Raw genomic sequence first — 144179 nt, forward strand, 5'->3', positions numbered from 1 at the left:
GCTATCCACAAGGCTACCGTGCTGCACGAATTGAGTACATTCACAAAAGGAAAAGGAGGGTTGTGGAAATGGAGTGCGCCGTTGCTTTTCCTTGAAGATCTTGAGGAACGTCACACATCCTGCAAGGTTTTTAAAGGTCACATTGAAGTATCCAGCTGGGGAAGTCTTGCAGGCAGTGGATATCCAAAGTTTTGGATTCCTAGAAATAGAAATGTCTCACTGAACAAAGAAGGCGCAGTTAATGGGTACAGCGGCTCCACTATTTTTTATCGCTCCCCTAACAATGTTACATTGACCAAGGGTTGTTGGTCAACTGTTGTTGGTTATAGTTATCATTTTAAAGTCTCTTTGGACAACCAGAAAGAATACAATAACCAGAGATGAAATTGACAGGATATATTATTTCTGCAGAATGAATGAATCAAAGTAGTTCCGTAGATATGTTATGCAGATATGCGGGGCGGCACGGTAGCCCAATGGTTAGGACTGCTGCTTCACAGCACCAGGGACCCGGATTTGATTCCTGCTTGGGTCACTGTCTGTGCGGAGTCTGAAAGTTCTCCACATGTCTGTGTGGGTTACCTCCGGGTGCTACGGTTTCCTCCCACAAGTCCCGAAAGGCTTGTTAGATGAATTGGACATTCTGAATTCTCCCTCAGTGCACCTGAACAGTCACCGGAGTGTGGCAACGAGGGGATTACAGAATAACGTCATTGCAGTGTTGATGTAAGCCTACTTGTGACACTAATAAACATTATTATTATTATCATCACCTTCCTTGGTCACAATCTAGCTGGATATTAAGGGATTGCGATTGATGAAGAACCCTGGCTGCTCTGAATATTCCTTGATTGGCAAGTGTGTGCAATCAATGACCTGTAGTTGTGTAAAATTAGGTACTGCAGCAAAGCTAGCAGCTGAATGTGTTTTATTAGTCATATCTGTGGCACAAGTGCCAAAGGTCACCTGGGAGTTGCATTTGCAGGAAGCAGATTGAGATCTCCATGAGATGTCACCATCAGATCCCTGGAAAGATCTGGAGGTGAAGGAATTTAGCAACTTTGATGGCCACTGACAATGTATGTCCAACTAGTCCTTTGGAAGGATATCTTCTTCCAAGAGGCTACAGGTGTCAGCAATCACTTGCTCTGAAAGTCTGAGACACTTGCTCTGACATTTTGTGGAACACACCATCCCTGCTGTTGGTATATTTCCTGGTTCTGCTGCTAGCAATGTCGCTGCTCAAGTGGAACCTCATCAGAGATCTAAGCCACTGCTGCATAAGTTGCTCCCAAACTATAATGATGGCTGACATCAATAAGGTTAGAGGAAGATGAGTATACTCCAAGGCAGTTAAAAGTTCTTACAAAATGTTGAATGTGATCCTCAGAGTAATAAATTCAAGCTCAAACATAAGCCTTTCACTGAGGTTAGTTCCAAATATTTTGTGATGTCTGCAACTCATACAAAGTTTGACAGAGAAAACAGAGAACCTGAATTATATACATCCCTTTGAGAAAGCTGAGAACAAGGTCAAGGAAATTTATGAAATCAGCACAATATATGTGTGATCCAGTGATGAAGAAAGAGATTTCGGGGGAGAGATATGGGGTAATGTAATCTACAACATCAGTGATATGAGATCACATGAAAATGAAAGTTGAAGTTCAATATGAAGCCTCATGCTAAGCTTTATCCTGTACATAGTTAGAAAAATGCCCTGGTGCTTCGCTGGCAATGCTATTGAGGTTTGCGCCCCCTATCGGCGTCTCTGTGCAAAACCGTAATTTGCATGAGTTTAAATATCATCCGTGAGTTGGACTCTTAATGTTCCACCCCTTCGTTATACTCCACCACTCTTGGGTGGAAGTCTTTTGGGCGTGAATTAGTGCAAGTATTTACAAACGGGGCCTGGGCGCCATGGCTGTTGAGGGGGAGCGGATGCTAAAATACTCTCAAAAACTGTCAGGCTTGCTGGGGTATGGCTGCCGGGGAGGGGGGAGGGGGGGGGGGGGGGGGTGGTGGTGGTGGAAGTGGAAGTTGTTGAATAACCTGGTGCCAAGTCCGTGAACTCAGGGTATCCACCTTGGGATTGGGGTGGCCTGACTCAGACTTGTCATTGCTGCAGTGTGTGGATTTAAATGCACTCCTTTGGTGCTACTTACAGGTTCCTGGCTGCTCACTCTGCTGACTACTCACTGTGTTCTGTGAATGTTCAGAGAGCTTTTGATGATGTGGGAGCCTACCAACCCACCCCCTGGAAACATCATAGCCTTGTGGTATCATCAAGAGGATGAGCGTGGCCAAACTCAATCAGTGGCCCACCAGGTGTTGGCACTCCTCAAGCGCTGCCCCACTGCAGAGGAAGCAGTGGATTAGCAGAGCTCACCCCAAACAAAGAGCACCAGCACCGTGGCCTTTGGAACCAACCCTGGTTCTCTGCCTGGGGCCTTACCAGTGATACCTACTCCTCAGGGTCACAAGCTATCTCCTCCTGGTGAGGTTGGCAGCACTTAATGCCTCTCTCACTGAAGCCCTTCCACCGGGTTCACGTTTTTCAACAGGAGTACTAATCGGCAGCAGCGTGAGCACTTGCTGGGGAGGCTGCTGAATGACAGGAAGCAATTCGATATGGGGTGGCTCCTGCTAATTGTATAGAAATGGGCTTAAGTGGTGATAACTAGTTTCTTGCCATACTATGCCAAGATCCTAATTTTGTCTACAGGAGTGGACTGGTTGCATCACAAACCGTCTGGTGCCTGGCGCGGATCTAATTTTTGGCCTCTCCTGCTATTCACCGACCTCATTATGCTTGAGCGATAGCGTAACAAGGCCGGAGAATCGCTCTAAGTATTGGCGGTGGGACTGAATCAGTGGACTTCTATGACATCTAGATTCCAATGAAAAACAGTGGCTGATTCACTAGGGTCGGGATTGCAACTTGAGAGGCTGACGAGCTGGAGCCTCATATCAGCACTCCACTCCCCACAGACACTCATCCCAACCAACAAGATTGCAGCACGAAGAGCTGCACTCCGGTTCATGGGCACAGAGCTCACAACCCTGCTGGACACCATGGAGGACAGGTTCCCCAGGATGGGAAGGAGGCTGCCACCCGCCGCTGTATACCGGGTCTGGGTGCGCACCTCCGCCAGCACTGAACAGCAGTGCAGGAAGTAGCTGCACAACCTCCTCAGGGCAGCCAAGGTGAATAGGCAGAACCGTGACCCTGGTACCAAATTCCGTCCCACACACTTGTAAATCTCCCACCCGGAGGCCAACCGAACGCCACCCCCCAGCAATTTGACCGCCCCTCACCCTGTTCCACATGCCAGCACCCATATCACCTGCCATGGCTGGGTGCCCTGGCCACAAAAGCCACCAACTGCCCACCTCCTGTGCTGCCCATGTTCGACTGCCTATTACTGTACGCTTTCTGTCTCCCCCCTCCCCCAGGAGAAGGTGGCGCAGAGAGAGAAGACTGGAGAGGGACCGCCGGACCTGCCGCCCCTCACTGTCGTGGAGCAGCGGACACTGGACCTGGCCGGTGGGCCCGGAGAGAGGACAGGTGCTGAGGCAGAGTTCGACCTCGGGCAACCAAATGAGCCCCCGCTGAGTTGCAGAGTCCCAATGGCACGGGTGGCACAACCTCCACCCCACCTCCTCATACCACCTCCCCATACCACCCCCACACCACACCATCTCCCCCACACCACCTCATCTCTCCCTCACTACACCCACACCATCCCCTCACCATTCCTGCACCACTCCCACACCACTCATACACCACCTCCTGAACACCCCCGCAACATCCCACCTCCCCCACACCACCCTAACCCGCAATCCAATAATGTGTCATATCTTGTTACTTGCAGTATCACCTGACGATGGAGAAGGCCCATCTGGTGTCCCCCGACCCCAACCCCAACCCCAAGTGGATTCCAGCGAAGAGGCGGCAACAGACAGTGAGGAGATCCCCCAAACGCTAGCCCAACACGCCCCTGAGCACCAGTCCGGGGATGACACCGACTTTCCAACGTAGCTGGCTCCACTATCCTCCACCATTCCAGAGACACTATTCCTTTGTTGGGCATTTTAGTACAGAGGCTCCTGGGGGACGAGCTGGTGCGCGACACACACATGCAGCAAGTGGAGATAGGAACCATTAAGGGGATGGATGGTCGGAGGGCAACCCCATCCCAGGGACTAGTCCAGATGGGTCTCAGGCTTCTGATAAGGTGGTCCCATCGATAATGGAGAAATAGAGCAGGGGACTGCATGAGGGGGTGTCAGCAACCATCCAGAGCCTACAGGTGCAGTTGGAGGAGCCAAACCACCGGTGGCAGGAGGAGGCGCAGACTTTGGGTGCTACTAGGCCAACCCGCATGGGTGACGTCTTCGATGGTGGCCTTGGGGGCGAAGGTATCGGCCATGGGTAAGGATGTCCAAGGCCTGGGGCAATCTGTGTGGGTGGTGACCAAGGCACATAACAGGGCTGTCCTGTCACAGGCAGCTATGTATCCGGGCCACCTAAATATTGCAGAGGCGCTCCAGAGCTGGGCCCAGTCACAACAGGTTATGGCTGAGGACATAGATGGCATTGCCCGGGTGCTGACTGACCTGAGCCAGTCTCAGAGGGAGTTGGCACAATCACTGAGTAATGTGGCACACTGCCAGAGGGAGGTGGTCCAGTCCTTGTGCTCCATGACCGCGAGCATGGAGGCCCTGGCCGAGATGAGAGCGGGCCTCCAGGACTGGCAGCGCCATTTGGCAGGGGAGCCCCAGGTGTTTGCTCTCGTTGTATCCATGACCTAAGGAGTAGTCCGGAGGTCATCGGGCACTCTGAGAGAGGAGGAACTGATGGGGCTTGTGCTGGCGACTCCCCCCCCCCCCCCACTCCTGTCCCTGGCATATCCGCTGGGCAGCAGGCAGAACAGGGTGGAACCATGCCACCATGGACAACCGAGCGACTGCTGGGCCCAAGCAGGCCCGGTCGCTCCAGAAGACTGCCGCCAAATGGGACTCACAGGTCGAGAATCTCAAGTTCACCTCCACCCTGCGGATGGAGATGGGCGGACGTTGGAGGTGGGCACAGGCCGGGGCCCTCAGATTGGACACTGCATAACGTACTGGTACCCTGCCACTTCCCCTCAACCCTGACCCCACCGCCCCCCCGCCCCCATATCTACCACCCCAAGGGTTTGGTGAGACCGTATGATAGAATGGCCAGCTCGCATGGAACCACCCAGGTGGACGGTGGAAAGTGCTATTGTGGGCAGGAGTCAGATGTTGTCAAACGACGCGGAGCACCAGAGCTCATCACAGAGCGGGTTGACATCATTTTCCATCCCATGGACCAGACCCACTCTTACTGCCAACCCAAGACCCACACCCCATGGGGAGGCAGGTAGAAATCATAGAGAGGGTGGTCGGGGGGCTGGAGGTGGTGTTGCAGGGAAAGTCGACATGGGAGGGGGTGGGTAGGATTGGATGTTCATGCCAGGCCCCCTAGTCGGTGAACCTCGAGGCGAATAGAGCGTCCCATGTGTACATGGCATACATGTTGTGCGGCCTCCTGTGCCTTCCTAGGCTCCATATCCTGGCCATCCTCCTCATCGGCCGAGGCCTGATGTTCATCCTCCTCCTCCAGGACATCACCCCTCTGTTGCTCAATACTGTGGAGGTTGCAGCAGGCCACCACGATGTGAAGACCGGCCGGTTATGCAGCGGCGTTCGTAGGGTGAAATGCATCCCATTGATCACCCTCTGGATCTGGGGGAACCAGGAGATGATCGTGAACTCTGCTGCCTGGGCACCGAGGCTCGGTCCACATTGAATTTGATATATTGTGCCAACGCGCTTGCATCTGTGCACTGAGATCTGAGAGATCCCTGACAGGTCCCAACTCCGCGTCTGGAAGGACCCGTGGAATAAAAGTTCAGGGCGACCATCACCTTGACGGCCACCGGGAGCGGGTGTTCTCCCCCATACTTTCACGGTTCCAGGTGTGCCATGATCCTGCACGTGTGGCGTACAGTCCCCTGCTCAGCTGCAATGTTCGATGACACGCCCAATCCAGCAGGTTCTCAAATGCTGCGGGTACACATGAGGCCGAATATGGCGCCTCCTTCCCACCTCCTCCTCAGCCTGTTAGGCGGCTGGTTCTCCGTCCTCATCGGCTGGTCCCTGTGCCTCAGGGGCAGGCTCGGGTTCGGCCAGGTCCATGCAACTCTTGATTGTACAGCCTCAGTGCATCCCTGAGGGCTGTTGCAGCTAGGATGAAGGCCCCCATTTCTGGTTTAATTCCGAAGTCCATTGTCTGCAGGGGTGAAATGCAGACATGTTAACATGGTGCATGCCCTCATGCCCAACCAGGTCCAACGGGTGGCATGGTGGCCCCAGCCTGCACTACAGCCCCTGCGCCCACATGTCCTCCTCCCCCTTCTTCATCTCCACCCCCAGCTGTTCCCCCTGGCACTCTGCCTTCCTCACTGCAGTCCTGGCCCCATCGGTGTCCGGCACCCATCCCTGCCGACAGACTACTGTGGGTATACCCCTTGGGTGGGCCGCGTGATGCCCCGCCGACAGGTGGCACTCAGTTGTGGGGAGGAGGGTTGGTGTGGTGCGAGGGGATGAAGTGTGAGGGTAGTGGGGTGGGGGCACCCGTATAGCCGGTGTCATTCTGCGCAATCATGGGCCTTGGTGGGAGGTCAGTGGGTTGCGCAGCAAGAAGGCTATCTTTCAAGCCGCGGCAATGGCAGTCCCTGTCTGGACACCCCGGTCACGGGAGGATGACACAGACCCCCCCTGGCCTTGGCAGATGCGCCCTCCCGCAGCCAGCCATGCCAGGGATTGGTCGCGCCTCTGGGAACATGTTCTAACTCCACTCTCTTCCCCCAGCAGCCACGCCACCTGTTTCCAGATTTTTAAAACCACAAGTGAAACTCGCCGTCGGTAATTCCTGCTGGCTGATGTGGAGAATCACACAGGTCCCAGAGAATATTGGGTCGGGCCCATTAATGATATGCCAATGGCATTCACTGTACGTGTGGAGTAGAATGCATTGATGCCGCTGTCGAGGCACCGGAGCATGGCATTCCGTCGGGTGCCAGTCACGATTTTAGGCTCACGTGTGATTCTCCCCTCAATTGCGTTACGCGATTCTGGCGTAGCTGGACAGAAAATCCTGCCCAAGGTTTGGCTCGATTCTCCGCGATCGGGATTCTCCATTTCACCAACAGCTTGGGGCTGCCCAAACAGACACACACACTCCCACTTTCTCACCACAGCACCATCCCTTCTCCAGACTTGCCAATGCCTTTCCCTTTTCTCACCCTTGGTGACCTATCCACCTTAGGGCCATATGCGATCTCGTCCTCCTTGGGCCAGACATGACCTTGCCCGCCTTGCGCCAGACGCAACCTCGCTCTCCTCAGTCCTGACGCAATGAAAATGAAAATTTTGAAAATGAAAATCGCTTATTGTCACAAGTAGGCTTCAATGAAGTTACTGTGAAGAGCTCCTAGTCGCCACATTCCGGCACCTGTTCGGGGAGGCTGGTACGGGAATTGAACCGTGCTGCTGGCCTGCTTGGTCTGCTTTAAAAGCCAGCGATTTAGCCCAGTGTGCTAAACCAGCCCCTGCCCCTTTTAACCTTGAGCCACCAAAACTGCACGCTGCCTGTGCCTGATATCTTTGGCTCCCATGCTCCAGCCTTCACATTGTTTGGCTCCCCGGGCTTTAGCCCCTTCAGCTTGGCTTCCCTCGGCCTGGTCACCCTCAGAACACTCATCAATGCTGTTATTCGTTGCTTATACAGTCAAAGAGCGTTTCTCTCCATCATTTGCTGATGATGAACTCATCAATCAGTCTTTGAGCATCAAAAGCGGGGGAGAAACGGCCAGTAATTGGAAGAGCAACTCCACGAAGAATCTTCCATTGAAACTCACTTCTTTGACAAGAATTTTGAAATCTGGCACCAAGGGCCGCACAGAATGGCTTCACAGGCCACATTCCATCCACGGGCTGTACACTAGACAAGCCTGTTCGAGATGGATTGAGGTCAAATGTCTTCATGGTCCGACATCAGAATCAGTCATTAAATCACTGAAAGGATTTTTTGCCACACATGGCATTCCAGATCTAGTTATTTCAGACAATAGCCCATTGTTTGCAAATGAATTTTTAAACAGTTCATAGAAGGCAATGGGCAGGATTCTTCGATCCACCAGCCACGTTTTTCTGGGCGCCCGCCCTCGCTGGCAGCAGGATTCTCCGTTGCTGCCAATAGGATATTCCATTGTGATCACCCCACGCCACCGGGAAACCCATGGGATGCCGACGCAATGGAGAATCCCGCTGCCAGAGAATCCAGTCCAAAGGCTCTGAACACACGAGTTCATCCAGATATAAACTAATTAAAAGACTGAAAGAGGAGGAAGAATGCTAAAAGCTTTGTTGAAGAAAAATAATGGGAATAACTTATCACTTTGGAGATACCATTCGGCAACACATCTGAATGGTTTGACTCCATCAGAACATCTGATGGGAAGGCGACCACTGACTAAACTTCCTGTGTGGGTTTCTCTGTCTTTGGGCAGCACGGTAGCACAATGGTCAGCACTGTTGCTCCAGGGTTCCAGATTCGATTCCTGGCTTGGGTGACTGTCTTTGCGGAGTCTGCACGTTCACCCCGTGTCTGCTTGGGTTTCCTCCGGGTGCTCCGGTTTCCTTCCACAGTCCAAAGATATGCAGGTTAGGTGGATTGGCCATGCTAAAATTTCCCTTAGTGTCCCTTAGGTTGGGTTACTGGGTTACCGGGATAGAAGGTGTGGGTTTAAGTAGGGTGCTCTTTCCAAGGGCCGGTGCACACTCGGTGGGCCGAATGGCCTCCTTCTGCACTATAAATTCTATTATTCTATGTTGGCGAACACCAGAATTGCAAAACACGATTGGGCGGAGAATCGGTTGTGAAGCCTAAATCGTCATGTGCGCCGGGGTCACGCCAGAATACCATGCTCTTGTGCTTCGACGGAGGCATCAATGTGTCCTACTCTGCACACACAGTAAATGCCGTTCACAATGTGGTTGACTCTTAACTGCCTCTCAAGGGTTGGGCAATAAATGATGGCACAACCTGCGATGTCCACGTTCCATGAACAAATTTTTAAAAAATATATATATATAGATATATCCGGGGCCTCCGCTATGCTCCACCTGCGCCGGGGGGAATTACTGACGGTGAGTTTCACTTGTGGTTTTAAAAATCGTGAAACAGGCACCACGGCCAATGAGTGAGAGAAAGCAGGTAGGAGGCACGACTTAAGCGTCATTTTGAGTGGAAAGCCAGTGCAAATCATGCCAGCTGTTCTGGCACGATTCCCATCGCAATCCTCCCATACCTAGTCATCTGCCGTCTAGCACCCCGGAATGGTCATCACGTCTGGTCTCTGGTAATGGAGACCAGTAGTGATTCCCTCTGGCCTCAGCTGCGCAAGCAGAAGGTGGGTGGGGTGGGGGGTTGGTTAGAATCTAAGGAGCCGGGAGACTTAGACTTGAAACGGTATGGGCATATTTGATTGCTCATTTAAGTTTGCTGATCTAGTTCATACCCAGCGAGGGCGAGAGCCAGATTGCATCGGGTGCTGCAGGCTGGGAGCATTGCTCTCCATTTGGCACCAGGAGCGATCCCCATTTGGGGGTTCTCTCACTTTTCTCCCGGAATAGTGGCATGTGCGCTGGGCGCAACCCGGGTGGAGAATTGCCCATGGACTATTCAACCCAAGTATCAAATGTGGCTGAGCTGGTAACACACTTGCCTCTTTCTGGCTGAGACATTAAACTGAGGCCCAGTTTACTCTCTCAGTTGGACATTAAAGGTCCTGGTCTGCTCTGTTTCAAAGAAGAGCATTTGATATTGACTGGCCAGTATCCTGGCCAGTCAGTATCAAAAGTACAGATTTTCTGGTCATTCTACTCTTTGTGGAAGCGTACTGTGTGCAAATTGGCTGCTGGGTTATATGACAGTACGAAGTCTTACAACACCAGGTTAAAGTCCAACAGGTTTGTTTCGATGTCACTAGCTTTCGGAGCGCTGCTCCTTCCTCAGGTGAATGAAGAGGTATGTTCCAGAAACATATATATAGACAAATTCAAAGATGCCAAACAATGCTTGGAATGCAACCATTAGCAGGTGATTAAATCTTTACAGATCTAGAGATGGGGTAACCCCAGGTTAAAGAGGTGTGAATTGTATCAAGCCAGGACAGTTGGTAGGATTTCGCAGGCCAGATGGTGGGGGATGAATGTAATGCAACATGAATCCCAGGTCCCGGTTGAAGCCGCACTCATGTGTGTGGAACTTGGCTATAAGTTTCTGCTCGGCGATTCTGCGTTGTCGCGCGTCCTGAAGGCCGCCTTGGAGAACGCTTACCCGGAGATCAGAGGCTGAATGCCCTTGACTGCTGAAGTGTTCCCCGACTGGAAGGGAACATTCCTACCTGGTGATTGTTGTGCGATGTCCGTTCATTCGTTGTCGCAGCGTCTGCATCCCAGGTCCCGGTTGAGTGTAGCCTCAACCGGGACCTGGGATTCATGTCGCATTACATTCATCCCCCACCATCTGGCCTGCGAAATCCTACCAACTGTCCTGGCTTGATACAATTCATAACTCTTTAACCTGGGGTTACCCCATCTCTAGATCTGTAAAGATTTAATCACCTGCTAATGGTCGCATTCCAAGCATTGTTTGGCATCTTTGAATTTGTCTATATATATGTTTCTGGAACATACCTCTTCATTCACCTGAGGAAGGAGCAGCGCTCCGAAAGCTAGTGACATCGAAACAAACCTGTTGGCCTTTAACCTGGTGTTGTAAGACTTCGTACTGTGCTCACACCAGTCCAACGCCGGCATCTCCACATCAGGGCTATATTACAACAGTGATTGTACTTCAGTAGTAACAAAGTGCTTTCAAATGTCCGATGCTTGTGAGAGGCAACAAAATTCTGGATTCACCTGCAGCAGTGCAGCACTCCCTCAGTCCTGTCTGAGATGTCAGCTAATATATGCTGGAGTCTGTAGAGCTGTGTTTGACTTCAAGGCATTTTGGCTCAAGCAAGTGTATTACCACTTAGCTGGTGCTTAATGGACCATTCCCCACTGTAGTACAACACTTTCAGGAGATTGGAAGAGGAGGATATTTACAAAGAACATTTGTCTATAAAAATTAAATACTTGTCTTTTTTAACAGGTGAAGGTTTATCTAAATCTTATTCAGGTAATTATACTTTGGGAACCTGGTTCTAAGAAAGACAGCCTGCCTTTGCACCTGGATGAGAAATAAGGCAATTATTGTGTTGGGGATTATCTGGCATTTTCATCTTCAGTGTGATTTTTATTATCAGTACTTTATTGACTTAAAAGTTGACTGAATAGTTTAATTGTTCCTGAATGCAGGATTAATGATGATTTAGCAATGATTGTTAATGCAGAGGGGCTTTGTGTAACTTTTCAGGGAAGGGGATTGAGCAGGCTACCAAAACTGCTGAGTAACTAACTCATCAATTGAAAATCTTGCAGCAAAGCATTTAGGTCAAATTCCTTTTTCTATTGCTCCATCCTTAACTTCAAACTTTTGTTCCTTGTCCAGTGAGGACTGCTACTTACACTTTGCTGCATCCAAATGTGATGACTGTCTTTGTGGCATTACTATAATTGTGGGACATAATGTAGGGAGACCCAGGCCCATTTATTTTTATTTAAATAATCTTGTGGTGCACTCAGTAATCATTTTGGTGTTCAATAGATTTGATTATGAATGTGTAGCTCAGCTGTGGGTAGGAGTATCATGACCCACATGTGTAGGGGATCTTATTTGTCCCCCAACACCCATCATGTTGTCGGTACGTTCATATGTTGGTGTGATGGTTGTGTTTTGCAGAATAAATCATTGTGACATCTTCCTAGGTACCTTGCACAAACGTGCATGATTGTACTTCTGTTAGTGGACACTAGCTGGAAATCAATGTAGGCAGATTTAAAATCATCACTAATGTGTTTCTATATAATGTTTTAAATATATTTTAGATGCCGTGCTCATTTCCCGACATGGAGAAGGTCACTCGTACGTTAAGGAAGCTTCAGGTGCATCTCCAGGTACATTTTATGACTATATTCATTATTCTTTGGGAACTTTAGAATATTGTATTCTGTAACATATTTCCAAAAGTTTAGTTTCGATAATCAAAGTCTGGAGCTTAAATTTCTTAAGTCATCTATTCTTGATGCCTGTAATAACATAAAACACGAGTTACAATTAAATATTACACACCATATTTGAGATGAGACATGTGTTATGTTCCATGTATTTTTAATTATTCTGTAATGTGTTATGGGCCAGGGTTTAGAGAACCCCAAAGTGTATCATGGAGTTCACCTGACCCACAACTTTTAATAGATTGTGGTATGGGGAGCACATGGCCCACTCTACAGGTGTAGTACAGCAGAAATGGAAAAGTATTTTTAAAGCAAAACAATGTTATTCTATGAACTCAAGTTCACCTTTTTAAAACATACAGTGAACATCTTAGCAACCATCAATTCAAATACAACCCCCAAAGATACAACACTAAGTAATCCTTAATAACTTTCCAAACAACATCCAGAAAACAAAAGAAACACCTTTTAACAGAAGCACATTAGGTTTACATTCACTACTGAGAACATTTATAATTCTGAATTCACCAAATGATCAAGAGATAGTCTTTTCATGGCAGAGAGAACAACAGTACACCTGCTCTGTCTGGCTTCAGCTGAAAACAAAACTAAACACACCCTGCAGCAAACAACCTAAAATGAAAGTAAAAAAGCTGACAGACAGCCCAACTCTACCCACTCTCTGACATCACTGCAGTAATAAGCACCCATTTCTTAAAGGTACTCTCACTACAGATATTTATATACATACCCATTTAGAAACACCCATTTCTGAAAGGTACTCTCACATGACAAATGTTAACAATTTTAACATGATAAAATTCACTTTTGTAAATAAACGTTTGAACAAAATAATTAACATTATGTGCAAAGAAAACCTATCCCTGGACCACACAAGGCTGCTGGAGGGTGGATGGGACAAGTCTTTCATTCGGACTTTGATGGTAGTGCCCGGATTGCGGCAATATTAATTCATAAAAGGGTTCCGTTTTCTGCCGCTAAAACCTTGGCCGATCTCAATGGTAGACATGTTAATCTCTCTGGCAGGCACTCCAGTAGTTCTGCTTAACATCTATGCTCCAAACTGGGACAAGATGAATTTTATTAATAATTTGCTGGCCTCCCACCCCAATTTGGATTCGAATCAGCTTATTTTGGGTGGGGACTTGTTTTCTGAATCCTAGTCTGGGTCATTCCACGCCCAAATCTCTGACTTCATCAGAAGAGGCCAGAGCTTTGTTGTTTTTCATGGAACAGATTGGAGGGGGGGGGGGGGGGAGGGGCGCAGGTAGATCCTTGGTGCTTTTTGCACCCAGGTGATAACGATTTTTTTCACATGTGCACCAGGTATACTCGTAGATCAACTTTTTTTGTGGTGAATAGGCCTCTTTTCCCTTTTGTAATGGTGGCTGGTTACTCAGCGATAGGATTTTGGATCATGCCTTGTACTTTGTTGATTTGGCACGAGAGTCGGGTCCCTTCCAGCGTCTGCCATGGAACTTGGACACGACATTATTAGCAGACAAAACATTTTGTGAACAATGCCCACTGCCATTGGGAAATACACAATATGTAATAAAAGTGAGTCAATATCACCTTCTACGCTGTGAGAATGCCTTAAGATGGTCCTCAGGGGGAGATTGTCTCCTACATAGAGCACAGGGCAGAGCAGCAGAGGCTGGTGGACCCCATTCTTGAGGTGGAGCACCAGTACTCATTTGTCCCAACTCCGGAGTTGTTGGCAAGTAGGAAAAAGCTGCAGACCCAATTCGATCTATTGTCAATGGACAGAGCAGTGGGCCAGCTGCGATGCTCGAGGGGTATGTTTTATGAATACGGGAAGAAGGCCAGTTGCTTCTTAGCACACCAGCTGAAGCAACAGGCAGCTTCCTGGGAGATCGTACAGACTTGGAACTCGAGCGGCACTCTGATTTCCCCCCCCTCCTCAGGTCAATGCTGTTTTTGAATCGTTCTATTGGGGTTTCTATAGTTCGGAGCCCCCAACTGGGGGATCGTTCATCACTGACTTTTTGGTCAGCTTATCCATCCCAGCTGTGGAGTGGGAGAGGAGCGAGGAGTTGGAATACCTTTTGGGCTCAGAGGAAATTATGAAATGCATTGGACTAACGCAGACTGGCAAAACCCCTGGCCTGGAAGGCTTCCCCATTGAATTTTATAAGAAGTTTACAGAGCAGTTTGTACCTTTAATTCTGGATATGTCACTGTCTCTGCTCATTTTTGACTTGGTAATAGAACCGCTTGCTATAGCGCTGAGGTCCTCTGTTAAGTGGAGGGTGATAGATCGGGGAGGGATGGAGCATCTGGGGGCGAGATTCTCCGACCACCCGCTGGGTCGGAGAATCGCCGGGGGTTGGCGTGAATCCCACCCCCGCCAGTTGCCAAATTCTCCACCACCAGATATTCGGCGTGGGCGGGCTCCGGGGTCCTGGGGGGGGGCGCGGGGTGATCTGGCCCCAGGGGGTACCCCCACGGTGGCCTGGCCCGCGATCGGGGCCCACCGATCCGCGGGCGGGCCTGTGCTGTGGGGGCACTCTTTCCCTTCCGCCTTCGCCACGGTCTCCACCATGGCGGAGGCGGAAGAGACTCTCTCCACTGCGCATGCGCGGGAATGTCGTCAGCGGCCGCTGACGCTCCCGCGCATGCGCCGCCCGGAGATGTCATTTCCGCGCCAGCTGGCAGGGCACCAAAGGCCTTTTCCGCTAGCTGGCGGGGCGGAAATTCGTCCGGCGCCGGCCTAGCCCCTTAAGGTTGGGGTTCGGCCCCCAAAGATGCGGAGCATTCTGCACCTTTGGGGCGGCGCGATGCCCGACTGATTTGCGCCGTTTTGGACGCCAGTCGGCGGACATCGCGCCGATACCGGAGAATTTCGCCCCAGGTCTCTCTTTATGCAGATGACCTACTTCTCTATATTATGTGCCGAGCACCCTTTGTGGATGAGATAATGAAGCTGCTTAGGAGTTTTGGCTCCTTCTCTGGGCACAGGTTGAACTCGGACAAGAGCGAATGCTTCCCGGTCAACCCCCCCACCCCTGGGGGGGAGGGGAGCCTGAAGGGAATTAACTATTTTCTGATAGGTAAAAAGGCTTGTGCAACATAAGTTCTGAATGTTTCATGTTTGAATATTTGTGTATGCCAGGGAATGCAATTTTGTGCTATTAAGACTGGTTTCTGTTGGTTTTCTGCTGACTTTGTTTTATTCATATTCTGAACAATAGTGCCTTCATATTGCTATGGTGCTTATTTCGACCTTGATCTTGATTACTGGTACAGCTTATTTCTTAATGTGAAACTAACTTTGAAATTCTGTTCATTAGAACAATAACTTGTTCATTTTGTCAGCAAAAGTTTTGTTTTTATCTCTGTAGCGCACAAAGACTCACGAGAGACGAATAGAGATGAAGTCGATGAGGCTTTATTAAGCGTGACTTGTTCCCCGCAGTTCAGTAGCAGACTGGCCTGCGGGGGAGAACTCCTGGTTCTTATACTCCGCCTTCAGGGCGGAGCTAGAGGTCAACAGCCAACCAGGACCCGGGATCTGTCAGCCAATTACATCACGGCTTCACAGTCCCACATGACCCCCTAATGCATACTACCACAATCTCGAATTAGTTTGTGCATGTGTAAGGCTTTTGTGCTTCTGTTGAAGTTATGTGTTTTGTCATGGCCTGAGGTTATGAGTACTGAAATCCTTATTTTAAAATGGGTATTAAAACTGGGCTTTAATATTTACATTAAAATAGCCTTTTTACCTGTCAGAAAATAGTTAATTCCCTTTGGAGCCCAACTGGTGAAGCTACCTTTCGCCTTGCCAAGGCTAGCTTTTGTTAGCTGGGGGTCTTGATGGCCCAAAATTGGGCTTGTTTCATAAATCAAATTATACTAGTCTGGTTGATGCTGTCATGTCCAACATACAGAGGTGAGATAACCTTCCCATGTTCTTGGTAGGCAGGGTTCAGACTATTAAAATGAACGTACTTCCAAGATTATTATTTTATTTTTGGTGACCCCCATCTTTCTCCCCACGTACTTTTTTCTCAAAGTCAATAAATTAATGTCATTGTTTATTTGGGTGGATAAGGCTCCAACGATCCGTGGGACTGTGTTCCAAAGCGAGGCAGTCAAGGGAGCAGATAAGCTTGGCTCTACCCAGTTTACAATTTTACTATTGGCCAGCCAATATTCTAAAGCTATTGTGGTTCAGTGATCATGGTTCCTTATGGGGACAAATGGAGGTGAGCTCCTGCACGGTTTCTATCTTTGGTGCAAGAGTAACTTTATTGTTGCCTTTCTCTCCGGTAAAGTTTTCCCTGAATCCAGTGGTGGTGTCCACCCTGGAATCTGGAAGAGGTCCAGGCAGCATTTTACGCCCAGTTCCATGTCTTCACCAGTCCCCGTGTCAATAATCACCTTTTTCTGGCAGCGGGTAAGTCATGAAAAAGGAAGGGTTTGGCGAGGTTTGGTGACCTAGTGGAGTGGAGGTTTGCCAGTTTTAAAGAGCTGACGGAGAAATTCCAGCTGAAGAGAAAATGCTGGAAAATCTCAGCAGGTCTGGCAGCATCTGTCGGGAGAGAAAAGAGCTAATGATGGCAAAGGGTCATCTGGACTCAAAACGTTAGCTCTTTTCTCTCCCTACAGACGCTGCCAGACGTGCTGAGATTTTCCAGCGTTTTCTCTTTGGTTTCAGATTCCAGCATCCGCAGTAATTTGCTTTTATCCAGAAATTCCAATTGACTGGTTCGAATCTTTTCAAATACTTGCAGATTCGTGGGGTGGGATTCTCCATTTGGCGACGCTGAAATTGCGAATCGCGATTGTACGCAGAATAGCTTCAAATGCCGAAATCGCGATCGGCACCGGTTTGATGCCAAATCGGGATGCTCCGGCACCCCGTAAATGGCCTAAATGCGTCGCTCGCCACGCAGGGTAAAGGTACAGTGGGCATATCATTAGCGGGCCTGACAACCTATTCATCGGGGCCTCCGAGATTCACCGCCTCTGATGGGCCCTGTTCCCGGCGGCATGGTTCACTAGTGCTCTCAAAAATCATTAACCTGGTGTCGTGGCTGCTGAGCGAGAGAGAGAGGATGTAGGAAATGGCGTGGAGTGACTGCCGGCTGCTGGCCCGGACACCGGCCGCGCTGACTGCAGCAGGGGGGCTCCTGCCAAGCTGGGGGAGGGGGGTGGGAACAGGCCGGGCAGCCGGGGTCCCCCCCACAGGACTGGGGCGCTACCCGGGCACCGACTGCCATTATGGTGGGCATCTTTCTACGCACCCACTGACCACCCACCCTGGCACCTGGTTGTACACAGTGACACCAGATGTATGGGTGTGCCAACACCCGCACCCGACCACCTGCCAGAGCGCGCCCCTGCCCCCAAACACCCCACCACCCACAGCGGCCAGGAGTGTGATCGAGCGGTGCTTCAGCATCCTGAAGATGTGTTTAAGGTGCCTGGACTGCTCTGGAGGGCCCCTCCAGTACGAGGCTGAGAGAGTCGCCCGCATCATGGTGGCCTGCTGCATCCTCCACAACATCGCGCGGCAGAGGGGCAATATGCTGGAGGATGAGGAAGAGGAAGGGCAGGCCTTGTTCGATGGAGGGGGATGTGGGGGAGGGGGACGATGAGCAGGACATGGGGCCTGGGCAGTCATGGGAGGCCTCACAACGTCATCGGCCAGGGTCAGCGCACACAGGACGCTCTGATCACCTCCAGGTTCACCGACTAGGAGGGAGAGGGTGGGGAGGGATGTTGGGAGCCAGGGGCACGGACACCACATCCCAGACCCACATCCCCTCACCTCTCACACCGCCAAACCACCCGCTTGCACACTCCTCCGTTATACATACCTGCGGCGCTACAAGTTGGGGCACTGGGTTGGCAGTGACAGCGGGTCTGTTCCATGGGATGGAGGATGATGGCAATCCGCTCTGCGATGAGCTCCGGTGCTCACATCGTCTGACAATGTCTGACTCATGCCCACAGTAGCACCTTCCAGCTGTGTGATCCCTGGGCGAGCTGGCCAGTCCATCGCAGTCCTGTCGAATCCCTGGGCTGGGGGTGCTGGGGCCAGTCAGGCACGTTGGGGGTGATGGAGGGTGGAGAGCATGAACCTCCCACAGGGCCTGCACTGATGTCCCGCCGTGGCGATGGTGCTAGCCCATTTAAAGTAGCTGAATCAGTGCAGCTGTTTTTCCTATCGTAAAACGCCACTGTTTCCACACCAGCGCCGGCACTTGTCTCAAAATCGGAGATTCCAGACCGTGATTTTTCACGCGAGGCGTGAGAAGGGCCCTCGTACTGGAGGGGCCCTCCAGAGCAGTCCAGGCACCTTAAACACATCTTTTCCTGAGCACCACCCTGAGCCCGGAGACAGGTTCTGCTTGGGTGGAAGTCTCCTACTCCGCCCAAGCCTCGGCTTCGTTAGATGATCTCATGTCTTTCTTACAATTGGAGAAGGTTAAGTACGCCATTAGAGGGTTGGTAGAAGGGTTCTATCGAAAGTGGCAGCCATACATTTCCTTTTTTAAGAAGCTAGTCACTGTCAGCTGTTAGAGAGTTTCTTTTTTTGGGGGGGTTTAAGTTAATATGTGCTTTTGCTTGTTAATCGTTCTTTGATTGTGTAACTTTGGTTCATTGTTTTGTATGATTTTGTTTATTATAAAAACATTTTATTAAACATATTTAAAAAGAAAGATAAAACCTATCCCTTAAATGTTTATTCCATTTTTAGAGGATGTGTGTGTGTGTGAGCGTTGCGGGGGGGGGGGGGCGCGAATCACGTTCATATGTTTTGGCCCTGTCCAAAGCTAGGGGAGTACTGGAAGGAGGTGTTTAGGGTAATTTCCAAGGTGGTGCGTGTGAAACTGGACCCGGGACCCCAGGAGGCCATATTCGGGGTGTCGGACCAGCCAGGGTTGGAAAGGGGAGCGGAGGCAGATATCAAAGCCTTCGCCTCGTTGATCGCCCGAAGGCGGATCCTGCTGGGATGGAGAGCAGCCTCTCCACCCAGTGCCCTGGCGTGGTGGGGGGGACCTGTTGGAATACTTGACCCTTGAGAAGGTTAAGTTCGAACTGAGGGGAAGCTCGGTGGGGTTCTACAAGTCATGGGCACTATTTATTATGCACTTTCAAGAACTGGATAACATCGAACATTAGTTGGGGGGCGGGAGGGAGGGGGGGCTGTGTAGATTAAGGGTGACTGTGGGTAATCCCTGATTCCTTTTTGTCATTTGTTTATGTAAACATGTGGGCTGAGGTTTGGGGGTTGGTGGGCGGATGGGATCGTTGTTATTATGGGGATTGACATATCTTGCTGACTATTGTTTATTGTTGATGGGTGTAAATGTGGGAGAAAATGTGAAAAAGGAGGAGAATTTTTTAAAAAAAATAAATAAATAAATGTTTATTCCATTTTAAAATTTGACCATGTGGGCCATGTAGATCACAAAAAGGCTTTGGTAAGCCAGGAGGTGATTAACTCGCTGCAAAATACCCAGCCTTTGACTTTGTTTTGTGGCACAGTATTTATATTGTTGGCTCAGTTATGATTTTGGTAAGGATGTTTGTTGATGGTTGGGCATTCGGTAATAGTAATGCCATTGAATGCCAAGGTTTGACTCTCTTATTGGAGAAGGTCATAACGTACCACTTGTGCGGAACCAAAATTACTTGTTACTTATTACTCCAACCTAAAGTCAGGAGGTTTGTGGTACCCTACCTTCCGACCAGAAGCCTGGGTTGAAGTCCAACACCAGGGCTTGTTGGCTGCAGAGGGAGCATTCATACTGCAATTCAATGGGCTAATAATCAGCTCGGGAGTCTTTCCACCATTTCCCACTATTCCCCAATTAGAAAAAGAGGTGAGTGAAGAAATGCAAAAAGAAAACTCCAGCCTGAACATTGTCCAGATCTTGCTTTGCGTGGGCACAGACTGTTTCATTATCTGAGGAGTTGAAAATGGAACTGAACATTGTTCACTGGTATTGGATTTTACGTTCTCACCCTCCATCTGTATTTTAAATTCAACCATACTTGGCTCCCGCCTTCCGAGAGGATCCCTAACTGTGAGATCAGTAATTTTTCCTGTCTCATTACACAGGACCACATCTAGGATGACTTTCTCCCTCGTAGATTCCATTACATACTGTTCGAGGAAACTATCGCAGATACATTCAATGAACTCCTCCTCAAGGCTGCCTTGACGAACCTGGTTTGGCCAATCGATATGTAGATTAAAATTGCCCATGATAATTGGCATGCATCAGTTATTTCTTTGTTTATTGTCTGTCCCACCGTGATATTATTATTTGGTGGCCTATAGACTACGCCTATCAATTACCTTTTCTCCTTACTATTTCTCCTTTTCACCTATATGGATTCTACCTTTTCCTCCATAGAACCTATATCATCTCTCACTACAGCCCTGATGTCATCCTTAAATATCAGAGCGCCATCACCTCCCTTACCTTCCTGCCTGTCCTTCCGAATAGTCTGGTTCCCCATAATATTTAACTCCCAGTCATGACCATCCTGCAACCATGGCTGGGATTCCCCTATGCCGCGCTGGGTTGGAGAATCCCCGGGGTAGGCGCAAATCCCGCCCTTCGCTCCGACGCCGTCACCCCAATACTCTGAACTGCGAAAAAGCCTGCCGAAGGGAATTGTGCCTCGCAGAATCGCGAGAATCGGCGCGACGTGCTGGTCCCTGGGCCTGCTGCAAATCTCTGGCCTGGATGGGCTGAAGTCCCACCGGCATAAATGAAAGTACCTTTTTAACGGCGTTAACCAGTCGTGCTGGCTGACGCCGGTGAACGAGGAGGCAGAGGTCGATGTGGGGCGGCTGCCACAGAAGAGACAGCACGGCCGAGGCTGGGGGGGGGGGGGGGGGGGGGGGTGGTTGCGGTTGTCGGATGTCCCCCAGGGCCGGAGGTGTGTGGTGGGGTCGTGGGGGGGATGCCGGGGAGGGGATCGGGATGCCGGGCTGGGTATCGGGGGTGCCAGGCTGGGGAGTGCCGGGGATTGGGGATGCCAGGATGGGGAGTGGCAGGGAGGGGATAAGGGGTGCCGGGCTGGGGATCGGGGGTGCCGGGCTGGGGAGTTCCAGGGAGGGTGTCTGGGGGCGTTTGCGGGGGGTGTGGGGGTGGGGGGGGGGGGATGCTTGCCTAGCTAGGTGCCAGCTGGCAACAATGGCAACCATGAAGCCCATGGAACCTGGCTGCGGAAGGGAGTATGTACAATGATGATATGTCGTCTACCCCCACCCCCTGCAGACCGTTATGCTTGGCCATCACCCAGCATTGTTGGCTGCCGTGGCGGGGCCTCTGTCCTGCATGTAGCCCTATGGAATCTGGAGCAGGGACGTGCCAGTGAGGCGGCGGAGGCTGCCGCAGAGGAGCGTGCTGCAGAAGGGCAGGTGGCAGCCGCCCAGGCTAGAGGGCCGCCCGCCCAACAGGACGATGAGGAGGAGGATGAGGAGGAGGAGGTGGTGGGTGTGCCACGGTGACAGAGGCGCCCGATGAGGCCTCATGTGTACCGGCGCCGCACGTCGTACCAGGATCTCACGGACCAGGCCTGCAGGAGGAGACTCAGGATGAGCCTGGAAACCGTCGGCCATATCTGCCACCTGATGGCACACCTGGCACCGCATGGGACAGGGGAAGGGGGGGGAGACACCCTCTCCCTTTGGCCGTCAAGGTGACGGTCGCCCTGAACCCTTATGCCACGGGGTCGTTCCAGTCACCGACTTGTCCGGCATCTCCCAGGTGTCGGTGCACCAATTCATTCGTGCAGTGCCTGATGCCCTGTATGACATTGCGGACCGCTACATCCAGTTCCCTGTGGACCACGCCCACCAGGATGCCCGGGCAGCATGCTTCGCTGCAGTGGCCAGGATCTCCATGGAACAGGGGGCGATCGATGGGGTGCACGTCGCCCTGCGGCCACCAGCGGATAACAGGGCCATGTTCATGAACAGGAAGGGGGCCTACTCCTTGAACATTCTGGTGGTCTGTGAAGACCCTGCACGCCTGCGCCTGGTACCCGGGCAGTGTGTATGACTCATTCATATCGGCCCAATCGTTCATCCCTGCCATGTTCGAGGGACACCTCCCCCACCCGGCTGTGGGGCTGGTTGCTGGGCGAGTGGTCACCCGTTGCGGTCGTGGCTGATGACGCCTATACGGAGGCCGCGGACCGACGCGGAGAACCACTACAACGATGCCCATGCAGCAACCAGAGGTGTGGTCGAGAGGTACTTTGGGCTGCTGAAGATGCACTTCAGGTGCCTAGACCGCTCTGGAGGGGCTGTCCAGTACCCGTCGGATAGGGTCGGCCGCATCGTTGTGGTCTGCTGCGTCCTGCACAATATAGCCCAGCAGAGCGGCGATGTGCTGGAGGCAGAGGAAGGGGAGGGGGATGGGGAGCAACACGACGAAGGGCAGGCCTCCCCAGATGAGGAGGATGTGGAGGGGGCGTGCAATGTGTGGAACAGACAGTTTGGACAAGGATGGGAGGATGCCCACTGATACCAGCGGGCACGAGTTGATAGCCGCACGGTTTCACAGACTGAGGGGGGGGGGAGGGCAGGATTTGTTGAGCATGCTCACGGACAGCACAGTACGCCACAACCCCACCACACGCACCCTGCCCACCACCAGCCACCCTCACCCCGCCCACCACCGACCACCCGCATGCGCACCACCCCTCCATTGCACATCCACCTGCGGCACAATGGGCAGGGCTCACACGATCGCCAGTGGAAGCGGGTCTATTGCGCGGATCCTTCGTCTGGCCCATTCAAGTCGCCTGCCCGGGGGTGGGATGGCGAGGGCGACCCGGTGGGGTGGGGTGCGGACGCCACACTCACCTGAGCTATACGTCCGATCACCCCTCACGCACACTGGCGCTCACCTCACATTGGACAGAGCACAGAGGCAGCTTCCTTAGGTGTAAAAGTGACTTTAATTACAAACAGTTCATACACGTGCCCTAGCCCCTATAACTAGTCTGTGCCCTGCACTCATGCCAACTTATTCAGTGTCTAATTTTCTGGCCTTACAGGCCCAATGACTACGTCTAAGTGCTTCCCCAGATGGTGAAGCAGAACTGGAGGAGGACTCCTGTGATTCCTGCCCTGTGACTAGGGTCCTCTTTGTCGGTCGTTTCCTGGGGCAGCCTGGCTTGGATGGGTCAGGCTGCGGCTTGGGCAACCGGGATGGCATGGTGCCAGTCTGTTCTGCCCGTTGCCCACCAGATGCACCTGGGACGGAAGGGGGGGGAAGTCCGAGGTATCGCGGTGTTCCGAGATCTCACCTGCAGGGGGACCCGGAACGCGTCCCAGCACCACCTCCTCCCTCGGTGTGCCCGATGGCCCCTGGGGCTCTCCACGCGTTGGGGATGTGAATGGATCCAACATCCGAGGCACCCCTGGCACCTGGCGCTGCCAGTCCTGGAGGCCCGCCCTGGTATTGACAAGGGTCTGTAAGTTTGCAGCCATGGAGCTCAGGGAGTTGGCCATCCCTGTCTGTGTCTGGGCGACGCCGGACAGCACCTGGGCAATGGCACCGATGCACTCAGCGATGGCCTGCCGAGACTGGGCCATGGCCTGCTGGCACTGCGCCATGGCCTGCTGAGACTGGGCCATGGCATTGAGCGTCCCTGCGATCTGCAGCTGGCTCTGGCTCATGGCTTCCTGTGAGAGGTCAGCGATGTCCTGGGCCACGGATGCCGCCTGCACGGAAAGCCCCAGGCCTTGCATACTGCTCCCCATGTCTGACACCGTCGTCCCCATTGCCCCCACTGCGGACGCCACCTGTGCGGTTTCGGCCTGTGTAGCACGCATGACCGGCACCACTCCCTACTTCTGCACGCGGGTGGACTCCTCCGCCTGTGTCTACAGCTGCTGCAAGCCAGCCGTCACCCCCTCCATTTGTCCCAGGGTCTCTGACTGCATCGGGTCTATGGGTGGGTGTGGGAACTCCAGGAACCTGGACCCATCTGGGCGGTAGCTGGTTGCTGGGGCTGGTCTGCCCTCCGACCGTTCGGCCCCTCGGCTGCTCCTACCTCCACCTGCTGTACCAGGATGGCTGTGTGGTGCGCACCAGTGAGTGTACCAGAAGCCTCATCGCTAAAGTGCCCAACCGAGGTGAGTATCTCTGCAATGGTGGAGGGTGTAGGAGATAGCAGTGGCATTATAGCGAGGTCCTCATCGGACCCGAAGTCCGGGCTCCCCTGGGGTGGTGTGTCCTGACCGTACGTCCCCTGCATTTGGGTGTCCTGTCTGTCCGTCCCCTGTGTCTGGGTGTCCTGGGTGGATATGCCCTCTGTCTGAAATGAAATTAAATGAAAACCACTTATTGTCATAAGTAGGCTTCAAATGAAGTTACTGTGAAAAGCCCCTAGTCGTCACATTCCGGCGCCTGTTCGGGGAGGCTGGTATGGGAATTGAACCCGCGCTGCTTGGTCTGCCTGGTCTGCTTTAAAAGCCAGCTATTTAGCCCCTCTGGTGTCCTGGGTGAATGTATCCAGTGTCTCGGTGTTCTGGGTGGATGTGTCCTGTGTCTCGGTGTCCTGGGTGGTTGTGTCCTGTGTGTCACTGGGTCGACTGGGACAGGGGCCTGTTGGTGTGGCTGCCCTCCCCATCGTTGGATGTGGCCCTACGGTGCTGGCGCACTGGCACTAGATGGGGGCGGCGTACGCCTGATGGTCTGGGTCTATCCCTGGCTTCTGGGCGCCCCGGCACTGGATGTGGGCGGGGTGCACCTGATGGTCCGTATCTATCCCTGGCTTGTGGGGGCCCTGGCACGTCCTGGGGGCGGTCGGCATCAGCAGGGACCGGCCTGCATGGGTGGGTGCAGCAGGGGCTGTGCTGCCCCATCCTTGGGGGGGGGGGGGGCACAGTGGGGGGTACTCACCCCGGCTGCCCTGACTAGGTCATTGACCTTCTTGTGGCATTGGCTGCCTGTCCTGGCTGTGACGGCCACGGTGTTGACAGCCTCTGCCACCTCCCTCACAGGTGGTGGCTGGTGTCTGTTGCGACCCTGCGGCCGTGTCTGGGGTACAGGGCCACCCTCCTGTGCTCCTGGAACCTCGCGCTGCGCGGCAGGCGGCCAACTTCCCGCTTTGCTGTCTCTCCGCCGGTGGCGTCTTTTGAAGAGCGATGCCTTTCCGGGTCGCCACTTCCGGGACCGCCGGAGTGGATCGCGCCGCTTTTGATGCCAGCATCCGGTCATTGCCGCGATATCGGAGAATCCCGGCCCATGTCTCTCTAATGGCCACTAAAGCATACTCATTTGCGATGATTTGTGCTGTCAACTCATTGTTTTGAATGCTACAAGCATTCAGGTAAAGTGCCTTTATGATAGTTTTTGTACCTTTTTTGTGTGATCCTAACACGTCCATTAATAAAATCTCCTGAGTTTTTCTTCCCTTTAACCTTTTTCACAATTTTCCATGTACTTAAACACACCACCCCAAGTGCTAACGTGCTGCTTTGCTTTCCATTGACCATTATAGTGTCCATAGTTCTACCCTTCCCCCTCCCCCCCCCCACTTGCGAGTTTAATGTCCTTATAACCACTCATAGAATTTACAGTGCAGAAGGAGGCCATTCGGCCCATCGAGTCTGCACCGGTTCTTGGAAAGAGCACCCTACCCAAGGTCAACACCTCCACCCTATCCCAGTAACCCCACCCAACACTAAGGGCAATTTATCATGGCCAATCTACCTAACCTGCACATCTTTGGACTGTGGGAGGAAACCGGAGCACCCGGAGGAAACCCACGCACACACGGGGAGGATGTGCAAACTCCGCACAAACAGTGACCCAAGCCGGAATCGAACCTGGGACCCTGGAGCTGTGAAGCAATTGTGCTATCCACAATGCTACCGTGCTGCCCACTCAATTTATCCTTTCTGCTGGAACACTGGTCCCAGATCAGTTCAGGTGAAGACTGTCCCAATGGTACAGGTCCCCCCAGTTCCAATACTGATGCCAATTCTCCATGAAATGGAAACCCTCTTTCCCGCACCACTCCTTTAGCCACGTGTTTATTTCCCTAATTTTCTCATCCCTATGCCAATTCACACGTGGCTCGGGTAGTAATCCAGAGATTATAACCCTTGAGGACATGTTCTTTAATTTAGTTCCTAGTGTAATCACCCAAGGTAATCCCCCAACAGATCCTCTTTACTCGTCTTGCATATGTTGTTTGTCCGAATGTAGATCACAACAACTGGATCCTAACACTCGCCCCACTCTAATATCCTTTCAAGCCAGTCAGAGATGTCCCTCACCCTGGTACCGGGCAGACAACATACCCAACACCGGTCTTGAGCTTTTTTAATATTAGAGCTATGTTCAATAATAATAATAAGAATGGCTTATTGTCACAAGTAGGCTTCAATGAAGTTACTATGAAAAGCCCCTAGTCGCCACATTCCGGCTGTCATTTGAGAGTACCTTTAAGAAATGGGTGTTTATAAATGGGTATGTATACAAATATCTGTAGTGAGGGTACCTTTAAGAAATGGGTGTTTACCACTGCAGTGATGTCAGAGGGTGGGTGGAGTTGGGTTGTCTGTCCGCTTTTTACTTTTGTTTTAGGCTGTTTGCTGCAGGGTGTGTTTTAGTTTCGTTTTCAGAGCTGGATAGCTGCAGTCACAGCCAGAAGGTGTATGAGTTTCTCTTTGTAATCCAAAGACTGTAAATTGATCCTGGTGATTTCAAACTAATAACAGTAGTGACTTTAACCTGATGTGCTTCTGGTAAACGGTGTTTTAAGCCTTATGGATGTAAAAAGGAAAGCTTAAAGGATTGCTTAGTGTTGTATTCTTTGGGGGTTGTATTTGAATTAATGGTTGCTAAGATGTTCACTGTATGTTTAAAAAGGTGAATTTGAGTTCACAGAATAAACATTGTTTTGCTTTAAAAAATACTTTTCCATTTCTGCTGTACCACACCTGTAGAGTGGGCCGTGTGCGCCCCATACCACAATCTATTAACAGTTGTGGGTCAGGTGAACTCCTGATACACTTTGGGATTTTTTAAATCCTGGCCCATAACACGGCGCTTAGCAAAACAATTGGGGAGTGTTCCATCACATTCCTGACTTGAGCCTTGTCGGTGGTGGAGAGACTTTGGGGAGGTATCAAAGTCCCAACCGCTGAACTGTTGTTGGTGCCACAATACGTCCAGTCCAGTTAGGTTTCCTGACAGCAGTAAATCCAGATTTTTGTTGGTGAGGAATTCAATAACAGTATCACCTTTGCACCATTGAACATCAAGGAGAAATGGTTAAGCCCTATCTTGTTAATGATGGTCATTGCCTGTCACTTGTGTGCACAAATGTTAATTACCATTTATAAATTCAAACCTAAATGTTATGCAGATCTCACTGCATCTGGACATGGACTACTTTTGTATTTGAAGAGTTGTAAATGGTGCTGAAGCAATCAGCCAAAATTCCTAGTTCTGACCTTCTGGTGGAAAGGAAGTCATCAGTGAAATAGCTGAAGCTGGTTTGGCCTGTAACGCGGCCTGAGAATTCCTTCAACAATGTCCTATGGCTGAGATGATTGGCACCCAACAACCACAACCATTCTCTTTTGTGCTGGGATAGACACTAACCAGTGGACATTTTTCTCCTTGATTTCCCTTGATGTCAGTTGTGTACGGTCTGCTTAATGACACAATCTGTCAAATGCTGTTTGCTGTCAAGGAAACCACTTTCATCCCACCTCCAGAATTCAGCCTTTTCATGCATTTTTTTATTAAACATTTTATTGAGACAGTTATGATTTTATAATAACAGAAAATACACCAAAAAAATGCAAACATAATTCAGTACACAACACCCCCTCCAATCACCAACCATACAGCCAATATGGCTTAGACACACATGTCCCCATTCCTACCATCACCTTTTGCTGATCCCGCCTGAACTAAACTAAACTAACTCTCCTACCACCCCCCCCCCCCCCCCCCCCCGGTTCCCTAACCACCCCCCCACCCCCCCCCCGCTATTGTATCTGCTAACAGTTAAAGAAGCCGATAAACGGCCGTCACCTCTGAACAAAGAAATTAATTTTCTCAAGCTTGAGAAATCCGGCCATGTTGCTAACCCATACCCTGATTTCAGGGGCTCTGAGTCCCTCCAGGATAATAGGATCCGTCTCCGGGCTACTAAGGAGGCAAAGGCCAAAACGTCAGCCTCTCTCGCACCGTGGACTCCCAGGTTTTCCGATACGCCAAAAAATTGCCACCTCTGGACTCGAGGCCACCATCGCTTTTAACACCATGGACATGACATCAGCAAATCCCTGCCAGAATCCCCAAAGCTTCAGGCATGACAAAAACATGGGCCCTCCCGCATACCTCGCACACCTGTCCTCTATCCCAAAAAACCTGCTCATCTGGGCCACCGTCATGTGTGCCCAGTGAACCACCTTAAATTGTATCAGGCTGAGCCTGGCACATGATGAGGACGTGTTGACTCTCTGCAGAGCAAGCTCCCATAGACCCACCTCGAGCTCCTTACCCAGCGCATCTTCCCACTTGTGCTTTACCTCCCTTATCTGGGTTCCCTCTCACTCCATGAACTATTTATAAATTTCCGAGACCTTCCCTTCCCCCCCCTACCGTTTTTTTTTAGAAAAAATTCATTGAGGCATTTATAATTTTAACATTTTAACACTCTAAACAACAGAGTGGTCCAACACATGCAAGAACCCCACAGCAACATACCCAACGTCCCCCCCACCCCAACTCCTAGCTATCCATATATTAGATTCCCTGCCCTTATTCTTCACTTCCATGCCTCCCCTCCCCCTCCTCCCCCATTCCCCGCCCCCACACCTCCTGCTGACGGTCAGTTTCCTTTCAGAAGTCGACCTCCGAGCAAACCCCTGTAATGAACCCCTTAAGGCAAACTTAATCTTTTCTAGCCTAAGAAACCCTGCCATGTCACTGACCCACACCCCTGACTTTGGAGGCTCCGAGTCCCTCCATCCCAGCAAAATCCATCTCCGGACCACCAGGGAGGCAAAGGTCAAAATGTCGGCCTCTCCTCTCCCCTGGGCTCCCGGATCTTCTGACACTCCAAATATTGCCACCTCTGGACTCAGAGTCACCCTCCCTTCCAGGACCTCTGACATGACTTATGAGAATCCCTGCCAAAATCCCCTCAGTTTCGGACAAGCCCAAAACATATGTACATGGTTCGCCGGACTTCCCCCGCACCGCCCATATCTGTCCTCCACCTCCTCAAAAAACCTACTCACCTTGGCCACAGTCATATGAGCCCTGTGGACCACCTTGAACTGGATCAGGCTGAGCCTGGCACACAACGAGGATGCATTAACTGTCCTCAGGGTTATCTCCTACAGCCTGACTTCTAACTCCCCTCCCAACTCTTCCTCTTCACCTCCCCGATTGAGACCCCTTCCCACTCCATCAGTTCCTTATATATTTCCGAGACCCTCACCCCCTCCCCCCCAACAACTGTTTTAGACATCACCTTATCCTGTAGTCCCCTTAGAGGGAAGCGAGGGAAGCTTGGAGCTTGCCTCCGGACAAAATCCCATACCTGCAGGTTCCGGAATCTGTTCCCACCTGGTCACAAACTCCTCCTCTAGCTCCTCCAGGCTCAGGAAACCCTCCTCAATGAAGAGATTCCCAAATCTCTCAATCCTTGCACGTTGTCACCTCTTAAAGCCCCCGTCAGCCCCCGCCGGAGCAAACCTGTGATTATCACAGATTGGTGACCATACCGACACCCCCTCCAGTCTCATGTGTTGCCTCCATTACCCCCACACTCTCAGGGCTGCCACTACCACTGGACCTGTGGGGTAACGAGCCGGTAAGAACGGCAGAGGTGCTGTTAACAGAGCCTTCAGACTCGTGCCCTTGCAAGATGCCGCCTCCACTCGCTCCCTCACCCCTCTCCCACTACCCATTTCCTAATCATTGTAATATTGGCCACCCAGTAATAGTTAATAAAGTTCAGAAGGGCCAAGCCCCCCTCACCGCGCCTCTGCTCCAGAAGGACCTTCTTCACCTCAGGACTTTCCTGGCCCATATAAAACCCGAGATCGCCGCGTTCATTTAACCTAAAAAATGCCTTGGAGATGAAGATTGGGAGACATTGAAACACAAACAGCAATCTCGGGCGGACTGTCATTTTCACAGTCTGTACCCTCCCCGCCAATGACAGTGGGAGCACGTCTCACCTACGGAAGCCCCCTTACATTTGCTCAATCACCCTGCCCAAGTTTAGTTTATGCAGCTGACCCCAGTCCCTTGCCACGTAAATCCCTAAAACTCCTTCCCATCACTTTGAACAGCATGTCCGCCAGTTTCCAATCCTGCCCCTTGCCTGGATTGCATAAACCTCACTCTTGCCCATATTCAGTTTTAACCTGAGAACCGGCCAAATTCTTCCTGTATTCCCATAATTCTTGCGATTCCCCCCCAGCAGGTCTGTTATATAAAGGAGTAAGTCATTTGCGTAGAGTGAGATCCTACGTTCCACCCCCCTCTCACTATCCCCCGCCAAATGTTCGATGTCCTCAGCGGCATTGCTAAAGGCTCTATGGCAGGACAAACAGTAGTGGGGAGAGTGGACACCCCTGCCTTGTCCAAACCTTCCCAAAACATCCCACAGGTACTTCCACTCCACCCGATCAAAGGCCTTTTCTGCGTCCATGGCCACCACCAGCTCGACCTCACGCCCCTCCGCAGACATCATTATTACATTTAGGAACCGCCTAATGTTGGACGTCAGGTGTCATCCCTTCACAAATCCCGTCTCAGCCTTTTCATTCATATCAGGACCACAGCTGTAATGAATCTGGAACTGAGTAGCCTGATAGAACCTGAACTGAGTGTCGGCGAGTAGTTTATTGCTGAGGTGTGGCTTGATAGCACTGTTGATGACACCTTCCATTCTTAGCTGAGAGTAGAGAGTAGGGGAAGTGGTGGCATAGTGGTATTGTCACTGGACTAGTAAACCTGAAACCCAGGGTTATGCTCTCTGGACCAAGGTTCAAATCCTGCCACTGCAGATGGTGAAATTTGAATTCAATAAAAATCTGGAATTAAAAGTCAATGAAATCATTGATGATTGTCGTAAAAATCCATCTGGTCCTTTGGGAAAGGAAATCTTATCTACATTAGCCTACTCCCAATTATCAATAAAGTGATGAAAGATCTCATCAAAACTGCTATTAAGCAGATCTTCCTCACCAATAATCTGTTTAGTGATGCTCAGATAATGTTATGTTAATGTCAAGAAAACCTCTCGCTAATAAACACCTACCCTCGACTGATGAATCGGAACTCCTCGATGTTGACCATCACTTGGGGCGGCACGGTGACACAGTGGTTAGCACAGCTGCCTCATAGTTCCAGGGTCCCAGGTTCAATTCCGACCTCGGATGACTGTCTGTGTGGAACGCGCACGTCCTCCCCGTGTCTGCGTGGGTTTCCTCCGGATGCTCTGGTTTCCTCCCACAATCCAAAGATGTGCAGGTTAGGTGAATTGGCCATGATAAATTGCCCCTTTGTGTCCAAAAGGTTAGGTGGGGTTACTGGGTTACAGGGATAGGGTGGAGGCATGGGATTGGGTAGGGTGCTCTTTTCAAGGGCTAGTGCAGACTCGATGGGCCAAATGGCCTACTTCCCTGTAGATTCTATAATTCTATGAAATGCTGTGGGTTGTAAGGGCACAGAATATATTCAAAGTGGGGGACTTTAATATCCATCATTGTGTTGTGGGCAACACCACTGTGCTAAATTGGGTAGATGCAGAACAGATCAAGCAGCTGCAAATTGCACCTCAATGAGGTGCAGAACTGTTTTAAACCGCAATATGCAACATCATGGCTCGTCATATCCCTCACTCTACCATTATTATTAAGCCAGGCAACCAATCCTGGGTCAATATAGAGTTCAGGACAGCATGTCAGGAGCATGACAAGACATATTTAAAATTGAGATGTCATCTTGGTGAAGGACCAAACGTATGCTAAACAGCAGAAGCAGCATCCCACAACTTTGATCAGATCAAAGGTCTGTACTTTTGTCACACTCATACTTGATTGGTGGTGGGCAATTAAATAACTAAACAAATGAGGATGTTCCACTAACAATGCCATTCCATATTATGGGGAACCCAGCACATCAGTGCAAATCACAAGGCTGCAGCTTTTTGTAGCTAGAAGTGTAGAGCTGATGATCCATCTTGGACCCTTCCTGAGGCTCCCAGCATCAAAGGTTCCAATCTTCGGCAAATTTGTTTTACTCTACGTGAAATCAAGATATGACCAAGCACACTGAATTTGGCTGTTGCACTAAAGACCTGTGCCCAAGTCAGGCTGTTTCAGCAGTTACAACAAAGACAAACTCAGCAGGTCTTTCAGCATCTGTGGAGAGAGGAATGCAGTTTATGTTTCGAGTCCATTGACCCTCTACAGAATGTGATGAATTATATACTTGGGGCATGCTCGGAGCACAGAAAAACACACTATTGAATGGCCATTTGGGTAGATTGGGGGCCTCAGCGGGGAATTCGCGGCCGAGGCAGCACTTAGTCCCATTTTCTGCACTGAGGTGTTTCACTCGCTTCAACTTCTCAGTACAGAGAGAGATCGGGGATCTCGACCTCCTGACACAACCCCTGAACTCCAACTCATCAACAAGGGCTCCCCTCAGGCCCCTGCCCCCCCCAACCCCCTGCAGCCGCACAGGGCACCCCCCGCGCCCAATTCGCATGTAGGGGAAAATTCCAGCCTAGCACGCCAGTAGTGCCACCTGGGCACCTTGGCAGTGCCAGAGCACCACCCTGCCCAAAGGGCAAGCATCTGAGGGTCTCCTATCCCCTGGGAGACCCTAATGAGTGCCAGTCTTTCTGGTCCCTGTTTGTGGAGACCTGCACTGAACGGCGCTCGCCCGAGATCTCCAAGGCGAAGGAGTTAGATCCCACGCCTTGGATAGATCTCAGGAAAGCATATTAGAGCTCGTCTCACTCTAATATGCAGATTTACCAAAAGATGATCCTGCCCACAATAGGCGGAATTCATGTCACGACGTCTCACAAGATCGTGTTGGATCTCGCAAGGCATAGCAAGCCAGTTAGATCCCGGAAGAGGGATCACCCAGCATCTACCAGTCGCGTTGCGCTGTGCTGTCTTTTGGTGTAATGCGACTGGTCGATCTCGCCCTATGAAAGGTGGATGGGGCGGAATGGAAAGTCAGTGATACTGTGGAGCTAAGGAGAGATTGGCAAATATATTCTGGACATGAGACAAAGGGGCTGTTAATGGTGTCATTCGGGACTGAAGAGTGCTCTGACCTCTATTTTCCTATTAACACATTCTGCTATCCTACCTTTTGCCACTACTAACCCTCAGTCCAGTTGTTACCTGCATGATATCTGCAGGCAACAGAAGACTTTCAGCTTGCAGTGGTCATTAGTGCAGCTGTTAATATTGTGCTGGAGTAAATTACAATCATTTGCCGTTTTAAATTCCTGCACTTTAACAGGGTCAGAATTATAAGGTGCAATGGACATCTGACAACATTGTATATGGGGACATGGAGTGATGCCATGCCTTCAGCATTGCAAATTCTAATTCCAAACAGATTATTTGTATAAATGTTTCTGTTTCCTTTGGTACTGAATAAAGATCTGAAGATGTCTGCATTGGAAATTAAGCTGGCCTTTATGGTGTATAGATATTAGAGAATCGTTTGAATACTGCAGGTTAAGGATATTAGTAAAAGACAATTTATGATATTCACTTTGTTTTTACAGCTGAAAGTTTAATTATGTCTTTTCCAGGTATGTTATATATTTTTTGTCTTGAGTGATGTGGTGGAGCAGCAGGTTTGGTTCTAAATTTATTCAAATGCAGAGCAGTAGGAAGGAATGTTGCATCTTTGCAAGCCAAGTTTCTGATCACAGCTGCACCATCATGGGGAGAGTACTTTGCCATGGAGAAACATTAATTGCATTGTAAAGGGCCTAAATTATGTCCTGTAAAGGACTTTTGTCAACTGTTACAACTCTTCCTCAGATAATTGGATAATGTCCTCTTTATTAATATTTTAAGTACTGACTTAAAATTGATGATTTTTGTAAATATTACTTTTCTTCCATTTTTTTCTTGGAATAATAGTCAAATTACAAACAGTGGGTCAAATCATGAACACATTGTAGCACAGAATAGAAAATCCTTTGGAATCAATCAAACCTATATTTGACCAAAGCAGATTTATGGAAATGATACACACTGAGAGCAGAGCTCATAAGTAACCATGAGAAGGATATTTGTAGACTTCAGTTAAAGATTTATTTTGATTCATCATTGGTGTAGGGGGTGCAGGGTTTCTTTATCAGTTCAGAATTTATCTGGAATGGGCAACGAAAAATTCAATTTACTAATATGAGTCGTTAGTTCAACAGGATTTGAGATGTTTTGAAGACAGGTATTATGCGGATAGATCTATATTACTGTCTGCCCTGTCTCAACGTATCTACTCTTGAAACATGCATTTGTCATCCTCAGACTCTATTATTTCAATGTTCTGGCCAGCCTCCCAGCTCCCACCTGCAATCAACTTGAGCTTACCAAAATCCTTCTGTTATCTTTCTCCTTGGGAACTATCTGAGGCTGAGGCTGAACTAAACTGTTTGCAACCTGAGTGTTATATTTAACCCTGAGATGAGTTCTGACCCTATCCACACCCCTGCAAAACATCGCCCAATTTTAACCCAGCTGCCGCTTTTCCACTGCTGAAATTCTCACACATGCCTTTGTTACTGTTAGGCTTGACTATTCCTATGCAATTCTAGCTGACCCATTCACATTCTACCCTGCCTAAACTTAAGTCCATCCCAAGCTCTGCTGCCCATAGCCTTGCTTGCACTGAGCCCCATTCACACATCACTCTTATGTTCACTGACCCACTCCTGGTCAAGCAGCGCTTCATTTCTAAAATTCTTATCCTCATTTTCAACTTCCTCCATGGCCTTGCCACTCCCCATTTCTGTAATTGCCTCCAGCCCCACATCCCTCAGAATATCTGTACTTCTCTAAACCTGGCTTCTTGAGCACCCACGATTTTAATTGCTTCTGCATTGAATCATAGAATTTACAGTGAATTTACACCAAGTCTTCACCGGCCCTTGGAAAGAGCACCCCACCCAAGCCCACATCTCCACCCTATCCCTGTAACCCAGTAACCCTACCCAACCTTTTTGGACACTAGGGGCAATTTGGCATGGTCAATCCACCTAACCTGCACATCTTTGGACTGTGGGAGGAAACCGGAGCACCCGGAGGAAACCCACACAGACACGGGGAGAACGTGCAGACTCCACACAGACAGTGACCCAAGCTGGGAATCGAACCAGGGACCCTGGAGCTGTGAAGCAACTGTGCTAACCACTGTGCTACCGTGCCACCCGAAGCCACAGAATACCTCATTGTTGGCCTCGCCTTTAGTTGCCAAGGCTCTAAGTCCGGAATTCTCTCCATAACCTCCCTGCGTCTTTACTTATCTTTCTTTCTTTAAGACAGTTTTAAAATCTGTCTCACCAAGATTTTTTTCTCTCCCAACCTCTGCCTACAGTTTTAGCCCATTTATATATTTTAACACTATTCTACAAGCATCTGTATTCTATGGCTCTTGAGTTTATCTTGAGTTGCACAGAAAAAGTATTTGTGTTTCAGAGTTGACAAGAGTTGAAAGGAGCTTTGCTATCAAAACAATGATCTCCAATTCAGAGTGATCAAATGAATCCAACTGTAAACTTGTGCAAAATTGGCCCAGCAGTAGGTTGTAATTAACCTTTCTGCAGGCATTGTACCATTGTTGCTTTGAATACATGTCAGTGCACTCAGTGATTCTTGTCATGATATCCACATCAGCATATCATGATGCAATCACACACACACTGATGGACAGGCAGTTGGACCAACCAGCACACACATAACATCGTAGCCAATCACCAGTGAGAGCACACGCACTATGAAATGGAACACCACAGTTCCTGCTCATTCTACCAGGAGATAGCTCAGAGCACAGAGCTCACAGCGCGCCACTCAGACATAGACCATGTGCTGAGTGCCTCACTAAGATAGTGATAGGGCTGGGTCCACAGGTTAGCTGGTGAAGCACGTACCCAAGCCGGCAGTTAGTTGTTACCGTTGATTGGACAATAAAACAGAGTTGTACCATCTGCAGCCGTGTTGGATCATTTGTGCATCAGAACACCCAACACGACATGATACCAGTAGTGGACGCGAACCAGCGACTGTGAGACCTACCTGCACCCTTTCAGAAATCCGCCATCCTGCTCCATGGACAACATCAGCCCGCTGCAGCCGCTCCGAATCGCTGGTAATCTCGGCGTGGACTGGAAGCTGTTTAAACAGCACTTCCAGCTATTCCTCGAAGCCGCAGACAGGGAGAATGCATCGGACACCAGGAAGATCGCCCTCCTCCTCTCCACGGCAGGGCAACACGCCATCCACATCTATAACTCCCTGGCATTCGCGGAGGGCGAGGACAAAACAAAATATAAGATGGTGCTTCTGAAGTTTGATGAACACTTCAGCGTGGAAGTCAATGAGAGCTTTGAGATGTACCTATGCCAGCAGCGCCTGCAGGGTAAGGATGAGCTTTCCAATCTTACCTAACACACCTCCGTATCCTCGCGCAGTCCTGCGGCTATGAGGCCACCTCCGACTCCATGATACGGGATCAGATAGTTTTTGGGGTCATCTCGGACACCCTACACCAGCAGCTCCTTAAAATAAAGTGCCTCACCCTAGCGACTGCCATCGAGACCTGCGTCCTCCATGAGAACGCGACCAGCCGGTACTCCCAAATCCAGGCGGCTGAAACGGCACGGCACGGGTCCCACGAGGTGGAGCGGGTCCAGTCGATCGAGTTCCTCCCGGCCCGCGGCCCGGACGAGGGCGGCCATTTTGTTGCCTTTCCGAGGCCTCCCGCGCTTGTACGCGCCAAAAGAGGGGACGTTGACGCAGAGGAACGTGATGCGCAGGTGCGCTCTACGCAGGACCACACCGCGCATGCGCGGTGGTGCACCGAACGCCATGACGTCACGACGTGCGGCATCTGTGGCTCCGCCCACTTAAAGCGGCAATGTCCGGCCAAAGCGCGACAATGCCTTCGATGTGGCAGGATGGGCCACTATGCTGCCTGCTGTCGAACAGCTCAACCTGCCAACTCCCAACAATTCCGCCAGCCTCGCAGGGACGTGCAGGCGATTCAGCCCCCCTACACTGAGTCATATCCAGATAGTATGCAGACCAGCGATACCGAAGACAGGGAACCCTTCCGCGTTGCGGTAATCCACAAGAACCGGATGTCCCCAAGTCGGAACCACCAGCCGCTGCCAGTGCACAGCATTGATCAGGGCGATGAGTGGTGTGCCACCCTAACGGTCAACCGATCTCAGATCACATTTCGCCTGGACACTGGTGCCTCCGCCAATCTCCTCATATGGTCAGCCTTCCAGACCTTGAAGGTTAAACCACCGATTCTGCCATCCCACTGTCAGCTGGTTGACTACAATGGAAACGTCATCCCGGCCACGGGGTCCTGCCAGCTCGATGTTACACACAACTCACACAAAGCCACATTATCATTTGAAATCGTAGGATCCTCGAAGGACTCTCTGTTAGGCGCACAGGTGTGCAAGATCCTCCACCTCGTTCAGCGGGTACACACCCTGTCTCCAGAAGGCACGTCCGATTTCCCAGATGCAGACTTTAGGGCGCAGCACCAATCACTCCTCGCGCACAACCAGGAGGTTTTCGAGGGCATGGGCACACTGCCCTGCACGTACAAAATACGGCTCAAACCGGACGTCACCCCGGTCATTCATGCACCTTGTAGGGTCCCAGCACCACTCAAGGACCGCTTCAAGCAGCAGCTGCAGGACCTGCAGGACCAAGGAGTGCTTTCCCGGGTCACGGAGCCAACGCCATGGGTCAGCTCCATGGTGTGCGTCAAAAAGCCCTCCGGCGAGCTCCGGATCTGTATCGACCAGAAAGATTTAAATAACAACATTATGAGGGAACACTACCCCATACCCAAACAAGAAGGACCTCAACGACATGACCCCTCGCCTCCAGCCCATTCTGCTCAAGCTCCGGAGGTACGACTTCCAACTTGTCTACGCCCCGGGGAAGGATCTCATCATCGCAGATGCTCTGTCCAGGGCGGTCAACACACTGTCCGACTCAGAGGGGTTTGTTTGTCAGGTCGACGCTCAGGTAGCCTTCACATCGGCTAATCTGCTGGCCACTGATGCACGTCTGGCCCACATTCGCCGTGAGACCGCGGCTGACCCCCTTCTACAACGTGTGATGCACCACATGACGGAAGGGTGGCTCAAGGGGCAGTGCCCACAATTTTACAACGTCCGAGACGACTTGGCCGTCATAGAACATAGAACATTACAGCGCAGTACAGGCCCTTTGCCCTCGATGTTGCGCCGACCTGTGAAACCACTCTAAAGCCCATCTACACTATTCCCTTATTGTCCATATGTCTATCCAATGACCATTTGAATGCCCTTAGTGTTGGCGAGTCCACTACTGTTGCAGGCAGGGCATTCCACGCCCTTACTACTCTCTGAGTAAAGAACCTACCTCTGACATCTGTCTTATATCTATCTCCCCTCAATTTAAAGCTATGTCCCCTCGTGCTAGACATCACCATCCGAGGAAAAAGGCTCTCACTGTCCACCCTATCCAATCCTCTGATCATCTTGTATGCCTCAATTAAGTCACCTCTTAACCTTCTTCTCTCTAACGAAAACAGCCTCAAGTCCCTCAGCCTTTCCTCATAAGATCTTCCCTCCATACCAGGCAACATTCTGGTAAATCTCCTCTGCACCCTTTCCAATGCTTCCACATCCTTCCTATAATGCGGTGACCAGAATTGCACGCAATACTCTGATTGCGGCCGCACCAGAGTTTTGTACAGCTGCAACATGACCTCATGGCTCCGAAACTCAATCCCTCTCCCAATAAAAGCTAACACACCGTACGCCTTCTTAACAACCCTCTCAACCTGAGTGGCAACTTTCAGAAATCTATGTACATGGACACCGAGATCTCTCTGCTCATCCACACTGCCAATAATCTTACCATTAGCCCAGTACTCTGTCTTCCTGTTATTCCTTCCAAAACGAATCACCTCACACTTCTCTGCATTAAACTCCATTTGCCACCTCTCAGCCCACCGCTGCAGCTTATCTATGTCCCTCTGTAACTTGTAACATCCTTCTGCACTGTCCACAACTCCACCGACTTTAGTGTCATCTGCAAATTTACTCACCCATCCTTCTACGCCCTCCTCCAGGTCATTTATAAAAATAACAAACAGCAGTGGCCCCAAAACAGATCCTTGTGGTACACCACTAGTAACTGGACTCCAGTCTGAACATTTCCCATCAACCACCACCCTTTGTCTTCTTCCAGCTAGCCAATTTCTGATCCAAACTGCTAAATCTCCCTGAATCCCATGCTTCTGTATTTTCTGCAGTAGCCTACCGTGGGGAACCTTATCAAACGCTTTACTGAAATCCATATACACCACATCAACTGCTTTACCCTCATCCACCTGTTTGGTCACCTTCTCAAAGAACTCAATAAGGTTTGTGAGGCACGACCTACCCTTCACAAAACCGTGTTGACTATCTCTAATCAAATTATTCCTTTCCAGATGATTATACACCCTATCTCTTATAAACCTTTCCAAGATTTTGCCCACAACAGAAGTAAGGCTCACTGGTCTATAGTTAGCGGGGTTGTCTCTACTCCCCTTCTTGAACAAGGGGACAACATTTGCAATCCTCCAGTCTTCTGGCACTATTCCTGTAGACAAATATGACTTAAAGATCAAAGCCAAAGGCTCAGCAATCTCCTCCCTAGTTTCCCAGAGAATCCTAGGATAAATCCCATCCGGCTCAGGGGACTTATCTATTTTCACACTTTCCAGAATTGTTAACACCTCCTCCTTATGAACCTTAAGCCCTTCTAGTCTAGTAGCCTGAAACTCAGTATTCTCCTCGCAACATTGTCTTTTTCCTGTGGGAATACTGATGAAAAATATTCATTTAGCACCTCTGCTATCTCCTTGGACTCCAAGCACAACTTCCCACTACTGTCCTTGACTGGCCCTATTCTTATCCTAGTCATTCTATTATTCCTGACATATCTATAGAAAGCTTTAGGGTTATCCTTGATCCTACCTGCCAAAGACTTCTCATGTCCCCTCCTGGCTCTTCTTAGCTCTCTCTTTAGGTCCTTCCTAGCTAACTTGTAACTCTCGAACGCCCTAACCGAACCTTCATGTCTCATCTTTGCATAAGCCTCCTTCTTCCTCTTGACAAGTGTTTCGACTGCCTTAGTAAACCACGGTTCCCTTGCTCAACCACTTCCTCCCTGCCTGACAGGTACATACTTATCAAGGACACGCAGTAGCTGTTCCTTGAACAAGCTCTACATTTCCATTGTGCCCATCCCCTGCAGTTTTCCTCTCCATCCGATGCATCATAGGTCTTGCCTCATCGCATCATAATTGCCTTTCCCCCAGATATAACTCATTGCCCTGTGGTATATACCTATCCCTTTCCATCACTAAAGTAAACTTAATCGAATTGTGGTCACTATCACCAAAGTACTCACCTACCTCCAAATCTAACACCTGTCCTGGTTCATTACCCAGTACCAATTCCAATACGGCTTCGCCTCTCGTTGGCCCATCTACATACTGTGTCAGGAAACCCTCCTGCACACATTGGACAAAAACGGACCCATCTAAAGTACTCGGACTATAGCGTTTCCAGTCAATATTTGGAAAGTTAAAGTCCCCCATAACAACTACCCTGTTGCTTTCGCTCCTATCCAGAATCATCTTTGCAATCCTTTCCTCTACATCTTTGGAACTTTTCGGAGGACTATAGAAAACCCCTAATCGGGTGACCTCTCCTTTCCTGTTTCTAACCTCAGCCCATACTACCTCAGTAGGTGAGTCCTCATCAAACGTCCTTTCTGCCACCGTAATACTGTCCTTGACTAACAATGCCACCCCTCCCCCTCTTTTACCACCTTCCCTGAGCTTACTGAAATATCTAAACCCCGGCACCTGCAATAACCATTCCTGTCCCTGCTCTATCCATGTCTCCAAAATGGCCACAACATCGAAGTCCAGGTACCAACCCATGCCGCAAGTTCACCCACCTTATTCCGGATGCTCCTGGCATTGAAGAAGACACACTTTAAAGCACCTTCCTGCCTGCCGGTACACTCCTGCAACTTTGAAACCTTACTCATGACCTCACTACTGTCAACCTCCTGTATACTGGAGCTACAATTCAGGCTCCCAAGCCCCTGCTGAACTAGTTTAAACCCTCCCGAAGAGCATTCACAAATTTCCCCCCCCATGACATTGGTACCCCTCTGGTCCAGGTGTAGACCATTCCGTTTGTAGAGGTTCCACCGACCCCAGAATGAGCCCCAATTATTCAGAAATCTGAAACCCTCCCTCCTGCACCATCCCTGTAACCACGTGTTCAACTCTTCTCTTTCCCTATTCCTCGTCTCGCTATCACGTGGCACGGGTAACAACCCAGAGATAATAACTGTTTGTCCTAGATCTAAGTTTCCACCCTAGCTCCCTGAATTCCTGCCTTACATCCCTATCCCTTTTCCTACCTATGTCGTTGGTACCTATGTGGACCACGACTTGGGGCTGCTCCCCCTCCCCATTAAGGATCCCGAAAATATTGATGGTGCCTTCTTGAAGCTGGACCGGATCGTGATCCCATACAGCATTCACCGACTTATCCTCCAACAACTGCACGAAGGCCATCTCGGAGTTGAAAAGTGCAGGCGGAGTGCCCGGAAGGCTGTGTACTGGCCGGGCATCAGCGACGACATCGCCAGCATGGTGCTCAGCTGCCCCACCTGCCAGAGGTTTCAGCCAGCGCAACCCCCTGAGACCCTTAAGCCCCATTAGTTAGTCACATCCCCCTGGTCGAAGGTGGGCGTGGACCTCTTTCATGCGCTCGGCAGGGACCACATTATTCTTATTGACTACTTCTCAAGTTATCCGGAGGTCATACGCCTGCATGACACGACGTCATCAGCTGTCATCCGGGCATGCAAAGAAACCTTTGCTCGCCATGGAATTCCGCTCACCTCATGTCTGACAACGGGCCTTGCTTTGCGAGTCAAGAATGGTCTTCCTTTGCCACTTCATACAACTTCACACACATGACGTCCAGTCCCTTGCATCCTCAGTCGAATGGCAAGGCGGAAAAGGGCGTCCACATTGTGAAGCGGCTCCTCTGCAAAGCTGCTGATGCTGGATCGCTCGGCCCCACTGTCCACAGGCTTCTCGCCAGCCCAGCTGTTGATGGGTCGCACCCTCAGGACCACTGTGCCATCCATTCATGTTCCTGACCTCAACCATGCTCCAGTATTGCGAAGGATGCAACAACAGCGTGCTCAGCAGAAGGTGGCACATGACACTCGGGCGATTGATCTTCCTGCCCTGGCGCCTGGAGACAACGTCTGCATACACCTACCGGAGGGTGGCTGGTCGGCAACCGCCGAGGTTCTCCGCCACGTGGCTCCCCGCTCATTCCTGGGTCGTATGCCTGATGACTCTATTCGCCGCCGTAATCGGCGGGCCCTTCGCCTGGTTCCGCGCTCGCTACGAGATTACGAGATCATGCACCGGTGCCACGCCCTCCTGTTGTCCCTGATGTCGACTTTGTTGAGCTTCCTGCCACTCTGCCTGTTCCTCTCTCGCCCGTGACCAGGCCCATTCCTCAGCCGGTGGATCCTGACCCACCCTTGAGGCGGTCAACCCGAATTCATCGCCCACCTGAGAGACTTGACTTATGAGCCTGTTAGCACATTGGACTCACTGAATTGTTTTACAGTACTGTTAATGAGTTTTTTTTCTTGTCGTTCATTGTTCCACAAGTTTTTTCTCGTCGTTTGTTGATTGCATTTGTTCTGTTGTTGGTACAACGTCGTTGTTCTGTTGCACCTGACACCTCCCTCTGTATATAGTTTAGCCTCATGTACATGTTGTAAATATTGCAAACACATACTCAGATGCACTCAGTACACATTTCTATTTATTATCATGTCGGCACGTATCCTTCGTGAAAGGGGGGGATGTCGTGATATCCACATCAGCATATCATGGTGCAATCACACACACACTGATGGACAGGCAGTTGGACCAACCAGCACACACATAACATCGCAGCCAATCACCAGTGAGAGCACACACACTATAAAACAGGGAACACCACAGTTCCCGCTCATTCTACCAGGAGATAGCTCAGAGCACAGAGCTCACAACGCGCCACTCATACATAGACCATGTGCTGAGTGCCTCACTAAGATAGTGATAGGGCTGGGTCCACAGGTTAGCTGGTGAAGCACGTACCCAAGCCAGTAGTTAGTTGTTACCGTTGATTAAACAATAAAACAGAGTTGTACCATCTACAGCCGTGTTGGATCATTTGTTCATCAGAACGCCCAACACGACAATTCTCCTTTCGGATGATATGCAGAATGTATCTTCTGCGACCTAACCTTCGTTGTCCAATGATTCCCATGTGGGAAGAGGTGTTGAATATTAGTGTTTGTTTGGGACGGAATTGGTTCAGTGTTTTCTTTGCTGGTTCAGAAGATAGCCTGTAATTGCTAGAATCACACCTAGTGCAACAATGTCATCGTGTTCTGTACCTCATCTACCATCTCAATATCAAATTCTGATGCTCCGGTCCCTTACTCCTGACATCTGCTCCCAGTCCCCGAGAGGTTAGTAACACCCTACCTGCCTGCATATCCCTTATAATCCACCCGCCATGAACCCTCAACACATGTATTGTCCTTTTTGGCCAGGGGGCTTGCACACACATGCCACCAGCTACCAACAGCCCCCAAAACGCACCTCCAAGCATCTCACCAAGGATAAAGCGTGCCATAGTGTCAGGAGCGTCAGAAGTCAGGAAGGGACATCCAAGACATTCGGGTCTGAGGAAAGCGTCCTGCAACTCATGGGGGAGGCCGTGGAGAGGGCATCAGCTTACATGGGGTTCAGCATGCGCCAAACAGGTCAGAGTCCAATACAATGCAGATGTCCCTATAGCATGTGAGTTACCTCTCTCTTACAGACCAGCCCTTCCCAGGATCTTGCCTATGTCTATTGGCTTGCAGAATGCCCAACAGGCTAGGCCGGGCCATCTGAGCCACTGCCCCCCATCCCGAACATCAGGACACCAGGGAGCACAACCGGGCGGCATGGTGACACAGTGGTTAGCACTGCTGCCTCACAGCTCCAGGCACCGGGTTCAATTCCAGCCTTGGGTAACTGTCTCTGTGGAGTTTGCGCTTTCTCCCGTGTCTACGTAGGTTTCCTCTGGGTGCGCGAGTTACCTCCCACAGTCCAAAAATGTGCAGGTTAGGTGGATTGGCCATTCTAAATTCCCCTTAATGTCCAAAAGGTTAGGTGGGGTTATGGAGATAGGTGGAAGCAGGGGTGCTCTTTCCAATGGCCGGTGCAGACTCTTTGGCCGAACGGTCTCCTTCTGCACTGTAAATTCTATTATGATTCTATGACTCTAGGGAAGGCACTGACATCTCAGCACTGCTTTCACTTGCACCAGCGCAGAGACTAACACCTCGATGGATAATGTTAAATATCAGACTCCTGGGTCACACTCCGGTGAGCACCACACACATACTGCAGCACATCAGGTACAGGCAGGGAATTCCCAGGAAATGGATATTTAAAAGGCTGCCCAACCCCAGGAAACTGTCACCTGGACAGATGTTGCGCTTCTGGAAAAGATGGTGCAAATGCAGGTAGGGCAGTGGATGTTGTCTATATGGACTTTAGTAAGGCCTTTGACAAGGTCCCTCGTGGTAGACTAGTACAAAAGGTGAAGTCACACGGGATCAGGGGTGAGCCGGCAAGGTGGATACAGAACTGGTTAGGCCATAGAAGGCAGAGAGTAGCAATGGAAGGATGCTTTTCTAATTGGAGGGCTGTGACCAGTGGTGTTCCACAGGGATCAGTGCTGGGACCTTTGCTGTTTGTAGTATATATAAATGATTTGGAGGAAAATGTAACTGGTCTGATTAGTAAGTTTGCAGACGACACAAAGGTTGGTGGAATTGCGGATAGAGATGAGGACAGTCAGAGGATACAGCAGGATTTAGATTGTTTGGAGACGTGGGCGGAGAGATGGCAGATGGAGTTTAATCCGGACAAATGTGAGGTAATGCATTTTGGAAGGTCTAATGCAGGTAGGGAATATACAGTGAATGGTAGAACCCTCAAGAGTATTGAAAGTCAGAGAGATCTAGGAGTAGAGGTCCACAGGTCACTGAAAGGGGCAACACAGGTGGAGAAGGTGGTCAAGAAGGCATACGGCATGCTTGGCTTCATTGGCCGGGGCATTTAGTATAAGAATTGGCAAGTCGTGTTGCAGCTCTATAGAACCTTAGTTAGGCCACACTTGGAGTATAGTGTTCAATTCTGGTCGCCACACTACCAAAAGGATGTGGAGGCTTTAGAGAGGGTACAGAAGAGATTTACCAGAATGTTGCCTGGTATGGAGGGCATTAGCTATGAGGAACGGTTGAATAAACTCGGTTTGTTCTCACTGGAACGAAGGAGGTTGAGGGGCAACCTGATAGAGGTCTACAAAATTATGAGGGGCATAGACAGAGTGGATAGTCAGAGGCTTTTCCCCGGGGTAGAGGGGTAAATTACTAAGGGGTATAGGTTTAAGGTGAGAGGGGCAAGGTTTAGAGTATATGTACGAGGCAAGTTTTTTACGCAGAGGGTAGTGGGTGCCTGGAACTCGCTACCGGAGGAGGTGGTGGAAGCAGGGACGATAGTGACATTTAAGGGGCATCTTGACAAATACATGAATAGGATGGGAATAGAGGGATACGGACCCAGGAAGTGGAGAAGATTGTAGTTTAGTCGGGCAGCATGGTCGGCACGGGCTTGGAGGGCCGAAGGGCCTGTTCCTGTGCTGTACATTTCTTTGTTCTTTGTTCTTTTGTATGATTGAATGGCGGAGCAGACTCGATGGGCCGAGTAATGCAGAATGTAAATGCAGAAGCACAGCCAGAATCTATAGGAGAGCATGTGAGGAACTTTCCAGTGAATGCAAGTACAGCTGGAGGAGTCCAACAGCCTTCTTGCGCAGGGGATGGTGCCGACAATGCATTGTACCCAGGCCAACACTGAAAGGGTGGCGGTTTGTGATGCAGAACAAGGCCAGCAGCGTGGGTTCAATTCCCGTACCAGCTGAGAATTCTGAATTCTCCCTCCATGTACCCGAACAGTGCCGGAGTGTGGCGACTAGGGGCTTCTAACAGTACCTTCATTGCAGGTTAATGAAAGCCTACTTGTGACAATAAAGATTATTTACATTTCCTTGCATCAGTCTTCATGGTGGAAGACACCAGTGGGATGCCAGAGCTCCAGGAGAACCAGGGAGCAGAGATGAGTGCAGTGACCATTACGAAGGAGAAGGTTCTGGGAAAACTGAAAGGTCTGAAGGTGGAGATTGTGGAGGCATTGGTGATGACCTTTCAGGAATCACCGGAGGCAAGAAGGGTCCCAGAGGACTGGAAAGTGGCTAATGTAACACCACTGTTTAAGAAGGGAGGGAGGCAGAAGACAGGAAATTATCGGCCGGTTAGCCTGACTTCAGTCATTGGTAAGATTTTAGAGTCCATTATTAAAGATGAGATCGCGGAGTACTTGGACGTGAATGATAAAATAGAACTGAATCAGCACGGCTTCGTCAAGGGGAGGTCATGCTGACAAATCTGTTAGAGTTTTTTGAGGAAGTAACCAGAAAGTTCGACAAAGGAGAACCAGTGGACTTGATTTATTTAGATTTCCACAAGGCCTTTGACAAGGCGCCGCACAGGAGACTGTTAAGAGCCCATTGTGTTAATTGTAAGATCCTGGCATGGATAGAGGATTGGTTGACTGGCAGAAGGCAAAGAGTGGGGATAAAGGGGTCTTTTTTAGGATGGCAGCCAGTGACTTGTGGTGTATCTCAGGGGTTGGTGCTGGGGCCACAACTTTTCACTATATACGTAAATGATCTGGAGGAAGGAATTGAAGGCACTGTTGCTAAGTTTGCAGATGATACAAAGATCTGTAGAGGGGCAAGTAGTATTGAGGAAGCAGGCGGGCTTCAGAAGGACTTGGACAGGCTAAGAGAGTGGGCAAAGAAGTGGCAGATCGAATATAATGTGGAATAGTGTGAGGTTATGCACTTTGGAAGGAGAAATGAAGGCATAGACTATTTTCTAAATGGGAAGATGCGTCGGAATTCCGAAGCACAAAGTGACTTGGGAGTTCACGATTCTCTTAAGGTGAACGTGCAGATTCAATCGGCAGTTAGGAAGGCAATACAATGTTAGCATTCATGTCGAGAGGGCTAGAATACAAGACCAGGGATGTACTTCTGAGGCTATATAAGGCTCTGGTCAGACCCTATTTGGAGTATTCTGAGCAGTTTTGGGCCCCGTATCTAAGTAAAGATATGCTGGCCTTGGAAAGAGCCCAGAGGAGGTTCACAAGAATGATCCCTGGAATGATGAGCTTGTCATATGAGGAACGGTTGAGGACTCTGGGTCTGTACTCATTGGAGTTTAGAAGGATGAGGGGGGATCTTATTGAAACTTACAAGATACTGCGAGGCCTGGATAGAGTGGACGTGGGGAGAATGTTTCTATTTGTAGGAAAAACTAGAAGCAGAGGACACAATCTCAGACTAAAGGTAAGATCCTTTAAAACAGAGATGAGGAGGAATTTCTTTAGCCAGAGGGTGGTGAATCTGCGGAACTCTTTGACGCAGAAGGCTGTGGAGGCCAAATCACTGAGTGTCTTTAAAACAGAGATAGATAGGTTTTTGTTCAATAAGGGGATCAGTGGTTATGGGGAGAAGGCAGGAGAATGGGGATGAGAAAAATATCAGCCAAGCTCTTCCGGGGCAGGTGGGACCTGTATAAGAAGGACGGGTTTCATCTAAACTGGAGAGGCATAAATTTCTTGGCCGTGAGGTTTGCTAGTGTCACACGGGAGGGTTTAAACTAGTATGGCAAGGGGTGGGCACCAGAGCAAACGTCACAAGGTGAAAGCATTGAGGGAGAATTAGGGAATAGGGCCAGTCTGGCTCTGAGGAAGAGCAGACAGGGAGATGTTGCTGATCACAGCGGGTCTGGTGGCCTGAAGTGCATATGTTTTAATGCAAGAAGTATTACGGGTAAGGCAGATGAACTTAGAGCTTCGGTTAGTACTTGGAACTATGATGTTGTTGCCATTACAGATACCTGGTTGAGGGAAGGACAGGATTGGCAGCTAAACGTTCCAGGATTTAAATGTTTCAGGCGGGATAGAGGGGGATGTAAAAGGGGTGGCGGTGTTGCGCTACTGGTTGGGGAGAATATCACAGCTGTACTACGGGAGGACACCTCAGAGGGCAGCAAGGCTATATGGGTAGAGATCAGGAATAAGAAGGGTGCAGTCACAATGTTGGGGGTTTGCTACAGGCCTCCCAACAGCCAGCGGGAGATAGAGGAGCAGATAGGTAGACAGATTTTGGAAACAAGTAAAAATAACAGGGTTGTTTTGATGGGAGATTTCAACTTCCCCAACATTGACTGGGACTCACTTAGTTCTAGGGGCTTAGACGGGGCAGAGTTTGTAAGGAGCATCCAGGAGGGCTTCTTAAAACAATATGTAGACAGTCCAACTAGGGAAGGGGCTGTACAGGACCTGGTATTTTGGAATGAGCCCGGCCAGGTGGTAGAAGTTTCAGTAGGGGAGCATTTCGGGAACAGTGACCACAATTCAGTAAGTTTTAAAGTGCTGGTGGACAAGGATAAGAGTGGTCCTTGGGTGAATGTGCTAAATTGGGGGAAGGCTAATTATAACAATATTAGATGGTAACTGAAGAACCTAGATTGGGGGCGGATGTTTGAGAGTAAATCAACATCTGACATGTGGGAGGCTTTCAACTGTCAATTGAAAGGAATTCAGGACTGGCATGTTCCTGTGCGGAAGAAGGATAAATACGGCAAATTTCAGGAACCTTGGATAACAAGAGCTCTTGTAGGCCTCGTCAAAAAGAAAAAGGAGGCATTTGTCAGGGCTAGAAGACTGGGAACAGACGAAGCCTGTGTGGAATATAAGGAAAGTAGGAAGGAACTTAAGCAAGGAGTCAGGAGGGCTAGAAGGGGGCCATGAAAAGTCATTGGCAAATAGGATTAAGGAAAATCCCAAGACTTTTTACACGTACATAAAAAGCAAGAGGGTAGCCAGTGAAAGAAGGACGGGTTGCATCTAAACCGGAGAGGCATAAATATCCTGGCCGCGAGGTTTGCTAGTGTCACACGGGAGGGTTTAAACTAGTATGGCAGGGGGGTGGGCACGGGAGCAATAGGTCAGAAGGTGAGAGCATTGAGGGAATAGGGACAGTGTGGCTCTGAGGCAGAGCAGACAGGGAGAAGTTGCTGAACACAGCGGGTCTGGTGGCCTGAAGTGCATATGTTTTAATGCAAGAAGTATTACGGGTAAGGCAGATGAACTTAGAGCTTCGATTAGTACTTGGAACTATGATGTTGTTGCAATTACAGAGTTATCTTTGAAGTAAGGGGTGTTAAGAGATCCAATGTTTATTTGAGATGTTAAGTTGAGTTCATGGAATAAACAGTGTTTTGTGTTCAACCCACGTATACATAATTGTAATCCCACACCAAGGGGAAAAGCCGTGTGCTGGGAAAAGCAACAAATCCATTAAAGGGAGAGGTTGGTTGAAGTCCATGATACATTTTGGGGTTCTGAAACGCCTCGCCCATAACACCACCTATGTCCGAGTTTATCCTTAATGTCTCTGAAATTGCATGGTCATATCCAGTGGGCCTCTACCATAAGTGTAGTTCCCCAGAATGACTGTTGCTGAACACAGCGGGTCTGGTGGCCTGAAGTGCATATGCTTTAATGCAAGAAGTATTACGGGTAAGGCAGATGAACTTAGAGCTTGGATTAGTACTTGGAACTATGACGTTGTTGCCATTACAGAGACCTGGTTGAGGGAAGGGCAGGATTGGCAGCTAAACGTTCCAGGATTTAGATGTTTCAGGCGGGATAGAGGGGGATGTAAAAGGGGAGGCGGAGTTGCGCTACTGGTTCGGGAGAATATCACAGCTGTACTGCGGGAGGACACCTCAGAGGTCAGTGAGGCCATATGGGTAGAGATCAGGAATAAGAAGGGTGCAGTCACAATGTTGAGGGTTTACTACAGGCCTCCCAACAACCAGCGGGAGATAGAGGAACAGATAGGTAGACAGATTTTGGAAAAGAGTAAAAACAACAGGGTTGTGGTGATGGGAGACTTCAACTTCCCCAATATTGACTGGGACTCACTTTGTGCCAGGGGCTTAGACGGGGCGGAGTTTGTAAGCAGCATCCAGGAGGGCTTCTTAAAACAATATGTAGACAGTCCAACTAGGGAAGGGGCGGTACTGGACCTGGTATTGAGGAATGAGCCCGGCCAGGTGGTAGATGTTTCAGTAGGGGAGCATTTCGGGAACAGTGACCACAATTCAGTAAGTTTTAAAGTGCTGGTGGACAAGGATAAGAGTGGTCCTAGGGTGAATGTGCTAAATTGGGGGAAGGCTAATTATAACAATATTAGGCGGGAACTGAAGAACATAGATTGGATGCGGATGTTTGAGGGCAAATCAACATCTGGAATGTGGGAGGCTTTCAAGTGTCAGTTGAAAGGAATTCAGGACCGGCATGTTCCTGTGCGGAAGAAGGATAAATACGGCAATTTAACCTTGGATAACGAGAGATATTGTAGGCCTCGTCAAAATGAAAAAGGAGGCATTTGTCAGGGCTAAAAGGCTGGGAACAGACGAAGTCTGCGTGGAATATAAGAACATAGATTGGGGGCGGATGTTTGAGGGCAAATCAACATCTGACATGTGGGAGGCTTTCAAGTGGCAGTTGAAAGGAATACAGGACCGGCATGTTCCTGTGAGGAAGAAAGATAAATACGGCAATTTTCGGGAACCTTGGATGACGAGTGATATTGTAGGCCTCGTCAAAAAGAAAAAGGAGGCATTTGTCAGGGCTAAAAGGCTGGGAACAGACGAAGCCTGCGTGGAATATAAGGAAAGTAGGAAGGAACTTAAGCAAGGAGTCAGGAGGGCTAGAAGGGGTCATGAAAAGTCACTGGCAAATAGGGTTAAGGAAAATCCCAAGGCTTTTTACACGTACATAAAAAGCAAGAGGGTAGCCAGGGAAAAGGTTGGCCCACTGAAGGATAGGCAAGGGAATCTATGTGTGGAGCCAGAGGAAATGGGCGAGGTACTAGATGAATACTTTGCATCAGTATTCACCAAAGAGAAGAAATTGGTAGATGTTGAGTCTGGAGAAGGGGGTGTAGATAGCCTGGGTCACATTGTGATCCAAAAAGACGAGGTGTTGGGTGTCTTAAAAAATATTAAGGTAGATAAGTCCCCATAGCCTGATGGGATCTACCCCAGAATACTGAAGGAGGCTGGAGAGGAAATTGCTGAGGCCTTGACAGAAATCTTTAGATCCTCACTGTCTTCAGGGGATGTCCCGGAGGACTGGAGAATAGCCAATGTTGTTCCTCTGTTTAAGAAGGGTAGCAAGGATAATCCAGGGAATTACAGGCCGGTGAGCCATACTTCAGTGGTAGGGAAATTACTGGAGAGAATTCTTCGAGACAGGATCTACTCCCATTTGGAAGCAAATGGACGTATTAGTGAGAGGCAGCATGGTTTTGTGAAGGGGAGGTCGTGTCTCACTAACTTGATAGAGTTTTTTGAGGAGGTCACTAAGATGATTGATGCAGGTAGGGCAGTGGATGTTGTCTATATGGACTTCAGTAAGGCCTTTGACAAGGTCCCTCATGGTAGACTAGTACAAAAGGTGAAGTCACACGGGATCAGGGGTGAGCTGGCAAGGTGGATACAGAACTGGCTAGGTCATAGAAGGCAGAGAGTAGCAATGGAAGGATGCTTTTCTAATTGGAGGGCTGTGACCAGTGGTGTTCCACAGGGATCAGTGCTGGGACCTTTGCTGTTTGTAGTATACATAAATGATTTGGAGGAAAATGTAACTGGTCTGATTAGTAAGTTTGCAGACGACACAAAGGTTGGTGGAATTGCGGATAGCGATGAGGACTGTCAGAGGATACAGCAGGATTTAGATTGTTTGGAGACTTGGGCGGAGAGATGGCAGATGGAGTTTAATCCGTACAAATGTGAGTTAATGCGTTTTGGAAGGTCTAATACAGGTAGGGAATATACAGTGAATGGTAGAACCCTCAAGAGTATTGAAAGTCAAAGAGATCGAGGAGTACAGGTCCACAGGTCATTGAAAGGGGCAACACAGGTGGAGAAGGTAGTCAAGAAGGCATACGGCATGCTTGCCTTCATTGGCCGGGGCATTGAGTATAAGAATTGGCAAGTCATGTTGCAGCTGTATAGAACCTTAGTTAGGCCACACTTGGAGTATAGTGTTCAATTCTGGTCGCCACACTACCAGAAGGATGTGGAGGCTTTAGAGAGGGTGCAGAAGAGATTTACCAGAATGTTGCCTGGTATGGAGGGCATTAGCTATGAGGAGCGGTTGAATATACTCGGTTTGTTCTCACTGGAACAAAGGAGGTTGAGGGGAGACCTGATAGAGGTCTACAAAATTATGAGGGGCATAGACAGAGTGGATAGTCAGAGGCTTTTCCCCAGGGTAGAGGGGTCAATTACTAGGGGGCATAGGTTTAAGGTGAGAGGGGCAAGGTTTAGAGTAGATATCCGAGGCAAGTTTTTTACGCAGAGGGTAGTGGGTGCCTGGAACTCGCTACCGGAGGAGGTGGTGGAAACAGGGACGATAGCGACATTTAAGGGGCATCTTGACAAATACATGAATAGGATGGGAATAGAGGGATACGGACCCAGGAAGTGTAGAAGTTTGTAGTTTAGTCGGGCAGCATGGTCGGCACGGGCTTGGAGGGCCGAAGGGCCTGTTCCTGTGATGTACATTTCTTTGTTCTTTGTTCTTTATTCACTGAAGGATAGGCAATGGAATCTTTGTGTGGAGCCAGAGGGAATGGGCGAGAAGATACTAAATAAATACTTTGCATCAGTATTCACCATAGAGAAGGAATTAGTGGATGTTGAGTCTGGAGAAGGGTGTGTAGATAACCTGTGTTACATTGAGATCCAAAAAGACGAGGTGTTGGGCGTCTTGAAAAATATTAAGGAAGATAAGTCCCAAGGGCCTGATGGGACCTACCCCAGAATACTGAAGGAGGCTAGAGAGGAAATTGCTGAGGCCTTGACAGAAATTTTTGAATCCTCACTGTCTTCAGGTGATATCCCGGAGGACTGGAGAATAGCCAATGTTGTTCCTTTTTTTAAGAAGGGTAGCAAGGATAATCCAGGGAACTACAGGCCGGTGAGCCTTACGTCAGTGATAGGGAAATTACTGGAGAGAATTCTTCGAGACAGGATCTACTCCCATTTGGAAGCAAATGGACATATTAGTGAGAGACAGCATGGTTTTGTGAAGGGGAGGTCGTGTCTCACTGGCTTGATCGAGTTTTTCAAAGAGGTCACAAAGTTGATTGATGCAGGTAGGGCAGTGGATGGCGTCTATATGGACTTCAGTAAGGCCTTTGACAATGTTCCTCATGGTAGATTGGTACAAAAGGTGAAGTCACACGGGATCAGGGGTGAGCTGGCAAGGTGGATACAGAACTGGCTAGGTCATAGAAGGCAGAGTGTAGCAATGGAAGGGTGCCTTTCTAATTGGAGGGCTGTGACTCGTGGTGTTCCACAGGGATCAATGCTGGGACCTTTGCTGTACGTAGTATATATAAATGATTTGGAGGAAAATGTAACTGGTCTGATTAGCAAGTTTGCAGATGACACAAAGGTTGGTGGAATTGCGGAAAGCGATGAGGACTGTCAGAGGATGCAGCAGGATTTGGATCGTTTGGAGACTTGGGCGAAGAGATGGCAGATGGAGTTTAATCCGGACAAATGTGAGGTAATGCGTTTTGGAAGGTCTAATACAGGTAGGGAATAGACAGTGAATGGTAGAACCCTCAAGAGTATTAAAAGTCAGAGAGATCTAGGAGTACAGGTCCACAGGTCATTGAAAGGGCCAACACAGGTGGAGAAGGTAGTCAAGAAGGCATACGGCATGCTTGGCTTCATTGGCCGGGGCATTGAGTATAAGAATTGGCAAGTCATGTTGCAGCTGTATAGAACCTTAGTTAGGCCACATTTGGAGTATAGTGTTCAATTCTGGACGCCACACTACCAGAAGGATGTGGAGGTATTGGAGAGGGTGCAGAAGAGATTTACCAGGCTGTTGCCTGGTATGGAGGGCATTCGCTATGAAGAGCGGTTGAATAAACTCGGTTTGTTCTCACTGGAACAACGAAGGTTGAGGGGCGACCTGATAGAGAGAGGTCTACAAAATTATGAGGGGCATAGACCGAGTGGATAGTCAGAGGCTTTTCCCCAGGGTAGAGGGGTCAATTACTAGGGGGCATAGGTTTAAGGTGCAAGGGGCAAGCTTTTTACACAGGGTAGTGGGTGCCTGGAACCCGCTGCCGGAGAAGGTGGTGGAAGCAGGGACGATAGTGACATTTAAGGGGCCTCTTGACAAATACATGAATAGGATGGGAATAGAGGGATACGGACCCAGGAAGTGTAGAAGATTGTAGTTTAGTCGGGCAGCATGGTCGGCAAGGGCTTGGAGGGCCGAAGGGCCTGTTCCTGTGCTGTACTTTTCTTTGTTCTTTGTTCTTTTGTATGATTGAATGGTGGAGCAGACTCGATGGGCCGAGTGGCCTCATTCTGCTCCTATGTCTTATGGTTATGGTCTTTTGGCTGCGGTGGAAGGCCTGGAGCACGATGTCAGCTATGTGTCAGGACATCCATAATGTAGAGTCATAGAGGTTTACAGCTTCATACACCCTGACACGGTAAGGCACTGTTCTCTCCTCGTCCACCCCATTAATCAAAAAATCTCCCTGGCCTCCGGTTCCCACTCAAGAGAGATAAAGGGGTTTTGTGTAGCAAACCTCACAGTCCAGGGAAGGGAGTTTAAAAATGACCAGCTCTACATTCTTCCCCACCTCTGCGCACCACACTCCTAGGTTTACACTTCCAGTGTAATCTCCAAAGTCTAACTTTCAAATTCGGTGGTCCTATACCCCCCTCACTGTCTGCGGCCTCGCGACCCTCAAGGTCGACCCGCCTTCCCTATTTGCGAACCTCACCCCAGATTGAAAACCCGTCGCCACCAGGAGCAGACGGTACAGTGCCCAGGATCGGAACTTTATTAGGTCAGTGGTCCAATGGCTACTGAGGGAAGGAGTCATTGAAGCGAGCAACAGTCCCTGGAGAGCTCAAGTAGTGGTGGTAAAGACCGGGTAGAAGCATAGGATGGTCATTGACTACAGTCAGACCATCAACAGATTTACGCAGCTGGACGCGTACCCTCTCCCCCGCAAATCCGACCTGGTAAACAGGATCGCGCATTACAAGGTCTTCTCCACAGTGGATCTTAAGTCCGCCTAACACCAGCTCCCGATCCTCACTAGTGACCGCAAATACACTGCCTTCGAGGCAAATGGGCGGCTCTATCACTTCTCAAGGGTTCCCTTTGGTGTCACCAACGGGGTCTCGGTCTTCCAGCGCGAGATGGACCGAATGGTTGACCAGTACGGTTTACTGGCAACATTCCTGTATCTTGATAATGTCACCATCTGCGGCCACGACCAGCAGGACCACGGCACCAACCTCCGAAAATTCCTCCAGACCGCAAAGATCCTTAACCTTACATGCAACAAGGATAAATGCGTGTTTAGCACCGACCGCCTAGCCATCCTTGGCTACGTATTGCGAAATGGAGTTATAGGCCCCGACCCTGAACGCATGCGCCCCCTTATGGAGTTCCCCCTCCCTCACTTCTCCAAGGCCCTGAAGCGCTGTCTAGGGTGTTTCTCTTATTTTGCCCAGTGGGTCCCCAACTATGCGGACAAGGCCCGTCCCCTGATCCAATCCACAGCTTTTCCCCTGTCGATAGAGGCCCGCCAGGCAATCAGCCGCATCAAAGCAGACATTGCAAATGCCACGATGCACGCCATCGACGAGTCCCTCCCCTTCCAGGTCGAGAACGACGCGTCTAACGTAGCTCTGGCGGCCACCCTCAACCAAGCGGGCAGACCCGTGGCCTTCTTCTCACGTACCCTCCATGCTTCTGAAATCCGCCACTCCACAGTCCAAAAGGAGGCCCAGGCCATAGTAGAAGCTGTGCGACATTGGAGGCATTACCTGGCCGGCAGGAGATTCACTCTCCTCACTGACCAATGCCTTCATGTTCGATAATTCACAACGCGGTAAGGTAAAGAACGATAAGATCTTGTGGTGGAAGATCGAACTCTCCACCTACAACTACGAGATCTTGTATCATCCCGGGAAGCTAAACGAGCCTCCTGATGCCCTGTCCCGCGGCACATGTCCCAACGCACAAGTGGACCGCCTCCGAGCCCTCCACGAGGACCTCTGCCACCCGGGGGTCACATGCTTTTTCCACTTTATCAAGACCCGCAACCTGCCCTACTCCATCGAGGAGGTCAGGACAGCCACCAGGGACTGCCAAATCTGCGCGGAGTGCAAACCGCACTTCTACCGGCCAGAGAAAGCGCACCTGATAAAGGCTTCCCGTCCCTTTGAACGCCTCAGCATGGACTTCAAAGGTCCCCTCCCCTCCACCGACCGCAACACGTACTTCCTGAACGTGGTTGACGAGTACTCCCGGTTCCCATTCGCCATCCCCTGCCCCGACATGACCGCAACCACCGTCATCAAGGCCCTCCATAGCATCTTTGCACTGTTCGGGTTCCCCGCTTACATACATAGTTATAGGGGGTCCTCCTTTATGAGCGACGAACTGCATCAATTCCTGCTCAACAAGGGCAGTGCCTCGAGCAGGACGACCAGTTACAACCCCCGGTGCAACGGATAGGTAGAGAGGGAGAACGGAACAGTCTGGAAGACCATCCAACTGGCCCTACTGTCCAGAAATCTCCCAGTCTCCTGCTGGCAGGAAGTCCTCCCGGATGCCCTCCACTCCATCCGGTCACTGCTTTGTACCACACCCAACCAAACACCTCATGAACGTCTCCTTGTCTTCCCCAGGAAGTCCTCCTCTGGTACCTCCCTCCCGACCTGGCTGGCAGCTCCTCGACCCATCCTGCTCCGAAAACACGTGCGGGTGCACAAGTCGGACCCGTTGGTCGAGAGGGTCCACTTTCTCCATGCTAACCCCTAGCACGCCTACGTGGCGTATCCCAACGGCCGACAAGATACGGTCTCCCTACAAGATGTGGCGCCCGCCGGAGCCCCACGCACACCCCAGCCACCAGTCCCACCCTCCCTCCCACCAGTGCACCTTACAGGAGGATCGGTCCTTCCGCCGGCCGTGTCTAGGCCCCCCCACCCACCGACAATCCTACAGCAAACTTGAGATAAGATTTAAAAAAATAAGAGGATTAATTTATTTTAAGAAATCGCAACCCCCCCCACCCCACCCTTTTCAGTCATGAAATAAAAGAGGTCTCAGGGAAGGAAAAGAGTATGGATGCGATTCTCCCAAAAGGGAATAAAGTTCCCTAGCAAGCGCATTTAGCGACATGTTTCCCGGCGCACACAGTACTGAGAAGCATTTACGGTGAGATTCTCTGTTCCTGAGACTAAGTGTTGATGCCGGGGCAGAATTTGTGGACTTCCATGACAGCAAAACTGGCGCCGCAGCTGGACCGATTCAATGACTGTGAAGGGGCTAGCACCAGCACCACTTTGAACACAATTGATTCCAATGAGAAATGGTGCCAATTCACCAGATTCGCGATTGAGACTCAGGAGGCTGACAAGCTGCAGCTGCATATACAAACTTCACTCCCCACATACACTACCCAATCTAACAAGGTGGCAGCAAGATGCACAGCCCCACGATTCACCGACGTTGAGCTTGAGACCACCCTCGATGCTGTGGAGGAAAGGCGGGCCACCCTGCCGCCTGACCCAGGAAGGAGGCTGCCAGACGCTGCTGTTCACCATGCCTAGGTGCAGGTGGCAGAGGCGATCCCTGCCACCAGCAACGGCATCCAGACCCGCCTGCAGTGCCATAAAAAACTGCACGACCTTCTCACGGCGGCAGGCAGCAATGTGCCCCTGGCATGAACCCCCGTCCCACACATGCATAAGCCTACCCTGCCTCCCCCCCACCAGGAGGGCAGTAGAACCCCCACCCTGCACCACATGCAGGCACTCACAGGCCGCTATGGCTGGGCACCCTGGCCACTGAAGCCACTAGCTACCCAGCCCCTGGGCTGCATGCATCAGACTGTCTAACACTGTGCATTTTCTATTCCCCCCCCCCCCTCTACCCACCCCAGGAGAAAACTGCAGGGTGCGGGAGAAAACTGGAGGGGGACCCCCGGACCTGTGGCCCCTCACCGCGGCAATGCAGCGAGCCCTGGACATAATCAGCGGGCTTGAGGAAAGGGCAGTTGCCGAGATGGAGATCGAGCTCGGGCGAGGAACTGAGACCCCGCTGAGTTGCAGTTCCCCTTGTCACCTGTGTCAACCTCCATGACCACCCTCACCCCCACACCACCTTCACCCCAAACCACCCCCACCCTCACCCCCACATTACCCTCACCCCCACATTACCCTCACCCCCATCACCCTCATCCCTAGACCACCCTCACAACACCCCCACACCACCTGCATCCCCACATCACCCTCACAACACCCAACACCGCCACTACCCCACAACACCCTCGGCCCACAGTCTAATCATTCGTCTTTTCTTTCAATTATTTTCAATTCCAGCTGGCAGTGCCGCATGAGCACATTGGCAGTGCCAGGCTGGTGCTCAGGTGGCACTATCAGCATGCCCATGTGGCACTGTCAGGATGCCCAGGTGGCATCAGACGTTCCAGGGCACCACCCTACCCAAAGAGCATGTAGGTGGGGGTGTCCGATCCTCTGGAGACCCCTACGAGTGTTGATCCGTCTAGTCAGCTACAATACTCCCAACCTCGAAGGGCACTTTCATGTTGACCAGCAGCGCCACCCCCTTCATCATTATGTCCAACCCCAAGCAGATTACCTGCCCCAACCATCTCTTCTTCAGCCTCGCCTGATCTCCCAACTTCAGGTACTTCTCATGAACGAACACAATGTCCGTCGTCAAACACCTCAAGTATCCAAAAACCTAACCGGCCCATTCAACCCCCGCACATTCCATGTAACCAACCATGTCGGGAGGCTCTCCGCCCCCTTTCCCTGTCAATCAGTTATAACCCTTCTTGAACCAGCTCTCCCCGGCAGGCGTCCTGTGCTTTTCCAGGCCTGCCCCAAAATGTCTGCCATCCCTCCTGAACCAACTGTGCCTCACCAACCACACCCATATCAGCATCCAGTCCCCCTACCCCCCTCCCCATAACCAAACAAAAAACCAACCCTTTCCCCCCTCCCCCATTCCCTCCTCCTGACAACCCACACTTCACTCCCATTAACTAGCCGAACCAACTAGCATGGTGGACCCTGCCTGGGGCCTCTGACTACTCCTCATTCCCCCTATCCGCCCTTCAAACCCCATCCGTTCCAACAACAAACATGCAAGAAAAAACAAAAGGCACACACATATATGAGCACCGCTCCCCCTGTGAATGGTGTGTGGCCAGCCTCCATACAAAAGACCTCTCCAAAGTTCAATGTGCTCATACTCCTCCCAGTCCATAGTCTCTCATAAAGTCCTTTGCCTCTTCCGGCGAGTCAAAATAAAACTCTAGCTTCTGGTGCGTAACCCACAGATGAGCGGGGTACAGGACCCCAAACTACACCCCCTTTTGTCGAGGCCAGCCTTGATCCAGTTGTATTCGGCCCGCTGCTTGGCCAACTCTGCTCCCAAGTCTTGATAGATATGCAGCTCGTTCTCCTCCCTTGTGTACTTCCTTGTGTGCCTCGCCCACCTGAAAATTTTCTTGTTGAGAAAACGATGCAGCCTCAGCACCATTTCCCTCGGCGGCACCCGCACCTGCGGCCTGCTCCTCAGTGCCCTGTGTGCCCGGCCCACCTCGAGAGAATTGTCAAAGGTCCCCTCCCCCACCAGCATCTCCAGCATGCTTGCCACATATCTGCGGCCTGCATACCTTCAGTGCACTCAGGCATCCCCACGACCCAAAGATTTTGCCTCCTGGAGCAGTTCTGGAGATCCTCCAACCTTTCCCTCAGCCTTTTCTGACTGCATGTCATCATCCCCATCTCTGCTTCCAGCAAAGTCAACTGATCCTCATGCTCCCCCACCATCGCCTCCACCTTTTGCTGTCTCTTTCTCATTGCACTCCTTGTCCGATGAGCCATAAATGAGTCCCACCAGAGGAGTATTACATTCCCTCAGTGCGCATGCATCTTTTGCCATCAAACACCACACAATTCGGGTGGGGAAAGACCAAAAATTCCCACCTCGAGCGGGAGCCACCCAATGTGCAGCCACTCTCCCCATGGCCGCCACCGGAAGTCCATCTTTTTCGATCTGGAAATGTTTTCTTTCAGCCATAGCACAGTGTCCGGGAGGCAAAAATGATCAGTCGGTCACGGCCTTCATCCATTCAATGGGACAGAACGGCCCCAGTGCCATACGGTGAAGCATCGCATGTGACATACAATCATTTTGAGTCGTCAAAATCTGTCAACAAGAAGACAACTGCTACTTCACCTTGTTAAACGTTGTATTCTGAGTCTTACCCTAAGTGCAAGGCTGGTGCTTTTTCAAAAGCAAGTAGAGACGATAGGGGGGCGGGGGGCAAGGATGGTAGCCAAATTCAGAATAAAGCACCTTTAATAATTCACTAATCCAAAAAAAGAGGCAGGTTCTGTAGCATCTGTGGAGTGCAGACTATTTTGATTATCTGTACCTTCTCGGCAACCAGGTGCATCGCGGACCATCCGATATTCCAAGTATATCACCTCTTTCAAGTGAAGCACGCACTTTGCATGGCGTAGGTGGACCTCATATTCGGAAAACCGCTACAACACTGCCTGGAGATTCTGCAAATTGTTCCGTGGCCCCTGTGACTAACGCCGTCCGAGTAAACCACAACATCCAGCAATCCACACAGGATGTTTTCCATGACATGCTGGAAGACTGAACATGCCGAGGAGACTCTGAATGGAAGTCAGTTGTACTCATAGAGTCCTTTGTGCGTATTAATCGTGATGTACCTCCGTGATAAGCTGCAGATAAACACTGCTTACACCAAACTGTTCAGCTGCATCTTTGCCTCATCCTCTGCTTCTTCAGGGTCATCCAGATACAAGGTCCAGCCACGAGGCTGATGCCTACCTTGACTGGGGCGCCTGATGCATTGGCCTTCCTGTTGCTGGCGGGTATGCCTAGACCGGGGTCCACATATAACACACAGGCCGGAATTGCCTTTAGCCAAGTCCAGGGCGTCGCACAGCGAGTCAGCCCAGTGGTGAAATGCGTATCCATAGCATCGTACATAGTTATCCATACGACCTCTGACAAGCAGGTGGCGATAGGGATCCACCATGTGATTTCAGAGTTCCGACAGTTGGTAGTAAATCGTACTGGAGGATAGTCGCATTAAAAGGTCTTTTTTTTTCAAATTTTCTTTTCTTTTAATTTTTTTCCCCCAATTTTTCTTTCCCTTTTACATAAAGAGAAACAAAATCGGAGGTTAGATTCTGGGGAACAAGGATTATGGCAAGGGAGCTGAGGTACCAACAAGTTCAAGTTCAAGCGGAGCCCATGCCAGGCCAGTGTGGAGCTCAGATCGAGGCAGGCAGCCAGACCAGGAAGACCAAGTTCATCAACCCTCAATGTGGTCATTCGAGAGCTTCATTGGTGACCTGTGTCACACCTCGCAGGCATCCGCCACAGATGCACTCTATGCAAGGGCTTTGGACTTTATTAATTTCCACCTGGACAAGGCCCGGCATGGCTAGAGGTCTATGGAATTTGGCACCGCAGCTGATCTGCCACAGGTGTAGCGGCCGATCGACTGTACCATGTCGCTATATTTGCCCCATGGCATCAGGGAATCCCCTTTATAAATAGGAAGAGGCTCCACTTCCTCATTGTGCAGCTGGCATGTGACCACCAGATATGATTCATGCACATGTATGCACATTTTCCAGGGAGCGCGCATGATAGTAACATCCTTGGGTAATCGCAGATACCAGGCATTTTTAAGGGACACTCCAGTCTTCAAGGATGGCTTATAGGGTCATGCACTATCAATTACCACAAAGACGAGAATAGTGGAATAACCGAGGCTTTATTGAGCAAGATGTTGCGCCTCCTGTAGCTGGAACCAGAATGGCTGCAGCACCGGCGAGCACACACATTTATATGCTGTCTACTGGGCAGAGCTAGCAGGCAGGGATTTACCCTTGTACCGCTAATATACGGGCAGTGCCGTAATACATATAATACACTACTAGTGGTGATTACCACATTCACACCCTGTTAAAAAAAGAGTCCGGCGGTTGTGGTGGAGAACATTACAAGTTAAATCTGTCGGTGGCCTTGACCCTCCTCTGTAATCGCCTCAGTCCTGATGGTGATGTGGGCGCCGACTTAGTCACCTGCGGCTCTGGGAGCATGTTGTCCTCGTCTTCGTCACCCCTGAGTGAAACCAGTGGGAGGACGGATCCTGCTGGAGTGGGGGCTGCGGTGAGGTTCGTTGGAGGGAGGGTGAGTGGCGCAGGGGTGAATGAGGCAGCCGGGGGGGGGGTGTCAGGTCGTGGGTCGTGGTTGGGGATCCCGCGGGTGCCAGGTCCCGGAGGGAGACTGCGTCTTGGCGGCTGTCGGGGTGTGCCACGTAGGCGTACTGTGGGTTGGTATGTAAGAGGTGGATTTGTTCGAACAAGGGGTCCCAGTTATGGGTCCGCACATGCTTCCGGAGGAACTGTCAGCCATGTTGGGAGCGAGACCCCGGAGGTGGACTTCCTGGGGAAGGCAAACACACGTTCGTGAGGGGTCTCATTTGTCGCGGTGCAGAGGAGCGAACGGATGGAGTGGAGCGCGTCAGGGAGGACCTCCTGCCAGCGGGAGACCGGGAGATTTTTAGACCGCAGGGCCAGCAGGACGGCCTTCCAGAACGTCCCGTTCTCCCTCTCCACCTGCCCATTTCCCCTGGGGTTGTAGCTGGTCGTCCTGCTCGAGGCGATGCCCTTGCTGAGCAGGAACTGACGCAGCTCATCACTCATGAAAGGATCCCCGATCGCTGTGGACATAGGTGGGGAAACCGAACAGTATGAAGATGCTGTGCAGGGCTTTGATTACTGTGGCAGAAGTCATATCGGGGCATGGGATGGCGAAAGGGAACCGGGAGTACTCATCAATCACGTTCAGAAAGTACATGTTGCGGTTGGTGGAGTAGAGGGGCCCTTTGAAGTCCATGCTGAGGTGTTCAAAGGGGTGGGAGGCCTTCACCAGGTGCACTTGATCTGGCCGGTAGAAGTGCGGCTTGCACTCTGCGCAGACTTGGCAGTCTCTGGTGACAGTCCTGACCTTCTCAATGAAGTAGGGCAGGTTGCGGGCCTTGATGAAATGGAAGAATCGGGTGATCCCCGGGTGGCAGAGGTCATAGTGGAGAGCCCGGAGTCGGTCCACTTGTGCGCCTGCTCATGTACCAGGGAACTCGTGAGCTTTCCCAGGCGATAAAAAATCTTGTAATTATAGGTGGAGAGCTCGATCCTCCACCTCAAGATCTTGTGGCGACGGGTTTGCAATCCGGGGTGAGGTTCGCAACAGGGAAGGTGGGTTGACCTTAAGGGTCGTGAGGCCGCAGACGGTGAGGGGGCGTAGGGGTCCGCCGAATTTTAAGGTTAGGCTTTGGAGATGGCACTGAAAATCCAGGCCGAGTAACAGGGCAGCGCAGAGGTGGGGGAGGACGTAGAGCCGGAAATTGCTGAACTCTACGCCTTGGACGGTGAGGGTCGCGATGCAGTACCCCCGGATTTCCACAGAATGGGATCCGGAGGCCAGGGAGATTTGCTGGGTGATGGGGTGTACCGGAAGGGAGCAGCGCCTTACCGTAGTGGTGTGGATGAAGCCCTCGGTGCTCCCGGAGTCAAAGAGGCAGGTCGTCTCGTGCCCATCGATCTTCCCTGTCATCGTCGCGGTTGCGGGGTCGGGACTGATCCAGGGTGACAAAGGTGAGCTGTGGCAGATGCTGGGAGGTCCCGGGATGGTCAGCGGTGGCGGAGGTAGCGGCGGGCGATTAACAGCCAGACGAGCAGGGGTCCTGAGACGCCGTCCAAAATGGCAGCGAAGATGGTGGCGCCCACGGTGCGCACATGGCGGGCAGCATCAAAGATGGTGGTGCCCACGGGCCGCACGTGGCTTGCGGTGTGGAAGATGGCGGTGCACATGGGCCGCACGTGGCTTGCGATGAGGAAGATGGCGCCGCCCCTGGGTCGCACGTGGGGGCTGTAGGAACGCCGGGCCTGGAAACAGTGGCGACCGACCTGGCCTGGCAAACAGAAGCCAAGTATCCTTTCTTCCCACACCCGTTGCAGGTCGCGAATCGCGCCGGGCAGCGCTGCCTGGGGTGTTTGTTTTGCCCGCAAAAATAACACTTGGGCCCCCCAGAGCTGGCTGGCTGCCGCGCCGCACAGGCTTGCGGTGAGCTGGAGTCGGCAGCTGGTGGGGCCCACGATGCCCACGAGGGTGCCGCGCGGTCAGGGGAGTAGGACTGAATGTTACGGGAGGCCACTTCTAACAAGTTAGCGAGCTGCCTAGTTTCCGCAACATCGAGCATACCCCCTTCCGGTAGCCGCTGGCGGACATATGTAGACCTCATGCCTGTGACGTAAGCGTCTCTAATTAAAAGTTCTGTGTGCTGGACTGCCGAAACTGCTTGGCAGTCACAGTTCCTACCTAGGATGCACAGGGCATGCCAGATATCGTCCAGAGACTCCCCGGGGAGTTGCTGTCTCGTGGCCAGGAGGTGCCTGGCATATACTTGATTTACTGGTTGAACGTAATGTCCCTTCAGGAGCTCCATCGCTTCGGAGTAGGTGGGCGCATCCTGGATGAGAGTAAAAATGTCAGGGCTCACCCGTGAATAGAGGATTTGGAGCTTCTGCGAGTCCGATGGTCCCTCAGTGGCTGTTCTGAGATAGCTTTCGAAGCAGGCTAGCCAGTGGTCAAATCTGGAGGATGGAGATCAGGCAGATGCAGAGGTGCACATGGGCAGGAGGATTAGGGACACCCTCATACCTTCCCTCTTCATGGAGTGGGACATGTTGCCTGCTTGAGGGCTCAGCTGCAGGCGATCAGGCTTGATGCGGAGATCCATCGTTTAAAAAATCTTGCTCAATAAATTGATGCACTATCAATTACCACAAAGGCGAGAATAGTGGAACAATTGAGGCTTTATTGAGCAAGATGTTGTGCCTCCTGTAGCTGGAACCAGAATGGCTGCAGCACAGAAGAGCACACACATTTGTACGCCGCCTACTGGGCGGAGCCAGCAGGCAGGGATTCACCCTTGTACCTCTAATATACGGGCAGTGCTGTAATACATTTCATACACTACGAGTGGTGACTACCACATAGGGCAAGAGATATCTCCTGGGGTCTTGTCTCATGACACCACTGCGTGGGCCAGAGACCACAGCAGAGACCCTGTAGAACGAGTGCCACCTGATCTGTGATAGAGTGGTGCATCAACTTCCTGAAGATGCACTTCTGCCGCCCCGACCCCACCCACGGCAATGCCACCCCTCGTACGCATGGGCATTACCCCACATCCCCTAAGTGAGGAGACGCTGAGAACTCTCCCCCATTTCAGGACACCCCATATTTATTTTGCCCTCCCCCCTTTCAGGACCGCCACCATTCACCCCCCAACCTTTAGGAGGCCCCTTCATCCCTGCCCTATTCCCCCCTCCCCTTTCATGGGCAAGGCCCCCTCAGGCCCAGGCCCTTGGCAGTGCCATCCTGGTCCGGTGGGGCCCTCCAGTACAACCTCCATCATGGTGGTCTGTTGTGCCCTACACAACCTGGCTCTGCAACGGGGTGACACCCTTCATGAGGAAGACCTGGAGAAGCAGCATGTGTCTTCGGATGAGGAGGACAGGAGTGAGTTGAGGGAGAGGCCGCTGAGAAACTGGAGGATGAAGATCAGGCAGAAGCAAAGGTGCACATGGGCAGGAGGGTTAAGGACACCCTCATACCTTCCCTCTTCATGGAGTAGGACATGTATATTGTCGGACGGTGCAATGATGCAACCAGGGGATAAAGGTTGCAGAGATCTTACTCATCAGGGTGCTGGGGAGTGCTTGCGTGCCTGCTCTACTCAATATCTGGGTCTTGGCAAGGAATGCCCTGCTGAGGTTGCAATTAGTCTCATTCCTTGCACTAATGAGCTCCACTCTCCAGTGCAGGAAGAGATTGGGGCACCATTTTTAATTGGCAACCCAATCTCTGGACCCCCCCATCATGGCCTCCGGACCCTCCTCAATGCCCCAACTTCCCAATGAGGAAGTCCTCAAGCCGCCCGCACCCCCCTCATATGGGCTGGGCACTCCAATCACGGATGCAGGAAAGATACCACCAGGCCATCTTAGCACCACCAGCCTGGCACCCTGGAAATGCCCCTGCCAGCCTGGCAGAGCCACCTGGACACCCTCGCAGATGGCATTGCCAGGGTGCCTGTGTGACACTTCCAGGGTGCCAAGCTGGCAGTGTCACAATTCCTAGGTGGTATTGGGGTTGCCAGGGCTCGACCACTCAGAGCCCGACCACCCAGGGGCCCCAATTGCCTGGGAGACCCCCCTCCACCCCCAAAGTGCTTGTATGTCTGGTTCACATTGGTGAAGACAAGTACGAATGGGTGCTCGCTCAGAGTCTCCGAGGTGCGGGATCTAAACTGCCGCAAACTTATTGAAGTGAGCCTGACTGAACGCTTGAATAATCAAATCTGGATTGCTCCCATTATGGGTGGCATCCAGATCTTGATGCATCGTGAGATCTCGTAAGATCTCACAAGGTGTATTGACCGTAAAATCTCACGAGAGGCCTCTCATGAGATTTAATGGCCTCCTCGTGTCCCGAGTGGGGCATGAAGGGGCCAGTAGATCGCCGCTGTAGTCATTTTGTTGAGCCTTGGGGAGTTTCTCCCCCGGTCTAGCCCACACTTGGAAATTTTTCAACAATTGGGAGCTGAACTCGTCAGCAAAGCCGGCACCTCAGAGATCGGGCCGATATTTTGAGGATCCCCACACCCCACCCACAGACAATGCCACCCCTCGTACGCATGGGCATTACCCCTCACCCCCCCAAGTGAGGAGTCTCTGAGAACCCGCCCCAATTTCAGGACACCCCATGTTTATTTTGCCCTCCCCCCTTTCAGGACCGCCACCATTCATCCCCCCCCCCCCAACCTTTAGGAAGCCCCTTCATACCTCCCTATTCCCTCCTTTCATGGACAAGGCCCCCCCCAAGCGCTTGGCAGTGCCACCCTGGCACTTGCACCTAAGCACTCTGACATTGCCCCTACCAGCCTAGAAATGCCATCCGCGCACCTTGGTAGTGCCAGGGTGGCAATGCCAATGTGCCAGTTTAGCAGTGCCAATGTGCCCAGGTTCTGGGGGTAGAGCCAGGGGCCACCATGCCTTGTCCCTGTCCACCCAGGGGATCCCATGGCCTGGGAGACAGCCCCCCCAGGTCCCGTTACACCTGGTCTACGTTTGTGTGGACCAGTGCTAAACGGCACCATGGTGAGATCTCCCAAGCAGGGGGTTCATGCCCGGGCCTCATGACATATTTTGTGAGATTTAACCGCCTCAACGTGTCACCAAGTCGGGTGCAACAATGCTGTTTGATCGCGCCCCAGAGGTGGAGGCGACCTACCGCATTCCAAGCCCTGCTGCCAGAGATGCCCTTGTCAGGTATCCTCTGGAGAGCCGAGACCTGGTGGGCCCTGGTCTACCTTCGGTTGCATTGGTGTTGCCATTTCACCATGTTCTGTTCACTTGTGCCTGAGTTGTGCAGGTCTCATAAAGGAGGAGTCAGATTAGCTGGTCACTCCCAGGCTCTCCTTGGTGGAAGGCCCCACGATATGCTGTGGCAGATCCTCCTCCATCCGCATACCCATGGGCTCCTGGGTTACTCCATGGGATGGAGGGACATTTGGTTTGAGCTGCATAAGTCTCAATGTCATCTGGCGTTGCCAGTCCTGGAGGCTCGCCATTGTCCACACCATGCAGATGACCCTTCAGCAATAGTCCTCAGGGGCTGAGCCATTCTTCGGAGTTCTTCCCCAGTGTATTTGACTTCTTGCTCCAGGCTTTCCACTGCAGACTCCACCCTTGCAGTGTTGGCCAGGGTGCCACGCATTGCTGGCAGCATCTCCTGCGACAGAAGGCTTTGGGACTCCTCCATTCAACCTTGCAGTTGCAGGACTGTTGCTGCCAACCCCTCCAGGTATTCCTGGCTCTGCCTTTGCATCTGCAACAGCTGAGGGACGACTGTGCCCAGAGGCATGGCACCTGGCTCAGGCACAGCTGATATTGCGATACCCGGACCAGACCCCAATTTACATCAGGCAACCGGACAAGACCGCAACAATTTTTAAATTTGTAAACTTAACTACAAGAGTGAGCCCACTGACAACAAGGGATCTTTTATATTTTAACAAGCGTTATTATTAACACAGAATTTACCCCATTAACATCCAAGAAAAAAAACAGCTCTTCAATAACAGTTAAACAGTTCTTACAAAAAATAAAGAAAGGCCTTGAGCTTATTTTCCCATCTACTTCTAAACTTTCAATTAACTATATTGCGCACGCAGATCAAATGCTCCTTGTTAATACAGTTAACACTCGTGGGCTTACAGGTTTATTCACAAAGACCTTGGGAGAGAGGCTTTCAGAAGTCAGTCTGAGAATTACAGCTCCTGTCCTCAGAAACCAGCGCAGAACTCTAAAAATGAAACTAAAAACGACAGAGGGTAGGGCTGAAAAACAAAACTGAAAAACAGACTCAGCCGCTCCCATGAGAGAGATCACAGCCTTCCTAGCCGTTATCCCCTTAATCACAGCTTTAGCAGACAAATAGGATGCAATTTAATGGAAATGAAACAGAGTCCTGTGCCGGGTGTGATTAACTGGGTGTTTCCCACCGCTAGCAGCGTCGAGATCGACCCCACTATTAAATGTGACTCTGCTTCCTTTCTGGGCCTCGGCGAGGAACGCCCCACCGAGTACACAGTTGCTTCCATTTTCTGCACTAATGAACTCCGCTCACCGGTGCAGGAAGAGATTGGGGTGTCATTTTTAAATGGCACTCCAATCTCTAGACCCACCACCATTGCCTTTTGATCCTCCCAAAACCGTAATTTACCAAAGAGGGGGTCCTTGAGCATCCCCTCCCCGCCGCACCCCACCTCATAAGGGCAGGGCACCCCAGGGCCTGATCCCTGGCATGGGCAAGATGCCACTTGGGCACCTTGGCACTGCCAGCCTGGCACTTTGGCAGTGCCTCTGCCACTTCCATCTGGGTTTACCGAGGTTGCACTGCCAGGCTGGCAGTGGCACTGCCAGCGTGCCAGGCTGGAAGTGCAACTATGCCTCGGGGGCGCCAAGGTACCCCACTTCCCAGAACACGACCACCGAGGGCCCCCCGATCGCCTGGAAGAACTCCCCAAGTGCCGGCACGTCTTGTCTACGTTTGTGGAAACCAATGCTAAACGGTGCCTGCTTGGGGTCTCTGAGGCGAGGCGGTTAATTCCCCAGTGCTGGGTAGATTTGGTGTGGACATATTCAAGTGAGATTAACTGCTCACGTGAATATGTTTCTGCAAGGCAAGAGAAATGATTTTAGTTCATGGCCTGGTCAAGAGTTTGGACTGCACAGAACTCACTTGAGACTAGTCATCTGGCTGAAAGTGCAGTGGCTCCTCATTCTTCTCTCTCAGGCCAACATCGCTCTCAGTGCAGGCCTGCTCCTGCTCCTCCCTTGTGAGATCTATTACTCTTTCCTTGTATGGAGTGAGGATCCTCAGCTGAGATTTCTCACAGTCTGTTTTCTCTCACTGGCGAGCTTTTCCTGCAGGAACATATATGGGGATAATATGAGCGGGACATCTGGCGGGTCTGAACAGAAGTCAATGACACCTGGCATGCGTGTGCACTGTGCCGAAGCAGGAAGGGGTTCTGATGAGGAGTGGCGGGAGTGGAGTTTGAGGATGCCAGTAGGAGGTTGGGTGCTGGGACCCTGCGAGGAGCGGCATGTGGGATCAAGGTGAAATTCCGGCGGATGATGGAACGGTGGAGTGCAGAAAGGAGACAGGGAGCACCTAACCTTGCTGGAGTAGGTCATTCATCATTTTTCTGCATTGCACACCCGTCCTCATAGTCAGGCTTCTGGAACTGATCCGTGCTGTCACCGTCTCCCCAGGTGGGATTGGCTACCTTGCTGGAGTTCCTCCTGCCAGCCCGAGGATATATTGTAGTCCACCTCCCTTCCACAGCATCCAGCACAGTTAAGGGCCCGTTCTGTAAATTGAAGAGCTGGTTTTCTTGTTGCCATTGTCCTGTCTTGAATGAAAGCAAGTGGAACCATTTGAATGCAACGTACCTTCATTGAAGTGCTCAGGTGATCCTGGGGTTGGATGAATCAGAGGCTTTGAGTCTTAGTTGCCTGATTGCGCCAGTGGGAATCATGCCAATTTTCTTGCCAACAATAACATTTTGTAATTTCTTGGGGAATATCCTGCCCGGTGGATCTGATTTTTCTTTAGAAATGTAAAGAGGGTGCGTTGAGAAGGAGCTCCTGCCGGTCCGAGACATTTCGGCGTTTTGCGGTGTTTTCACTGTTGTTTCGCCGATCGGGATTTCTTTGGCCTTTGGTGCCTGAAGGACAGGCACCGGGTCGGGCTGGTTTGGAGTCGGTGGGGAGCCCCATAGCCGGAGGAGCAGGGGCATCGAGCCCGAAGTGAGCGGCAGAGGAGGAGCTTGGCCGGAGGCGAGGCCCGAATCCAGCACGAATGTAGAGGGGGAGCAGCACACATCAGGTGGCCCCGCTGAAAATGAATGTTCGGATTGATTGAAGTCTGGTCCCAGGGGAAGAGATTTATTGAATTTTGATTTTTGACATTTTATTTTTATTAAAAATGTTTTTTTATTATTTATTTCTATTTATTTTTTATTTTATTTTATTATTTACTTATTTCAAGACTGAAGAAAGAAAGAGAAAATGCTAACTGGTTAAGAGATGCCAAAAACAACTGTGAAGAAGGGAGGAAACGCACGTTCAGCACCGAATGAGAGGGCCAGTAAAAGCACTGACAAGGTGGCAGATGCCGGACTGCGTGGTGGGGCCGCACTACTTACAGTTGAAAAGATGACCGAGGTGATGGCTGTGGAGCTGGAGAAACAGTTTGTGAGGCACATGGAGGCATTGAGGATGGAGATGGCGGTCGCACTGAGATCATTGGTGGAGGAGGCAATCACCCCAGAGATGTGGCAAAGACATCGGCTGAGGTGAGAGAACAAGGTGAAAAGATGAAGGAAGTGGAGAAGGCTGTGTCGCAGCACAGCGACCAGCTCACCTCGATGCAGGAAGAGCTGTGCAGGGTGGTGGAGGTCAACAGAAGACTCCGAGCAAAGCTCGAGGACTTGGAGAACCGCTCGAGGCGGCACAATCTGAGAATTGTGGGCTTGACCGAAGGGGCAGAGGGCTCAAGGCCAACAGAGTACTTTGCTAAGATGCTGGCGGAGTTGATGGGGAAGGGTGAAGGCCCCTCCCGGTATGAACTGGACTGAGCTCATCGGTCGTTAAGGCCGAAACCCAAAGTAAATGAGCCGCTGAGAGCATTAATTATCTGCTTCCATAAATACCACATGAAGGAGATGGTGTTAAGCTGGGCAAAGCGGGAGGTGCAGTGGAAGGCGGCACTGTACAACAAGGGGGTGCGATTTGGTATGGTATACCCGGCAAAGCTGAGGGTGACGTACAATGCCAAAGATTTTTATTTTGAAACGGTGGAGGCGGCTGAGGCATTCATGAAAGAAGAAGGCTTGGGAGAAGTGAGGAGTCGAGCTGGAAGAGAGATCGTGGACTGTGATTGTGGAGCTGGAAAATGTATAAATGTTATAACTTTTTTTCACTAATCTGCCTTGTAACTTACTTGACTTCACATTGTTATAGAGTTTAAATTTTTGGTTGGTTTGATTGCCATTTTTGTTCCTTTTTTTTTGGTGCAACGGTTATATGTTATTTTATTGAATTGTACGGGTTAGATTGTTTTTCATTTTCTTCTGGGACTGGGTCGGAGGGGACAGTATGCCTTTGGGGGGGGGGTGGGGGGGACCACCTGCGCTAGATAACTAAGTCGGCTAGTGAACGGAGGTGAGGTGAGAGGAGGGCTGCGGACATTGGAGCCTGTTTAGCAGGTTTCGATTGGCCTATAAGGTGAGCAAGTGGGGGGGAAGAGGATCGATACTGGGTGAAAACTTTTCGAGAGGAAGTGCAGGGGGGGTATTCTGGGAGGGGTTCGATGTTAATAATGGAAAGGGACGGGTCAGCCTCATGGGGCAGGGCCAGGTGGTATGATGATGGTGGATGAGAAGGGTGGGGGTGGTGAGAGGCCCCCAGTTAGGATAGTCACGTGGAACGTGAGGGGGTTGGGAGGCCCAGTTAAGAGGTCAAGGGTGCTTGCGCATCTTAAAAGTTTGAGGGCCGATGTAGCAATGATGCAGGAGGCTCACCTGAATGTGAAGGATCAAGTGAGACTTAAAAAGGGCTGGGTTAGTCAGGTGTTTCACTCTGCATTTGACGGAAGGGCTCAAGGGTATGGTAGTCGGTATTAGAGATATTACGGTACCCTGTAATGCTATAAGACCATTGGTGTAGGAGGTACTGTTTTCATTGGTTAAGCCTGCCTGCTGGTTCCTCCCAGTAAGGCGGAGTATAAGAGACCGTGTCTCCCCAGCAGCTGCCTTATGTACCTGTGCTGCTGGGGGAAACATCTAGTGTAATAAAGCCTTCAATTGTCTCCAATCGCGCTTCTGGAGTTATTGATCGAGCATCAATTTATTACACTAGATTTTAATGAATGGAGCTCCAAATCAAGCCGGAGTGTCAGCAACTCAGCCCCCACGTGGCAAACTCAGCGGCAACCTTCAAGTGCTGGCTGGCGTGTTTCAATGGATATCTCAGGACGGCCACAATTACATCCACGGAGGACCAGAAAATGCATGTTCTGCACTTGAGGGTGAGCCCAGAGATCGACACTCTCATCGAGGATGCGGACGATTTCGAGGCCGCAATGAATCTGCTGAAAGGACACTATATTCGCCCTGTAAACCAGGTCTACGCCCGACATCTACTAGCAACGCTGCGACAAATCCCTGGGGAATCGCTGGAGGAGTTCTACCGTGCGCTCCTGGTGTTGGGGAGGATCTGTAACTGCCCGCAGGTTTCGGCCAGCGACCACACAGAACTTTTGATCCGGGACGCATTTGTTGCAGGTATGCTGTCCTCCCAAATCCGCCAGCGATTGCTGGAGAAAGAGACACTAGGCCTCAAGGAGGCACGGGCCCTTGCTAGGTCCCTGGATGTGGCCTCCCAAAACGCCCGCACTTTCGTCCCCGACCGCGCGGCAGCCCCTTGGGCAACGTGGAACCCCCCCGCGACTGACTCCGATGCATTCCCCATCCCCCCACAAGCTTGTGCTGCGAGACTGCCAGGCAACCCCGGGGGGGCTCACTGCTATTTCTGCGGGCAAGCCAAGCACCCCCGACAGCGCTGTCCAGCTCGCTCATCCCTCTGCAAAGGATGCGGCAAAAAGGGCCACTTCGTGGCGGTATGCCAGGCCCGGGCGGTCACCGCGGTCTCCGGAGGTGAATCGGGACCGCCACCACAACCCTCTCCAAGGGGCACGTGCGGCCAGCGGGCGCCGCCATCTTCCTCCTTCAGAGTCACGTGTGGCCTCCGGGCGCCGCCATCTTGTCTCTCGGACACCACGTGTGATGGATGGGAATGGACTTCACCTGAGGAAGGAGCAGTGCACTGAAAGCTAGTGATTCGAAACAAACATGGACTTTAACCTGGTGTTGTAAGACTTCTTACGATAGGAATAAGAGTCAAGCTCTGGCATATAACTAACAGCTTTCAAATAAGTTAGATGACCTTGTTAAACAGGGAACTGCCCGGTGATGATACGTAAAGCAAGTGAGTAGTGAATTAGTATCATGTGGGAATTTGGTGCATGTTTCCGCATGTTGTTTTAAGTAACATACATATTTCAACCAGTAAAGCATGTCAAATATTGTGTTCGATTTATCAGCACTGGCAAGGTTTATCAATAATTACAACATTTATTCAGGTAAGCACAACTAAACTTAACAAATAAAGTTAAGTAAAATGAACTTAACATGAGTGAAAGTTAAGACACAGCAGGGTAGCTGTAGTCCTTTAGTATGTGAGAAATTGTGGATGCTGCTGTGACCTAGACAACCACATGTGCAGGAAGTGTCACCAGCTACAGAAACTGAACTCTGGATTTCAGAACTTGAGTGATGGCTGGAGTCACTTTGGCACATCCAGAAGGTTGAGAACCACGTGGATAGCATGTTCAGAGAGGTAGTCACACCACAGATTAGGAGCATGGAGGCAGGAAAGGGAAAGGCTGGCTTTCAGGCAGTCCAAAGGAATCAGGCAGGTGGTGCTGGAATTCCCAGAGGTCCTGCTCGTAATTCAGTTTTCAGTTTGTATGATGGTGAGGCTGTTGGTTCTGAAGAGGAGTGCAGTTAGAACCAGTTTGTGGCATCGTAGGTGGCTTAGATTTAAGGAGGGGAGGATGAAAAAAGGAAGAGCAAAGGGATTTGTTAGTTAGAGGAACAGACAGGTGATCCTATGGCTGTAGATTTGATTCCAGAAGGGGGTTCCAGCATTTTGATTCAGCGACACTGAAGGAACCGTACAAATTTCCAAGTCAAGGTGGCTTGGAGGGGAACTTGCAGATAGTGGTTCACCCATGTGTTGGCCCTTGTCCCTCTAGGTGGTAAAGATCATGGGTTTAGAATGTGCTGTCGAAGATGCTGCAGTACACCTTGTATATGGTTCACACATCTGCGACTGTGTGTTACTGACTGAGTGAATGTTTAAGGATGGGTTGCCGATGAAGCAGGTTGCTTCATCCTAGATGGTGTCAAGCTTCTTGGGGTTGTTGGAGTCATACACCTCCAGGGAAGCAGAGAGCATTACATTACATTCCTGGTTTGTAGTTTATAGATGGTGGACACACTTTAGAGACACAGAGAGTATGTTACTTGCTGCAGAATTCAAAGCCTCTGACCTGCTCTTGTAGGGACAATATTGATATAACTGGTCGTGCGGGTCATAACATCCCTACCCCCCCCGCCAAGATCCGAAGATTGCTCCAACGACTGCAGAGTAGGAGGGCACCAGATTCTCTTAGCGTCCGGCGGTGCTTGTATGACATGCGGTGCTGGGTCGGGCGGTGTATAACTGGACGGCAAATGTCATTTCTGACATGAACGTCATGGTGCATGCACTGTCAGAGGCTGCTGCACTGTCTGCTCCACATCGGAGACCTCCAACCCCTGCGTTTCCATATCTGAATCTGTATCGTCAACCTCACTCATGTCGGCATCAGGACCCCCTTGGGCAATGCCCTGGTCTCTTCAGGCATCAGATTTGATTTGAGAAGAACTTTCCTCTCTTGAACTGTATGAAGAATTGACCATTTGGACCTAATGTAATAATAATCTTTATTCTTGTGTTATGGGCCAGGGTTTAGAGAACCCCAAAGTGTATCATGGAGTTCACCTGATCCACAACTTTTAATGCATTGTGGTATGGGGCGCACACGGCCCACTCTACAGGTGAGGTACAGCAGAAATCTAAAAGTATTTTTTAAAGCAAAACAATGTTTATTCTATGAACTCAAGTTAACCTTTTTAAAACAAACAGTGAACATCTTAGCAACCATTAATTCAAATACAACCCCCAAAGAATACAACACTAAGTAATCCTTAAGCTGTCCTTTTTTTTGATAAACAATTTTATTGAGGCATTTTGGCATAGTACACAACAATACAAAACAGTGTGCAAAGAACAATCAACATAGTGCAAAAACCAGCTCCCCTCCGACAAGGACCCGCCTAACTACCCCCCCTAATCTACGTTGCCCTAAGCCCTCCTCCCGCTCCCCCCCGCTGACGATTAATTTTCCGCGAAAAAGTCCATAAATGGTTGCCACCTCCGGGCAAACCCTGTCAGTGACCCTCTCAGAGCGAACTTAATTTTCTCCAGACCGAGAGCACTTGCCATATCCGATAGCCAAGCCTCCAACTTCGGGGGCTTTGAGTCCCTCCATGCCAGCAGAATTCGTCGCCAGGCTACCAGGGAAGCAAAAGCCAAAACGTCAACCTCTCTCTCCTCCTGGACTCCCGGGTCCTCCAAAACCCCCAAAATTGCCACCTCTGGACTCATCACCACCCTTGTTTTCAGTACCCGGGACATAACGTCCACAAATCCCTGCAAGAACCCCCTGAATTTTGAACATGCCCAGAACATGTGGACATGGTTTGCTGGTCTCCTGCACATCTGGCGCACCTGTCCTCCAGTCCAAAGAATTTACTCATCCGGGCCACTGTCATGTGGGCCCGGTGGACGACCTTGAATTGAATCAGGCTGAGCCTAGCGCATGTTGCGGTTGCGTTAACCCTGCTCAACGCCTCCGCCCATAAGCCCTCTTCTATCTCACCTCCGAGCTCCTCTTCCCATTTAAGCTTCAGCTCCTCGGTCTGCGTCTCCTCTGCCCCCATAAGTTGTTTGTTTATATCTGAGACCCTCCCCTCCCCCACCCATCCAGTGGACACTGTCCTGGATCCCCCTAAGTGGCAGGCGTGGGAAGGATGGAATCTGCCTGCGTAGGAAGTCCCGCACCTGCAAGTACCTAAAATTATTCCCTCTCGCCAGCCCAAATTTCTCCTCTAGCGCCCTCATGCTCGGGAAGCACCCTTCCAGAAACAGGTCCCCCATCCTCTCAATCCCAGCCCTACGCCATGTTCGGAACCCACCGTCCATATTCCCCGGGGCAAACTGGTGATTGTTGCAAATTAGGGACCAAACTGATGCTCTCACTTCCCCCACATGCCTTCTCCATTGGCCCCAGATCCGCAAAGTCACCACCATTATAGGGCTGGTGGAGTACCATGCCAGCGGGAGCGGCAGGGGTGCCGTAACCAGGACTGCCAGACTGGTGCCCCTGCACAAAGCGGCCTCCATCCGCCCCAAAACCGACCCCGCACCCACCATCCACTTCCTTATCATAGCTATGTTGGCCGCCCAGTAGTAATTACTAAAGTTTGGCAGCGCCAGCCCCCCTTCCCCTTGGTTCCTCTCGAGCTTCAATCTCCTCACCTGCGGGGACTTACCCGCCCACACAAATCCCATAATCATTTTATTGACCTTCTTAAAAAAGGACCGCGGAATAAAAATGGGGAGACACTAGAATATGAACAGGAATCTCGGGAGGATTGTCATTTTAACCTTCTGCACTCTCCCCGCTAGTGTCAGTGGCAGCGCATCCCACCTCCGGAACTCGACCCTCATTTGCTCCAACAACCGAGATAAGTTCAGCTTGTGCAACCGGCCCCAGTTCCGCGCCACCTGTAACCCTAAGTATCTAAAACTGTCCTTTTCTAACCTAAACGGCAGCCCCCTCAGCCGACCCTCCTGGCCCCTCGCCTGGACTACAAACAACTCACCTTTTGCCATGTTCAGTTTATACCCGAGAACCGGCCAAATTCCCTCAGGATTCCCATGAATTCATCCATCCCAGCCACTGGATCCGTGGTGTAGAAGAGCAGGTCATTGGCGTACAACGAAACTCTGTGCCCCCCCCCCCAGTACCAGCCCCTTCTACCTCTAGAAGCTCTCAGGGCAATTGCCAGCGGCTCTATTCCTAGCGCAAACAGCAGTGGGGAGAGGGGGCACCCCGCCTTGTCCCTCGGTACAGTCTAAAATAGTCAGACGTCATCCTATTTGTCCTTACACTAGCCTCCGGAGCCTGGTACAACAGCCTGACCCAGTCGATAAAGCCCTCCCCAAACCCAAATCGTCCCAGCACCTCCCATAAATAGGCCCACTCAACCCGGTCGAAAGCCTTCTCGGCATCCATTGCCACAACTACCTCTACCTCCCTACTCTCCGGAGGTATCATGATCACATTCAGCAGTCTTAGGTTGGCCACCAACTGCCTGCCCTTGATGAACCTGGTTTGATCTTCCATAATAAAGTCTGGCACACAGTCCTCAATCCCAGCAGCCAAAAGCTTGGCCAGTATTTTTGCATCTACATTGAGCAGAGAGATCGGCCTATAGGACCCACATGTCTCCGGGTCTTTGTCCCGTTTTAATATCAGGGAGATGGTGGCCTGTCACATCGCGGGGGTAAAACTCTTCTGTCTCTTGCCTCATTAAAAACCCTAACCAGCACCGGTCCCACTATCTCAGAGAACTTTTTAGAAAACTCCACCGGATACCCATCCGGCCCCGGGGCTTTACCCGATTGCATGGTCCTCAAACCCCCCAATATTTCTTCGGTCCTAATCGGGGCCCCCAGCCCATCTACCAACCCCCTATCCACTTTTGGGAAGGTCAGTCCATCCAGAAAGCACCTCATCCCCTCCGGCCCCGCAAGGGGTTCCGAGGTGTAAAGCTTACTATAGAAGTCCCTGAACACCTTGTTCAGTCCTGCCGGATTTCCTACCAAGTTTTCCCCCCCGTCTACCTTCCCTATTTCCCTGGCCACCGCCCTCTTCCTCAGTTGCTGTGCCAGCATTCTATTGGCTTTCTCCTCTTGCTGATAGATCGCACCACTCGCCTTCCTAAGCTGCTCTACAGCCTTATCTGTGGACAACACCCCAAACTCAGTCTGTAGCCTTCGTTGTTCCCTTAATAGCTCTGCCCTCGGGGTCTCCGCATATCTCCTGTCTATCTGTAAAATCTCCTTCACCAGTCGGTCCGTTTCTGCCCTGTCCGTCTTGTCCCTATGTGCATGAATCGAGATCAGCTCCCCTCTCACCACTGCCTTCAGCACCTCCCAGAACACCGCAGCTGAGACTTCCCCTGTATCATTGACCTGCAGGTAGTTTTGCATACATTTCCTCACCCTCTCACACACCGCCTTGTCCGCCAACAGACCGACCTCTAGCCTCCATTGAGGGCGCTGAAAACGTTCCTTACTGACCTGCAGATCAACCCAGTGTGGAGCATGGTCTGGAATAGCGATCGCCGAATATTCTACATCTGTCACCCCCGCCAGCAAATCCCTGCTCATGATGAAAAAATCAATTCGGGAATACACCTTATGAACATGTGAATAGAATGAAAACTCCTTCCCTGTCGGCCGACTCGCCCTCCATGGATCAGCCCCCCCCCCCACCATTTGCTCCATGAACCCCCTCAGTTCTTTTGCCATTGCCTGCACCTTACCCGTTTTTGAACACGACTGGCCTATGCCGGGGTCAAGGACTGTGTTAAAATCACCCCCCATAATCAGCCTGTGCGAGTCCAGGTCAGGTATCTTTCCCAGCAGTCACTTAATAAAATCCACATTGTCCCAATTTGGGGCATATACATTGATCAAAACTCATCCCCTCGAGCTTGCCACTCACCATAACAAATCTGCCTCCCCATCCCAGATTGTGCTCCCCATCTCGGATTGCACCTGTTTGTTAACCAAAATCGCGACCCCCCTGGTTTTAGTGTCCAGCCCCGAGTGGAAGACCTGGCTAATCCAGCCCTTTCTTACCTGACCTGGTCAGCTACTTTCAGATGAGTCTCCTGAAGCATTATTACGTCCACCTTCAGCGCCCTCAGATGTGCGAACACACGTGCCCTCTTTACCGGCCCATTTAAGCCTCTAACGTTCCAGGTGATCAGCCTGGTTGAGGGGCACCGTGCCCCCCCCCCTCGCCGATCAGCCATCTCCTTTTGTGGGGCCGCCCCTGGCCCCTGTGTCACGCTACCCTTGGCCCGCCTCCTGGCAGCCACCACCCGACCTCCTCCATGCTACCAAACCCAAGTCCCTCCCTCGTCAGCAGATCAACTACCCCCCTTCCCCCGCCAAGCAACAACACCCTGTAGCCTAATCCCCTGCCATAAACTAGCTATATACCCCCCCCCCCCACCTGGCTTCCGTAGACCAGCTCACCCAGCTAGCCTGGTGACTCTCGACTCCGGCGCCAACAGTCTCCCACCTATTGTTCCCTCTGACCCCCCCCCCCCCCCCCGCCCATCGACACCACTTCCCCAAACCAGCCATCCTCGAGCAATTGCTATGAAAAAAAAACAAGGAACAAAGAAAACCCCGACACTAGTGCAAAATCAAATAATACAAAATAAGTAATAGGCTCTTCCAACCACCCCGATCAGAACACAAAAAGCCCCCAGCAGCAAATACCTTAACTTCCCTCTTTTCCAACGAAAACCCGAGTACAGAAGAAAAAAAAACACAACACAAGAAAAATGTGTAAACATCGCTTAGTAATTTTTTAACTTAAGTCCAAAAGTCCTCAGTTCGGCACCAGCCCTTCTCTCTTGGTGAAGTCCATCGCGTCCTCGGGCTCCTCAAAGTAATGGTGCCGTCCCTCGTGCGTGGCCCAAAGGCACGCCGGGTGTAGCAGCCCAAACTTCACCTGCTCCTTAAACAGAATCTCTGACTTGCCTGTAGCCTGCCCTCCTTCTGGCCACCTCCACGCTCAGGTCCTGGTAGATGCGCAAGACACTATTGTTCCAATTGCAGCTCCGCATGCGCTTGGCCCACTGTAGCACCCGCTCCTTGTCCAGGAACCTGTGGAAGCTGACCATCATCGCTCGGGGGGGGGGGGGCGCTCGCGGTTGCCTCGCCAGCGCTCTGTGTGCCCTGTCCACCACTACCGGCGAGGGAAGACATCATCCCCCAAAAGCTTATGGAACATGTCTGCCACATACGCTGCGGCATCCTCTCCCTCAGCCCCCTCTGGGAGACCAACAATTCTCAAATTCTGCCAACGGGATCTATTTTCCAGGTCCTCCATCTTTTCCAGAAGCCTTTTTTGTTGGTCTTTCTGCCTCCCCATCTCCACCTCCACCACCGTTTTGTGATCCTCCTGCTCCTCCAGCACCTTCTCCAGCTTCTGGATCGTCCAATCCTGGGCATCCAGTCTGTGCCCCAGGCGCTCGATTGATTTCTGGATCGGGTCTAAACTGTCCCGTTTCAGCGCGGTGAAGCCCTCTTGGATGACCTTCAGCAGATGCTCCGTTGTTGGCTGGGCTGCCTGCACCGGGGTCCGGACATCGGCCATATTGTCCTCAGCAGCAGCTTCTACACTGCCCTTGTTTGCCCGCTTCTGCAACTGTTTGTGAGTCTTTCTGCTTCTTAATTCCATACACCTATATCTGGAGTCAGTGCCTGAGTGCCTATGCCTTTACATCCAGCCCTCAAAAGTACGAAAAAGTCGGAGAAAAAGGCCCAAAAGCCCGACCGGATCGAGAGCCACCAAATGTGCGACTTACTCCCTCATAGCCGCCACCAGAAGTCCTTAAGCTGTCCTTTTAACATCCATAAGACTTGAAAAAAAACTTTTAACAGAAGCATATCAGGTTAAAGCCACTACTGTGAGCAGTTATTAGTTTTAAATCACCAAAGGATCGATTTACAGCCTTTAGATTACAGAGAGAAAGACTAATACATTTCTGGCTGTGACTGCAACTATCCAGCTCTGAAAATGAAACTAAAACACACCCTGCAGCAAACAGCCAAAAAGGAAAGTAAAAAGCTGACAGACAACCCAGCTCCACCCACACTCTGACATCACTGATAAACACCCATTTCTTCTTTTTTTTTAACAAACGATTTTATTGAGGTATTTTTAGGTATATAGAAAAAGTGACATTGTACAGTACAAATAAAAAAGAAGTTAAGACACAAATTACAAATTAAACATAGTGCAAACCACGGCTCTGTTCACGCACGGACCTGCCTCAATATCCCCCTATTCTACTCTACTCTACCCTTGCCCCCCCCCCCCCCCCCCCCACCCCCCCCCCCCCCCCCACCCCCACCCCCCCCCGCTGACGCTTACTCCTCTGTGAAGAAGTCAATAAACGGCTGCCACCCTCGGGCGAACCCTAGTAGCGAACCTCTCAAGGCGAACTTGACTTTCTCTAGGCCAAGAAAGCTCGCCATGTCCGATAGCCATACCTCAGCCCTCGGGGGCTTTGAGTCCCTCCATGCTAACAGTATTCGTCGCCGGGCTACCAGGGAAGCAAAGGCCAGAACGCCGGCCTCTCTCTCTTCTTGGACTCCCGGGTCCTCCGAAACCCCAAAGATTGCCACCTCCGAGCTCATTACCATCCCAATTTTCAATACCCGGGACATGACATCTGCGAATCCCTGACAATACCCCCTGAATTTAGGGCACAACCAGAACATGTGTACATGGTCAGCCAACCCTCCGGCGCATCTAGCGCACTTGTCCTCCAGCCTGAAGAATCTGCTCATCCGGGCCACCGTCATGTGGGCCTGGTGCACGACCTTAAACTGGATTAGGCTGAGCCTGGTGCATGTTGCGGTCGTGTTTACTCTGCTCAGGGCTTCAGCCCAAATAACGTCCTCCAGCTCCCCCCGAGCTCCTCCTCCCACTTAAGCTTCAGGTCCTCGGTCTGCGTATCCTCAGCTCCCATTAGTTCCTTGTAGACGTCTGAAACACTTACCTCTCTCACCTCTCCCCTAGAAACTACCCTGTCGTGCCTCCCCTTCGGCGGGAGACGTGGGAAGGACGTCACCAGTCTGCGTACAAAATTCCTCACCTGCAAGTATCTAAAATTGTTCCCTCTCGCCAGCCCAAACTTCTCCTCCAGCGCTCGGAAAGCTCCCCTCCAGGAGCAGATCCCTCATCCTCACAATCCCCGCCCTCCTCCACAGTCGATACCCCCCTTCCATGTTCCCCGGGGCAAATCGGTGGTAGCCGCAGATTGAGGTCCACACCGATGCTCTTACCTCCCCTACATGCCTCCTCCATTGGCCCCAGATATGAAGAGCCGCCACCACTATCGGGCTGGTGGAGTACCGTGCCAGCGGAAGCGGCAGAGGCGCCGTGACTAGGGCTGTTAAGCTAGTGCCCCTGCACGAAGCAGCCTCCATCCGCTCCCAAACCAAACCCACACCCACCATCCATTTCCTTATCATCGCTATGTTGGCCGCCCAATAATAGTTGCTGAAGTTCGGCAACGCCAGCCCCTCTTCTCCTCTGTTCCTTTCAAGCATCATCCTCTTCACCCGCGGGGACTCCCTGCCCATACAAATCCCAGAATAATTTTATTCAGCCTCTGAAAGAAGGACCATGGGATAAAGATGGGGAGACACTGAAAAACAAACAAAAACCGCGGGAGAATCGTCAACTTAAAAGTCTGCACCCTCCCCGCCATTGACGGCAGGAGCACATCCCACATCCGGACCTCCTCCCTCACTCTTTCCACCAGTCGGGACTGGTTGAGCTTATGCAATCTGCCCCAGTCCCGTGACACCTGAATCCCCAAATACCGGAAACTCTCCCCCACCAGCCTGAACGGCAACCCCTTCAGCCTACTCTCCTTCCCCCTCACCTGAATTACAAACAACTCGCTCTTAGCCATGTTCAGCTTGTACCCGGAGAACTGGCCAAATTCCCTCAGGGTTGCCATAATACCGTCTATCCCCACCATTGGATCCGATACATATAACAGCAGATCATCCACGTATAACGAGACTCTATATTCCACTCCCCCCCGGACCAGCCTTTTCCAGCCCCTAGAAGCTCTCAGTGTAATTGCCAGCGGCTCTATGGCCAGCGCAAATAGCAGTGGGGAAAGAGGGCAGCCCTGTCTTTTCCCAAGGTGCAGTCTAAAGTAGTCCGATGTCGTCCTGCTCGTCCTTACACTCGCCTCCGGGGCCTGATACAATAGCCTAACCCAGTCGATGAATCCCGCCCCGAACCCGAACCGTCCTAGTACCTCCCACAGATAATCCCACTCTACCCGGTCAAAAGTCTTTTCAGCATCCATGGCTATCACTATCTCTACCTTCCTACTCTCCGGGGCCATCATAATCACATTGAGCAGCCTTCTTATGTTGGCCACCAGCTGCCTCCCCTTTACAAACCCGGTTTGGTCCTCCACAATTACATCCGGTACACAGTCCTCAATTCTGGTCGCCAAAATCTTGGCCAGTAACTTGGAGTCTACGTTGATCAAAGAGATCGGCCTGTATGACCCACAGGCCTCCGGATCCTTATCCCGTTTCAGAATGAGCGAGATGGTGGCCCGCGACATCGTCGGGGGTAAACTCCCTCTGTCTCTTGCCTCGTTAAAGACCCAGCACCGGCCCCACTATCCCGGCAAATGTTTTGTAAAACTCCACCGGATACCCGTCCGGCCCCAGGGCTTTACCCAACTGCATGACCTTCAGGCCCCCCAACACCTCTTTGATCCTGACCAGGGCCCCCAGTCCGTCCACCAACCCCCTCCCCACTCTTGGGAAGGTCAGTCTGTCCAGGTATCGCCTCACCCCCCCGGTCCCCGGGTGGTTCCGAAGTGTACAGCTTCCTATAAAAGTCCCTAAAGACCTTGCTCAGCCCTGCTGGATCACCGACTAGATTACCTTCCCCATCCACTACCCTCCCTATTTCACTAGCCGCTTCCCTCTTCCTCAGTTGATGCGCAAGCATTCTACTGGCCTTCTCACCATGCTCATAAATCGCGCCTTTTACCTTTCTAAGCTGCTCTACAGCCTTGCCTGTAGTCAGCACCCCAAATTCGGCCTGCAGCCTCTGTCGTTTCCTGAGTAACTCTGGCCTCGGGGATTCCGTGTAATTCCTGTCCGTCCATAGAATTTCCTTAATCAGTTGGTCCGTCTCTGCCCTATCTGTTCTGTCCCTGTACACCCGGATTGAAATCAGCTCCCCTCTCACCACTGCCTTCAGTGCCTCCCAGAGCACTGCTGCCGAGACTTCTCCAGTATCGTTCACCTGCAGGTAATTCTGCATGCATTTCCTCAGCCTCTCCCACACCGCCTCGTTCGCGAGTAATCCAACTTCCAGCCTCCATGGTGGGCGCTGAAAGCTGTCCTTACAAAACTGCAGGTCTACCCAGTGCGGAGCATGGTCCGACATGGCAATTGCCAGAATATTCTGCCCCCACCATTCCGGCAAGCAGGTCCCTACTAACAACAAAGTAGTCAATTCAGGATTACACCTTGTGGACGTCGGAGTAGTACGAGAACTCCCTCGCCGTCGGCCGGCTAAATCTCCACGGATCTGCTCCCCCATTTGCTCCATGAACCCTCTCAGTTCCTTTGCCATCGCTGGCAACCTGCCCGTTCTTGAGCATGATCGGTCCAGGCTCGGGTCCAGAACTGTATTAAGGTCCCCGCCCATGATCAATTTACGCGAGTCCAAGTTGGGGATCTTCCCTAGCATCCTCCTAATAAAATCCACATCGTCCCAATTAGGGGCATACACACTGACCAGGACTACTCTCACCCCTTCGAGCTTACCCCTCACCATAACGAACCTGCCACCCACATCCACGACTGTGCCCTCCGTCTCAAATTATACCCTTTTATTAATCAGGATGGCAACCCCCCTCGTCTTAGAATCCAGCCCCGAATGAAAGACCTGACTGACCCAGCTCTTCCTTAACCTAACCTGGTCTGCCACTTTCAGGTGCGTCTCCTGCAACAAGACTATGTCCACCTTCAGAACCCGCAGATCCCCCCCCCAGCAACACCATCCTATCACCTAACGCCTGCTCTAATCTAACTATATGGACACCCCCCACCTTGGCTCCCGTTGACTAGCTGCACTCAGCTAGCCTGGGGCTCCCACCCATTGTTCCCAGTCACCCCTCCCCCAACCCCACCACACCTTTTCCCCAGATCAGCCCTACTTAAGCAAACACTCTATACAAGTCATAAACAACCCCCACAATAGCACAATTCAAGTTAACAAGAAAAAAAAGAGATAAGAAATAACAGGCACTCTTCAGTCCTTCCCATACAGACACAGGAAACGATAGCACAAAGTTCCCCTGAAGCATCCATTTTAACCCAACCCTTTTAACTGTTTACTTTATTAATTTCCCCCAGCCAAACTCCAGCTAAGCAAAGAGCCCAAACAGGAACCATTCAGGTAAACTACGCAAAAACAATCAAAAAAAAAGATACATCCCAAAGCAGGAGAGACACCACATATACTTAAAAGCTCTAACATGAGTCCAAACGTCCTCAGCTCAGGGCCAGCCCTTGCTTCTTAACAAAGTCCATCGCCTCTTCGGGTTCCTCAAAATAGTGGTGCTGACCCTTATACGTAACCCACAGTCGCGCCAGAAAAAGCAGCCCGAATTTCACCTTGTTTTTATACAGTATCTCCTTCACCTGCTTGTAGCCTCCGCTCCTCCTGGCCACCTCCGCACTCAAATCTTGGTACACACGCAGGGTGGTATTGTCCCAAACACAACTTTGTGTGCTCTTTGGTCATTGCAGCACCCGTTCCTTGTCCAGGTACCTGTGAAAGCGTACCACCATTGCTCGTGGGGGACCCCCTTGCTGCGGCTGCCTCACTTGCACTCTGTGTGCCCTGTCCACCACCGGCGGGCGCGGGAACACCTCGTTCCCCGACAACTTGTGAAACATACCCTCGACATATGAGGCAGTGTCTAGCCTCTCTGTCCCCTCCGGGAGGCCCACGATTCTCACGTTCTGCTGGCGAGATCTGTTGTCCAGGTCCTCCAGCCTTTCCAGAAGCACTTTTTCCTGGTCTCGCAGCCTCCGAATCTCCACATCCGTCACCGTTTGAAAGTCAGCCTGCTCCTCCACTGACTTCTCCAACTGCTGGAGCTTCTCAGCCTGATCATCCAGCCGTTTTCCCATCTGATCAATCGACTTCTGAAGCGGCTCCAAGTTGTCACGCTTCAGAGCCAAAAAGCCCTCCTGCATAGCCTGCAGCATCTGCTCCATTGTGGGCTGGGCTGTCGGCACCTTGCTCTGAACACCAGCCATGCTGGTCTCTCTCACAGCCTCCACTGTGCCCTTACTCGACCACTTCTTCTGCTGTTTACGGTCCCTCCGGCTTCTTAGGTCAATACAATTCTGTATGGGTCCTGTGCCTGAGTACTATTGCTTTCCAGTTCCGCGCTCAAAAGCGCAAAAATGTCAGGGGAAAAGGTCCAAAAGTCCGACCAAAACGGGAGCCACCAAATGTGTGATCTACTCCCTCATAGCCGCCACCGGAAGTCAATACCCATTTCTTAAAGGTACATTTCTTAAACACGCATTTCTTAAAGGTACTCTCACATGACACTTGTCACAAGTAGGCTTACATTAACACGCAATTAAGTTACTGTGGAAATCACCGAGTCGCCACACTCCGGCGCCTGTTCCGGTACACAGAGGGAGAATTCAGAATGTCCAATTCACCTAACAAGCACGTCTTTTGGGACTTGTGGGGGGAAACCGGAGCACCTGGATGAAACCCACGCAGACATGGGGAGAACATGCAGACTCCACACAGACAGTGACCCAAGTGCTATGAAGCAACAGTGCGAACCACTGCTACCATGCCGCTCATGTGATCAAGGTGCTTACGCATGGTTCGACCTTGTGCTGGTAGTCGATATGATACCAGTTCTGTTCAGTGACTATGGTCCCGGGGATCCACTGGGTGTCGTCAACAAAGTTTCTAACGTAGACAGTGCTGGGATCCCTGGCTGACCTGCAGTTTCCATTCCCTCCGGGCCCTATGACCACATGCCCTTCAACGTCCTGGCTCTCCCTTTGTAGACTCCGAGGAGGTATCCTGTCGGGATGACTTTGGTCTTTGACCAATGGGCCGGGCCTCCATGGTGTTCGCTCCAGGGCGGGGTATCGGTCTTTGGGGGCGAGGGTGCTCGCCGGGAGGGGGCGGGTCCTAGGGTGTTTACTTCCATGTCCTGCATCTGCTGCACCCTTCGCTCAACCAAATTGACACAGAATTTCTTATGGACAGGTCATTACCTTAACAATTCCAGTCAAATCTTTGCATTGCGTCTCTGCGGTGGTGGCCTTGCTTAAATGGCCAACAGAGGAGGGACATCACTTTCCTCAACAGAGAACAAGAAGTCTTTCAGGCATCTGATGAGGAAGCAAAGGGATGTAATTGCCACCTTTAAGAAACACCCTCTCTTTAGCATTCCCTCTCCCCAAACCCCCCACCTTGCTCCCTCCTCCAAGTGACACAGAGTAAATATACAGCATGGGTAGTACTTGCTGCCCACATAAATAAATAATAATATGTGTGCACTGCCTGCATGAATTTGAACTGATTCTGTTTTGTCTGCAGACTGCCTCTTGCTTACCATGCCCAATTTCACTCAGAATTGAATTTTTTGACCTTTGATTTGTCTTCAGAAGAAACTGTAACACTCCTGCAATTGTATGAGCTATGAGAAGCTCCTGCATAGGAGTTGATATGCTATTGTCAGCTGTGGAGCAGCTTAAATATAATTATATCTAAAGACATCAACTATGGAGTATAAAGTCACCCCTATGGATACTGCAGTTCGACACACACACCTACACACAGTCTGTGTCCTTAGCTCTTGCTCAAAACTCATACAAGCTTTGAGCTTCACCGTCATGATGACCTTGAAAAGATGGTGAATGTGTCAATAGGGTCTTCAATCACACATCTCTGATAGTCTGCTTTCTCTGTTTTTCAAACTTTTTTCCCCAAGGCCCACTTTTGTCAACTGGCCGACCTTCAGGACCATGCTTTGCGACCCATGTCGGCTGACCTTCGCGACCCATACCATCTTTCCTTACCTTTAATGTGACAGGTGAGCCTGCTTGGTCCTCACAATTTCACTCCAATCAGGTTCACAGGAGAAGAAGTTAATGCACATACATAGAACATAGAACGATACAGCGTAGTACAGGCCCTTTGGCCCACGATGTTGCACCGAAACCAAAGCCATCTAACCTACACTATGCCATTATCATCCATATGTTTATCCAATAAACTTTTAAATGCCCTCAATGTTGGCGAGTTCACTACTGTAGCAGGTAGGGCATTCCACGGCCTCACTACTCTTTGCGTAAAGAACCTACCTCTGACCTCTGTCCTATATCTATTACGCCTCAGTTTAAAGCTATGTCCCCTCGTGCCAGCCATTTCCATCCGCGGGAGAAGGCTCTCACTGTCCACCCTATCTAACCCCCTGATCATTTTGTATGCCTCTATTAAGTCTCCTCTTAACCTTCTTCTGTCCAACGAAAACAACCTCAAGTCCATCAGCCTTTCCTCATAAGATTTTCCCTCCATACCAGGCAACATCCTGGTAAATCTCCTCTGTACCCGCTCCAAAGCCTCCACGTCCTTCCTATAATGCGGTGACCAGAACTGTAGGCAATATTCCAAATGCGGCCGTACCAGAGTTCTGTACAGCTGCAACATGACCTCCTGACTCCGGAACTCAGTCCCTCTACCAATAAAGGCCAACACTCCATAGGCCTTCTTCACAACCCTATCAACCTGGGTGGCAACTTTCAGGGATCTATGTACACGGACACCTAGATCCCTCTGCTCATCCACACTTCCAAGAACTTTACCATTAGCCAAATATTCCGCATTCCTGTTATTCCTTCCAAAGTGAATCACCTCACACTTCTCTACATTAAACTCCATTTGCCACCTCTCAGCCCAGCTCTGCAGCTTATCTATATCCCTCTGTAACCTGCTACATCCTTCCACACTATCGACAACACCACCGACTTTAGTATTGTCTGCAAATTTACTCACCCACCCTTCTGCGCCTTCCTCTAGGTCATTGATAAAAATGACAAACAGCAACGGCCCCAGAACAGATCCTTGTGGTACTCCACTTGTAACTGAACTCCATTTTGAACATTTCCCATCAACCACCACCCTCTGTCTTCTTTCAGCTAGCCAATTTCTGATCCACATCTCTAAATCACCCTCAATCCCCAGCCTCCGTATTTTCTGCAATAGCCTACCGTGGGGAACCTTATCAAACACTTTGCTGAAATCCATATACACCACATCAACTGCTCTACCCTCGTCTACCTGTTCAGTCACCTTCTCAAAGAACTCGATAAGGTTTGTGAGGCATGACCTACCCTTCATAAAGCCATGCTGACTATCCCTGATCATATTATTCCTATCTAGATGATTATAAATCTTGTCTCTTATAATCCCCTCCAAGACTTTACCCACTACAGACGCGAGGCTCACCGGTCTATAGTTGCCGGGGTTGTCTCTGCTCCCCTTTTTGAACAAAGGGACCACATTTGCTATCCTCCAGTCCTCTGGCACTATTCCTGTAGCCAATGATGACATAAAAATCAAAGCCAAAGGTCCAGCAATCTCTTCCCTGGCCTCCCAGAGAATCCTAGGATAAATCCGATCAGGACCCGGGGACTTATCTATTTTCAGCCTGTCCAGAATTGCCAACACCTCTTCCCTACGTACCTCAATGCCATCTATTCTATTAGCCTGGGTCTCAGCATTCTCCTCCACAATATTATCTTTTTCCTGAGTGAATACTGACGAAAAATATTCATTTAGTATCTCGCCTATCTCTTCAGACTCCACACACAACTTCCCATCCCTGTCCTTGACTGGTCCTACTCTTTCCCTAGTCATTCGCTTATTCCTGACATACCTATAGAAAGCTTTTGGGTTTTCCTTGATCCTACCTGCCAAATACTTCTCATGTCCCCTCCTTGCTCGTCTTAGCTCTCTCTTTAGATCCTTCCTCGCTACCTTGTAACTATCCATCGCCCCAACTGAAACTTCACGCCTCATCTTCACATAGGCCTCCTTCTTCCTCTTAACAAGAGATTCCACTTCTTTGGTAAACCACGGTTCCCTCGCTCGACGCCTTCCTCCCTGCCTGACCGGTACATACTTATCAAGAACACGCAGTAGCTGATCCTTGAACAAGCTCCACTTATCCAGTGTGCCCAACACTTGCAGCCTACTTCTCCACCTTATCCCCCCCAAGTCACGTCTAATGGCATCATAATTGCCCTTCCCCCAGCTATAACTCTTGCCCTGCGGTGTATACTTATCCCTTTCCATCATTAACGTAAACGTCACCGAATTGTGGTCACTGTCCCCAAAGTGCTCTCCTACCTCCAAACCTCCTGGTTCATTACCCAAACCAAATCCAACGTGGCCTCGCCTCTTGGTGGCCTGTCAACATATTGTGCCAGGAAACCCTCCTGCATACACTGTACAAAAAACGACCCATCTAATGTACTCAAACTATATCTTTTCCAGTCAATATTTGGAAAGTTAAAGTCTCCCATAATAACTACCCTGTTACTTTCGCTCTTATCCAGGATCATCCTCGCCATCCTTTCCTCTACATCCCTAGAACTTTTGGAGGCCTATAGAAGACTCCCAACAGGGTGACCTCTCCTTTCATGTTTCTAACCTCAGCCCATACTACCTCGGAAGATGAGTCCCCATCTAGCATCCTCTCCGCCACCGTAATACTGCTCTTGACTAGCAGCGCCACATCTCCCCCTCTTTTGCCTCCTTCTCTGAGCTTACTAAAACACCTAAACCCCGGAATCTGCAACATCCCTTCCCGTCCCTGCTCTATCCATGTCTCCGAAATGGCCACAACATCAAAGTCCCAGGTACCAACCCATGCTGCCAGTTCCCCTACCTTATTTCGTATACTCCTGGCATTGAAGTAGATACACTTCAAACCACCTACCTGAACACTGGCCCCCTCCTGCGACGTCAAATCTGTGCTCCTGACCTCTATACTCTCATTCTCCCTTACCCTAAAACTACAATCCAGGTTCCCATGCCCCTGCTGCATTAGTTTAAACCCCCCCCATACCAGATGCAGAGTTCAGCCAGTTCCTTTGTGTTGTCTTCATCTTTGTGAGAACATAAAATCCAACACCACATATGTAGGTTGTTGTGAAGGGCAATAGCCACAGAATGCTTGTTTTACTCAGCATTGGATACTCCTGGGAGTTGCTACTCCAGAATTCTGACAACCACATGGACCTGTGCCATGTTTTAATGTACAGTCACAGATTAGGTGCAGCAGTTCAGTTTCCTCATTTGGACTCTGGGGTTTCAAACTCAAAGGGATTTTTCTCTTTCAAAATCTGAAACTTCTGAAAACTTCTGAAACCTGGAATTGAACCAGGGCAAGTGATAGATTTGTTAGTGGAGGAGCATTTTGGAGATAGTGACCACAATTCTGTGACTTTCACTTTAGTAATGGAGAGGGATAGGTGCGTGCAACAGGGCAAGGTTTACAATTAGGGGAAGGGTAAATACGATGTTGTCAGACAAGAATTGAAGTGCATAAGTTGGGAACATAGGCTGTCAGGGAAGGACACATGTGAAATGTGGAACTTGTTCAAGGAACAGGTACTACGTGTCCTTGATATGTATGTCCCTGTCAGGCAGGGAAGTGATGGTCGAGTGAGGGAACCATGGTTGACAAGAGAGGTTGAATGCCTTGTTAAGAGGAAAAAGGAAACTTATGGAAGGCTGAGGAAACAAGGTTCAGACAGGACGTTGGAGGGATACAAGATAGCCAGGAGGGAACTGAAGAAAGGGATTAGGAGAGCTAAGAGAACAATTTTGGTGGGTAGGATCAAGGAAAACCCCAAGGCCTTTTACACATATGTGAGAAATATGAGAATGGCTAGAGCGAGGGTAGGTCCGATCAAGGACAGTAGCGGGAGATTGTGTATTGAGTCTGAAGAGATAGGAGAGGTCTTGAACGAGTACTTTTCTTCTGTATTTACAAATGAGAGGGGCCATATTGTTGGAGAGGACAGTGTGAAGGAGACTGGTAAGCTCGAGGAAATACTTGTTAGGAAGGAAGATGTGTTGGGCATTTTGAAAACTTGAGGATAGACAAGTCCCCCGGGCCTGACGGGATATATCCAAGGATTCTATGGGAAGCAAGAGATTAAATTGCAGAGCCGTTGGCAATGATCGTTTCATCCTCACTGTCAATAGTGTTGGTTCCAGGGGATTGGAGAGTGGCGAATGTCGTTCAAAAAAGGGAATATGGATAACCCTGGGAATTACAGGCCAGTTAGTCTTACTTCGGTGGTAGGCAAAGTAATGGAAAGGGTACTGAAGGATAGGATTTCTGAGCATCTGGAAAGACACTGCTTGATTAGGGATAGTCAGCACGGATTTGTGAGGGGTAGGTCTTGCCATACAAGTCTTTTGAATTCTTTGAGGAGGTGACCAAGCATGTGGATGAAGGTAAAGCAGTGGATGTAGTGTACATGGATTTTAGTAAGGCATTTGATAAGGTTCCCCATGGTAGGCTTCTGCAGAAAGTAAGGAGGCATGGGATAGTGGGGAATTTGGCCAGTTGGATAACGAACTGGCTAACCGATAGAAGTCAGAGAGTGGTGGTGGATGGCAAATATTCAGCCTGGATCCCAGTTACCAGTGGCGTACCGCAGGGATCAGTTCTGGGTCCTCTGCTGTTTGTGATTTTCATTAATGACTTGGATGAGGGAGTTGAAGGGTGGGTCAGTAAATTTGCAGACGATACGAAGATTGGTGGAGTTGTGGATAGTGAGGAGGGCTGTTGTCGGCTGCAAAGAGACATAGATAGGATGCAGAGCTGGGCTGAGAAGTGGCAGATGGAGTTTAACCCTGAAAAGTGTGAGGTTGTCCATTTTGGAAGGACAAATATGAATGCGGAATACAGGGTTAACGGTAGAGTTCTTGGCAATGTGGAAGAGCAGAGAGATCTTGGGGTCTATGTTCATACATCTTTGAAAGTTGCCACTCAAGTGGATAGAGCTGTGAAGAAGGCCTATGGTGTGCTAGCGTTCATTAACAGAGGGATTGAATTTAAGAGCCGTGAGGTGATGATGCAGCTGTACAAAACTTTGGCAAGGCCACATTTGGAGTACTGTGTACAGTTCTGGTCACCTCATTTTAGGAAGGATGTGGAAGCTTTGGAAAAGGAGCAAAGGAGATTTACCAGGATGTTGCCTGGAATGGAGAGTAGGTCTTACGAGGAAAGGTTGAGGTTGCTAGGCCTTTTCTCATTAGAACGGAGAAGGATGAGGGGTGACTTGATAGAGGTTTATAAGATGATCAGGGGAATAGATAGAGTAGACAGTCAGGGACTTTTTCCCCGGGTGGAACAAACCATTACAACGGGACATAAATTTAAGGTGAATGGTGGAAGATATAGGGGGGATGTCAGAGGTAGGTTCTTTACCCAGAGAGTAGTGGGGGCATGGAATGCACTGCCTGTGGAAGTAGTTGAGTTGGAAACATTAGGGACCTTCAAGCAGCTATTGGATAGGTACATGGATTACGGTAAAATGATATAGTGGTGATTTATTTGTTCTTAAGGGCAGCACGGTAGCATTGTGGATAGCACAATCGCTTCACAGCTCCAGGGTCCCAGGTTCGATTCCGGCTTGGGTCACTGTCTGTGCGGAGTCTGCACATCCTCCCCGTGTGTGCGTGGGTTTCCTCCGGGTGCTCCGGTTTCCTCCCACAGTACAAAGATGTGCAGGTTAGGTGGATTGGCCATGATAAATTGCCCTTAGTGTCCAAAATTGCCCTTAGTGTTGGGTGAAGGTGTTGACCTTGGGTAGGGTGCTCTTTCCAAGAGCCGGTGCAGACTCAATGGGCCGAATGGCCTCCTTCTGCACTGTAAATTCAATGATAATCTATGATTAATCTAGGACAAAGGTTCGGCGCAACATCGTGGGCCGAAGGGCCTGTTCTGTGCTGTATTTTTCTGTATCTGTATCTCCTCGGGAATGAGGGCACAGAAACTGTTGATCAGCGCAGCCAATGTGAATGAATAAGGCTTGTTAGTCTATCGACAGTTTCCTTTCTGACATTGTTTTCTTTGATGTGCCCTAGCAGTATAGGAAACATATAGTAGTTTTGGTTGTGTACTCACACTTGCCAAACTTGAAATTACTTTTGGAACACATCTATTTCTTCACTTTGCCGAAAGCAATCAACATCCTTTCTTTGAAATTTGAGGTTCAGTTTATTTAGAATTGAAAAGATGTCTGCAAGGTAAGACATAGTTAGCACCCAACTTTCATTACCAAACCAATCAGCCAGAAGGGACGATTTCTCAAGAAGGAAAGTGGGGATTTCATACATCAGTTGTAAACTCTGCCAAGCACCCGACCTCTTGACAACCAACATACCTATGTGGAACAATAAATGTGTGTGCTTCGCCCCCATATTGGAACACAGGGCCTCAAAGAGCTTGGTATTGAGTATGCTGCTTTAATTAAATTCACAAATTTCACAATTCCTTTCAACACCACTTCGAGATCAGATGGAATTCCTATCGATGCTAAGGGCCCAAAGGAGGTTCCCAAGAATGATCCCTGAATGAAGAGCTTGTCGTATGAGGAATGGTTGAGGACTCTGGGTCTGTAGTCGTTGGAGTTTTGAAGGATGAGGGGGGATCTTATTGAAACTTACAGGATACTGCGAGGTCTGGATAGAGTGGACGTGGAGAGGATGTTTCCACTTGTAGGAAAAACTAGAACCAGAGGACACAATCTCAGAGGAATTTTTTCAGCCAGAGCGTGGTGAATCTGTGGAACTCTTTGCCGCAGAAGGCTGTGGAGGCCAAATCTTTAAGACAGAGTTAGATAGCTTCTTGATTAGTAAGGGAATCAGGGGTTATGGGGAGAAGGCAGGAGAATGGGGATGAGAAAAATACCAGCCATGATTGAATGGCAGAGCAGACTTGATGGGCTGAGTGGCCAATTATGCTTCTATGTCTTATGGTCTCACGATGAATAAAGCAATGATTCCAAACATATACCTGACCAGTTGTCTCCTTAATCCCACATGTCGCCCTCCCCCTTCATCCTTGTTATAACTTTGCTGTTTTACCCAGTAATGTTGGCTGCCCCTCACTTGTGATTCCTCTGCAATGAACCGAGTCGAGTTTGCACTTTCTAACTATGTAACTATTCAACATTTCAAACATTTGTGTGCCAGTCGTGCTGGTTGGTAACGTCAAGCAGCACAGCAAATCCTCAAAAATGTATTGCGCCAAACATCCAAATGTAAATTAACAAGGTTGCATAATCTGAAACAACTGTACTTTAACCCAGTTATATTGAGAACTCCTGTGCTCACTTGAAAGAGAACAAAGCTGTACCTCTAAATTCTCAGCAATATCACAAATTTGGCGAACCAGTGTATTATCACTAAATGGGATGCATTTCAGTTTCTCAACTGACATCTTAACTAGGACCTTGTGAGCCATGTCTAATGCTGCAAAGGAGAATTAATTTCTCTGCTACAGTGTGGTCCATTTTTTATTTAGATACACAGTAATCTACCATGTAAGGGGCTAATTGTGCTTTGTCCTTCAGTGTTACACTCCTGCCAAGTACTTCAGCTGATGATTTCAGTTCTCGCTGCATCCTGTGAAAAGAAAATCAAGAGGTTTGTTCTTCAGCTCCCCAATGCTTAGTCTTCAGATGTCTTTGCAGTTTTGAAGGTTTTAAACTCTCATCCGTCAGTACTTCCCAGCATATAATACACATAGGCTTTGCATTCTGGTTTGCATTGGCACAATTAACAAAACCATACCTCAATAAATCATGTTTTTACAGCTTTTTTCCAAATTAAGTTTCTTCTTTGCAGGCTCTTCACCAGAGGCCCTGGAGTTCTATAACATTAATACTGCTCTGTCGTGCTGTGGACACATCCACGGATCACGACCCATGAAAAACCTTCTCCGCAGATCAGTGCAAATGATGCGTCACAGCCACATGGAATCAAAAGTTGTACAACAGGAGCAGCCTGTCTGAGGATGACAGTATATCTGCCAATTCCCCAACTAATATTCATCACTGTTCTAGAAAGGCACTTGAGTCAGTTGCCAACTGTGAGCATCTCAACGGTCTTCATTTAAGTAAAAGCAACCTTCTACCACCCAAGCTGCAGCCACTGGGAGGCACTTCATAGGAGTGGTGCAGGAGGCAAGAAATTACTTAAGAGAAGCACTATGGGTTAACACATGGGTTGGGGTTGATGAAAATACGATGCCATTGTGCACATCATCCATGAGCCCATTTTGATTCTGACTTTGGAAGTTCACAATTACAGGGTGAAAAGACTCGTAAAATTGGTACCGAGTAATGTTACTGCGGTAATGCAGTTTGGAATTGGGGAAGTCAGTAGAAATATTGATCTTTTAACTTCATTTTCCTGATTTCAGCAAGCATATTTTGGGCTACCAAATCTTCGTTTCCCAAAAGAACTGCTGCCGCTTTCAGCCAGAAATGGGTGCCTCTGCCTGGCGGTATTCAAATGATGGCTGGTAGTTAAAATCTGCTGGGACACCAACAGGAATTCTGTTTGCTTCAGTTGGCTTCCCACCATGAGTTAAAATCGACGGAAGTGTGAAATTGAATTTCAGGTTAATGTCTTTTTAATTTTTCAAAAGGTCACTAAATCTTTCAACTGTTTTACTTCCCATTGCAGCCTCCAAGTTCTGTCATCTACTGATTTGTGTTTGCTTACTGCTTAACAAGCTTCCATTCTTCACAAGCTCACAATCCCAACATGGAAGTTGTTGTTTTTAAAGTGATCTGCCCCTTTATAGTTATCTCATTCTTACTGCTCCACCATCTGCATCACTTTGGTTTCTCATTAGACAAACAATAATTACAGTTTTCATTTTAACTTTTCTGTTTTATTGAAACTTTAACAAAATGTATTAAATAGTTTGAGATGGTTTGACGGTAATTATTATAGTTTCTCTTATAGCTTATCAAGTCATTCCAATCACTTAGTTGCATTATCTTCTAGACATTCAGTAACTAATAGTCACTTATAAAGTTTACATGTTTTGTACTTATATACGCCTTGCATATGTATGGGTAAATATGTATAATATCTTTTAGAAATGGAACCTGCTCAGAATGTTGGAAATTTGGCAGCGAAACCTTCTGACTCCCTTTCAGGTATGTTTTCAATATTTTTGAACTCACCTTCTGTAGATCTTGTGATGTTTTGTGCATTGTTATCACAAATAGTCATTTAACAAACCAGTAGCCTAAAAATTTGATTTTGCTTAAAAATGGGCATGTAGACACCACATAAAACTGATGCTGTCATGATGCTTTACTGGCTGCATGACTATTTGGAAAATCAAACTTAACTGATGCGAATTAAAGATAGCCAACACCTCTGAAGGGGAGGTGCAATCTGGCTGGTTGCAATAGGGAAATACTCTTAAAGGGATAAAATGACAAGAGAAGAGGTACAGAAAGGGTTCTTGGACATAGTATGAGGAAGATCACACCCCAAGAGGTTGGAAAGGCAACACCTTCAAAGCCAGCAGCAAGAGGAGGGAAATGACAACAGCTTAATTTAGTTCAGAATATATGGTTATAATGCAGAAAAAAGTTAAATCTCCTCAAGAGTTAGTAAAGTGAGAACTATCTCTCACCTCATTATGAGGATAGATTGTTATGAGGGTAGATTCAAGAAGTTATCACTGTTCTCCTTGAAGAGAAGAAGGTTAAGAGGAGATTTGATAGAGATGTTCAAAATCAAGAGGGGTTTGGACAGAGTAAGTAGGGAGAAACGGTTCCCACTCATAAAAGGATTAAGAACAAGAGGACACAAATTTAAAGTGATTTGCAAAAGAAGCAAATGCAATTTTAGAAAAAGCTTTCCACATGAGTGGTTCGGGTCTGGAATGTACTGCCTGGAAGTGTGATGGAGGCAGATTCAACCAAAGCATTCAAGAGGACATAAGATGATTACTTGAATAGAATCAATGCACAGGGATATGGGGAAAATGCAGGGGAATGGCATTAAAAGCCATTGTGCTTGTTTGAAGAGCCAGTGCAGACATGATGGGCCAAATGGCCTCCTCCTGCACCGCAACAATTCTGTGATATGTCACATCTCTTCACACTTTAACAGCAGGTTAGCACATGGGAAGGTGGGTTCAACTACATCGAAAGTTATGAAAAAAGATAAAGGGAAGAAGAACTCATGAGATGTTATCTTGTTTTGAATGCTACGAGCATTTAGGTAAAGTGCCTGAATGGAGGTGTTCCAAGATTCAAAAAGAAGGTATTAAAACTAGCATAAAGGCACTTTACCTGAATGCTAGGAGCATTCAAAACAAGATAAATGAGTTGACAGCACAAATCATCGCAAATGACTATGATTTAGTGGCTATTACAGAGGCATGGTTGCAGGATGGTCATGACTGGGAGTTAAAAATCTAAGGGTATGAGATTATTCGGAAGGACAGGCAGGAAAGTAATGGATTTGGTGTAACACTGATATTTAAGGATGACATCAGGGCGGTACTGAGAGAAAGTAGAGAAAAAGGTTGAATCCATTTGGGTGGAAATTAGAAATAGTAAGGAGAAAAGGTCACTGACAGCATAGTCTACAGGCCACCAAATAATAATATCACAGTGGGACAGTCAATAAACAAAGAAATAACTGATGTATGTAAAAATGGTACAGCAATTTTCATGGGGGATTTTAACCTACATGTTGATTGGTCAAACCAGGTAGGTCAGGGTAGCCTTGAGGAGGAGTTCATAGAATGTATCCACGATAGTTTTCTCAAACAGTATGTAATGGAACCTACGAGGGATCAAGCTGTCTTAGATCTGGTCCTGTGTAATGAGACAGGAATAATAAATTAGTTAGGGATCTTTTCGGAAGGAGCGATCGTAATGTGATTGAATTTAAAATACAGATGGAGTGTGAGAAGGTAAAATCCAATACCAGTGTCTTGTGCTTAAACAAAGGAGACTACAATGGATGAGGGAGGAATTGGCTAGGGTAGATTGGGAGCAAAGACTTTGTGGTGCGACAATTGCGGAACAGTGGATGACTTTCAAAGAGATTTTTCACAGTGCTCAGAAAAGGTATATGTCAGCGAAAAGGACTGACTGTAGAAAAAAAGGATAATCAACCATGGATATCTAAGGAAATAAAGGAGTGTATCAAATTGAAAGAAAAGAAAGTGGGCAAGATTAGTGGGAAACTGGAGGATTGGGAAATCTTTAAAGGGCGACAGAAAGCCACAAAATAATCTATAAAGAAAAGTAAGATACATTATTAGAGTAAACTAGCTCAAAATATAAAAACAGATAGCAAAGGCTTCGACAAATATACAAAACGAAAAAGAGTAGCTAAGGTAAACATTGTTCCTTTAGAGGATGAGAAGGGGGATTTAATAATGGGAAATGAGGAAATGGCTGAGGCATTGAATAGGTATTTTGCGTCGGACTTCGCAGTGGAAGACACCAATCACATGCCATAAACTGTTGGCAAGGAGGCTATGGCAGGTGAGGACCTAGAAACGAGCATTATCACTGAGGAGGTAGTTTTGAGCAAGCTAATGGGACTAAAGGTAGATAGGTCTCCTGGCCCTGATGGAATGCATTCCAGGTTACTAAAAGAGATGGGGGAAAATAGCAAATGCGCTTGTGATAATTTACCAAAATCTGCTGGACACTAAGGCGGTTCCAGCAGATTGGAAAACAGCAAATGTGATGTCACTGTTTAAAAAAGGAGAGAGACAAAAGGCAAGTAACTATAGGCCCCACCTCTGTAGTGGGGAAAATACTTGAATCTATCGTTAAAGAAGAAATAGCGAGACATCTGGATAGAAATTGTTCCATTAGGCAGATGCAGCATGGGTTCATGAAAAGCAAGTCATGTTTGACTAATTTAGTCGAATTCTTTGAGGACATTACAAGCACAGTGGACAATGGAGAACTGATGGATGTGGTGTATCTGGATTTCCAGAAGGCATTCGACAAGGTGCTGCACAGAAGGCTGCTGCATAAGATAAAGGTGCATGCATTATGGGCAATGTATTAGCATGGATAGAGGATTGGTTAACTGATAGAAAGCAAAGAATGTGGATAAATGAGTGTTTTTTGGGTTGGCGATCAGTGGCTAGTGGTGTGCCTCAGGGATCAGTGTTGGGTCAGCAATTGTTCACAATTTACAAAATGATCTGGAGTTTGGGGCCAAGTGTAATGTGTCAAAGTGTGCAGATGACACTAAAATGAGTGGTCGAGCCAAGTGTGCAGTGGGTACTGAAAGTCTGCAGAGGGATATAGATAGTTTAAGTGAGTGGGCAAGGGTCTGGCAGATGGCGTTCAATGTTGATAAATGTGAGGTCATCCATTTTGGTGGGAATAACAGCAGAATGGACTATTATTTAAATGTTAAAAAATTGCAGCATGTTCCTGTGCAGAGGAACCTGGGTGTCCTTAATGCATGAATTGCAAAAAGTTGGTTTGCAGTTGCAGCAAGTAATCCCTTCCTTGATAGAGGGATGGAATTTAAAAGCAGGGAGGTGATGTTCCAGCTGCATAGGGTGCTGTTGAGGCCATGCCTGGAGACAGTTTTGGTCTCCATACTTGAGAAAGGATGTACTGGCACTGGAGAGTGTGCAGAGGAGATTCACAAGATTGACTCCGGAGTTGAAAGGATGAGTTTATGAGGAGAGACTAAGTAGACTGGGACTATACTCATCGGAATTTAGAAGAATGAGGGGGCTCTTATAGAAACATATAAAATGATGAAGGAACTAGATAGGATAGAAGCAGGGAGGGTGTTTCCACTAGTGCGTGAAACTAGAACTAGGGGGCATAGACTCAAAATAAAGCGGAGCAGATTTAGGACTGAGTTGAGGAGGAATATCTTCACCCAAAGGTCGTGAATCTGGAATTCTCTGCCCAGTGAAGCAGTTGAGAATACCCCGTTAAATGTTTTTAAGGCAAAGATAGGTAGATTTTTGAACAGTAAAGGAATAAAAAGTTACAGTGAGCGGGAGGGTAAGTGCAGCTTAGTCCACAAAATTATCTTATTGAATGGCGAGGGAGGCTCGAGGGGCCAAATGGCCTACTCCTGCTCCTAGTTCTTATGTTCTTATGTTATGTATTCCTCTCTTTCACTTTCTTACAATTACCTTCTCCTCACACACTCTGCACTGCAGTTAATTGCAACATCAATGCCTCACACATGACTTCTTCCATGCAGCATACAAACTATTTCTCCATGTCTTCAAATCTCTGCCTCACTTCCTTCTTTGAAGATACTTTTTAAAATCTACCTCTGTCTAATGTGTTGATTATCTGAGACTCATGTGGCTCATTGTCTAATTTTGCTTCAATATACTGCTGTGATGACACTTAAGACTGGAAGGTTCCGAACGAATGCGGATTTTTGTTGGTTTTATATGACCAGAACAGTCTTGAAACACCTCACATGTGCATCACAAACACACTAGGTGGGATCCTCTGTGAGACTAAGTGTTGTCGCCAGGACTGAATTGTGTGCAGTTCACGTTCCCGTTGGGCGCTTTTAAAGGAACGATACAGGGCATGCTAATTGGTCAGCATTCTGCCCATTTGAATCTAGAGCAATTCCCATTCCTGCTGGTATCTGATTTGCTGGGGCCGGAATCGGTGCCTGAGAGCCTGACAAGCTTATAAGCACTTCACTCCCCACACACTCTCATTCCAGCTATGAAGATGACTCAGGGAAGACCTGTGCAATGCTTCACTGAGTCAGAGCCCAACCGAACGTTAGACACGGAAGAGGAGAGGTGAGATACCCTCTTACCCAGGGTGGGCAGGAGGCTCAAACCCGCCGTCCTAAACCGGGCTTGGGAGGAGGATGTGAGGTCATCCATTTGATAGGAATAACAGCAAAATGGACTATTATTTAAATATTTAGAAATTGCAGCATGCTGCTGTGCAGAGGGACCTGGGTGTCCTTGTGCATGAATCACAAAAAGTTGGTTTTAAAGTGCGGCAAGTAATTAAGAAGGCAAATTGAATGTTGTCCTTCATTGCTAGAGGGATGAAATTTAAAAGCAGGGAGGTGATATTACAGCTGTATCGGGTGCTGGTGACAGTTTTGGTCTCCTTACTTGAGGATGTGCTTGGGAGGAGGAGGCGGTGGCCTAGTCGTATTGTCGCTGGACTAATAATTCAGAGACCCAGAGTAATGCTCTGGGGACCTGGATTTGAATCCCATCAGGGCGGATGGTGAAATTTGAATTCAATAAGAAACTGGAATTAAAGGACCCATGGAGTAGCCCGGAGGCCATCGAGCACCCCGAGGGAGGAGAGAATTATGGGGCCCATGCTGGTGCCTCTTGCAGGGAAGGTGCTGGAACACCTCAGTGCTTCTGAATCCCCCACACCTGGCAGTGGTGCATCTATTGGGCAGCAGGCAGAACAGAGTGACACTTGTAATACCCAAAAGTTGGCTGGATACATCTAGGTCCAGGCCCTCCAGAGGGCGGTCAGCAAAGGCATCTCAGAAATGCAACAAGCCACCTCCATTTCTGATGTGCTGTCTGGGGTTACACCTAGAAGGAGCAGCCGGCCACATAAGGTAAGGTAGTTAAGTTGGAACAGGTGCAGCACATAGATGATAGTTAGGGTCAAGACACAACAATGTAAATCGTCACCATTAAACACTTTTTTACCAACATTCTGACCTGCTTCAATCCCCTGTCTGAAAGGTGCTAGGGCTGGGTGGGGAATGTGGGAGGGGATGTTAGAGCATGGCGTGGGGCAAGGCCCCCAGGACACTTGAATATACCACCTGTGGTTACCCTCAGAGAGAGGTGGCAGGGAATGGGACCAGGAGTATGAGACCCCCTTGTATGACAGCTTACCCAGAATAACTCGTCACCTCTCACCATCTCCATAACCGCACACCCCTTAAGGATATATGGGCCTGTGTGATTGGCCAGCACACATGCAGGGAACATCCAGGCGGATATTGGAAGATGATCCTAAAGACAGGAGTCAGAATTTGTCAAATGATGAGGAGCACCAGAGCTCCTGATGGAGCAGAGGAGCAGTGGGGGTGTTCAAAGAGGAAATGGGGAAGGTACAGGCCCGACATGCTCCTTCTCGGGTAATAGGGAGGAATAACAAGTCCAGAGAACCATGGATGATCAGAGATATTCAGCTTTTAATGAGAAGGAAGAGAGGCTTTTAATAAGTACAAGAGGAGAAAATCAATAGAGACATTCGTGGAGTACAGAAAGTGCAGGATGACGCAAAAGAAAAGCAGGAGAGCAAAGAGGGTGTATGAGAAATTGCTAGCTGGTAAAAGTAGGGAAAATCCCAAAATATTCTATAAGTATATCAATGGGAAGGGGATAACTGGGGAAAAAGTCATGTTCAGAATTATCTCTGTTGGTATTGGAGGTTTTGGCAGGCTTAAAAGTGGAGAAATCTCCAGGTTCGGACGAATTGTGCCTCAGGTTGCTGTGGGAGGTGAGGAAGGAGATCGTAGGGGCCCTGATCCAAATTTTTAATTCTCTGGCCACGGGAAAAGTGCCAGAAGACTGGAGAACCACGAATGTGGTCCCACTATTTTAGAAAGGCTGTAGGGATAAGCCAGGGAACTACAGGCCAGTGAGTCTCACATCAGTAGTGGGGAAACTAATAGAGATAATTCTGAAGGAGAGAATCTATCTCCACTTGGAGAGGCAAGGTTTGACCAGGAATAGTCAGCATGGCTTTGTCAGAGGGAAGTCATGCCGAACAAATTTGATTGAATTTTTTGAACACGTGGCTAAGTGTGTAGATGAGGGTAGTGCAGTTGATGTAGTTTACATGGATTTCAGCAAAGCATTTTACAAGTCCCACATCGGAGAATTATAAAGAAGGCAAATGCACATGGGATACAGGGGAACTTAATGAGGTGGACTGAAAGCTGGCTGAGCTGTAGGAGACAGAGGGTGATGACAAATGGCTGCTTAAGTGACTGGAAGCCAGTGTCCAATGGCATACCACAGGGGTCTGTGCTGGGTCGCCTATTATTCTTCATTTATATAAATGACTTAGATGACTGTGTGGGGGGTAGGATCAGTAAGTTTGCAGATGATACAAAGATAGACTGAGTGGTTAAGAGTGAGGCTGAGAGTCTTGGGTTACAGGAAGGTATAGATGGGATGGGCAAATGGGCAGTAAACTGGCAGATGGAATTTAACCTGAAAAGTGTGAGTTGTTACACTTTGGAAGAAGCAATTTGGCAAGGAATTATCCAATGAATGGCACCACACTGGGAAGTCCTGAGGGACAAAGAGACCTTACGCATGTTTGTAAATAGATCTCTGAAGACTTCCGGGTGCGGCTATGCAGAGCGAGGTCGCATATTCGGTAGCTCCCGCTTGGAACGGACTTTTGGGCTCTTTACAGTGCCCCCACGGCATTTGTTTGACATTTCCCGGTGTGGGAAGAAGACTGCAACATTCCCCTGACAGTGTCCCCCAGGAATGGTATGTCTTTTGGTTACCAGACCCGGCAGAAACAGTAAATAATCTGATAACCTGGAATGTAAGGGGACTGAATGGACCGGTTAAGCGGGCCCGCGTGTTCGCGCACCTGAAGGGGCTCAAGGCGGATGTGATTATGCTCCAGGAGACACACCTGAAGGTGGCAGACCAGGTAAGACTGAGGAAAGGGTGGGTAGGTCAGGTGTTTCACTCGGGGCTAGATGCCAAAAATCGAGGGGTGGCGATCTTGGTGGGAAAGAAGGTGTAATTCGAGGCGTCGAGCATTGTGGCAGATAATGGCGGTCGGTACATAATGGTAAGTGGTAAGTTGTAGGGAGAGAGGGTGGTACTGGTCAATGTGTATGCTCCGAGCTGGGACGATGCGAGTTTTATGTGGCGTATGTTGGGTCGGATCCCAGATTTGGAAGTGGGGGGCCTGATAATGGGGGGAGACTTTAACACGGTGTTGGATCCGGCACTGGATCGCTCCAGGTCTAGGACGGGTAGGAAGCCGGCGGCGGCTAGAGTGTTGAGGGGATTTATGGACCAAATGGGAGGGGTGGACCCTTGGAGATTTGCAAGGCCGGGGGCTAGGGAATTTTCATTCTTCTCACATGTCCATAAGGTTTATTCTCGAATCGACTTTTTCATTTTGAGTAGGGCTCTGATAGCGAGAGTAGAGGATACCGAGTATTCGGCAATAGTCATTTCGGACCACACCCCGCATTGGGTGGACTTGGAGATGGGGGAGGAGAGGGACCAGCGCCCGCTGTGGCGCTTGGAGGTGGGGCTGTTGGCGGACGAGGAGGTGAGCGAGCGGGTCCGAGGAAGTATAGAGAGGTACTTGGAGACCAACGACAACGGGGAGGTCCGAGTGGGGATGGTATGGGGGGCGCTGAAGGCGGTGGTGAGGGGAGAGCTGATCTCCATTAGGGAGCGGGGGGGAGAGGGAGAGGCTGGTGGGGGAGATGGTGAGGGTAGACAGGAGGTATGCGGAATAGCCTAAGGAAGGATTGTTGAGGAAGCGGCGCAGCCTCTAGGCCGAATTCGACCTGGTGACCACCAGGAAGGCGGAGGTGCAGTGGAGGAAGGCCCAGGAGGTGGTCTACGAGTATGGGGAAAAGGCAAGCCGGATGCTGGCGCATCAGCTTCGGAAGTGGGACGCAGCTAGGGAGATCGGGGGAGTTAAGGACAGGGGAGGGAGCGTGGTGCGGAGTGGGGTTGGCATCAATGGGGTCTTCAGGGACTTCTACGAGGAATTGTACCGATCCGAGCTCCCACGGGAGGAGGGAGGGATGGGCCGTTTCCTGAACCAATTGAGGTTTCCAAAGGTGGAAGAGGGACTGGTGGCGGGTCTGGGGGCCCCGATTGGGCTGGAGGAGCTGATCAAAGGGATAGGAAGCATGCAGGCGGGGAAGGCACCAGGGCTGGACGGTTTCCCGGTCGAGTTCTATAAAAAATATATAGACCTGTTGGGCCCGCTGTTCGTTAGGACCTTTAATGAGGCAAGGGAGCGGGGGGGGGGGCTTTACCCCCGACGATGTCTCGGGCACGATCTCGTTGATCCTGAAGCGGGACAAGGATCCCCTGCAATGTGGGTCTTACAGACCGATTTCCTTGCTAAATGGAGATGCCAAGGTGCTGGCGAAGGTCTTAGCCACGAGGATTGAGGATTGTGTGCCGCAGATCATCCATGAAGACCAGACGGGGTTTGTGAAGGGGAGACAGTTGAACGCGAATGTGCGGAGGCTTTTGAAAGTTATCATGATGCCGGCGAGGGAGGGGGAGGCGGAGATAGTGGTGGCGATGAACGCTGAGAAAGCCTTCGATAGGGTAGAGTGGGGGTACCTGTGGGAGGTGCTGAAGAGGTTTGGGTTTGGGGAGGGGTTTGTCAGGTGGGGTAGGCTGTTGTATGAGGTCCCCGATGGCGAGTGTGGCCACAAATAGGAGGAGGTCCGAGTACTTTCGGTTGCACCGAGGGACGAGACAGGGGTGACCCCTGTCCCCCCCTGCTCTTCGCATTGGCGATTGAACCCCTGGCTATAACTGGAGGGGGTTGGTGCGGGATGGGGAGGAGCATAGGGAGTCGCTTTATGCGGACGACTTGTTGCTGTATGTGGCGGACCCGGTGGGAGGAATGCCAGAGGTAATGAGGATCCTTCGGGAATTCGGGGACTTTTCGGGGTACAAGCTCAATATGGGGAAGAGCGAGCTGTTCGTGGTTCACCCAGGGGACCAGGAGAGGGGGATTGGCGAGCTCCCACTAAAAAGGACGGAGAGGAGCTTCAGATATTTGGGGGTCCAGGTGGCCAGGAGCTGGGGGGCCCTGCATAGGCTTAACTTTACAAGGCTGGTGGAGCAAATGGAGGAGGAGTTCAAGAGGTGGGATGCGTTGCCGCTGTCCTTGGCGGGTAGGGTGCAGTCAATCAAAATGACGGTGCTCCCAAGGTTTTTGTTCCTGTTCCAGTGCCTCCCCGTGTTTATCCCGAAGGCTTTTTTCAGGCGGGTTAACAGGAGAATAATGGGGTTTGTGTGGGCGCGAGAGACTCCGAGAGTGAGAAGGGTGTTCCTGGAGCGGAGTAAAGATAGGGGGGGGCTGGCGCTGCCCAACCTCTGTGGGTACTACTGGGCCGCCAATGCGACGATGGTGCGCAAGTGGGTGATGGAGGGGGAGGGGGCTGCATGGAAGAGGCTGGAGACGGCGTCCTGTGGGGGTACGAATCTGGGGGCGCTGGCAACGGCGCCGCTGCCGCTCCCTCCAAGGAGGTATACCACGAGCCCAGTGGTGGTGGCGGCCCTCAAAATCTTGGGGCAGTGGAGGCGGCATAGGGGGGAAGTTGGGGCCTCGGCGTGGACCCCATTACAGGGGAACCACCAGTTCGCCCTAGGAAGAACAGGTGGAGGGTTTCCGGGGTGGCACAGGGCAGGGATACGAAGGTTGGGGGACCTGTTTGTGGACGGGAAGTTCGCGAGCTTGGGTGAGCTGGAGGAGAAGTACGGACTCCCCTCCGGGGAACACCTTCAGGTACTTACAGGTAAGGGCGTTTGCCAGATGGCAGGTGGTGGAATTCCCGCGGCTACTGCCACACACAGTACAGGACAGGGTGCTCTCGGAGGGGTGGGTGGGAGTGGGTAAGATCTCGGAAACGTACCAGGTGATGCAGGAGGAGGAGGAGGCCTAGGTGGTGGAGTTGAAAGGTAAGTGGGAGGAGGAGTTGGGAGAGGAGATAGAAGAGGGGACGTGGGCAGATGCCCTAGCGAGGGTGAACTTACTCTTCGTGCGCGAGGCTCAGCCTCATACAGTTTAAGGTGCTGCACAGGGCACACATGACCGGGACAAGGATGAGCCGGTTCTTTGGGGGTGAGGACAGGTGTGTTAGGTGCTCAGGGAGCCCAGCAAATCACACCCATATGTTCTGGGCATGCCCAGCGCTGGAGGAATTTTGGAAGGGTGTAGCGAGGATGGTGTCGAGGGTGGTAGGATCCAGGGTCAGACCGGGCTGGGGGCTCGCAATATTTGGGGTGGCAGAGGAGCCGGGAGTGCAGGAGGAGAAAGAGGCCGGAAGTCTGGCCTTTGCGTCCCTGGTAGCCCGGCGAAGGATTCTCTTTCAGTGGAAAGATGCGAGGCCCCCAAGCGTGGAATCCTGGATCAGCGATATGGCAAGGTTCATTAAATTGGAGAGGGTGAAATTCGCCCTGAGAGGGTCGGTACAAGGGTTCTTTAGGCGGTGGCAACCGTTCTTAGATTTTGTGGCAGAACGATAGACATTGGTCAATGGCAGCAGCAGCGCGGGGGTGGGGGGGTTACTTTATATCTGTTCATGTTATTTACACTGGAGGGTCTGAGGGGGTGTATACACCTGTTGTGTTAAATCGGGGTGTTAATGTTAATTTATTATTTATGTACGGGGGGGAGGGGTTTGGGCGGTTGCTTTTTTAGATTGTGTTTTGTACTTAACCCTGTTGGGTTCTTTTTTCTTTCTCATTTTGTTATTGATATTTTATGAAAACCTTTAATAAAAATTATTTTTTAAAGAAAAATAGATCTCTGAAGGCAGAAGGGCAGTTTAATCGGGTGGTGAAAAAGGCATATGGTACACTTGCCTTTATCAATGGTGGCATAGATTACAAAAGTAAGAAAGTCATGTTGTAGTTATGTAGAACATTGGTGAGGCCACAGCTGGAGTACGGTGTGGAGTTCTGGTCGCCACATTATAGGAAGAATGTGATTCCACTGGAACGGATGCAGAGGCATTTCACCAGGATATTTGCTGGGATGGGACATTTTAGTTATGAAGAAAGGTTGGATAGGCTTGGATAGGTTGTTGAGATTGAAGGGCGACCTGATCGAGGCGTATAAGATTATGAGGGGCATGGGAAGGGTGGATAAGGAACTGCTATTCCCCTTAGTTAAAGGGTCTGTTACGAGGAGACACAAGTTCAAGGTAAGGGGCTGGAGGTTCACGGGGGATTTGAGAAAAAAAAGTTTTTACACAGAGGGTGGCGACGGTCTGGAACGCATTGTCTGGCAGGGTGGTAGAGGCGATTTGTCCCACATCTTTTAAAAAGTACCTGGATGAACACTTGGAACATCTTTTTCTTTCAGAAAATATTTTATTGAGGCATTTAGAATTGTAATTTTAACATTTCACCATTCTAAACAACAGAGTGGTCCAACACACGCAAAAACCCCACAATAACATACCAAAATACCCCCGCCCTAACTCCGAGCTACCCATATATCCCGCCTCCAGCCCCACCACCACCCCCCTCCTGCTGATGGTCAGTTGTCCTTAAAGGAGTCAATGAACGGCTGCCACCTCCGAGCGAACCCCTGTAATGAACACCTGAAGGCAAACTTAATCTTCTTTAGTCTAAGAAACCATGCCATATCATTGACGCACACCCCTGACTTTGGAGGCTCCAAGTCCCTCCATCCCAGCAAAATCTGTCTCCGGGCCACCAGGCAGGCAAAGGCCAAAGCGTCAGCCTTTCTTCCCCCCTGGGCGCCTGGATTTTCCGACACTCCAAATATTGCCACCCCTGGACTCGGAGTCACCCTCTCTTCCAGGACCTCTGACATGACTTTTAAGAATCCCTGCCAAAATCCCCTCAGCTTCTGACAAGCCCAAAACATACGTTAATGATTCGCCGGACTTCCCCCGCACGGCCCACACCATCCAGCAGAGGGCAGTAGAGCGGAGCTGCTAATTGGCCGTTGCAGGGGAAATTTGCATACGTCCGTGTGCTCACCCTAACTTGGAGGCGTACCTGAACAAGAGACCCTACCTAGCTGTTCAAGTGAAGACAAGCATCCAGGAGAGGGCAGTAGAGCAGAGCTGCTGATTGGCTGTTGCAGGGAAAATTTGCATACGTCCGTGTGCTCACCCTAACTTGGAGGCGTACCTGAACAAGACACCCTAGCTGTTCAAGTGAAGACAAGCATCCAGCAGAGGGCGGTAGCTCGGAGCTGCTGATTGGCCGTTGCAGGGGAAATTTGCATACGTCTATGTGCTCACCCTAACTTGGAGGCGTACCTGAACAAGAGACCCTAGCTGGTCAAGTTAAGACAAGCATCCAGCAGAGGGCAGTAGCTCGGAGCTGCTGATTGGCCGTTGCAGGGGAAATTTGCATACGTCTATGTGCTCACCCTAACTTGGAGGCGTACCTGAACAAGAGACCCTAACTGGTCAAGTGAAGACAAGCATCCAGCAGAGGGCAGTAGAGCGGAGCTGCTGATTGGCCATTGCAGGGGAAATTTGCATTCATCCGTGTGCTCACCCTAACTTGGAGGCGTACCTGAACAAGAGACCCTTGCTGTTCAAGTGAAGACAAGCATCCAGCAAAGGGCAGTAGAGCTGTGCTGCTGATTGGCCATTGCAGGGGAAATTTGCATATGTCCGTGTGCTCACCCTAACTTGGAGGCGTACCTGAACAAGAGACCCTAGCTGTTCAAGTGAAGACAAGCATCCAGCAGAGGGCAGTAGAGCGGAGCTGCTGATTGGCCGTTGCAGGGGAAATTTGCATTCATCCGTGTGCTCACCCTAACTTGGAGGCGTACCTGAACAAGAGACCCTAGCTGTTCAAGTAAAGCCAAGCATCCAGCAGAGGGCAGTAGAGCGGAGCTGCTGATTGGCCGTTGCAGGGGAAATTTGCATACGTCCGTGTGCTCACCCTCACGTGGATGTGGTTTGTGGAGGAGCTCTTGTCAAGTGACACTTAAACCCGAAACACTTCTTCAGTGTTTCTCTCCCTACCCCCTCCTCTACCAACCGCTGTAAGGATCAAGAGGAAGGCTCGTGGGCAGGTAGAAGTGGGAAGTTGAACCGTGACGTCACAGCCTGCGGGTAAGGGATTGGCTGGTGACTGGTAAGTAGTTTTTAAACATTTATTTTCCCTCAGGTGTTATCGTGCGGGGCGCAGAGGTTGCTGAGTGAGTGCTTGCTGAGAAGGGGAGTGAATAACAGGTAAGCTCTTTCTTTCTTTTTTTTTATCTAGAGGGGATGACAGGGAAGGTAGAGCAATGTTCCTCCTGCAGAATGTTTGAGGTGAGGGACGCCGTCAGTATCCCTGCTGATTTCATCTGTGAGAAGTGCATCCATCTCCAGCTCCTCAGAAACCGCGTTAGGGAACTGGAGCTGGAGTTTGATGAACTTCGGATCATTCGGGTGGCAGAGTTGGTCATAGATAGGAGCTTCAGGGATGTAGTTACTCCGACGAATAAAGATAGATGGGTGACGGTGAGAGGGGCTGGGAGGAAGCAGTCAGTACAGGGATCCCCTGTGGCCATTCCCCTGAGTAACAAGTATACCGCTTTGGATACTGTTGGGGGGGGGGTCTTACCAGGGTTAAGCCATGGGGTACAGGTCTCTGGCACAGAGTCTGTCACTGTTGCTCAGAAGGGAATGGGGGTAGAGGAGTAGAGCATTAGTCATTGGAGACTCCATAGTTAGGGGGATAGATAGGAGATTCTGTGGGAACGAGAGAGACTCACGGTTGGTGTGTTGCCTCCCAGGTGCCAGGGTGCGTGATGTCTCGGATCGTGTTTTCGGGATCCTTAAGGGGGAGGGAGTGCAGCCCCAAGTCGTGGTCCACATAGGTACCAACGACATAGGTAGGAAAAGGGATGGGGATGTAAGGCAGGAATTCAGGGAGCTAGAGTGGAAACGTAGATCTAGGTCAAACAGAGTTAGTATCTCTGGGTTGTTACCCATGCCATGTGATAGCAAGACGAGGAGTAGGGAGAGACAGGAGTTGAACACGTGGCTACAGGGATGGTGCAGGAGGGAGGGTTTCAGATTTCTGGATAATTGGGGCTCATTCTGGGGCCGGTGGGACCTCTACAAACGGGATGGTCTGCACCTGGACCAGAGGGGTACCAATATTCTGGGGGGATAATTTGCTAATGCTCATCGGGAGGGTTTAAACTAGTTCAGCAGGGGCTTGGGAACCTGAATTGTAGCTCCAGTATACAGGAGGTTGAGAGTAGTGAGGTCATGAGTAGGGTTTCAAAGTTGCAGGAGTGTACCGGCAGGCAGGAAGGTGGTTTAAAGTGTGTCTTCTTCAATGCCAGGAGCATCCGGAATAAGGTGGGTGAACTTGCGGCATGTGTTGGTACCTGGGACTTCGATGTTGTGGCCATTTCGGAGACATGGATAGAGCAGGGACAGGAATGGTTGTTGCAGGTGCCGGGATTTAGATATTTCAGTCAGCTCAGGGAAGGTGGTAAAAGAGGGGGAGGGGTGGCATTGTTAGTCAAAGACAGTATTACGGTGGCAGAAAGGACGTTTGATGAGGACCAGTCTACTGAGGTAGTATGAGCTGAGGTTAGAACCAGGAAAGGAGAGGTCACCCTGTTAGCGGTTTTCTATAGGCCTTCGAAAGGTTCCAGAGATGTAGAGGAGAGGATTGCAAAGATGATTCTGGATAGGAGCAAAAGCAACAGGGTAGTTGTTATGGGGAACTTTAACTTTCCAAATATTGACTGGAAACGCTATAGTTCGAGTACATTAGATGGGTCCGTTTTTGTCCAATGTGTGCAGGAGGGTTTCCTGACACAGTATGTATAGGCCAACGAGAGGCGAGGCCATATTGGATTTGGAACTGGGTAATGAACCACGACAGGTGTTAGATTTGGAGGTAGGTGAGCACTTTGGTGATAGTGACCACAATTCGATTACGTTTACTTTAGTGATAGAAAGGGATAGGTATATACCGCAGGGTAAGAGTTATATCTGGGGGAAAGGCAATTATGATGCGATGAGGCAAGACTTAGGATACATCGGATGGAGAGGAAAACTGCAGGGGATGGGCACAATGGAAATGTGGAGCTTGTTCAAGGAACAGGTACTGGGTGTCCTTGATAAGTATGTACCTGTCAGGCAGGGAGGAAGTGATCGAGTGAGGGAACCGTGGTTTACGAAAGCAGTCGAAACACTTGTCAAGAGGAAGAAGGAGACTTATGTAAAGATGAGACATGAAGGTTCAGTTAGGGCGCTCGAGAGTTACAAGTTAGCTAGGAAGAACCTAAAGAGAGAGCTAAGAAAAGCCAGGAGGGGACATGAGAAGTCTTTGGCAGGTAGGATCAAGGATAACCCTAAATCTTTCTGTCGATATGTCAGGAATAAAAGAATGACTAGGGTAAGAGTAGGGCCAATCAAGGACAGTAGTGGGAAGTTGTGCTTGTAGTCCGAGGAGATAGGAGAGGTGCTCAATGAAAATTTTTTGTCAGTATTCACACAGGAAAAAGACAATGTTGTCGAGGAGAATACTGAGATTCAGGCTACTAGACTAGAAGGGCTTGAGGTTCATAAGGAGGAGGTGTTAGCAATTCTGGAAAGTGTGCAAATAGATAAGTCCCCTGGGCCGGATGGGATTTATCCTAGGATTCTCTGGGAAGCTAGGGAGGAGATTGCTGAGCCTTTGGCCTTGATCTTTAAGTCATCTTTGTCTACAGGAATAGTGCCTGAAGACTGGAAGATAGCAAATGTTGTCCCCTTGTTCAAGAAGGGGAGTAGAGATAACCCCGGTAACTATAGACCAGTGAGCCTTACTTCTGTTGTGGGCAAAATCTTGGAAAGGTTTATAAGAGATAGGGTGTATAATCATCTGGAAAGGAATAATTTGATTAGAGATAGTCAACACGGTTTTGTGAAGGGTAGGTCATGCCTCACAAACCTTAGAGAGTTCTTTGAGAAGGTGACCAAACAGGTGGATGAGGGTAAAGCAGTTGATGTGGTGTATATGGATTTCAGTAAAGCGTTTGATAAGGTTCCCCATGGTAGGCTACTGCAGAAAATACGGAGGCATGGGATTCAGGGAGATTTAGCAGTTTGGATTAGAAATTGGCTAGCTGGAAGAAGACAAAGGGTGGTGGTTGATGGGAAATGTTCAGACTGAGTCCAGTTACTAGTGGTGTACCACAAGGATCTGTTTTGGGGCCACTGCTGTTTGTCATTTTTATAAATGACCTGGAGGAGGGCGTAGAAGGATGGGTGAGTAAATTTGCAGATGACACTAAAATTGGTGGAGTTGTGGACAGTGCGGAAGGATGTTACAAGTTACAGAGGGACATAGATAAGCTGCAGCGCTGGGCTGGGAGGTGGCAAATGGAGTTTAATGCAGAAAAGTGTGAGGTGATTCATTTTGGAAGGAATAACAGGAAGACTGTGTACTGGGCTAATGGTGGGATTCTTGGCAGTGTGGATGAGCAGAGAGATCTCAGTGTCCATGTACATAGATCCCTGAAAGTTGCCACCCTGGTTCAGAGGGTTGTTAAGAAGGCGTACGGTGTGTTAGCTTTTATTGGTAGAGGGATTGAGTTTAGGAGCCATGAGGTCAGGTTGCAGCTATACAAGACTCTGGTGCGGCCGCAATTGGACTATTGCGTGCAATTCTGGTCGCCGCATTATAGGAAGGATGTGGAAGCATTGGAAAGGGTGCAGAGGAGATTTACCAGAATGTTGACTGGTATGGAGGGAAGATCTTATGAGGAAAGGCTGAGGGACTTGAGGCTGTTTTCGTTAGAGAGAAGAAGGTTAAGAGGTGACTTAATTGAGGCATACAAGATGATCAGAGGATTGGATAGGGTGGACAGTGAGAGTCTTTTTCCTCGGATGGTGATGTCTAGCACGAGGTGACATACCTTTAGAGTGGTTTCACAGGTCGGCGCAACATCGAGGGCCGAAGGGCCTGTACTGCACTGTAATGTTCTATGTTCGATGTCCTCCACCTCCTCAAAAAACCTACTTGTGGTAGTCTGTGTCGAGGTATTACGGTACCTAGTAATGCTGGAACACCATTGGTAGATACTGTATGTTTCCCATTGGTCAAACTGTATGGTAGCTCCGCCCTGTAAGGCGGGGTATAAGAGCCCGTGCCGCCCCAGCAACCTTCTTTCTGTACCTGAGCTGCTGGGGGAAACATCTAGCTTATTAAAGCCTTCAGTTGGACTACAACCTTGCTTTAGTACTCATTGATCGTGCATCAATTTAATAAGCTTGATTTAAAAGGATGGAGCTCCGAATCAAGCCGGAGCGTTTGCATCTCAGCCCCCACACGGCAAACTGAACGGTAACTTTCAAGCATTGGCTGGCGTGTTTTAACGGATATCTCGGAACGGCCGAAAACACACCCACGGGAGAAGAGAAATTGCAAGTCCTGCACTCGAGGGTGAGTCCAGAAATTTACATTCTCATCGAGGACGCGGACGACTTTGATGCAGCAATGGAGCGCTAAAAGGACATTATATTCGCCCGGTAAACCAGGTCTACGCCCGACATCTGCTAGCGACGAGGCGCCAAATCCCTGGGGAATCGCTGGGGAATTCTACCGTGCGCTCCTGGTGTTGGGAAGAAACTGCAGCTGCCCGCAGGTTTCGGCGAGCGACCACACAGAACTTTTGATCTGGGGCACTTTTGTTGCAGGTATGCTGTCCTCCCAAATCCGCCAGCGATTGCTGGAGAAAGACACCCTAGGCCTCAAGGAGGCACGGGCCCTTTCAGGCTCCCGAAACGCCCGCACTTACGCCCCCAACGGCGCGGCGGCCCCCTGGGCAGCGTGGAACCCCCCCCCCCCACGGCCGACCCTGAGACATCTCCCATCCCCCTGCAAGCTTGTGCTGCAAGACGGCCTGGCAACCCCGGGGGGGGCCCACTGCTATATTTGCGGGCAGGCCAAGCACCCCCGGCAGCGCTGTCCGGCCTGCGTATCCACCTACAAGGGCTGCGGTAAAAAGGGCCACTTCGTGGCGGGATGCCAGACCAGGGAGATCGCTGCGGTCTCCGGTGGCGAATGCGGACCGCCACCACAATCCTCTCCACGGTCCCGTGCGGCCAGCAGGCGCCGCCATCTTCCTCCTCCAGGGCCAGGTGCGACCTCCGAGCGTCGCCATCTTGTCCCGCGGACGCCACATACGATGGATGGGCGCCGCCATTTTGTGCACCCCCAGCCATGTGCGACCAATGGGCGCCGCCATCTTGGATGGACTCCCAGGACCCCAGCTCGGCTGACCACACACCGCCCGAAGAGAACATTCAACTGCTGCCGCGATTAGCCTTGGTGACCCTGGACCAGTCCCAGCCTCTATCACTCTCAACTGCTACAACAACGGTACTCATCAACGGGCACGAGACGTCCTGCTTAATCGACTCCGGGAGCACGGAGAGTTTCATACACCCCGACACGGTAAGGCGCTGTTCTCTCCCCGTCCACCCCGTTAATCAAAAAATCTCCCTGGCCTCCAGTTCTCACTCAGTAGAGATAAAGGGGTTTTGTATAGTAAACCTCACGGTCCAGGGAAGGGAGTTTAAAAATTACCGGCTCTACGTCCTTCCCCACCTCTGCGGGGCCACACACCGAGGGTTAGACTTCCAGTGCAACCTCCAAAGTCTAACTTTCAAATTCGGCGGCCCTATACCCCTCTCACTTTCTGCAGCCTCGCGACCCTCAAGGTTGATCCGCCTTCCCTGTTTGCGAACCTCACCCCGGATTTCAAACCTGTCGCCACCAGGAGCTGACGGTACAGCTCCCAGGATAGGATCTTTATTAGGTCAGAGGTCCAACGGCTACTGAGGGAAGGAGTCATTGAAGCTAGCAACAGTTCCTGGAGAGCTCAAGTAGTGGTGGTAAAGACCGGGGAGAAACAGAGGATGGTCATCGACGACAGTCAGACCATCAACAGGTTTACGCAGCTGGACGCGTATCCTCTCCCCCACATATCCAACCTGGTAAACAGGATCGCGCATTACAAGGTCTTCTCCACGGTGGATCTTAAGTCCGCCTACCACCAGCTCCCCATCCGCACTAGTGACCGCAAGTACACTGCCTTCGAGGCAGATGGGCGGCTCTACCACTTCTTCAGAGTTCCCTTCGGTGTCACTAACGGGGCTCGGTCTTCCAGCGCGAGATGGACCGAATGGTTGACCGGTACGGTTTACGGGCAACATTCCCGTATCTCGATAATGTCACCATCTGCGGCCACAACCAGCAGGACCATGACACCAACCTCCGAAAATTCCTCCAGACCGCAAAGATCCTTAACATTACGTATAACAAGGATAAATGCGTGTTTAGCACCGACCGCCCAGCCATCCTCGGCCACATAGTGCGAAATGGAGTTATAGGCCCCGACCCTGAACGCATGCGCCCCCTTATGGAGTTCCCCCTCCCTCACTGCTCCAAGGCCCTGACGTGCTGCCAATGCTTTTTTTCTTACTATGCCCAGTGGGTCCCCAACTATGCGGACAAGGCCGTCCCCTGATCCAATCCACAGTTTTTCCCCTGTCGATAGAGGCCCGTCAGACCTTCAGCTGCATCAAAGCAGACATTGCAAAGGTCACGATGCATGCCATCGACGAGTCCCTCCCCTTCCAGGTCGAGAGCGACGTGTCCGACGTAACTCTGGCGGCCACCCTCAACCAAGCGGGCAGACCCGTGGCCTTCTTCTCACGTACCCTCCATGCTTTCGAAATCCGCCACTCCTCAGTCAAAAAGGAGGCCCATGCCATAGTAGAAGCTGTGCGACATTGGAGGCATTACCTGGCCGGCAGGAGATTCACTCTCCTCACTGACCAACGGTCGGTTGCCTTCATGTTCGATAATGCACAGTGGGGCAAGATAAAAAACGATAAGATCTTACGGTGGAGGATCGAACTCTCCACTTATAACTATGAGATCTTGCATCGTCCCGGGAAGCTAAACAAGCCTCCTGATGCCCTGTCCCGCGGCACATGTGCCAACGCACAAGTGGCCGCCTCCGAGCCCACCACGAGGACCTCTGCCACCCGGGGGTCACTCGCTTCTTCACTTTATCAAGACCCGCAACCTGCCCTACTCCATCGAGGAGATCAGGACAGCCACCAGGAATTGCCAAATCTGCACGGAGTGCAAACCGCACTTCTACAGGCCAGAGAAAGCGCACCTGATAAAGGCTTCCTGTCCTTTCGAACGCCTCAGTATGGACTTCGAAGGCCTCCTCCCCTCCACCGACCGCAACACGTACTTCCTGAACGTGATTGACGAGTACTCCCGGTTCCCATTCGCCATCCCCTGCCCCGACATGACCGCAACCACCGTCATCAAGGCCCTCCATAGAATCTTTACGCTGTTCAGGTTCCCCGCCTACATACACAGCGATAGGGGGTTCTCCTTTATGAGCAACGAACTGCGTCAATTCCTGCTCAGCAAGGGCATTGCCTCGAGCAGGACGACCAGTTATCACCCCCGGGGTAACGGACAGGTAGAGAGGGAAAACGGAACGGTCTGGAAGACCGTCCTACTGGCCCTACGGTCCAGGAATCTCCCAGTCTCCCGCTGGCAGGAAGTACTCCCGGATGCCCTGCACTCCATCCGTTCACTGCTTTGTACCACGACCAACCAAACACCTCACGAACGTCTCCTTGTCTTCCCCAGGAAGTCCTCCTCTGGGACCTCACTCCCGACCTGGCTGGCAGCTCCCGGACCCATCCTGCTCCGAAAACATGTGCGGGCGCACAAGTCGGACCCATTGGTCGAGAGGGTCCACCTTGTCCACGCTAACCCCCAGTACGCCTACGTGGCGTACCCTGACGACCGACAAGATACGGTCTCCCTACGAGACCTGCCGCCCGCCGGATCCCCACGCACACCCCAGCCACCAGTCCCACCCTCCCTGACACCGCTGCACCTTCCAACCGTCCCGTTCCCAGGAGGATCGGTGCTTCCGCCGGCCCCGTCTAGACCCCCCACCCACCGACGCACCCCGGAAACGCTCCCTTCCCAGGTCAATCGGCTTCCCCACCAGCTCCGTCTAGGGGTGTTGAAGCTGCCACAGAGATCGAGGCCACGCTCCCGGAGTCACAGACGCCCGAGCCTCCACCGGCGTCACCACCAAAGCTTCGACGATCACAGAGGACGACCAGGGCCCCCGATCGACTGATTGCTCCATCTTAAAGTGTATATAGTTAATTATGAAATGTAAATAGTTACGACAATAAGACAAAACGCTGTACGGAGGTATTACGGTACCTCCATAACTATAACTTCTACCATGTTACCATGTTGTAATACCAAGCCACCACCCCCGCTGGACTCTTTTTAACGGGGTGAATGTGGTAGTCTGTGTAGAGGTATTATGGTGCCTAGTAATGCTGGAACACCAATGGTAGATATTGTGTGTTTCCCATTGGTCAAGCTGTATGGTAGCTCCGTCCTGCAAGGCGGGGTATAAGAGCCCGTGCCGCCCCAGCAGCCTTCTTTCTGTACCTGAGCTGCTGGGGGAATCACCTAGCTTATTAAAGCCTTCAGTTGGACTACAACCTCGCTTTAGTAGTCATTGATCATGCAACACTACTCATCCGGACCACAGCGTGCATTCCAGCTTTGGCAGTATCAGCTCTGATCCGGACGAAGGCCTGTTGGGCCTCGGCCGTCAGGAGGAAGTGAGTGGACTGTATGAGTGGGCGGGCCTTGTCCGCTTAGTTTGGGACCCACTGCGCGTAATATGATAAGAACCCCAGGCAACGTTTGAGGGCCTTGGGGCAGTGGGGGAGGGGGAGCTCCATGAGGGGACGCATGCGGTCGGGATGGGGCCCAAGAACTCCGTTCTGGACCACGTAGCCGAGGATGGCTCAGCGGTTTGTGCGGAACACACGCTTCTCCTTGTTATACGTGAGGTTGCGGAGAGTGGTGGTGCGGGGAAATTTAGCAAAGTTGGCGTCATGGTCCTGCTGGTCATGGCCGCAGGTGGTCACATTGTCTATGTACGGAAACGTGGCCCGCAAACCGTACCGGTCGACCATTCGGTCCATCTCCCTTTGGCAGACCGAAACCCCGTTGGTGACGTCGAAGGGGACCCTAAGGAAGTGATATTGCCGGCCGTCTGCCTCGAAGGCGGTGTATGGACGGTCCGATTTACGGATGGGGAGCTGGTGGTAGGCGGATTTCAGGTCCACCGTTCAGAAGGCCCGGTACTGTGCAATCTGGTTAACCATGTCAGACATGCATGGGAGCGGGTACGCATCGAGCTGCGTGTACCTGTTGATGGTCTGGCTGTAGTCCACGACCATTTGGTTTTTCTCCCCAGAATTAACCACTACCACTTGAGCTCTCCAGGGGCTGTTGCTGACCTCGATGATGCCTTCCCGAAGCAACCGCTGGACCTCGGATCTGATGAAGGACTTATCCTGGTAGCGACGGGTTTGCAATATGGAGTTAGATTGGCAAAGAGGGAAGGAGGACCGACCTTTAGGGTCCAGAGATGCAATGTCCAGTCCTACACCTCCAACCGCACGGCCCACTCCTCCTACGCTTCATGGGCCCTACACGCTACCAATCAAAAAATCTCCCTGGCCTCCGGATCCCATCGCGTAGCGATCCGGGGGGTACTGCACGGTCACGCTCACAGTCCAAGGCGTAGAGGTCCACGGATTTCGCCTCTATGTCCTCCCTAACCTCTGCGCTGCACTTATCCTCGGCCTGGACTTCCAGTGCAACCTCCAGAGCCTGACCTTTAAATTCGGCGGACCCTTACCACCCCTCACTGTATGCGGACATATGGCCTGGGGAGGAGAGGAGGATGGCGGCGCCCATTGTCCATTACCGGGGGCGGGTGGGGGGGGGGCGACAGCAGCCGCTGAGCGGGCCTGGCACACCGCAGCGAAGTGGCCCTTCTTCCTGCAGGCCTTACAAAGGGCAGCGCGGGCCGGGCAGCGTTGGCGGGGGTGTCTTTGCTGGCTGCAAAAGTAGCATTGGGGCCCCCCGGGGATCGCAGGCTGGCGCGTAGCGCAGGCGTATTGGGTGGGTAGCCCCCCCCCCGCTGGGGTGGCTGCGTGTAGGGCCCATGAAGCGTAGGAGGAGTGGGCCGTGCGGTTGGAGGCGTAGGACTGGACATTGCGCAGGGCAACTGTCATGGAGAGCGCTAGTGTTTTAGTCTCTGCGAGGTCGCGCGTGGCCCCTTCTGGGAGCCGCTGCCTGATAATATCAGACCCAATCCCAGTCACAAAAGAGTCCCGCAAAAGGAGATCTGAGTTCTCCTTAGCTGTAACATCCTGGCAGTCACAGTCCCGAACTAGTGGGATCAGGGCCCTCCAGAAGTCCTTGATTGACTCACCAGGTAGTTGAGCACGAGTTGCGAGCGCGTGCCTGGCGAAGAGGGTGTTCGTCTTCTGTTCATAATTTTCTTTGAGTTGAGTCTTGGCATCAGCGTCATTGGGCGCATCCTGGATCAGCGGGAATACTTTGGAGCTGAGTCTGGAGTACAATATCTGGATCTTCTGAGCCTCTGGAACAGGGGTCAGCGGTGCATTGATATTTGCTTCAAAACAAGCTAGCCAGTGCTGGAAGTCCTTTCTGGCGTCGCTTGAGTGTGGATCCAGCTGCAGGCGATCTGGTTTAATACGGAGGTCCATTTTCTGAATCTGATACTAATAAATTGAGGCACAATCAATTTGACTGGAGACGAAGTTGAATCCAAACTGAGGCTTTATTAGTATCAGATGTGTGGCCTCCCACAGCAGCTGGCGAAATGGCTGCGAGCTGGAGGCCATGCATATTTATACCCCATCTCCTGGGCGGAGCTAGCATGCAGGGGCCACAGGTGAACCTGTAGTGCAGGTTCGACCGTACAACCTCTAATATCAGAACACAGTCGTTTACCACACCCCTTTACCCTCCTTAGCTGTCCTTCCGCCTTACCTGTGGACAAGAGCCCAAATTCCAGCTGCAGTCTCTGACGCTTTTTCAGAAGCCCGTCATCCGGAAACTTCGCATACCTCCTGTCCACAAGTAAAATTTCGCCTACCAGCCCATTTAACTCCACCCGTTCAGCCTTTTCCTTATGGACCTGAATTGAGATGAGTTCCCCCCTAATAACCGCCTTCAGTGCCTCCCACACCACCCCAGCTGAAACCTCACCTGTGTCATTGATCTTTATATATCCCCAAATGGCCTCCCTCACCCGCTCGCACATCTTCTTCTCCGCTAATGGTCCCACATTTAACCTCCACTGCGGGCGCTGGGCCTTTTCTTTGCTAACTTGTAGATCTACCCAGTGTGGGGCGTGGTCTGACACCGCAATTGCTGAATATTCAGCATCTACCACTGCAGCCAGTAGCGTTTTGTCCAACACAAAGAAGTTTATCTGGGAATACACCTTGAGTACATGGGAGTAGAATGAAAATTCCTTACTCCTTGGCCTCCCAAATCTCCACGGATCAACACCCCCCATGAGCTCCATAAACCCCCGGAGCTTCTTTGCCATAGCTGATACCTTCCCAGACCTGGAACTTTCCTGTGCTGTACATTTCTTTGTTCTTTGTTCTTTGACCGATCCAGCCTTGGATCCAGGACCGTATTGAAATCTCCCCCCATAATTAATCGATGTGAATCCAGGTCCGGGATCTTCCCCAGTATCCGTCTAACAAACTGAGCGTCATCCCAGTTTGGGGCATATATATTTACCAATACCATGGCATTCTCTCCAATTTCCGACTAAGCGTAATATATCTACCCCCCGGGTCCGCCTCTATATTCCCCACCTCGAATGCCACCCGCTTATTGACCAGGATTGTCACCCCCCTCATTTTAAAGCCTATTCCCGAATGGAACACCTGCCCAACCCATCCCTTCCATAACCTAACCTGATTCCCCCACCTTCAGATGTGTTTCCTGTATCATTGCCACTTCCGCCTTCAGTTGCCTCAAGTGCGCGAACACACGGGCCCTTTTGACTGGCCCATTCAGTCCCTGAACGTTCCACGTGATCCCTCCCCTGCCGATCGACCATAACTTCTCCAAGGCCAGTCTTCGTTCCATGTTCCACACCTCCCCTGGCCCGCCCTCGGGCAACTACCGTCATCAACCCTCCTCCTCCACCTTGAAAGTCCACTCTCCGTCAACAGTCTACTCTCCCCCCCACCCAACCTCCCCACTCCCCCTTCCCCTACCATCCCCACTCCCCCCCCCCCCCCCACATCGGTCTTCAGCTCACCCCCCACTTTGCTTCCATGAACTAGCCCGCCCAGCTAGCCTGGCAGCCCCCGCCCATGGCCCCTAGCATCTTAGCCCTCACTGGTTCCCCTCACTGCTGCTCTTAGTGCAAACATTCTAAACAATCGAAACAAAGGCAAGAAGTAAACACAAACAAACCCTTCCCTCCCAAGGTCCGATCCCAAAGACCCACATCTCCTCCCTTAACAAAGAACTATATACCACCCTAACTCCAAACAGGACTGAGAAAAATATAAAGACACAAGCAAAACCCCCAAAATAAATTCAAACAACGCAAACCCAAAGTATTTTCAGAACATAGTTCAGATCTCCTCAGTCAAAGTTCAAGGTCCTCCTTTTCCTGTCACTCTATTCTCCTTCATAAAATCTGCTGCATCCTCCGCCGAGCCAAAGTACAACTCTCGGCCCCATAGGTCACCAAAAGGCGAGCTGGGTACAGTAGACCAAACTTTATTCCCTTCTTGTACAGGGCCGACTTGACCTTATTAAAGCTCGCCCTCCTCTCCGCAAGCCCTGCTCCCACGACCTGATACACCCGGATCTCAACATCTTCCCAAGTGCATCGCCTCGTCTGCCTGGCCCACCTCATAATACATTCCTTGTAATCGTACCATCATTTCCCTCGGCGGCTCACCCCCCTGGGCTTTGCGCATCAGCACCCTGTGGGCCTGATCCACCTCCAAATGTCGATCAAACGCACCTTCTCCAAGCAGCTTCTCCAACATCTTCCCCACATATGCACCAGGATCCGATCCTTCGATTCCCTCCAGCAAACCCACAATCCAAATGTTCTGCCTCCGAGAACGATTTTCCAGGTCCTCCACTTTCTCCAGCAGCCTCTTCTGCTGGTTACACAGCATCCAATCTCTGCTGCCATTGAGGTGGACTGTTCCTCCTGTTCCCCCGCCTGCTCCTCCAACCTCTGGATCGCTTGTCTCTGGGCTGCCAGTCTCATCTCCATACGGTCAACCACCGCCTTGATCGTGTCCACCGCGCAGGCCTGGTCCTCCGCACTCTCCTTCCGCTGTTGGGTGAACTAATTTAATAAGCTCACCAACTGATCCATCAACCACTGAGCTGACGGGATCTGACCTTGTTCGTCCGCCATCTCCACGCGCGTTGTCCGCTCCTCACTCGCCATCACCACCTGGTTCGTTCTTTTATGATTACTTCTGGACCGCAGCTCCACAAACTAGGGGTCGATTTCTTCTGTTCTTACTTCTGAACCTTTCTTCTCCGAAATTCCTGCAACAATCCGGCATAAAGGCCACAAAAAGTCCACCATGAGCGGGAGCCGCCAAATGTGCGACTGCTGACTCCATGGTCGCCACCGGAAGTTGAGCACTTGACACATCTTAACATTCGAGGCTATGGGCCAAGCGCTGGCAAATGGGATTAGGATTGGCAGATTGGGTGCCTTTTATGTGGCTATGCAGATTCGATGGATCAAAGGGCTTTTTCTGCACTGTATCTTTCTGCGATTCTCTGTGATCTGAGTAGATGCCCTTCCTATTGATGAAGGGCACCCCCTGAAGAGCCAGTGCTTGTTGGGGACATGTGTGCCATTGGTCATCTGCTGGACCTGGGACATGTCAGTGATGGCAGCGAACCCTGCTGCCTGGGCATCCTGGTGGCCTGGCCCAGACTGAAGTTTATATGGTCTGCTGCCGAGATGCATAGGATATCCTTTTTACTTTTGAAATATTTTTATTGAAGTGGCGATGCCGGAATTGGACTGGGGTGAGCACTGTAAGAAGTCTTACATCACCAAGTTAAAGTCCAACAGGTTTGTTTCGAATCACTAGCTTTCGGAGCACAGCTCCTTCCTCAGGTGAGGAATTCACCTGAGGAATTCACCTGAGGAAGGAGCTGTGTGAATTCACCATTCACCTGAGGAAGGAGCTGTGCTCCGAAAGCTAGTGATTCGAACAAACCTGTTGGACTTTAACCTGGTGTTGTAAGACTTCTTGCTACGATTTTTATTGAAGTCATTTTTCCTATGTACAAAAACACAAAAGTTAAACCTTGGCAATAGGTTACAAAGCTAGAAACCCACTTTCACTCCGTCACCCCAAGCCAGCATCCTTCTTTTTTCCCTTCCCCTCATACCCCCCCCCCCCCAAACAAAACAAAACTCCTCTAACTCCACCAAAGTGGTCTCAGCGTCGTGAAGCGGAGAATCCAGTCCACTTTTTCTTTGAAGCAAAGATATTGCACAAACTGCAGTAGTCCAAGCCTGTATGGATATCCTTAACTTTTGGAATAAGCTATGCTGGCCTTCACTGGCTAAAGGAAAATCATGGCTATGTTGAGTGGCACTGCTGATCAGAGACCACAGGAAATGTCTTCATACCTTATTTTTCTTTTATTATTTATCACATTGTATACACTCTGTTATAGAGTCAGAGGGCCCTACAGTACAGAGAATGCCATTCGGCCCATTGTGTCTGCGCTGGTGAAAAACAACCACCAAAGTATTCTATTCTAATTTTCCAGCACTTTGCCCATAGACTTGTATGCCTTTGCATTGCAAGTGCATATCTAAATGCTTCTTAAATGTTATGAGGGTCTATGCCTCCACCACCTTTTCAGGCGAGTTCCAGATTCCCATGACTCTGGATGAAAGGTTTTTCCTCACATTCCCTCTAAACCTCCTGCCCTTACCTTAAATCTATGTCCCCTGGTTATTGATCCCTCCATCAAGGGAAAAAGTATCTTCCTGTCTACTATATCTATGCCTCTCATAATTTTATGCCTCTCAATCATGACCCCCTCAGTCTCCTCTAGTCCAAGGATAACAACCAATCTTGCTTCATAGCAAAAACTCTCCAGTCCAGGCAACATCCTGGTAAATTTCCTCTGCACCAGTTCCAGTGTTATCACATCCCTATGCCAGGACCCTGTGCCAGTGTGCAAGAGGAAATTAGCCTTCACTTTTCACTTGTACTGGCCCGAGGAAGCACCAGCTTAAAGGCTAGCTTCATGTGTACTTTATAGGTCCGATTGGAGGAGCAGTTTTCAGATGGTCAATCACTCTCCACTGGTGTGGAGCAGCTACTACATGAGAATAAAATGTTTTGGATGCCTGTTTTCCAGATATCAATATCATACTCCAGCTCCACTGTAGAGTACTCACATTGGGTAATTTGGTGGATCAATCTACTGAAGAAGGCAGGTGGGTATACAAAAAGCAGTGCTAAGTACACTGGTAGACTGCCAGTGCACTTGTGACAGTGGCTGAAAGCATGGAGGGACCCAGTTTCAACTTTAGTCAGGCTTTATCCAGAATGTGAAGATCTTTCTGTATAAATGGAGTGAATGGTCACAGCAATATTAGAAACACCCTTCAGGATGGAATTGCTGCTAACAGCATCCATGGCAACTCACTCTAATGCCACAGTAGCTCAAATGGCTGCCATCCTGCAGGACAATGTTGATAGGGACTTCTAGCGTGTCACATTAAGGAGCTGAAGTGAAATCTTATGGCTCCATGGTAGAAAAACCTTCCAGGCCAACATGCCTGCTCCTCCCAATGTGCACTGCACCTTGTTAATGTTGCATTAATGTTGTCAAGTCCATTGTTGGTCATGATCATCATCTAAGGTATTCTCAGTGGAAGCTTAATAGCCTTCCATATGTCGAGTAGTAGCTATTAGGGAATTACTTTGTATGAACACTTGGAGAGGGAAGAACATTGTAGCCACCTGGGTTGGCCACTTCCCGACTTGAAATGGAGGTCCGCAAATGCTGCAGGGAAATTCGGCCAACACAGGCACAAACTAGCAAGTGCAGAAATCCTGTGTATTTGAACTTGCAAAAACCCAGACAGCACTGAAACCAGCAGCCATCTGCATATTAATGAGCGATCCCCGGGCACAATTGAAACACTTAAGGTGAATAAGGCCAAGCCAGACTCCTCGGCACCAGCAGGAGCCAAGACAAAGGAAGGCCAACTGACACTCATGGACCGCCCAGCGATCAGGGAACAACTCCAGTATTGGAGAAATCGAGCAAATTCAGTAAAGACCCAACGGGCAACGGATTAAGAGCCAACCAAAGTTAGCAACAACATAAAAAAGAAGTAGATTCTATAGGCCCTCAAACATGCTACGCCATTCAACAAAATCATGACTGACCTTTGGCCTCAACTCTAATTCCCTGCCCACTTCCCATTCTTTGATTCCCTAAGACCAAAAATCAGTCTTGACCTTAAATATATTCAACCCTTGGAATTAGAAAATTCCAGAAAATTACATTTTGAGAGAAGAACTTTCTCCTCATTTGAGTCCTAAATGATAGGCACCTTGTTCTGAGTCTGTGCTCCTTTGTTCTGGATTCCCAGCCAAGAAAACAATCTCTCAGCATTTACCCAATCAAGCCCCTTCTGAGGGCAGAATCTTCCTGTCCTGCCAGCAGTGGGAATTCTGGCTGGCGGGAAATCTTATTTCAGTGAGGCCAAAAATCTATTTCCTGACACTGGTATGAGCAGTCAGAATTTTGTTCTTGTGACTTTCAAGGTGAGTTAAACTAGTGTCAAGCTTCCCAATGAACAATGTCTGGAAGCCTTTTCGTCTCTGATACACTCTCATTGTGACCTTGCCAATATGTTCCCCCTCCCAGGAGTAAATGTTGTGCCAAGGCTGGACACAAGAGGCACAGCCATTGAGGAAGGGTGAATGGATGGAGCAAAAGCAGCTCTGGGAAGAAAAACAGACTGTCCAGGGCATAGTAAAAGAGGGTTCCTGAAAGAAAGCCAGACTAACCTGTGTGTGTTTAAAATGGTGTCCAGAGAAGGAAGCCAGACTGTCCTAGGCATGTTAAAGGACCAGCATGTCAAACATCTTGATCCCTTTATTGGGTAGTTAAAGGCCTCTCTGGGAAGGGAGCATTGTAGATAGATGTGTCTAAAGGGCATGGTTCGTGGGTTCTTGAATTTGGTCCAAGGGGTTTGATGAGGTTACAATCATAGTCATAGTCAAAGTTGGTTTTCATAGGATGGAAGTGCTAGGCTCATGGGTTGGGGGAGGTAGCTGATAGTCTCATGCAGAGACATCTCGGAAAGTCAGGATACAGCTGGCCTTGAGAATGAGAGTCCGTGTAATATACTGCATGGAACTTCAGGGGGGAATGATTGTCTTCCCCGTGGCTCTCACGGAGTACAAGCTCCCCATCGAGGGGCGGGGAACACCATTTAGCATTGTATAAAAGGTCAGTAAGCCACCAACCAGATTGAGACCCAATAAAGATCTATCAGGAAGTGTATATACCGTTATTGTAAATAAATCAAAGTTCTTTATTTCCTCAGTGTGGACTCCTCGTGTCCTTATTGACTTGGTCAAGATGGGCTTTGGCATGGCGACAGTGAAGGTGAATGGATATGAGCTGGAACATGACCAGGAATGATAATTGTATTCAGAGTAAGGGGGGGGAGGCACAATGGTTAATGGAGGGAGAGGAATGAGGAGGTGGTGATTGAGGAGGAGGATGAGCGACCTTCATGGATAATGGAAGGAGGATAGAATGCGTTGGATGCGTTCAGGACATCGACTACTTTGTCCAAGATTCGAGATGCGCCATCTTGAATCTTGCAAGTTTGTGGCGCCATTGGTAAATGTTTTCAAGCATTCGGCCCTGCTTATCTTCTGCTGTTGGTTTGATCCTGCGAATGCAAACTATTTTAAAATGCAGAATCCTTGAGCTAAAAGAACATATTAGAACCTACACAATGTTTCCTTTCGCCCAACCTCAGGCATATGTAAGTGGAATAGTGATTTAACTCATGTCCTCACAAAGTCTGTGTGCATGGTTTAATAAGGACACGGGGAGTCCATGGCGAGTAAAATAAAGAACTCTGATTTATTCACACTACTGTATATACACTTGTCGGCAGACTCCTACTGGGTCTCTTTCTGGTCTGCCTTACTGGCCAGCCTTTTATACATTGTTAAATGGAGTTCCCCGCTCCTCAGCAGGCGAGCTCGTACTCTGCGAGAATCACAGGGAAGATAATCATTCCCACCCCATGCGGGATATTGCATTCCTCTCCCCCAAAGTCTGAAGATCCCCTCAACGACTGATGAGGAGATGAAGGAGGAGCTGGTGGAGGAAGTTGGGTAAATCATTATGCACCTGATCTGCTGTTCCAGTTGATGAATGCCTCGCAGGGGAACGTTGTCTGTGGCAGGAATGCCATGTTGGATGATTGGTAGGAGGCAGCTAAACTATGGAATCAGCATCCGAGACCTTAGACATCTGCGTCTCCATTTCTGAATCTGAAGATACAATGTCGGGCATGTCAGCGTCAACACAGGCTGGAGACTTCACAGCCGACTGGTCTGGCAATGGAATCGGAGGATCCAAGGCAGGTTTCTTCCAAGGAACCTCACAAGGGGCCAACCTCTGTGTTTGAATATGACTTGAGGGAGGAAACCGGAGCACCAGAGGGAACCCAAGCAGACACAGGGAGAACGTGCAGACTCTGCACAGACAGTGACCCAAGCCGGGAATCGAACCCAGGACCCTGGCACTGTGAAGCTCACCACTCTGCTACCGTGCCGCCGAGAATTTCCAGCATCTTCTCGTCAGCATCTGCGTTTTGGATACTCCAGGCTGTGGCTCCATTGTGAAGGTCCTTTAACACGATTGCCTGGCCCTTTGTCAGAACAACAAACCTCCTATCCCACAGGACGATATCGTCTTCTACACTCAACTCCAAGCATCCCCTAGTAGCTGTCGATCCTCGCCACTGTATACAAAATGCTGCACTTCGGCAAGGACGGGTTGGTTTCCGTCCATTCACGAATACACAATGCTGTGACGGGCAAGGAATCCATAAAATTCAGGACATCGACTACTTTGTCCATAGTAGGGGGTTTGCAGATTCAACCTGCAAAGGAAGACGGATCAACGCATCAGCATGTGCAATCTGGCTCCCTAGGCGGTGCTCGAAAGAATATTCATAAGCAGGCAATAACAAGGTGGACCCTTGTGGAAGTGATCGGTGGGATCGCCTTGTCTTCATGGAAGAGGCCCAGCAATGGCTTGTGATCCATGACAATAAAGAAATGGTGGCAATAGATGTACTGATGAAATCTCTTCACTCCAAATACAACCGCCAGATCTTCCTTCTCTATTTGAGCGTGCTTTCGCTCAGCTGCAGCCAGCGTCCATGAGGCAAAGCAGATTGGACGTTCACGGGCATCACTCATCCGGTGAGACAGGACTGCCCCAATCCCATATCGCGATGCGTCACATAATAGCTTTGAAGGATCAAAATGCGTCAACACCCCTCAAGAGTAGAACAGCCATTCCACTTTTTTAAACGCCTCTTTCTGGGCTTTGCTCCACACTCAATGCTGGTGCTTCTTGAGGAGCAAATGAAGGGGAGGCCAGGACGGTTACCAAATTTGGAATGAACCTGTCATAATCATTGACCAATCCAAGAAAAGAGCGAATCTCCTTGGTGTTCTCGAGGCCATGTTCAACAATGAGATTGGCCGATAGAGCACACACTGCTTCAGATCTTTATCCCGTTTTAAAATCAAGGAGATTTAGGCCTGCGATAACGTTGGGAGGGAGAACCCACCGCTCTCTCACCTCGTTAAATGCTGTCACCAACAAGAGCCCCAGGAACCTGGGAAACTTTTTATAAAACTCCACTGGGCATCCATGTAGGCCCGGAGCCTTGCTCGACTGCATCGCGTCAAGCCCCTCCACAACCTCTACCAGCCCAGTGGGGGCTTCTAGCCCCTCCACCAGGCCCTCCTCCACCCTCGGGAATTCCAACTCCCCAAAAACAGCCTCATCCCCTCCACCCCAGCTGGGGGTTCTGACTCATACAGCCGATGGTAAAAACCCCTTAACACCCCATTCACCCTCACTGGGTCCAATCGGTAGCACAGTGGATAGATCTGTTGCTTCACAGTTCCAGGGTACCGGGTTCAATTCCTGGCTTGGGTCACTGTCTGTGTGGAGTCTGCATGTTCTCCCTGTGTGGGTTTCCTCCGGATGCTCCGGTTTCCTCCCACAAGTCCCGAAAACCGTGCTGTTTGGTAATTTGGACATTCTGAATTCCCCCTCTGTGTACCCGAACAGGTGCCGGAATGTGGTGACTAGGGGCTTTTCACAGTAACTTCATTGCAGTGTTAATGTAAGTCTACTTGCGACAGTAAAGTTAATTAAAATAGCCCCTCCGGGTCCTCCAAATACTTCCTGACCACCTGCAAGATCTTCTCCACTAACCTCTCCAGCTCCATCCGCTCCACCTTCTCGTTGTGTGTCCATATCGAAATAAGCTCCCCTCTCACTACCGCCTTCAAACCCTCCCAGAACGTGGCCACCGAAACCTCCCCCGTGTCGTTCAGCTCCAGATATCCCCAAATGGCAGCCCTCACCCACTCACAAATCTCCTCGTCCGACAAAAGGCCCACATCCAGCCTCCAATGCCGGTGCTGGCCCCCTCCCTTGTTTACCCACAAGTCCACCCAATGCGGCGCATGATCCGACATAACAATTGCTGAATACTCCATGTCGACCACCCCTGCCAGCAGCGTCTTGTTAGCACAAAAATGTCAATTCGAGAGTACACCCTGTGCTCATGGGAGAAGAACAAAAATGTCTTCGCCCTCGGCCTCCCACACCTCCATGGATCCCCCCCCCCCCATGTGCTTCTTAAACCCCTTCAGCTCCTTTGCTATCGTTGACACCCTCCCTGACCTCGAACTCGACCTATCCAACCTTGGATCCAGAACCATATTAAAACCCAATTGTCAACCGATGCGAGTCCAGATCAGGGATCTTCCCCAACACCCACCTCATGAACTCCACATTGTTTGGAGCATAAAATATTCACCAGCACCACTGGCATCCCCTGCAATTTCCCATCACAACATACCTCCCTCCAGAGTCAGCCACTACACTCGCCACTTCAAATGCCACCCGCTTATTAATCAAAATAGGTACCTATCTTGTTTTGGAATCTATCCTAAATGGAATACCTGACCGACCCACCTTTTCCTAAGCCTAGTCTGATCCCCAACCTTCAGGTGTGTTGCCTGCAAAAAAGCCACATCCGCCTCTTTATATGTGCGGACACACGTGTCCTCTTGACCGGCCCATTCAACCCTCTCACACTCCATATGATCAGCCTGGTGGCCCCCCTGCTGTCGATCAACCATAGCCCCTCCTGGGCCAGTCTCCAGTCCGTGTCCCGCAGTTCCTTAGGCCTGCCCTTAAGACAGCAGTTACCCCCTTCCCCCCCAGTACTACAAAATAACAACCTAACCCCCATCAACACACTAACCACCTGCTTACCCCCCACTGCGCTTCTGTAAACTAGCCCACCCTGCTAGCCTGGTAGCCCCCACCCATGGCACCCAGCATCCTACCCCTGCTGATTTCCCTCCCCCCGCTCAAACATTATCCTGGTGCAAACATGATGCATGATCAATTACACATAGACGAGAGTTGGATGCAATCGAGGCTTTATTACACTAAGATGTGTGGCCTCCTACAGCAGCTGGTGAAATGGCTGCTGTAAGAGAAGCACACATATTTATACTCCACCTACTGGGCGGAGCCAGCAGGCAGGAAACTACCCCCGTACCTGTAGTACACGGCCTTACCACAAAGCACCTAATACATACATCAGTGGTGACTACCACATTCACCCCCAGTTAAAATTGAGTCCGGCGGGGGTGGTGGAGAGTCATACAGACGGATGATGTTTTTTTTTTAAGAGTCCCGATCAAGTTACAGGTTCAGTCGGTCCGGAGCCTTGATCTGCCGTTGGGAGCGCCGCAGTGATGGCGGCGATTCCGGTGTCGGTCTGGTCTTCGGTGACTCCGGGAGCGTGCCAAAATCCTCTTCATCCTCGGGCGTGGGCAGTGGGAGGACGGATTGTCCTGGGGCGGGGGTTGCGACTGGGTGCGCCGGGGGAGGGGAGGGTGGCGCCGGGCCGGAAGGGTGTGTTTGTGTGGAACCAGCTGGTGCCAGGTCCCTGAGGAAGACGGTAACTTGGTGGCCGTCGGGGTAGGCTACGTAGGCGTACTGTGGGTTGGCGTGGAGTAGCTGTACCCTCTCAACCAATGGGTCCGCCTTGTGGATTTATACGTGCTGATGGAGGAGTACGGGTCCTGGAGCTTCGAGCTAAGTCGGGAGCGACACCCCGGAGGTGGACTTCCTGGGGAAGGCAAAGAGACGTTCATGGGGTGTGTCATTAGTCGCCGTGTATAGGAGCAACCGAATGGAGAGAGTGCATCGGGGAGGACCTCCTGCCAGCAGGAGGCCGGGAGATTTCTGGACCGTAGGGCCAGCTGGACAGCCCCCCAGGCCGTCCCATTCTCCCTCACCACCTGCCCGTTTCCCCAGGGGTTATAGCTGGTCGTCCTGCTCGAGGTGATACCCTTGTTGAGCAGGAACTGACGCAGCTCATTGCTCATGAATGAGGATCCCAGTCGCTGTGGATGTAGGCGGTGAAGCCGAACAGAGCGAAGATGGTGTTGAGGGCTTTGATGACGGTGGCAGACGTCATGTCGGGGCATGGGATGGGGAAGGGGAATCTGGAATATTCATCGACCACACTGAGGAAGTACGTGTTACGGTCGTTGGAGGGGAGGGGCCCTTTGAAGTCCACGCTGAGGCGTTCAAAGGGGCGGGAGGCATTCACCAGGCGCGCAAGGTCTGGCTGGTAGAAGTGCGGTTTGCACTCCACGCAGACCTGGCAGTCTCTGGTGATTGCCCTGACTTCCTCGACGGAGTAAGGCAGATTCCGGGCCTTGATGAAGTGGTACAAACGTGTGACTCCCGGGTGACAAAGGTTGTCGTGCAGAGTCCGGAGTCGGTCCACCTGTGCGCTGGCACATGTACCTCGGGATAGGGCATTGGGGGGCTCGTTGAGCTTACCGGGGCGATACGAAATCTCGTAGCTGTAGTTGGAGAGCTCTATCCTCCACCTCAAGATTTTACCGTTCTTGATCTTGCCCCGCTGTGTGTTGTTAAACATGAAGGCCACCGACCGTTGGTCAGTGAGGAGAGTGAATCTCCTGCCGGCCAGGTAATGCCTTCAATGCCGCACAGCTTCAACGATGGCTTGGGCCTCTTTTTCGACGGGGGAATGCCGAATTTCAGAGGCATGTTCGTGAAAAGAATGCCACGGGCCTGCCTGCCTGGTTGAGGGTGGCGGCTAGAGCGACGTCTGATGCGTTGCTCTCGACTTGAAATGGTAACGTCCCGTCGACTGCGTGCATTACGGCCTTGGCGATGTCAGCCTTCATACGGTTGAAGGCCTGGTGAGCCTCGGCCGTCAGGGGAAAAAGAGTGGATTGAATGAGTGGCGGGCCTTGTCCGCATAATTTGGGACCCACTGGGCGTAGTAAGAAAAGAACCCCAGGCAAGATTTGAGGGCCTTGGGGCAGTGGGGGAGGAGGAGTTCTATGAGGGGGCGCCAGAACTCCGTTCTGGACCACATAGCCGAGGGTGGCTAAGCGGTTCGTGCTGAACACGCACTTTTCCTTGTTATAAGTTATGATGTGGAGATGCCGGCGTTGGACTGGGGTGAGCACAGTAAGAAGTCTTACAACACCAGGTTAAAGTCCAACAGGTTTGTTTCGATGTCACTAGCTTTCGGAGCGCTGCTCCTTCCTCAGGTGAATGAAGAGGTATGTTCCAGAAACATATATATAGACAGATTCAAAGATGCCAGACAATGCAGACCTGATGTAAGCTTCGAAACAGGCTAGCCAATGTTCAAAGTCCTTTTTGACGTTGCCTGATTGCGGATCCAGCTGCAGGCGATCTGGCTTGATGCGGAGGTCCATCTTCTGAAAAATTAGTGTAATAAATTGATGCACGATCAATTGCACAAAGACGAGAGTTGGATGCAATCGAAGCTTTATTACACTAAGATGTGTGGCCTCCTACAGCAGCTGGCGCAATGGCTACTGTACGAGGAGCACACATATTTATACTCCGCCTACTGGACGGAGCCAGCAGGCAGGGAACTACCCCCATACCTGTAGTACAGGGCCTTACCACAAAGCACCTAATATATACATCAGTGGTGACTACCACAAAATGAAACAGCATCAACCCAAACACAAAGAAAAGAACAACCCACCATCCCCCACAAAGAAAAAACACAGGGCAATGGCCCCAAAAGAATACAAAACAAACCCAAAGGAACAGAAAGCGAGCATCTCCTCAAAGGTTCTGCCAGTCCATTGTCCCTGACAAATTCCATCGCTTCCTCCGGCATCGCAAAGTGCAGCTCATGACTCTTATCGGTCACCCACAGGCTCACTGGGTCCAGCATACCAAATTTCACCCCCTTCTTGAAGAGGGCCGCCTTCACTTTGTTGAAGTCCGCTCTCCTCTTAGCCAGCTCTGCACCCAGGTCCTGGTATACATGCAGCGCGTTACCCTCTCAGGTACAGCGCCTCATCTGCCTCACCCACCTCAGGATCCACTCCTCATCCAGGAACCATTACCTCAGCAGCTCTGCGACTTCCTCATCAGCGCCCTATGCGCCCGGTCCACTTCCAAGTGACCTTCAAAGGTCCCCTCTTCCAGCAAGTTTTCTAACATTCGAGCCACTTATGAGCCAGCGTCCGTTCCATTGCTGCCCTCCAGCAGCACCACAATCCTCAAATTTTGCCTGCGGGACCGGTTCTCCAAGACATCCAGCTGCTCCTGCAGCTGCCTCTGATTATCCCGCTTCACACCCAACTTGGCCACCATCGAGGCAAACTGCTCCTCGTGCTCCCCCACTGTCTCCTCCATGTTTTGGATCGCATGGCTCTGGGCAATCCAGCCTCATTTCCAGGTAGTTGATCCCCGCCTTTATCAGATCCACCACCCTCGCCAGGTTCTCTAGATTCTCCTCTTGTTGGATGAACTTCTCATTCAGCAAGCCCACCAGCTGCTCCGTCGAGCATAGAGAGGGTAGGGCCAGTCCCTGACGTTCCACCATCTTCTCCTGTGTCGCAGGTACAGCTCCAACTCGCTCCAACTGCTCTTAGAACACTCCACGAATCCATCCACCTGTGGAACACTCTCTCCTTCCACCCCTCCTGCACATTTTTTGATCAACACATCACCCATTAGCCAGGGAAAAGGTCCAAAAATACAACTACGGCGCAAGCCACCAAATCTGCGACCACTCACACCATGGCCGTCACTAGAAGTCCACATCCCTTTCCTTTGGAAATGTGAACGTTTAACAAATCTAACTGTGCTTTACAAAACATGATATGCATAATAATATGCATCTGCCTGTGCACCTGTAGCATCATTCTTGCTACTAGTTTTGACCAAGGGATTAGCTATTTCTGGATCCCTTGCTGTAATTGCTGCTTCTGGATCCTTTGCTGCAATAGCTGTTTTTGGATTATCAGCTGTAGTAGTTGTTTCTGGGTCTGCTATTGTAATAGTTGTCCCTGGATCTTCAGCGACACTCGCTGTCTCTGGAGCGTCTGCCGTGAAAGCTGTTTCTGGCTCTTCTGCCACAATAGCTGATTCTGGAGCCTTTGCCGGGTTGAGGAGTATTGGTTGCTCTATGGTGCTTGTTATGGGGGGGGGGCACAGTAGCACAGTGGTTAGCACAGTTGTTTCAGGGTCCAGGGTCCCAGGTTCGATTCCCGGCTTGGGTCACTGTCTGTGTGGAGTCTGCACGTTCTCCCCGTGTCTGCGTGGGTTTCCTCCGGGTGCTCCGGTTTCCTCCCACAGTTCAAAGATGTGCAGGTTAGGTGGATTGGTCATGTTAAATTGCCCTTCGTGTCCAAAACGGTTGGGTGGGGTTACGGGGATAGGGTGGGGGTGTGGGCTTAGGTAGGGTGCTCTTTCCAAGGGCCAGTGCAGACTCAATGGGCCGAATGGCCTCCTTCTGCACTGTAAATTCTATGATTCGATGATTCTCTGATACATTTGGATGTTTTCGCAGTTGCAATTTTGTGACTTCAGGAATGATCTGCTCACTCTTGCATTCCATTATCTTCACTGGGTCAATGTCCTCAACATTCGGCATTACTTCTTTATTTTATGGTTTTGCCTCAATTATCTGCTATACCGAACCAATTCTTTTGTTGGAGAATTGCACAAAGGTGTATCCATCTGTTCTTCTTTAAGTTTTTTGATGGACTGGCCTCGAGTACTGGGAATCCACTGCAGGAAGCATTCAGTAGGCATAGGGTAATTCATCATACTTATCTGGAGCCAATTTCTCCAAAATGGGAATTATGTCTTCAGTAACAGGTTGGCTGTTTGCAGTTGATAGGCTCTCAGCTAATTTGTCTGTTATTGCAATCTCACTTTCAGCCTCTGCACACTCCATCTTAGAGTTTTCACACTCATTGTTGTCTGGCACAGATTGGGTGCTACTTGTTATCACCTCGTCAGCAATGCCAAATAGACTACATAAACTTTCATAGCCTTCCTCTTTTGGCTCATCAGCTGAGTCTTCACTTTCCACATCGTAATCATCATTATCATACTCATCATCATCATTGTAATGAGTATCATCGTAATCATCATCATCGTTATCATCGTAATCGCAATCATCGTCGTAATCACTAGCTTCTTCTGTGAAGTATAACACTGCTCATGGAATTATGTGTTCATGCAAGAAGTTACCAATTTATAAGTCAGCAGCGAGTCTGGCTGCAGAACTTTCATCCAGCTCCCCATGCTCTGGAACTTCAGGAGGACTAAAAAAATTAAAGAAAGAGTCCTTTGGTACAGTGTTCGTAACTGTTCTACCAGTGCCTCAACCCTTATACTTCTGCTTCGGTTCAATGGTTTTCAATGTGATGTTTTTGCTTTCTTCCAGTCGACCTGGAACCCTGTGCAGCCCGTGATTTCAAAGAAGAAAAAGTCTGACTCATCAGGCTGTGGCTCCAGCTGGTATGTTTTTGACACTGCTTCATTCGTGAAATACTCATTTGGCCCAAACTTAAACTCCAGAGTAAAACTGATAGGCTGTCCAAGATCTGAAAATGTTACCTATCTTGTAGATTCTTTAAGATAGGCTCATCATGCTTCTGTATCATGTCACTGAGCCCATCCACATTTTTGAAGACTGTCAACCAGAATTCTGAAATTCCTTTTGGCTCCTCCATCACTTCATCTGGTTTATCTTCCTCCACCTTGACTTTTGCTCTTATTTCATCTCGTTGCCAGCTGCAATGATCGGGAATGTACAGGAGCTTGACTAGGTTCAGTGCCTATGACGGACTCGGGTTCTGTGTCCACAGTGGAAAATGGTATGATGTGACTTATGTTGTGTGCTCATGCTTCGAGCTCACATGCTCCCAACGTCGCAATCTCATTCCCATTGTAGCCTTTCAGTCTTGTTTGATTGACGACTTTCAGTTTCACTCGCTGGCCGTTCAAAACAGACAAACTGAGAAAGTTGGCTCTCGCTCCCGTGCCGAGCTGGCATTTGATCAATGTGCCTTTTAGCATCAATGGGATTGTCCATCTCTCTTCTATGGTACCAGCATCGCCATCACTATTGCTGCAACTGGTAAGTAAGACTTCTTCACTTGGCGTTTTCTAACTGCAGCTCTTCTGCTCTTAATAGCCTCTCGGTACCACCTCATTTGATATCCCGAAAACTGATTGCGGATCATCGACGACTTTAAAGTACTAAAATTGCACGCCTGTGCCTTGTACTGCAAGTCGGTTCGAAAACTATCGAACGATTCGCCTGCCTTCTGCGTACACGTATGCACGATATAATGTTCAAATGTTTTCTTTTTCTTCGGGGAGCAATGTTGATCAAAGTACTGTATTATGTCGTCAAAACTTTTGCTTTCTGATTCGTTGTCGAACACAAAGGTATTATAACTTTTGATTGGTGGAGGACCTGCTACTCTGAGCAGCAACGCAATAAGCCTCATGTCAGGCTATGTCTGCAGGCCAAGGGCTGCAACATAGAGGTTGAATTGCTGCTTAGAAACACACCTATTCTCTTCTACATTATCGGTGACTTGAAGCTGGTGAGGTGCCTTCAGACCTTCCATCTCTAACTTCACAGTCTTTCCATGTGTCGAGTTCCAGTTGGCCGTAGTTTACCAGGTAGTTGGAAGAATTTTCTTTTTTCTTTGTTCGGCCTGTTTCGTCCCATCATCTCCAAAGTTATCTTCAATTGTTCCACACTCTTGGTACCATGTTATGTTCTGTGTTGTGGCCTTAGTACAGATGCACAAAGAACATCTAGTTCTTTGACTAGTAAGATAGTTTATTGACAAGATGAACATGTGGAAAAATAACTAAGGAACTATGATAGAAACTGTAACAAGTAAATTAGTGCAGTGAATTCTCCTGGTGCGACTAGCCTCTTGTACGACTTACTACCAACTGCCAAATCTCTGGAGTCACATGGTGGATCTCTATTGCCACCTGCTGATTGGAGGTTATGTGGACAACTATGTGCATTGCTATGCATATGCATATCACCACAGCTGGTGCTTGATCATGCACATGTAAATTTATTCAGTCATCACAATGTTCACAATGTGAGAGGACTGAATTTCTTGAAATGAAATTAAATGAAAATCGCTTATTGTCACAAGTAGGCTTCAAATGAAGTTACTGTGAAAAGCCCCTAGTCGCCACATTCCGGTGCTTGTTCGGGGAGGCTGATACGGGAATTGAACCCGCGCTGCTGGCCTTGGTCTACTTTACATGCCAGCTATTTAGCCCACTGCTAAACCAGCCCCTCCCAATCAGACTCTGATGGGGTCAACATTCCAGAGCCTGAAATGCCTTCAGACATTGATGCAGCTGGCAGCAAAATTAAATCCATGAGAGTTCCAAACAGTCAAAGTGAACATATATATTTCTAAATGTCCAAAAGTTTTACCATGTATGGCACCTGTGCGCCTTTAATACTTAATCTTTTTCATCCAACCACTACATCTTAGTGCATGCTGACATTTATAGTTGAGATGGGGGAAACCTCTGACTGCTATGCCCTATAGACTTAATACTTTGGTGGGCATCTTCTGACCCAAGGTCTACCAAGGGACCAAACCTGCAAAGATTTCCCGTGCAGGTAGAGGTGCAACCTCCTTATCCTGACCTGCTGGAGGTGATGGGGTCACTGGTAGAGGTGATGTGGAGCAGCAGGAAACTCTTGGAGTGTCCTTAGGGTGAAGCAATTGGGGTACATCTGACAGTCTTCCATCTTCACTCCTTGAGGAGGTGGTGCACTTGGGGGGTGGTTGAGGTATTATATCTCCCTCTCGCTTAGCCACTGTTGCACTGAACCAATGCCTGGAACAATAACTTGTAGGTCCAACGCTTATGTGGCAGCCAGTGTGCATACTGCTGGAGGTCGGCTTCCATGGCTGCTGCCAACCTCACCAAGGAGACAGCCAGGCACTCGCCTGATGCAGCCACGTAAGCAGACAGGACATGGATGGACTCCTCTCACCCTTTGATCCAGCCTGATGTTCCCCTATCTCTTGTTCCCCTGCGTCTCTTTCCATCTCCATATATCTTAGATCCGAGACTCGAGGCTTGTGATCTGCTTTGAATTCAGCAGAGATCTAGGACGGGATTCTCCGACTCCCTGCAGGGTCTTTCGGGCGGGGGCGGGATTCATGCCATGCCGGTTGGAGGCCGTTGGCAGCAGCCCCCCGGCAATTCTCCGGGCCACGATGGGCCGAGCAGCCATCTGTTTTTGGCCAGTCCGGCTGCCGTGGGTTACGCATGGTCCCACGCGGTCATAAGAAATAATATAGGCACAATATTAGGGGCTGGTTTAGCACACTGAGCTAAATAGCTGGCTTTCAAAGCAGATCAAGGCAGGCCAGCAGCTCGGTTCAATTCTCATACCAGCCTCCCCGAACAGGTGCCGGAATGTGGCGACTAGGGGCTTTTCACAGTAACTTCATTTGAAGCCTATTTGTGACAATAAGCGATTTTCAATATATCAAATTCAATGTGGACCGAGCCCACCAGGATGCTCGGGCAGCGGAGTCTGTCGCTATCGCCGCAATGCCCCGGGTTCAGGGGGTGATCGACAGGATGCATGTCGCCCTACGAGCACCGGCCCATGACAGCTGGTCTTCACAAACCAAAAGGGGTTTCCACTTGATGAACGTGCAGCTGGTGTGTGACAATCAGATGCACCTCAAGCATGTCTGTTCCTGATGCCCGGGCAATGTGCACGATGCCTTCACTCTGGCACACTCAACGGTTCCTGACCTCTTTGAGGCACCCCCCAGAATGAGGGGTTGGCTCCTTGGCGATAGGAGTTATCCCCTGCAATCATGGCTGATAACGCCTATCTGGAGGCCCCAGACCGACATGGAGACCCGCTACAACGACACCGAACCCATGCAGCAACCAGGGGCAGATACACCATTGAAAGCATTCTTTCTGGTTGTATCACAGCTTGGTATGGTTCCTGCTTTGCCCAAGACCGCAGGAAACTACAAAAGGTTGTGAATGTAGCCTAGTCCATCGCGCAAACCAGCTTCCCATCCATTGACTCTATCTATAATACCCGCTGCCTCGGAAAGGCAACCAGCATAATTAAGGACCCCATGCATCCTGGACATACTCTCTTCCACCTTCTTCTGTCTTGAAAAAGACACAAAAGTTTGAGGTCACATACCAACCGACTCAGGAACAGCTTCTTCCCTGCTGCCATCAGGCTTTTGAATGGACCTACCTCGTATTAAGTTGATCTTTTCTCTACACCCTAACATTACATTCTGTCATCGCTCCTTCCTTCCCTATGTACGGTATGCGTTGCCTGTATAGCATGCAAGAAACAACACTTTTCACTGTATACTAATACATGTGACAAGAATAAATCAAATCAAAATCAAATCAAAGATTGAGCGGTTCTTCCTTCTCCTGAAGATGCAGTTCAGGTGCCTGGACCTCTCTGGAGGGGCCCTCCAGTATAGCACTCGGTGAGTTTCCCACATCGTGATGGCCTGCTGCATCCTCCACAACATCGCACAGCAAAGGGGCAATGTGCTGGAGGAGTTGGATGAAAGCCAGGTCTCGTCCAATGACGAAAATGCGGGGAAGGGCATGGATGATCAGGACATGTGTCAGGACATGGGCCCGGGGCAGGCACCAGAGGCCGCACAACATGTGCGTTTGGGCCAACATGCATGGGACCTTTAATCGCCTCCAGGTTCACTGACTAGGGAGCCTGGCCATTGGCACGGACATTCCATCCTACCACTCCCAGCCGCCATGCAAGGTCCCACGATGACAACCCGCTGTGCGATATACTAATGGTACACTGCTCCGTTCGACAACGTGTGACTCCTGCCCAAAGGATTGGATTGGATTGGATTTGTTTATTGTCACGTGTACCGAGGTACAGTGAAAAGTATTTTTCTGCGAGCAGCTCAACAGATCATTAAGTACATGAGAAGAAAAGGGAATAAAAGAAAATACATAATAGGGCAACACAACATATACAATGTAACTACATAAGCACTGGCATCGGATGAAGCATACAGGGTATAGTGTTAATGAGGTCAGTCCATAAGAGGGTCATTTAGGAGTCTGGTGACAGTGGGAAAGAAGCTGTTTTTGAGTCTGTTCGTGCATGTTCTCAGACTTCTCTATCTCCTGCCCGATGGAAGAAGTTGGAAGAGTGAGTAAGCCGGGTGGGAGGGATCTTTGATTATGCTGCCTGCTTTCCCCAGGCAGCGGGAGGTGTAGATGGAGTCAATGGATGGGAGGCAGGTTCGTGTGATGGACTGGGCGGTGTTCACGACTCTCTGAAGTTTCTTGCGGTCCTGGGCTGAGCAGTTGCCATACCAGGCTGTGATGCAGCCTGATAG

General features: G+C 50.3%; 1 long non-coding RNA gene and 1 pseudogene across 1 annotated transcript; one reads left to right on the forward strand and one right to left on the reverse strand.

Moving 5' to 3' along the window:
- Positions 1-12091: 12091 nt before the first annotated feature.
- On the forward strand, positions 12092-98545 carry LOC140429387 (uncharacterized). Its single transcript, XR_011949072.1, has 3 exons — positions 12092-12156; positions 34051-34077; positions 98486-98545. It is a non-coding gene; the product is annotated as an uncharacterized lncRNA (long non-coding RNA).
- Positions 98546-138535: 39990 nt separating this feature from the next.
- Positions 138536-139821, reverse strand: LOC140413852 (nucleosome assembly protein 1-like 1-A; annotated as a pseudogene).
- Positions 139822-144179: the final 4358 nt, after the last annotated feature.

The sequence above is a fragment of the Scyliorhinus torazame genome, chromosome 1 (genome assembly GCF_047496885.1).
Source record: "Scyliorhinus torazame isolate Kashiwa2021f chromosome 1, sScyTor2.1, whole genome shotgun sequence".
Taxonomy (NCBI): Eukaryota; Metazoa; Chordata; class Chondrichthyes; order Carcharhiniformes; family Scyliorhinidae; genus Scyliorhinus; species Scyliorhinus torazame.